At 35.4% G+C, this 121,896-nt stretch overlaps 2 protein-coding genes across 3 annotated transcripts; both read right to left on the bottom strand.

Moving 5' to 3' along the window:
- Nucleotides 1-207: 207 nt before the first annotated feature.
- On the bottom strand, nt 208-79,005 carry Uhrf2 (ubiquitin like with PHD and ring finger domains 2). 2 transcript variants are annotated; one of them, XM_046445816.2, is made up of 17 exons: nt 78,530-78,666; nt 75,788-76,528; nt 71,211-71,444; nt 59,555-59,814; nt 40,670-40,888; nt 27,995-28,104; nt 26,434-26,620; nt 23,175-23,298; nt 22,846-22,953; nt 20,077-20,181; nt 13,726-13,832; nt 9,800-9,962; nt 8,966-9,106; nt 6,515-6,611; nt 6,037-6,194; nt 2,556-2,654; nt 208-1,416 (listed from the first exon to the last, which is right to left on the bottom strand). In XM_046445816.2, exons 2-17 carry the CDS (start codon nt 75,821-75,823, stop codon nt 1,270-1,272), a joined length of 2,295 nt encoding a protein of 764 aa, XP_046301772.1. In that variant the 5' UTR covers nt 75,824-76,528; nt 78,530-78,666; the 3' UTR covers nt 208-1,269. The 2 variants fall into 2 exon arrangements, with proteins under 2 accessions (XP_046301772.1, XP_046301771.1); XM_046445815.2 differs by lacking the exon at nt 75,788-76,528 and having other exon boundaries at nt 78,530-79,005.
- A 37,356-nt stretch (nt 79,006-116,361) lies between these two features.
- Tpd52l3 (TPD52 like 3) lies at nt 116,362-117,015 on the bottom strand. The gene has a single exon (XM_046445852.1). It carries the CDS (start codon nt 117,013-117,015, stop codon nt 116,362-116,364), a length of 654 nt encoding a protein of 217 aa, XP_046301808.1.
- Between the last annotated feature and the right edge of the window lie 4,881 nt (nt 117,016-121,896).

Raw genomic sequence — 121,896 nt, 5'->3', positions numbered from 1 at the left:
GAAAACTTACTCAATTGCATCTAAAATTTTCTCTGATGAAAATACAACAGTATAACGAGTAGTACAATATTTTAAAATATTCATGTCTGAAATAAGCACTCATTATATTAGAGGTGAACAAAAGATAGGAGTAACAGATAAAAGAATAGTCACTGTGTTCTTATTTTGAAAAATTTCCCATTTTTAGTAAGAATAAAAAAAAAAAAATCGGTGAGGATGAAATTTGTCCTTAGTGCTTAAGACTTCATTCTAGTTCTCATTATCAAATTCAGGGTTTAAAAAAAAAAGTCTGTTTCAATAAAGACACCTAACAAAAATCTCTGGAAATAATTGATCCTTAAAAACACTAATATAAGCCAGAAAAATGTAGAAAAGTAAAGCAAAATGAACGTTTTTCTGATCATAAAATATTTATTAAGGTATACTTTAAAGGAATATAGTGAATATAAAATTTAGGATCACAATATGAAGCGATTTCAAACCTCTCAAAAGTTAGCACAGCCCTCAATACTCTGCAGATGTAAAAACACTGGTGAGACTCACTAAAAGCAGTTTGACTAGTACAGAAGTGGCTTTTTATGAACATTTACAACTAGAACATCAGAATACCTCTTTTAATTGCAAAACCACACCACATTACACTTAATGCAGCAACAATGCATTCATATTGTTCTCATTAGTCATTAGTAGTCAACTTGCATAAAACACCAGGAAAAAAAGCACAATGGAGCTCACAAAATGGGCTAAAAAATGAACTTTCTTTGCAAAACACACACTTGTAATGGAGGAAAAGACATTAAAAAAAAGTAGTATGCATAATACAGAAGCTGCGTTCATTCCAAGAATCTCAAGTGTCATCTCCTTTTCTGTAAAATCAAATTACAATAACCAGGCACAACTAATATTTGGGAGGCAGTGTGTAGCTAAAATCTCATTTAACTAATTATTCAATGATTTTTAAAATCCCCATAAATCTTTTCTGTCCTGAGGTAGTTGCAAAATAAATCAAACTTGGATATCAACTAGAGCTGAAGCTTTGACTTTTTAACTCATTAAACTAGTTGTTACTGACAGGAACTACCTTTTGATATTTAAAAGACAGCTGAGAAATGGGCCTCTTACTACACACAAGGTGATGGCTATGTAGGAAAGAGGAATAGCTGCTTCAGAACGTGAGAGAAATGGTCCACCACTGCTTCCACCCTCCCCAACCAGTTTAGATTCTTTATTGTCCAAGAAGCTACCAGGAATAACACAGAAGTAGGTAGATCATCGTCCTTTGCTGTATCCAGGGAAGAAAAGGTCAAGTAGAGTCTGAAGAATCTCATTGGGAATCATGATGTAATTCTGGCCAAGATCATGCCGACAAGCAGGGCAAGAGAAAACTTGGGCTTTAAAAGAACGCTGTAAGCAATCCTAAAGTAAAAAAAAAAAAAGAACCACACACATACACACACAATTCCATCAGAGGGTCAAGTATGAACTCACCATTTTAGGCTTTTAAACAGAAATCTGAAGTTTAATTTTTGTTAACAAGAGAAATATACAAACAGCCATCAAGGCCTGAATCTGCACTATAGTCATGACTTTAGTTCCACCTGACACACATTGTGAGACTTTAGGTAAATGATTTAACTATTCTGTGTTTCAGTTTCTTTATTCAGTAAAATAATGGTGTTAGAGAGTATGTATGGTTCCATTAGTCTAATATTTTATGTTGGATTTTAGTCTTGTTTTTTTCTGAGAGAGCCCTAAAGAAGGAAAAAAAATTTTTGGAATTCTCTTGCTTAAAACTAAATTACATATTTCATCAAGTTGCTTTACACATAAAGGATCTTCCAAAAATATATTTACCTGTACTAAAAATAGAGAATTAACACAAGGTCAGGTACAATAACATTTGAAGGAGGTTTGTTTCCATTTTACAAAGGAAACTGAAGTTCTGAAATTAGGTCAGGGTACAAAACCATCAATCAGTAAACAAGATTCCAACTTTGGCTTGACTAAAATTCAAATTTTCCTTTTATACCACACTGATAACACAATACTCAATTCATTTGAACATCCTACAGAAACAGGATGCTTTTTAGATTTTAGTATTATGTATATGAAACTATTTAAAATTTTTAAAAATTAAGTGCATGAAATCATTTTAGTTTGCACTATAATATATAAAACATATATAAGCCATTACATAGAAAGGAGCAATGATACTTAGTTTCTTTTCCATTTCAATCCCTCTTCAATAATTCCAAAAATAGTAGAATACCTCAAATAATATATTAGTATTATATTATTAAAATATATTTGTATATTATTATATTAAAATTATTTTATTTCAAATAATATGTTAATATATTAAAATTATTATTACCTTAAATTACTATAAAGATGTAATTAAATGCTTCTTAACTGGTAATGTTCCTTAACATTCTTAACAGGTAACGTTCCTATTCTCCTTCATGAAAAAATGCTTCTTCATGTGCTAAAGCAGGTATACAGTTTAGTGTTCTTTCAGCCCTATCAAGGTAAAGTGAGAGGGAAATTCTACTTACTTTACAGACATTGTGGAAGCACTCAGTTGTCACGGGCTGGTAAACTAGCTCCTGGCAGCAAACACACATAAAAGACTGTTCCAATTTTTTCAGAAAATTCTACATGGTACCCAAGGGGAAGAAAAAAAGGTTATCAGTTCATAATATACTGAAGGAATTCTAAATTATCAGGAGGAAAAAATGTTTCCACATTTAATATGTTTTCTATTAAGAAAACCAAGTTCTAATTTTTTTCTTTTTGGTACTGCGGATTGAACCCAGGAGTGTTTCACCACTGAGCCACATCCCGAGCCCCTATATTTTATTTAGAGACAAGGTCTCGCTGAGTTGCCTAGGGCCTTGCTAAGTTGCTGAGGCCAGCTTTGAACTCACAATCTTCATGTCTCAGCCTCCAAAGAAGCTGTAATTACGGGCATATGCCACGGTGCCTAGCTCCAAGCAGTAATTTTAATTAAAACAAGCAAACATATGAAAGAAATTGAAGAAACCCCCAAGTCCCACTAAATCTCATATTCCAGGGATAACTATTTTTCACCTAAAAAACAAAAGCAAAAACAAAACAGGAGCTGGGGTTGTAGCTCAGTGGTAGAGCACTTGCCTATCATGCAGAAGGCTCTAGGTTCAATGCTCAGCACTGCAAACAACAACAAAAGAAACAACCAAAAATTTATGGGTAGCTTGTCTCAAAGTTATTACATATTGATCTTTTTATCCATCAGCATTCTAGTATATGAAAGGCATTATCTAGTCAATTTTTTTTGTTGTTATAAAACTTCATTTTTTTGAAGATTAAAAAGAAAACACTAGGTAATAATAATTAGTAGTATCTATGCCACAAAGTGTCAACATGTTTATTTTTCTAAAATTTTCTGTAATATTTTGCCTCAATTCCCAAATCTTATTTTTTTTCCTATTGCTAATGTTTACCTGAAGTGGGATAAGATTATAAAAAATAGAGCCATCTAAAGCAAACACGATCAAATGGATACCCTATATCTTCAGAAGCTATTACTGGTTCCATTTTACCCTGCTTATTTTATTTTTAACTAGGAGAAAAAAGGGCATTTTTTGAATAGTTATAAGGATGATCTTCCAGTCAATTACTTTTGGTAGTAAGGGAGTATTTTTATGTCTTTCTTTTTTATAAATAGAAAAAGTAGAATTTATAAGAATTTTAAAAAGTATCACATTTCAAAAGATGCCTTGATATTGATATGTTAACATGGATTATGAAAGTGAATAATAAATTCACTAAAGGAATATGGCACTTAGGGAGAGGTGTTAAAAATACCCAAACTTGGTTATACCAGGCACCCTCCTCTCTTTGACAAGCTACTTTGTTAATGACTGATATTTTCCTGGTACCTCTACCTCCATAGTGTCTAAAATATGGGTATATAATATAGATATTTTGAGGTTTCATAACATGCTAGATACTCATCTACATAGTGATAATAAAAAGCTTCTTCTCTAATGGAACTTACATTACTGTTAAAGAGCAGACAAAAAAAAAGTTTCTGTTCTAATGAAACTTACATTCCTATAGAAGAAGAGACAAAAAATAAATTAATTTCAGATAGTGGATACTGAGAAAACAAAGCAAGTTAAAGCAAAAAATTCAAGAGAAGCTGTTTTAGAAAAGGGTAGGTGGAGAAGGCTCCTCCGAGGGTATAACATTTGCATGAAGAAGTATATAAATGAATGAGACACATGAATATAGCAAAGGAGAGACTTCTGGTCAGAGACAGTATGTATGTAAAGTCCTATAGACACAAGTCCAGTATAGTTAAGTAGTATAGACAGAACTTCAGTCAGCAGTATATACACAAGAGAGTAGCAAGAGGAAATTACTGAGTAGTTGTAGCTGTCAATCATAGAGGGAATTTGGTCAGAAATGTATACACATATATTTATATAAAAGTCATCATTGGCTTACAACTTGTTTTCCTGGCTTATTAAATATGCTTCTGGTTTATCTGAAGAGAATAGATATGAAACGTGTCCAGGGTAACATTACATAGATGTCCAGAGTAATCACTAGCAGCAAGGTCATATTAATCTGACCTAAGTAGGTCAGATCTTGTCATATGCAGGACAATACCCACAGGGAAGAGAATTTCACATGTCCTCAGGTGACTTTTGCTCCCTCTGTATCTGCTGCTTTGTCCCCTACATACCCCCATATTGGAGACTCACCTGAATTATCACTAACCAGATGTATCCTCCCCAATAAGAGAATAATTAGACACTGATTAACAACTGATTTCTGTATCCTAAGTGAAAATGCATCTAACAGGTATAGTATGCCTGAGTCTCTGAGCTAGAAAGCAAACTTCTTTTTTACTTCTCAGAGAGTAAAATCACTTTCCTGTGTCTTCCAAACATGACTCATTTTATCAAGGGTAACCCAACATATCACATTTACAAGCAAAGAGAATGATGATTCCAATGTAAATCTAAAGAGTTTTTGATAAGTTTCACTAAACTTCACTTTCTAACAATATAAAAAGATATTAGGAAGATTTTTTTCTTTTTTTTAAATATTTTTTAAAATTTTAAAATTTGTTCTAATTAGTTATAAGGAAGATTCTTAATATAATAATGTCAACTATCTCCCTAACAAAATGCAACACAAAAACCCTTATAGTTTCCTTCAACTCTAGACAAAAAGTACAGAGATAACTCCACTTCAGACATGAGAATTTCTAGCTAATGCAATGAGAAAAATAAAGGGAATGCTAGAAGGAAGAAATTACTAAAAGATGATAAGATAAAGTTTTAATTAGAGTTTACCCACAATATCTGCACATCACAATACTTTGAAAAGGGGAAAAAAAACCTAACTGTATTGTAAAAAACAAGAGGTCAATATCTAATAGCTGATCACATTTATAAGCAAAATTAATAACACAATAAAAGCAAATAGGAAAAAACTATTTATATTTGAAGTCTCCAACTTTGGGAAATTTTTTTAAGCTTCATTTGTAGAACACAGCTGAATATGCAATCCAAACATTAACCTTGTAATTCTTTTTATTTTAAAATTTTATGAATACCAAACAGAGGGGAAAAAATTTAAAAACGTAAAATATTTAAATAATTCTGGTTCATTTTATCCCTAAGTTGAACACATGTGTTTTGCAAATTGCTTAAGAGATATGCTACTGGATAACTGAACTGTAACAAAAACTTTCCTGGTGAATTTTAGATTCAGCTGACTGTTTCACAACTGAAAATTATTCCCAGGAATAGTAGTACCTCAATGTAAATTATTATTTTCACACATACAGAAATAAAAATCCAAACTGTAAGAGGTTTAAACTTATTGCCTGTGATATTTCTGAAAAGTGGTGACACTGAATGATAAAACTGAATAGAAGTCAATTTTGACTGGCTTGAGAAAATCATACTTCATAAGGAAATTACTTTTCATTAGTTGTTAATAGTAGAACATTCTTGTTTAAAAAAAAACTGTACATACTGGTCCTTCCACAAGAGATGCAAGCACTTCATCCCATAGCTTTTGGTTTTGACAGTCTTCTCTAATTAAGTGCTGCTGTTGAGGGGTGAGTTGAAAAGCCTCGACAGCTTCTGCTGAATCTGATGCTTTGAACACTTTAGAGGCACTTGGACACTCATCTATATTTATTAAAAAAAAAATGTCAGCAGACATTCACAGTTCTGTTTAAAACTATTAAATAGAACCAGTTAACAAAAGAGTTAATGAGTACCAGCAATATTTAGAAGGAAGATACCCACATAAAGCAGCATCTGACTTTTTAGCATTTAGGATACCATAATTGCTTCTGTTATGGCTCTGACACTATTAAAATGTATGAAAAGATCCATCTCCCCCCAAACAACAAAAGCCCTTTTCTTTTAATTTCTTATGATTCTCTCAAGATTTCCAATATTAAAATGTATGTTAATAGGATATGTACTCTGCAATCATTACTTACCATCTGAGGCTGGTCTTTTTGTAGCTTTGTTGGCCTGCTTCTTTGACTGCCCTTTAGTCTTCTTCCCTTCTTTATCTGAAGGGTAACCTGCTGGATACTGATGGTGGTGGAGGGTGAAAAGGACAACAAAGACTTAAGCCTCACAGAGAAGGGAGACTCTAGATCCCAGTGAGAAATTTTAAGGGAGGTGGTCTATACTTCCACAAATTTTAAGAATTTACACAAAGGAGATACACAATTAAAAAAGAAAATTTCAAAGGACAGAAGAGTAGTAAAATCCCCAATCCAGTATAAAACTATGTAGCCTTTACTGCTAAAACATTCCATTTTATAATATAATGATAGTGCTCTCTTCGGCAGCACATATACTATAATATAATGATCTTACTTTCAGATCTAAGAAACAAAAAATCTTAAGTTATGTCTATGTAGTTTGAGAAGTTTAAGAAAAGAAGAATCTAGATAAGGTAAAGTGAAGAGCAACCATAGAACACAACAGACAGTAATCAGATAGATGTATTATAGCAAACTGTGGAGTCAATCTAAAATAGAAAATTAAGGGACAAATTTCTCATCTTCCAAAATTAGGTACGGAGATAGAGAAAGCTTTTATAAAATGTAAATTATTCAATTTTCTACCACATAACAGACTTTTAAAAAAATGCTTTTATTAGTACATTATAGTTACACATAATAGTTAGGTTCATTTTGACATAATCATACATGCATGTAATTTAATTTACTCCATTTCAGTCCCTGGTGGGCCATTTCACTTTCCCTTCCCCTATTCCCCTTTCTCTACTCTACTGGTCTTCCTTTCACTAATTCTTAATTTTATTTTTAAAAATATTTTTAAATTGTATACGGGCATAATATCTTCATTTATTTATTTTTATGTGGTGCTGAGGATCCAACCCAGTGCCTCACACATGCTAGGCAAGCACTCTGCCACTAAGTCGCAACCCCAGCCCTGGTTTTTTATTTTTAATTGGTGCTTTATACATAAAGCCACCTAAGAGAGTTTAAGGGATAAATTCTATCTATTACCCTTATGGTTTTTTTTTTTTGCAGATATTAGCTACCATTTAGTGAGCAGTTATTATCTGCCTCACCTTGTTCTAAGTACCCTTATGTTTTATTGATGACCTTTTTCATGGGTTAGAGGTGGGGCAGGTGGAACAGACTTTTGTGAGAATGCTCTTGTTTAAAGATCCATGCATTTATGTCCTAATCAATGATGTTACTCATTCACTATAGTAAATGGGCTTACATGCTTCTGCTCACAGTTTCAAATTGAACCTATCTAGAACAATGCTCTGAACACTGGGATCTAAAAAAACCTTTTTTTTTTTTTTTTGTACCAGGGATTGAACCTAGGGACACTCATCCACTAAGCCACATCCCCAGCCCTTTTTTATTTAGAGACAAGGTTTCACTAAGTTGCTGAGGCTGGCTTTTGAGCTTGCAATTCTCCTGCCTCAGCCTCTTACGCTGAGGGGATTATAGGCGTGGGCACCACGTTCTGGCTTGAAAAAATCTTTTGAAAATGGATTTGTATATTTAGTTATAAAAATAATTATTTTGGTGATTAGTTAAGCAGCTGGTGGATCTCATTTAAATAATCCTATGTATTTAAAAAGAACAAAAACAGAAACAGACTTGCACTAGAAGACACACACTCACCTGCATGGGTGGTCAGACACTTGCCCATAGTTCAGCCCCTACACATGCAGTGTGGGCAGAGCCAGGGGAAATGACAAAGCTGGCAGTCTCTACAGGAAGCACGACAATGGGGAATGATGGGGATAAACTCAAACCATGCTCTGACATCAGTGTTAGGGACAAAGTCTAGGGTATACAGGCAGTGAAAGGGGAATGCATTCATACCATCCAGTATGCACACAAAACCAACAAAGTCTTTTATGGGTTAGCAGCTGAACATGGGCAAAGGGGGAAAAAAAGGCAAAGCACTAAAAATGATGGCAGGGCAGGAAGCAGCTTTGCAGGGGAAGAGAGAAAAGGGGTGAGGAAAAGTGAGAAGGGTAAAAAGCAGAACACTCTTAAAAGCCACCTCCCCACCCTTCCCCTGCCAGAGATATACCCCCTATGCCCTCTAGAATAAATATCTGGACTCAAGACTTCCTAAACCAAAATTTGATGAATCTCTTTTTTTTATACTTCAAATTGTCTCCAAATCCAATTGGAAATATTTCATTTTGCATTGACAAGATCAGTTTTTCCCAAGCACAACCCTTGGTCCTAGGGTAGTTTGACAATTAGGATGATACCTTCTTACTCCTTTTGCATATGTATAATTGCATGATCTTATTCCTCACCCCTTATATTCCACCGATCAATTGCTATATGAGTTATATCCACTGTTAGGCAGATAGATAGTATAGAGGTATACATTTTTATGAACAAAAGTATCCTAGTCAAATGTAATCTAACCTGTAAACGCAGACACAATCTCCTTGATCGTTCTATTCCTTCTGAGGTCCAAGGAGCAGGTTCAACATCATCTCTTCTTAAAAGATAGCGCCAAACCAAGAATCCATGGCTGGACGAAATCTCTGGCCAGTATTTCACCACCTATATCATAATATTTCAGTACAAGATTGAGATTAAGTTTAGGCTTATTTATAATTATATCAGTGGTTTAAGTAAACTTTCCAGAATTAAGTGCAACTTCATAAGATACTTGCTTTGCTGTAAGAATAGTAAATAATCAAGAATATTCACTAAAATATTGTTTTGACCTTGTCTTCTATTAAGATAGTTCTAATGTTTGAAAACATTGCTATAAATTTAATATATTAACAAAATTATGCTCATTCAGTGAATTTTGCATATTAAGTAGATAATAATGGTGGCAATTGATGCCTCTAATTTTAAACAAAGAATACAATTCTATTTTAATATTATAATGTGTTCTGCTTTGAAAATCTATTAATCATTAAAATTAAAAGCATTCTGAAAAGATATGAGAATCAAGATTTATAATGGCCAAATTATTTAAAAGTTTATCATAGAAAATACATACTTATTTAAAAGATCTTAACCCAAAATAACTGCACTTAGAAACTTCAAATAACTTTTTAAATTTTTTTTAAAGTATTAGAGTTAAGAGTTCACTTTGTGCATCTGTTAAATTTCCAGAAAAAGTAGAAATACCAACACTATTCCCACTTTTTCCCTTAGCCCATCCATTTTAATTCCCTGTGGCAACCCTGTCTTGAAAGCCCAGGAAGAATGACTAATAAGATGTCATGCCAGATAGAGCACCTTATAAATGCCATCATATCTGTTGCCTTCTTCAGGAGCATATTTGCTGATCTTCCTCCCTTTAAAACTGCGTATCACTCTGACTGGCTTACCAGCTCTCCAATTCCGAGACTCTGCTCCAATTTTATCATCCAATGGAGCATCACAGTTTAGGGCCAATGCCCTAAAAAATAAAACAAAGTCTTTATACCAAGTAATCTTTCTTCATGTATATAATCGAGTCATTAGCTCCATTAAAAGGTGAATTATGCCTTACCTGATGGTTAAGATTCTATGATTCTTTCCATATTATTCTAGATAATAGGATTTAGCTTTCCCCCACCAGCAGAGAAGACAAATCAGTTTTCTGATGTCACCCCCAAGCCAGGGGATTGGTTCTCATATAGCCTGTAGGGTTCTTCTGAAAGTAACAACATCTGTGCCACGTATAATAGAAAACAACTAAAAATACATGGAATTTTCTTTAAATAACGTTTGTTGAAGGAAGGGAGAATGTTGGAAAACTAAAGCAAGTGATTGTTTTAATCTTTTTTTGATAAGGGAGTATTAGGAAATTGCTGGAATAATTAGAAAGAAATCCAGGAAAATTAATTTGCCAACAAGGTAAGGTACTTTCCACTTTCCAGACAAGAGAATCCTGAAAGTTTAAGGGATATTAAGAACAAATATTAGAATATTCTTCAAAGGTCTTCACAGAAAGATAAATTTAAATAAGACTGAAGAATCAAAACACTTGTGCTATATCATGATACTAAGAATTTCTGACTATTTGAGATCACTACCAGTTACTAATGACATATAGACAGGGAGGAACACTGAGCTGGAGTGAGCATCTGACTTAGCCAAACTTTTTAGTGTGTGTACTCAGGTAGTAATAAAAAAAAAAAAAATCAATGAGGTAATCAGATGTTAGAAGACTTTTCTTGGGAGAACCCAGTCCTACCAAAAATAGCACAATTTGTTTAAAACCAGTATTCTCCTCTGAGATACCTACTTCCTAACTTAAGTGACAAGAAAACACTGAGAACACATAAGGCTTAGGAAAAAAAAAAGTATTCCCAATCTGATCAAATCGGATATTATACAAAATACTTTTTCAGGGCAAGGTTTTTTTATGTAGTCTCAAAAAAGTAAATGTTAAGACTATGACTAACCTGTTGAAAAGGAACCTCTTGATCACAGTTATATATTTAAAGTAAACAAGCTTAAAGTATTTTGTTTTTAAAAACAACTTTTATAGCTGTGGTCAGATAGCTTGAAGTATTTTGTTTTTAAAAACAACTTTTATAGTGGTAGTCAAAATAAAGCTTACCAAATTATCTTTTTTATCAAAAAGGGAGGTAGATACTTTAAAACTTTGGTAGGTAGCCAGGTGTGGTGGCGCACACCTGTAATCCCAGCAGCTTGGGAGGCTGAGACAGGAGGATCACGAGTTCAAAGCCAGCCTCAGCAAAAAGCAAGGTGCTAAGCAACTCAGTGAGATGCTGTCTCTAAATAAAATAAAAAACAACTTTGGGAGGTAGAAGAAAATATAGCCATTAACTCTAGGGCTAGTATTTATATCTTACTTATGAAATACCTATCAAGATATACATACTTTGGCTGGGTGCAGTGGCCCATGCCTGTAATCCCAGCAGCTTGGGAGACTGAGGCAGGAGGATTGCAAGTTCAAAGCCAGATTCAGCAATTTAGTAAGGCCCTAAGCAACTTAGTGAGACTCCGTTTCAAAATACTGAAAATAGTGGGGGATGTGGCTCAGTGGATGAGTGCCCTTAGGTTCAATGACTGATTGAAAAAAAATTAAAAAGTATATTTCATTTTCTTAAAGGGGGAGGGTAATTACCACCTCATTTCAATGAGAGACATACTTTAAAGCTCAAGGAGTCTTCACTCATAATTACTGCCACCATTGACTGGAACTGTGAACTCAGTTCTGGCTTCAGGTAAGCGCAAAAGTCATTCAATAATGTAAGAAGTGTCTAAAGGATGAAACTAGGCAAAACAACAACAAAGCTCTTCCATTACTCTATCTGTAGCTCCCCCAATCATTTGCTTCTAACTTCCCTGATAAAGGATGGCCAGGTTGCCTTGCTACCTTCTTTAGTTCCTTAAAGTGAAAGAGTTGGGAAGAACTAGGGGTAAACTTTTCAGAAGCAAAAAAATGTTAAATTTTCTCTCAGCAGAGAAGCAAAGGGTAAAGGAATTGTACCATATACTATTTGGGAAAGAGCAACCTATGGGTCAAACCTAAAGGCCTCTCATCCCAGTTTTCGTGTTCCTAAGACATAGGTCTCTTTGCCCTAAAGGTCTTTTTAGTCAGATGGTGTAAAGTTTAATGTTTAAAGTAGCCAAGTGGATGTTAAAGTCTATGTGGCAAGTCAACCCTAAATTTTCTTCAGTTAATATTTCATTTTCATAACTTCCCTTTTAATAGCAAACATTTTAATGGGTCAATTATTTTCTAAAGAGATTTTCACAGTGTTTAGATTTGTATGTATAAACACTTGAAAGGGACCTACATTACAAGTGTGGGTACTGATGAAAGAAGTTTCATACAAGTAAAATAGTCTCATTATTAACGGGACAATATAATTTTCAGATCTGACAACTTTAAAAAGACGTTTTGAACATCCAAGATATATTTTCATTGACAAAAATAGGTCAAAGTACTTTTAACTTTTTTAAAGATCATTCCTCCTGAAGAACTGTCTTCTTGGTGGAAAAGGTATATAGCTAGGGTTTGGACTCCTGCCTCAGGAATGCTTTTTTTTTTTTTCACCAGCAAATCTGACCCGTCTTCTCTGCTGGTTCAGTAAAATAATCCTACTGTCAGAAATAATATACAGGACACAAAAACAGAGATTCTGTGTAACTCAGTATGCAGTAAAGTCTTGAAATCATACTGGTATATTCTCTACTTCACATGGTAATTAGAAATTAAGGGGATGCTTTTAAAACCAAGAGATTTAGATTCAGTGAAAATACTCTTACTAGATAATACACAAAATTTTAACTATATAAAACGATCACAAACACTTAGAGTGACATGTTATACTGTGATCTTTGTTATCTGTTGGTTTGGGTTACTTATCTGTTCTTAACATTGATATTAGCATGCATTTACAAAAAAAATTGTGAAATTAAATTTTATGTTCCCGTGGGAGCCAGAATGTCATTAATATTTCTACAGAATAAAGGTAAGCACAAGGTGGCTCTTTTGTAATGCCTGAAGGAGATTTATTTTGAAAAGATCATTGGTAACCAAACAAACATTCTCTTTTATAACACTCAAAAGGCAACTTATTAACATAAAAGCTTGAGTGCAGATCTGATTTATCTTATATTTCATTTATGTACATGTGGCTCCTAATCACAACACTATTTCACATTAGTGAGTCTCCTCTAAAAGGAAGTTTGTCAATTTAAAAGAAATCTATGTTGAAGAGAACATCACTTTATTTATTATTATTATTACTATTATTAATATTATTATTTTGTGGAGTTGAGGATTGAACCCAGGGCTTTGTGCATGCAAGGCAAGCAGTCTACCAACTGAGTTATTTCCCCAGCCCACATCACTTTGTTTTTAACTTATGGCACAGTAAACAAGCTGCCTCATTTTTACTTTTACTTAAATTATATATCTTCCTTTTCTTTAAAGATAGACTTTTTTTAAAAAAAAAAAAAAGTATAACACATGTATTAAGCAAGACTGGGAATTATGCCTTTTGAAAATTAACAGTATTAAAAAATAAATTAGAAAAAAAATTAGGATGCTTATAAGTATATAATCAGGTGATGGAATTTTAATTTCAATTCTTTAATTCCTAATTTACGATTCTGCCTTGCAGCATAAGTTACAAGTTACGATCCTACAATCAAATTTTCATACAACATCCAAATTCTAAGCATCTTTACAACAGTACCTGTTCATGTTTGTTAATGTTTGATCAGCTGATGGTGCACCAATTCTTTTATTACCAGCAAGATTTTTACCACCACTTCCAGTATATGTGAATTCATCACCTCGGTCCTATAGGAGAAGATTTTTACATTAAGATATTAAATGCAAGTATAATTTCACAAATTCTCATTTTAGAGTCAGAACATTTAATTAGAATATTGTGAACGGACATGTTCACAATATTGAACTCATGGTCTATCAAAATAATGCAAAATTCAGATCAAGTGATATACCTTCAAGATATATCACTTGATCTAAATTAGTTTCACTTTCTAGTTCTAGCTTCCAACATCTCCAAACATGGCTATTCTCAAGCTATATATATGTAGCCAAATAATCCTCAGAATGTTACAAGACAGGGTCTTATGAGTTAGAAATATTAGATTTAATTTAAGTCAGTGTTAATAAACATATCAATACTAGTTTATATGCCCACACTCAATACAGGGTATTGAATTCAGGGCCTCACACATGCTAGACAAATGCTCTTCCGCTGAGCTAGACTCCCAGCCCTTTTTATTTTATCTTGAGACAGGGTCTTGCTAAATTGCCCCGGCTGGCCTCAAATTTACAATCCTCCTGTCTCCGTTTTCTGAGTAGCTGGGATTAGAGGTATGTGCCATCATATCTGGCTTTTATTTTTGTGGTGCTGGGGATTGAACACAAGGCCTTGCCCATGCTAGACAAATGCTCTATCACTGAGCTACATCCTCAGTCCTTATATTCTTCATAGGACAGTACCACTTTCACAAACAGTCCATAACTGAATTCATAGCTGTCATCTACACCATACCTAAATTTGGTGACAAATATTCAAATCCTAATGTTGACATTAAAAAATTTTTATGAGGCAAGTTTATCTTAAAATTTCATATTAGAATTCTAATAGCATAATTCATTCTCTACATTTCATACTCTTGAGTTCATCTATATATTTAGGTAAAATACTCATTCTACTATTAAAAAATTTGGAAAATAATTTGAAAATTAAAGCAGTATTTAATATCTACTAAATGTAAAAGAAAAATGCTAAAAGAAAATGTTATATCAACAAACTACACAATTATTTCTGTAATGCTAAAAATTTAGATCAGTATTACTAAGTCTTTAGGTGATTTGGTAACTCAAAATAAGTTGAGAAAAAATAACCATCAGTAGTTGAGAAAAGTAACTGAAGTAACCATCAATACACAACTTCTTTTTTTTTTTGGGGGGGGGGTTGCTAGGGATTGAACCCAGGGTTATTCTACCACTGGGCTACATCCCAGCCCCCCGACCCTGCCCCATTTTTGAAACAGGATCTTGCTAAATTGCCAATGCTGGTCTCAAACTCATGCTCCTCCTGCCTCTGCCTCCCAAGGCACTGTCACTGGGATTACAGGCATACTCCACCACACCCAGCAGCATATAACTAATTCTACCAACATTAGCTAAACATCACTTTAATTGTTTTTTTTTGTTCTGATGTTTTTCTCATTTTCTCTACTAAATTTTTACTTGCTGAGGTCAATTATACCCCTCTTTTCATTTGTTTCCCTTTGGATTAAAAGCCTAACTAAAATCCTGTCCTTTAAAAGTGTTTTTACTGGCCCCCAAACCTTGAATTCACTTTTTGTTGGTCTAATATTGAGGTCTCTATTTAAAGAAAATAAGACATTGAGGAATTTCATCTTTAATGTATGTTACAATTAAAGGAATTCTAGTAAATATATCTAGAACATTTCTTTTTTTCAATTGCCTCAATTTTTAAAAAAATTTAATTTTATTTATATTTTCAGTACTGGGGATTTAATTCAGGGGTGCTCTACCAACAAGATGTACCCCTAGTCCTTTCATTTTTAGAGACAATTTTGGCTGCTGAATCTGGTTGCAATCCTCCTGCTTCAGCCTTCCAAATAGTGGGATTACAAAAACATTTCTGATTGTTCCTCAGGCAACAAATAACAAAATAATCAAGGATCAAAAATAATAGTTAAAATTCTACAATATTAACTCATCTGTAATTCAAAGATTATAACAACAAAAACTTCTATATTATCAGAGGAAGGAGAAGACTTGCCAGAGTTCAGTCAACATTATTTCAGATTATTTTTCCTAAGGAAAAATTATCAGCCTAAATTTGTTGCATCTCCAAGTCCATCATCCACTAACTTGTGCCCCTAGTAGGAGCCTAAATGAGGATACTGCCTAGGAAGAGCTTTTATTTATAAATAAATAAAATACCTGTCTCTTGAAAAGGGTCACGATGCTGCCCCCAGAGAAATGCAATTTCCCAGTCTCTATTCTTATAAGTTTTTGAAGTTGCTGCCCAAGACCAGCTGCATGTTTCCATTCCTATCATCAATCTTATCACATGGAAGACCTTTATCTTAATCTTCTCAACATCCCCCATAAATATTATCAGATAAACTATCCTAAAGCACAATTAAGACCACAACACTTTTCCCAGATACTTTAAGGATTCTTTAATTCAAGTCTATATAGAACAAAACCTCATTTTTTTGCCAGTTTTTCTTTCAATAATAACCTTTACATGCCTGCAAAACTGGGTACTACCACTACAATTGATAATGCCTACTTACCACTTACTGTGTATGTGGGGTTAATAAACATTTTACATATAATTAACCCAGGGTTAATTGAACCCAGGGTTATCTACCACTGGGCTACATCCCAGCCCCCCGACCCTGACCCGTTGTTGAAACAGGATCTTGCTAAATTGCCAGTGCTGGTCTCAAACTCATGATCTTCCTGCCTCTGCCTCCCAAGGCACTGTCACTGGGATTACAGGCATACTCCACCACACCCAGCAGCATACAACTAATTCTACCAACACATTAAGCCTTCACATAATTCTACCTTCACATTAAGTCTATGAGCTAAGTGTGTAAACCTTATTTTACAGATCAGGGAAAGGTTCCATAACATGCTAAACTCATAGCAAGGAAGAAATGGCTCCAGGATGCAAACCCTACAGTGTGGTTTCAAAGTCTTCTTCTAAGTAATCTGCTTCTCAAAATAACTGAGAAGAGGCCAATCACTTTTTAGGGTCCTTACTTTTCAAGAAAGATCACCCAAATACAGGACACAAAAACTAGCATTTGGCTAATTCCCAAGTTTCTAGACTAAATATTAACTAGTTTGTCAACAGGTACTTAAGAGTTTCATGTCCATTCACCCAAACAGAACAAAGATCACTGGCTACATGAATGTTACATCAAATTCAAGGTTACATCAAATTTCTCTCAAATAAAAAAAGCTTATTTTAAAAGAAAGAAAAGCTTATTTAAGTTTCCCTCACCTATTCCTTGCCTATAATAGAGCAAAATGTTGAAAACACTTATACTTTAACATCTGCAGATACATCTTAGCTGGCAACTAAGTCTGTATATCATCTTAGTCCTAAAATAAATTATATTATAAATTATATAATTATATAATATAAATTATAAATTATATAAAATAAATTATTATTATAAATTATATTCTTTATATTATTTAACACAGTTAGAATTAACTATTTAACACAAGTAAATACTTAACCTTTCATTTTTCCACAAATGTGTTAGTGTTCAACTAGCAATTATATTAGAAAAATGGAAAAAAAAGAAATAGTAACACCTATTCTTCCACTTAAACTTGGTACTCATATTTAGCTTTATATGTTGAATTTACTTCATATATTTAAGATCTGTTTCTGCTACCGAGAATATAATTACCATCTGAGTCCTCGTTATGTTTCCAGGACTACATAATTTAACATAACCCTCTTCCTGATATAAAATAATGTTACAATTTTTTTATTTTACATATGGGGAAGTTATTGGAGTTAAGTAATTTGCCCAAAGTTTCATACACAACAAATGTCAGATCAAATACAACTTCCCAGATGCTAAAAATAAATGCGAAAGAGATTCCACTTCTAGTTGGTTCTGTTACACAGTTCAAAAAGTTCTAGTCAGTAATAAACTATATAACATTGGCACTATTTCTGATAAAGATATAGCTTCAGAACATGTATATTAAAGAAGTTTGCAAATGACTAACCTGAATATCTCCGTTTTCTGCTTCTTCGTCTGTTAATATAAATACACTGCCAAATTGGCCTATTAGAAAATTGGCAAACTTTCTATTTTTGTCTAAAAGCATACCACAAATGTGTTCTCTATGCTACTTTAATTCATCATAATATCCCATGAAAGAAAGCAAATAAAACAGAGTGGGAGAAAAAATACATGGTGAACAGCAAAAAACCAAACAACCTAATTTAAAAATGGGTTAAAAAATTGTGGTATATATGTGTATTAAGAATTGTAATAAAAAAGTACATGTATAAAGGCATAAATTGGCATGAACATACTTTATATAGAGATATGAAAAAGTGTGCCCTATATGTGTAATAAGAATTGTAATGCTTTCCACTGCTGTCATGTAGTTTAAAAAAAATAAAAATTAAAAAAATAAAGATGAAATCCTTCAACCACACACACAAAAAAATTTAGTGTCTTTGGCATACAGATATTTTCCTTAAAACCTTTCATAGAATATATAAATACATTATGGCAGTCATTTTATAATAAAATAACTTTTTAAAAGAAAAATAATTTAGCTTCTGAAAAAAAAAAAAGGTTAAAAAAAAAAAAGCCTGAAGGACTATGCTACCAAAGAGGCTATAGAGATGACAAATAAGCCAATGAATGATGTCCAATATCATTAGCCATTAGGGAAATGCAAATTAAAATAAGAAGAACTTCTGGGCAAAGTGACATGCAGCTGTAAACCCAGCTGCTTTGGAGGCTAAGGCAGGAGGAGAGCTCAAGCTCAAGACCTGCCTGGGCAATAGTGAGATCCTGTTTCAACATTTAAAAAAAGCGGGGTGGGAAGGGGAGGCAGAGCAGGCAGTGGCTAGAATATAGCTTAGTAATAAAATGCTTCTGGGTTCAATCTCCCTAAAATCCTAAAAATGAGATAAATTACACACTTATCATTATGGCTACAATAAAAAGTAGCAACAGCAGCAAACGCTGGTGCAATGCAGAGAAATTTAATCACTCTTATCTTGCTGATGGTAATGTAAAATGGTATATACAGTTAACTCTGGAAAAGTGTGGCAATCTTTCTTTTCCCCATAGCTTTACTGAGATAAAACTGAAATAAAGTTTGGCAATCTTTTGAAAAAAGCTAAACATGCCACTATCATATGACGTAGGAATTGTACTTCTTGATGTTTATTCCAGAGAAATAAGGATTTATGCTTACAAAAAGACTGTACACAAAAGTCTACTACAATTTTATTCATAATAGCTAAAAACTGGAAGTAATCCAGATAGTCCTTCAACAGGTGAATAGTCAACTGTGGTACATCCTTACCATGGACTAATACTCAGCAATAAAAAGGAATGAATCATTGACACCTGTCACAATTTCTGGAGAATCATGCTAAGTGAAGAAAGTCAGTCAGTACCAAAGGTTATAAAATACATGATTCCATTTATTAAACACCCCCCCCCCCATGCTGGTGACTAAACCCAGGCCCTTGTGTATGCCAGGCAAATGCTCTATCACTGAGCTACATCCATAACCCCATTTATAAAAATTTCTGAAGTGACAAAATTATATAAATGAAGAGCACATTAATGATTATCAGGGGTTAGGGAGGGCTTGAAGACCTAGTACAATGGATATAACTATCAAAGGGCAACAAGACAATGGAAATTGTGACAAAAATGTTCAGTAGCATTATTGTGTCAACGTCAATATCCTGGTTGTGATATTGTGCTACACGGTTTTATAAAATGTCACTAATGGAGGAAACTGGGTGGAGGGAACAGGATGTATGCATTATTTCTAATGCTACAATTAATCACTGTGATCTACAATTATCTCAAAGTAGTAAGTTTAATTTTTAAAAATAGTTCCATTGAGGGCTGTGGCTGTGGCTCAGTGGTAGAGCGCTTGCCTAGCACGTGTGAGGCACTGGGTTCGATTCTCAGCACCGCATATATATAAATAAATAAAATAAAGGTCCATCAACAATTTAAAAAATTTAAAAATATTTAAAAAAACAGCTCCATTGAGAATGCAGTATCTCCTCAGGATATTCAGTTACAAATATAAATATGTGTATATCAAATCAGTAATGTAAAGACTAGACACTGCCAACTGATTTCCCTTATAACTGTATAAAACTGATTGCTTCAATATAAAAACAATGCTAAAAAGAGATAGTATTTGTTGTAGCCTAGACAAAGCTTTTGTAATTTGCTGAATTATCAGGACAGATTCTAAAGAACAAAGTCATATGATGACTTACTACTTCATCCGCAAATCCACCAGCCAGGACAAGAGAATAAGCCCCATCATTACTTCGACCATGAATTCCACCAACATGGGGCCTATGAACACCTGCTTCGCTCACCTATAAAATAAGTAAAATGAGACCACATTACCTCTGAACAGTTGAGTTACATTTAGAAAATTATTTCTCATTTATTATTGTACCTTAAAAATCTAAGCAGAGTTGGGTTTTTTGCTTTTTCATTTAGTTCTCCTCCTAAAACCCCTAAAAGCACTGAGCTAATAAGCCTAAAATAAGTAGGTCTAGAATTCTGAGTTTCATATTATTAAATAATTATCTTCTTTTATAATTGGGACTTTAGCTTAACAGCTAAAAAGGAACTATTAGTTATTGAAACCTCTTTTCCCTTCTTTCTCTTTGATTATGACTGTTCCCTATCAGTTTGCCAAATCATTTTAAACTTTATACTTCTTCCACATTCCCCCAAACCATTTGGTCACAAGGATCCTGATTTTCCCTTCTAAATCCCTTGAATCCATCTTTTTTCTACTTCAGGTGTGCAACATTAGTTTGAAACATGAATGTTTATAATAGACCATCTTTCATTGCCTCCAGTTTTAGTTACTCAAACCCACTGTATCTATCATAAACAGAATGATTCTTTTAAGAACTGAGTCTCATTTTCAACTTCTTCAAAATATATTCAATAGTCTCACAGTATTCAGCCCAAGTTAAGCATGTCAATACACCTCTCTTAATCTGGCTTCTATTTTCTCAGCTGTATCTCCTGTATCTCCTTCATGGAAAACTATATGCTTATACCAAAATTTTTTGATGTTACTCAACTTATTCCAGTTTAGTGATACTATTCTATTTCAGTTACCTACAGCTTTTTCTCATATATATTGAATTCTGCCTCTCTGAAAAAAGTGTTACTTCTTTGTGTATTTCAAACTCCTTCAGAAAGGTATTATAATTCATCTCTTTGTCATAAGATTGCTCTTAGCAGAGTTAAAGGAAGCTGAAATTTAAGCTTGCATAGGAAGCATGAGAAAAGATGACACTTTAGAAGCTAATAAGAGCAACAGAACCTGGAAAGGCTTAGGTCTTAAAAACATCCACCACTTCAGCAGGAAACCGGGCCATTTGCTTTCCCCACCTCACTAACCTTGGTAAAAACAAATCTGTTCTCTTTTTCTCTAAATAGCAAATCCATCTAATTAGTTGTTGAGGCCAACAACTTCATAATCACCTTAGACCATGTTAAAGGGGCTTTTAAAGTTTGGAAATGAATTAGTGACAGATATATACACACACAAACATAATGAAGTAAATAAAAATATTTACAGCATTTTATATTACATTTATTTATAGAACTTTACTTAGAGCCATAAAAATGTAAATCCTGATTACCAATTCAGCCAAAATTATGATATAGTTATTCCACAACAAACATAAGTACTAAACTAAATGTTCATCTTTCAACTAAAGTATGAAGGAAAGAAAACCATATAAATATGTTATTTAGAAATAATGAGGTAAATCCGGGGGAAATAATTAAAATTTTCTCTTTAAGAAACAGAAAATGGGGATGAAAAATAGGGGAGGTTTTAAAAAATACAAATCAATTTAATTTTTCAATCTGTTCCATGTATAATGTTATTTTAATTTTAAAACTGTATTAAGGGGCTGAGGATGTGGCTCAAGCGGTAGCGCACTCGCCTGGCATGCGTGCGGCCCTGGTTCGATCCTCAGCACCACACACAAACAAAGATGTTGTGTCTGCCAAAAACTAAAAAATAAATATTAAAAATCTCTCTCTCTCTCTCTCTCTCTCTCACCTCTCTCTTTAAAAAAAAAAAACTGTATTAAAAGTCTAAGTATCAGGGCCACTGAACATAAAAATTAAAACCTATCTTAATTAAAGTCATGAATCATAGATATTGCTAATTGGAAATTGCTTTAGAGATTTTTTTCCACATTAAATTTCCCATGATAGAATTAATATTCTGAAAAGGAAATCAGGAATAAATATAACACTGTCTTCCTCAAGGGGAAAAGAGAAATAATTTTATTCCTGGATTAGCTAGCATTTCCTTCTGCCCAATATCTCAGCATTCATTCAGGAGGATAAGCCTCAAGAAAATACCCAAAGCAAGCTTAGAGTTCAATGACACTAAATGAGAATTTAACATGTGGCTTAAAGAAAAACTTACATTTTATTTTTTAAATAACTTTATTTTATTTATTAATTTTTTTAAGTTGTCAATGAAACTTTACTTAATGAATTTATTTATATATGGTGCTGAGAATTGAACCCAATGCCTCACCTATGCTAGGCGAGTGCTTTACCACTGAGCCACAACCCCCACCTCCTATTTATTTATTTTTAAGTGGTGCTGAGGATTAAACCCAGTGCCTCACATGTGCCAGGTAAGCGCTCTATCACTGAGCCACAACTCCAACGCATATATTTTAAATATTAAACTTTTTGTAAGAAAAATTCTTTAGAAAGCTTACCAATAATGTTAACATTGTAACTATAATAGAAGAGTAAAACAATGTGATAAGAAAGCATAGCTCATCACTAAGTCTGTGATATATGTTCCTGTGTGTCATCTGCTAAGGAAGAGCACACCTATCCCAAAGAAAATCTTTCATTCTAACAAATGAACACCACGTGCTAACAGCAAGGTCCATTTACAATCAATATATTGTTAAAACTTACTTCTGTTTTAACTATACCCAATTTTACCATTTCAACTAACCAATTAAAAAACATACCTGAACTCTAAATCTCCAAGTTGATCCAACAGGAATACCAGGAATAGGTCCATAATGATTAGAGGGGACAATAGTACATTCTTTTGTACGACCAACACAAGCCATTCCCTGTAAAGTCACAAAATTAGCTGTTTGAGAAATCAATTATGTTAAATCTTAATGAAAGACAAGATGTGAATAAAACAGAAAATCAACTATTTATGTAATTTAAATATTGCTTATATTAACAATTATATTATTTAACCTTTTATACCATTACTACTACTGGTACTGAAACATTCATAACATACTATAATTTGCTATTAGGAAAAAAAGGAATTCTTCTTTACCCTGCCCCAGTCTCTCCGGCTTTCAGTACTAGCAGATGGCATCTTTGATTTCTTTTTACTCATCTTGAGTCTTTCACCAGCCTTTACAACCTCACTGGAATCAGTTTTACAGCAAGGACAATACCTTTAAAAGAAAAAAAAAGAACAAAGGAATTTTGATAATATCATATTAAGGCCAGTAACAGAATAATGGCCTTTCTAGGTTAGGATAAGTTTTAACATGTATTGGTTGGGGTATATTGCAGAGCTTCAGCTGCCATTAACTTCTCAAAATATTTACATGATTAGGCTGATGTAAAAAAATATTCCTGTCATTCTTTTAGAGAACTTAAATATTTTAATGTTAAAAATCCTCAATTTCAGTTCAAAAGTCAAAGAAAATGATGAGATTCCAATGAAACCATGAACTCTAAACTCATCATTAATCCCAAGAAAAGAAATTACTCATTCAAAATTCTTTTAATTAAAACAAAAATAAAAAGAATTGATGGTTCTGGACCAAACATTGAACTATACAACAGATATATCTCCCCTCAGGGAAGAGATGGTAGTATGGAATGGGATGGGGGTGGGGGTAGGGTGAATGTGGCGCAAAAAAAAAAAAGAGAGAGAGAGAGAGATATTCTGGAGAAAAAGATTTACTAATATCTTATATGTAAAGTAGGGAAGAGGAAAAATAATCCTCATTAAAGATGAGGTTTAGCTTTTGGTACAAATAAGTGGATAAGATGATGGAACTACTTACCAAAGACTGGGGGAGGGTTAGGATTTTAGGGGAAGTGTTTATAAAAATCAAATCTCCATTTAGACTAATTTTGTGATGGTGGTCAAGTAGACAAATGGGTCCAGAAATATAAACTCAGGGGAGATTGGATTTCAAGACAAAAATTCAGAACTATTAGCTTGGTGTTTAAAGTCTTATGACTAAATGAGGTCATCTAGGAAGCAAGCATAGAGAGAAAATCAGTGGGCAGTGCTTTAGGTGAACTCCTGAAAGCTGGCAGGTAAGGGGAAAAGAAGAGACTAAAAAGGAAAGGTCAGTGAAGTAGATGAAAAATCAGGATCATATAACATCATAGAATCTATAAAAACAGAGTAACCAGTTGAGCAGTAAAGAGGACTGAGATGTGATCTCTGGGTTTGTAAACAGAAAATATATATAAATTCTACATAAGCATTCATAGGCGAAGTGGGAAGGAAAGCCAGACTGGAGTGCTGTGAGGTGTGAAATGGGAAGAAAGAAAATGAAAACAATTACTAAGGATAGCTTTTCTATAAAGGGAGTAGGGAAGAGGGTAGACAGATGGAAATCCAGAGAAAAATGGAATCAAGAGAGGTTTTTGTGAGTTTTGAAGGCTCAAGAGATGCTAATGATGATGATCTAGTAATAGAAATTCAGGAGAGGAATTAATTGCAGGAATGAAGTTCCTGGAAAGCAAAAAGATATATAGCTCTGAGGCCAGGTAGAAGGGTTTCCATTTTAGAGAATCAGGAACAAACTATACACTGAACAAGAGGAAAGAAAAATATGAGACTTTGGAAATAAGAGTTAGAAGCAAAGGTAAAATTTAGAGTATGATCATGCAAGCTAGGAGGTGACAGGAAGTTATATTCCTTTTCACCTTCTCTCACCCCTCCAACCTCTGTCATAACACATAACACATAGCACAGCAACCGTATTTTTTAACAGGCTAAGGAAAGAACAAGGAATGGAGAACAATCTGTTCTTCATATTGATACCAGTTATATGCTTGTGACATCAGTATTTCTACCTGTCATATCCTTTACTTAAAAACCCTCAATGACAGTAATATGGCATATAGTTTAAAAAAAAAAAAGAAACAAAATTCCTCATATGGTATTAAAAAGTTCATTATTACTTTGGGCACATTTTCCCCAGTCTTTCTTCTAATCACTTTTTAAAATTGTATTTTAAAATTTCTTTTTAGTGGTGCTATATTTTTAATGCACAAAACATAATTATCAATCTCACTTCCTAGTACCTTCCTTTTCACTCCCCATCTCCTTGTTTTATTCTACTGATCCCCCTTCTATTATTCTAATTACACATATGGCAAGATTCATTGTGGTATATTTATATGTGGACATAGCATAATTTGGTAGTTTTTGTTCCCCAGTACTTCTCCTTGTCTTCTTCTTCTCTTTCCCTCAATCCCCTTTTTCTCCTCTATTGGTCTCCCTTCTATTTTCATACTTTTAAAAAATTCTTCTTTTATCCCTCTTTCTAATTTGCATATGAGAGAAAGCATTTGACTCCCGAGTCTGGTTTATTTCACTCAGCATGATATTTTCCAGTTCTATCCATTTACAAGTATATGAAATAATTTTATTTTTCTTTATGGCCAAGTGAAACTTCATTGTGTATATATACCACAATTTATTTATCCATTCATCTGTTGATGAGCACCTAGGTCAGTTTCATAATTCAGTTTCACAATTCATTGACTATTGTGAATTGTGCTGCTATATACATTGTTATACATGTTATCATTTATAACTGCAGTATGCTGATTTTAGTTGGTTTTTGTTTTTATTTTATTTTGGATAAATACCAAGCAGTGGTATACCTAGGAAATATGGTGGTTCCCTTCCTAGTTTTTTGTGTAATCTCCATATTGCTTTCTAAAGAGGTACTAACTTTCAGTCTCACCAACAATGTATAAGTGTACTTTCCCCCCACATCCTCAACAACAATTATTATTTGTATTCTTGCCATTCTAAATGGAGATGAAGTCTCAGTGTAGTTTTGATTCACATTTCCCTGACTGCTAAGGATGTTGAACAATTTTTGATATTTGTTGGCCATTTGTATTTCTTCTTTTGAGAAATGTCTGTTTTGATCATTAGTCCATTTATTGATTGGTTGTTTGTTTTTATTTGTTAAACCATTTAGATTCTGGCAAGCACACATGAAGCCCTGTTCTACTTACCAACTTCATAGGATTAGATAAAATCATCCATATACAGCATTTTTTAGTGTAAAGCATATGAAATATATAATAATTATTAAGTACTATTATAGAACATGAGAGAGATCAAAACATGGAGCTAAAGACCAATTCAGAAGCTGCTATGGTAATTGAATAAATACTATCAATGCCAAGTAAGCATTTGTCTCTTAACATTTCAAGCACTTTACTATATACCATTTATCTTTATAAATATACTTTTGGTAGTTCAAATAGATATTTCACATTTGATTCTCTATAAAGCAAAAAACAAATCCTGATGATCATACCAGTATTCTTCTTCTGGGACTTTATCCAAAGGTGGAGTCAGGCAGTAAATATGATAGGCCATATTACATTCGTCACATAGAAGCTGCATGTTGGGTTCATGCTTCTCACCACATTTATGACAAGAGCATGTACGGCATTTCTTATCTGGGTCTCCACCACATAGGTCACATTCAGGGTCATTTTTCCCTTAAGAAAAAAAATTAAAGTAAGTCTTACCTTAAAGTAACTTGTTCATCTATTAATCTCAAAGAAAAACTCATGGAAACAGCATACAACTTTTTTTTTTTTTTGCGGGGGGGGGGGTACTGGGGATTGAACCTAGAGGTGCTTAATCACTGAGGCATGTCCCCAGCCCTTATTTATTTATTTTGAGATAGGGTCTTGCTAAGTTGCTTCGGGTCTTGTTAAATTGCTGAGGCTGGCCTTGAACTTGCAATATTTCTGCTTCAGCTTTCCAAGCCGCTGGGATTACAAGTGTGTGCCACTACACCCAGCTAGCATATACTTTTTTTAATCAAAGGAACCAAAAGGGATAATCAAATGTGAGAGTTTAGAGACAAAAACCTGAGTCTCACCTTTGATTTACTGCATTAAAATTTCAAGGATGAGGCTCAAACATAATTCAGTAAAAATCCAATCACCTCCAAACATGATGATAATATTTACTTTTTATTTTTGCATATTCTTTTTCAGGGCTGGGGATTAAATCCAGGACATTGCAAATGTGAGGCAAGTGCTTTACTACTGAACTACATCCTCGCATCATATACTTTTGCCTTAAAATTTTTCTTATAGCAGGGCATAAAGGCACATACATGTAATCTCAGTGATCTGAGAGGCTGAGTCAGGAGGATTGCAAGTTCAAGACCAGCCTTAGCAACTTAGTGAGACCCTATTTTGAAATGAAAAAAAAAAAAAAAGTGCTGGAGATGTAGTTCAGTGGTATAGTGCTTGTTTAGCATATGTGAGGCCTTGGATTCAATATTCAGTGCTACAAAAATTAAAAATAAAACCACCCCTCAAATTATATATACACTGACCCAGTTTCCCACAGATGCACCAGACCCTTTAATGAACTCACAGGGCACAAGAGGGAAATATAATTCGTTAAACAAAGTAATTTAATAAATGGAACTGTTCAGTATTTCTTTTGGCCTTTAAATGCCAAGAAAAAATTACTGAGACATTGATTGCTCAGTTAACTAAGAAAGCTTGAGAAACTCTAGGCAAAACCTTAGGTAAATTCTTAATTGAATCCAAAGAGAGACAAGTTGATATGTGGGGTCTTTAATCCTCTTGCAAAAAATTTAAAAATGTTCAGTATTGATAGGGTTATGAAGAAACTTGTACACCATTGGTGAGAAATGTATTTGAAAAATTGTTTGAGAATACTCAGAAAAACTTAAGATTTTTTTCATTGGAAGTTATTTCTTCTTTGTCATCCTGAAAGTAAATTTATGTGGTCTACAGTTTTATATTTCCTCCAAATTATCCACTTGTCAGTAAAAACAAATTTCCATAATATATAACACAATCTAAGTTCAAAAGAAAAATGCATACTTAAAAACTTTCCATCTGCAAATGAAATAGGATGCGCTCCGGGCTTCTCAATCTTGAAGATTTCATCTACAAATATTACTCTGCAGTCATTTAAAGTCCCTTCAGAACCTCTGTTTAAAAAAGGAAGAAAAATTAACTTGTACCAACAAAACCTAAACCATGTGCAAATAATAATTAGAAATGAGTTTGGAAATTCACTGAATTTTACTCACGTACATATTGAGATTATACTATTCTAATTATTATGTACTATGGTTTCCAATTGTAGAAAGAGTCCAACAGTGATTATTTAATATTCATAGTTATAACTTTAGTGTAGAATCAGGAAAAAAATGCAGACTTCATTACTTAGGTTACTTGGGAAAAAGTAGCTATCTATAAATTTAGCTCAAAGAAAAGATTATTCTGTCAATTAAAATGAAAGATTTCAACATATTTCTAATAAGAATAGTAAATTTCTAGGCAAAAATAAGATGACCTCGCCTCAAAAACAAAATCTTAAAATACAATGCCATATTTTTCTGTCTCAGTTTATGTCTATTTGCATATGCTTCTTCAAGCTTCCTCCTACTACTGTGAATTTGTGCATTTCTCCTTTTTATCTGTCGGCTTTTGCTTTGTATTTCTGAAGACATATTATTAGATGCATACAGATTTAAGAATCCCAAATCATCTTATGAAATGTCTCATTCTCTAGTATTGCAGTCTTCATCATACTACGTTTTTCTTCCCTTTTTTTTTTTTTTTTTTTGTTAGCATTTCCTTGGAGACTTTTCCCCCTCTTTTCACCCTTTCTTTAAAAAACTTTTAATATCAAATACACACAAATGCAGAAAGCTACATAGACAAATAAAGAGTTAAACCAACTGTAAGGTGCATATCCTTTGTAAGAGGCCATCAGAGAAGTTAGAACTATTAAGTACCTCTGAAACCATAACAGGCCCCAACCAATGACATCTTCATATTATCCCATGAGTTATATTTATTTTAATTTTCTTCATTCTTGTCACCCATATCCCTAAGCCTATGTTTAGCTTTGCCTGGGTTTTACAAGTGTTAATATATAAATCCCAATACCATCACTCTCTTCCTTGTGTCCAATAATTTCTTAGACTTGATTTTGAAACTTACATTCCAGAAGCATAGCTGAATCAACTTTTATAGATCATCTGTATGTCCATATATTAGGAGTTGGATCTGGAGAAGAGATCAGAAAATCTTGGCCCACTGTGTTTTTGTAAATAAAGTTTTATTGGAACCTAGCTATACCAACTTGATTATGCATCATCTATGGTTATTTCATGCTACAATGGTAGAGTTGAATAGTTTTGACAGAGAGCATTTAAGCATAAAAGTTAAGCTATTTACTGTTATGCCCTATACAAAAAGTGAAAATGTCAACCCTCACACTAAAGTCTTCATCAGATTTAGGTTCATTTTTTGGTAAACTACGTTATAAGTCTCTTTCCAACTGGAAGTGGTAATTTTTCCCCCCATAATGACAAATACACACTGATGCTCAATGCCTGGATTAATTCATTGGAGGCTGGAAAATGTTGATATTTTAGTTCTATTATTTCCTTTCTTATTTATTTGATGAATAATTTGAGAAATTTTAAGAAGAAACATTTTTCAATATTTGGTGATCCACTGGTATAGCTCATATAATATGCAGTTAAATGCTTATTTGGCATTTTTTAATAAATTACTTTTTTCTTTATATTAGTTTAACATAGCAAAATGTATAAAATGCATATGCTTAAAACAAATATTTAGAGTCTTTTTAAAAATTTGTTTTTTTAGATATACATGATAATAGAATGTACTTTGACATATTACACATACACAGAGCATAACTTATTCTAATTAGAATCCCATTCTTGAGGTTATACATAATGTGGCATCTCACTAGTTATGTATTTATATATGAATATTGGAAAGTTCTGATTTATTCTAGCTTTCCATTCCCATCCTCCCTCCCTTTTCTTAATTCCCCTTTCAACATCTATTTTTCCCCATCCCCCTTATTGTGTGTCAGCATCCACATATCAGAGACAACACTCCATCTTTGGTTTTTTGAAGTTGGCTTATTTCACTTAGCTTGATAATCTCTAGTTCCATCCATTTACAGGCAAATGCCATAACTTCATTCTTCTTTATGGCTGAATAGTATTCCATTGTGTATACTATTCTAGTAGGCTCAGGATCTCTGGTTGAATATCTAGGTCCTTGATCCACTTAAAACTGACTTGTGTGCAGGGCAAGAGATAGGGATTAAATTTCATTCTACTGCATACAAATTTCCAGTTTTCCCAGCATCATTTGTTGAAGAGGCTATCTTTTCTCTAATGTATACTTATGGTGCCTTTGTCCAAGATGAACTGGATTTATGTGGATTTGTCTCTGTGTCTTCTATTCTGTTCCATTGGTCTTCATGTCTATTTTGGTGCCAATACCATGCCATTTTTGTTACAATAGCCCTGTAGTGTAATTTCAGATCTGGTATTGTGATGACCCCTGCTTTGCTTAAGGATTGCTTTGGCTATTTTAGTATTTGGCAGTTTTTTAAAAACCAGTTCTCTAACAAGTTTTTGTACTGCTATGAACCCATGGCTTTAAAAATATTTGATGTGATTCAAACTACCATAATTATATTTTTCTTATTAATATTCAAATTATTTCAACACTGGCCTACAGGAGCTTCCAGAGGACTCCTACTCTATTGACAAGAACTTAGCAGCATTTGTAGATTTTATTGTTATTTGTATGAAAAGATGTTCTAGGTTCACTTTGAACATTTTTTTTTTAAGAGAGAGAGAGAATTTTTTTTAATATTTATTTTTTAGTTTTTGGTGGACACAACATCTTTGTTTGTATGTGGTGCTGAGGATCTAACCCAGGCTGCACGCATGCCAGGCGAGCGTGCTACCGCTTGAGCCACATCCCCAGCCCACCTTGAACATTTTCTGTCTTCAATCTGGAGTCTCCATCTCCAAGATACCCTGGATTTTTTTAAGTGCAAAATATTTCAAGATCACAATCTGGCATTAGGAAAGCTTATTATGTCTCCGTTATTACTGTTCATAGGTTTTTTTCAGCATATGAAAGTATAAAATTTAAACAAACAGTACTACACACATTCAAACAAAATATGAGTTCATATTAACACTTTCTGTTCAAATTCAGCACTAAAGTTTTTGCATACATTTATTTACACACACACACATACACAAACACTTTTTTTGAGGTATTCAGGAATATATGTTTTTTCTTCAACTAGGAAATCCTGGTTCTCAAGGACTCCAGGATGTCTAAATTAAAATAGCATATACCTTTTGCTTTATTTCACATGCGAGACATTCTTGCTGGTTGTCAATATAAAGTTTGAACTTTTTGTACATTTTCCCATTTCTTACATTTGAAATATAGGTGGTTCTTTTCTTTTCTTGGTGGTGATGTTGAGATCAAACCCAGGCCCCTGAGCATTCTAAGCAAGTGCTCTACTACTTAGCTGCACTCCAAGCCCCCTATCCCTAGTTCTAAATATAGAAATATTTTAGCAAAGTGAAGCAGCACAGGCCTGTAGTCCTAGAGACTCAGTAGGCCAGCCAGGAGGATCACAAGTTCAAGGCTGCCCTCAGCAACTTAGTAAGACCCTGTCACAAAATAAAAAAGGGCTGGGGAATTAGCTCAGTGATAAAGTGCTCCTGGATTCAATCCCCAGCATGTATGTATAAAAATAAATAAATAAATAAATAAATGTTTATCGTAATTCTTTATGTCAAATTCTCTTTAGTTATCTTGGTTGTCTAAAGCTAGTTCCCTAGAAGATTTCTCAGGTAGAGTTGATAAAAACAATATCCCCCTAGTTCCTACAAGTTAGATTTTATCAGCAGTCATATAAGACTAATTTGGCTACAGTTAAAATCTTTGGCTCTCTTTTTAAATTTTTTTTTAAAAAATATTTTTAGTTGTAGATGGACACAATACCTTTATTTTATTTATTTGTATGTGGGGCTGAGGATTGAACTCACTGTCTCACTGGGCAAGTCCTCCACTACTGAGCTACAACCCCAACCTCTTGGCTCTCCTTTTCTTGACTCATGCCTGTCTTTCTGGGATGCTTCATTGTCAGCAAGGATTTAATCCTGTTCCTAAAATTTTCTATTTCTCTTGTAACTTTGTATGGAATTTGATATACTTTCTTTTTTCTTGTTTTTATAAAATAAACATTCTGAAACTTTAGAAGCTGTGATTTCATCTAGCTTTTTATTAGTTCACAGCAATATAACTCACTTTTTTAGAGGAGAAGAATTCAAAACTGACAACTAAAATCTAACCTAATAGAAATTAAAAACATTGGGCAACCCCTGTTGGGTTCCCTCTATCCCTGTGAGAGTTCTGTCTCTTTTCTTCTCAGTTGAATAAATCCTACTCTTTTATGCTAAATAAATAAATACACCCCCGAGGTGGTGGCAGTGATTGTAATAGGGCATATGAGAAACCTCTGGGGTGATGAAAATATTTATTTATTTTTTTTTAAAGAGAGAGAGAAAGGGGGGGAGAGAGAATTTTTTTTAATATTTATTTATTTTTTTTAGTTTTCGGTGGACACATCTTTGTTTGTATGTGGTGCTGAGGATCAAACCCGGGCCGCACACATGCCAGGCGAGCGCGCTACCGCTTGAGCCACATCCCCAGCCCTGAAAATATTCTTGATTACAATGGTAGCATGGGATATTCATTTCTCAATGTTCACTCAACTATATATACACTTAAAATAAGTATGTACAATCATGCCGCAGTATCTGTAAAGGACTGATCCCAATGCCCTCCGTACCAAAATCTGCAGATATTCAAATCCCTTATGTAAAATTAAAATGCTACATTTTTATTTGCATATCACACACATCTTCATGTATATGTCTTTTATAATACTTAATACTATGAAAATGCTAAGTAAATAGTCACTGCACTGTATTGTTTGGGGAATAATGATTTTAAAATTTTCATGTTCAATACAGATAAACTTTAAAATATGTGTGTGAATATTTTGGATCTGTGGTTGGTAAAAAACATGGGTGTAGAACTCCTGGATAAAGAAAGTCAACAATATTATTGTATATAAACTATACTCAAAAGTGACTTAAAAAAAAAAAAAAAAAAGACACTATGCTCCAGAGGTTGAGGTGGGAGGATGGCATGTGTGAAGACAGCCTCAGCTAGCACCTTATCAAGACCTTGTCTCATAATAAAAATCAAAATGGGGGCAGAATCTGGGCATGCAATAAGAATGTCCCTAAGTTCAAACCCTTATTTTCTGCAGTCTCCTCTCCTGGCTCTACTCTCCTCCTGTTCTAACTGGACCCTTTTTTCCTTTGTCTCAATTTTTCTTGATCTACTCAATTTGGATTCTACACTCGTTTCTTTTCATTGAGTCTCTTTCCTGGAATAGAGCTCTAGTTCATTTCATATTTAAAGAGTTTATAGGACTGTAACCCCTTCCGACCTGACTGCAAATTGTTTGTACTTATCTGAATTGGAATGCACACTTGTCTAGCTTTAGCTGCTGTGTTAGTTAATTATTGCTTAAGTCAATGTTACCAACCTACAATAAAATTTACCCCAATTTCCAAGGGTCAGGAATTTAGGAATAGCTTAACTGGGAAATTTATGGCTTAAGGTCTTTCATGAAGTTGCAGTCAAGCTGTTGGCCAAGGTTACAGTCTCACCTAAAGACTGTACTGGGGGAATAGCCACATGTTGCCTGAATAGCCTCATGAACATGTAGTTGACTCAGCCCAGAAGAAGTGATCCAAGAGATAGTCCAAAATGGAAGTCATTTTTTTACAACCTAATCCCAAGGTGGTATACTATCACTTCTGCCTTATTCTATTGGTCACATAGAGTCAGTGTAGTAAAATACAGGAGGGAAATATATGAGGGTAAGAGCCAGAAAGCAGGAACAAGAGGGTCATCCTGAAAGATGGTTCCCATAACTGCTACTCTCTAATTAGATATTGATTTATTATTACTTTGGAGTTCTTCAAATCATCACACATCCAAGAGCTACTGATATTGTAGTATCTCTACTGATATTGAAGGCTTTTTGTTCATCCCACCAGCTACTTTGGGATTCATGGGGAATAAAACACCACCCCATTTTATTGTAGATGTTGCCCATGAGCTTTTAGTTGCTTTGTTTTTATACGGAAATTTGAGGAGTTTTAAAGTCCATGCTGTTATTTTCCTAGAACCCCAATTATCCTTTTCTTTTCAATTTCTATGACTATATATTTGAGGACTGTTTCTTATAAGCAGCATATGGGATTTTTGCTTTAATCTAGTTTTTTGATCTTTGGTTTTAACTGGAATATTAAAATCACATGTAGTAAATTTAATGGTTGATAGAGGTAGGTTTGTTTCTGCCACTTTACTATATATTTTCTATTCTATTAATTTAATATTTCATTTCCACTATAATGAATCCACTTAAATTTTAGTGGTTGTCCAGAAACTAGACTTTGCAAACTTACATATCAATGTATTAGGTAAGATTTAGTCTCCTTGTTTGCTGCAGCCAAGCAGTTTGCAAACTAAGAGACCATCATGTATTTGTGAAGCCTCTCTACAGGTGGTCCCAAATCCTAATGTTTGCTTTCTAAGATTGCTGAAAATTCCACTCTCTTTTTTACTTACATTTTTAGCCTCCTGCCTAGCAGAAATCCAATATCTGGCAAAGTCCAAAGGTGAAAATATGCTATATGCTTGAAGCATCACAAATATCTGCCAAAAGCTCTGATTTTTTTGTGCCTACCCTGCTTCCATTTGCTCTCAATTAGGTTTTTCACTGGATTCAGAATTAGATTCCACAGGACAAAACACAACCACAAACCAGCTGCCTCCTAAGGTTATTCCTTCTCCAGTCACAGTTACAATAGTTTTCTTTGACACTTTGCTGCCCTCTGATAAACTATTTGATTTGGCTGCTATAGTTGTTTTAGCTAAGAGTGCTGATCTACTGCCAGCCATCCCACCCTACCTGGAAGCAGAAGCCTTCCATGCACTTTTTTAAGTGATCCCATAATTGTCACAAAAACCACTAGTTTTAAAGCTTAAAATTGCCTTTTCACGTATTTCTCATTTTAGTTTAATTTAAGGCTTATCTAGACATCTATTTTCTATACACATTACTGATGGAGTCATAGAATATTCAAAACATTCAAATAAACAATTCGTTCCCTCAAGAAATATACACTTAATTACTGGTTTAGTAAAATAGTAATTGTAAAACATTTTTTAATATTTTGCCAAAAAAGAAGTTGACTGGAAATGGCACAGTCTAACAAAAATCCCCAAATAGAGCTGCACACCCAAATAAGCATTACTTAAGATACTATGTAAGTTAACAAAATAAGATGTCTAAGAAGGACTCTCAAATAAAAGGCCATCAAAAAGTTCTCTTATTGTTAAAGTTAAATGGGCAGGGCTGGGTTGTGGCTCAGTGGCGGAGCACTTGCCTGGCATAAGTGAGGCACTGGGTTCAATCCTTAGTATCACATTAAAAAATAAATATATAAATAACAAAGCTTTTTTTCTCTTTTAAAGACTACATGTAAAAAAAAAGATAAATGGGAAATAAACTACCTTGAAGATGAAGAAAATACTAATATTACTACTGAGTATATGGAGAAAAAAGCATCCTCCAAGGATTGAACCAAGACTAGGATCCATAATGTTTCAAAGGTCTGAATTCATTCTGTGTGTGTTATCTAAAAAAATTCAAGCAGAGAATTTAAATTAAAGTTAAATGGCACTGCCAAAGGACTGGTAGAAGCAAACTCAAATCTCTAGAAAAATTCAATTTGGTTAGTTCAATACCCATTTTAAGATAAAATTTGATTTCAGAGATGTTAAAATATGGGGGAAAAACTCTTCTCAGAATCTATAAAATTCTGTATTTATTGAGAATCCACTGTAACAAGTCCTTAGAACAGGGCCTGACACATAGCAGCAAAAAAATAACAATAATAATAATAATAAAGGCATTGATGGTACACAGGACAGACAAAATATGGGCCCCAAAGGAGTCCTTGTTCTAGTCCCAGGAAGCTATGAATGTTACCTTACATAGCAAAAGGACTTTGCAGATATAATTAAGGGCCATGAAATGAGATTATCCAGGTAGGCGCAATATAATCACAAGGGGTCTTAAAAGTAGAAGGGGAAGAGGAAGTAGAAGAGCTCTAAAGAAAATTTGACTACAAAATAATGGGCAGGAAGTGGCTGTCTTTGAAGATGGAGAAAGCAGACCATAGGCCAAGGAACATAGGAGGCCTATAAAGCTAGGAAAAAAGGGAAAATAAAACAAAACAAAACACTCAAAACCCTAACCAGATTCTCCTTTAAAGTATCTCCAAAAATGAGCAAATTCTTGGTGACACTTTGATTTTTGCCCTGTGAAATCCAAACTCAAGAATTCCAACCTCTAGAACTAAGTTGTATTGTATATGCCATGAAATCTGTGGTAATTTGCTACCGCAGCAAAAAAAAAACTAACACAAATTATATAAGAGACAAATAAATGTCTTTTAAAAAAAATAAATGTTTTTAAAAAAAAAAAAAAAAGAGAGAGAATTCAAGTAACCCAGGACTGGTACATAGGGAATCTAGAAGACCTCTCTGAAGTAATACTTAAGCAGAGATTTGAAACACAACGAGCAGCCCAGGCAGACAATAAGACAAGGTCCTGAGGTGTGGGCATGTTTACAGGATGAAGCAACTCTTGGAGGGCAGCATGCTAGGGTACAATGAACTTTGACTGATACCTTCATATGGACATAAAATACATATTCTGTAAGAACATTCATTGATGATAATATTACTTAAGAAATTCTGTAATAGATATGAAAAAAATTTAGTACATAGTTTAATGTAATAAATCTTATAATAGTGTCTGAAAACAAGTATATCTACAGTTTTAGTAAGACTGAATAAATTTTCTTGCTATAGGATACAACTACTACTTTACTTGTGAACATTTATATGTGGTATTTAATACTCTACATATTACAATAATAGTAAACAAATTATTTTGTAAATATTATTTAAACCACAAAATGTGTTGTGAATTTTCTCCAGAATTAAAATAAAAACAGAAAATAACAACTTAAAAATACAATTTGTAAACTAGAATTAGACAGTTCAAATATATTCACTTTTTGATACTCACAAATTAAAAACAGAAACAAGCATGAACAAATTCCAAGTTCCCTTATCAAATCTCCAAAACAGATTAAAAATCATGTCCTGTATTTGTTTCTTTCTTTATACCTTCAATACAAAAGAGGGGATTAAAGCTGAAGGTTAATCTTTGCAAAAATCTAACAAAATTGATCAATCTCACTCAAAAAGTCGCAAACTAATTTTTCAGGGATAAAAAAGAAATATTACAAGAGATATTGCACATATTAAAAACATGTGGCTAACAAATTTTAAAATTCAGATACAGATTATCAGAAAATTAAATTCTAGTTCAAGAACAAAAAATATGAGTGGTCCTATAATCATTACAGAAATTGGATTAATCACAAAAACCTTCCCCAAAGAAAACTCAGCCCTAGGACTTTACTGAAAAGTTCTACCCAATACTGAAGAATACAAAATATACTATGAAACAGAAAAGATATATTCCACATTATTTTATGAACTACCATAATCCATACAGGTGAGTTAGAAAAATTTATATGCAAATTTACTTAATACAAATGTAAAATCCTACCCCAGATATTGTGAAACCAAACCTAGGAAAGCGTGTCTTTAAAACAAAAACAAACAAACAAACCCCCTAAAATCAAACACTATGATTACTGATGAAATTTTTAAAATTCTTTTGGCAATAAGGAAAAAAAAGATGCTACGTACTGAAGGGCCCAGCTACTAAATAGGATGAGGAAGAAACCAAATAAAGGACAAATCAAAATGTCATAATTCAATGATTATAATCATAAACATTTCAAAACAATCTACGTGTAAATTTTAATCTTACTTGTAGTCCTACATACAAGTAAAAGAAAAGATGACTGGAAAATTCAAACTCCAAGTACACAGAGCTAAGAACATTTAAGACCTACCTGAAGAACAAAGTAGGATGACATGGGTAATAAAACAGCAACTTTATGATCTCTGGGAATGGAAGTTTCTTAAGCAAGATACAGAGAGTAAAAGCATAAGGACAAATTTTCTTGATTTTTGAAACCTCAAGTACATTAAAATTAAGAAAATTTCTATTCAAACATTACAAGGAGAAAAAAGTCAGAGTTGAAAAGAATATTTTTGTCACATAAACTGAAATGATCTCGTATCCACACCTGGAATTCCTAAAAACCAAAACAGTATCTAGCAACAAAGAAATCCAACAAGTTTTGGAGCTGGATGATCAAAAAAGATATCCAAACTGCCAATAAACAAACAAAAACTCCATTAGCTAATGAAATGTGACTAAAGCCACAAAGAGATACTATTTTATTATACACTCACTTAATTAGCACAAACTGAAGTTTGACAAAATTAAGTGTGAATATGAATGCAGCACAATGGAAACTCTCATACTGGTGCAAAACTGTAACCTGACATAGTCACTTAAATATTTGGTTCTATTTACTAAAGATGCACAGGTTCTATAATCCAACAATACTACTTCTAGCATTTTGCATCCTAAGTAAACAATGTACATATGCACAATGACACAGGTTCAAGAATGTCATGGCAGCACACTTGTAACAAGCCTAAATTATCAACAACAGAATGCATTTATATTTTCATGCTCATTATTTATCCATTCTTACCTGTGAAGGGAAAAGATGTTTCATGAAAAAAAAAAAAAATCCCACACACAAGCCACACTGTCTACTTTTTTGGCTCTTATGTTTCTAACACTTTCAGTAAAAACTTGTATGATGGGAAAACAATAATTTACAGGATCATGTTTTTTACTGTTGGAATAGTTATCCCAATCATTGTATTAAGGTAGTATTTGCCTTTCCATCATTTCTACCAAAATGTAGATCTAGTCTCCAAAGCCACAGTACTCCCTCAGAATCATTTGGAGATACATTTTTAATACTCAGTTTTGTTTTTCAGCTCAGTGCTTTGAGTTTTGTTATCTCCTCCTATTGTATACACATGCTTTTTAAAATATCCTACTTTCAAGTACATTATAAGGCTCCCAACACAGCTGATTTATTTAGGTGGTTTCTCCTTCTTAATGATTCATATCCATATAAGAATTTAAAGTTGTTTAGAATTCTGTAACTGAATTAAATACTTCATCACTCTTGTGTTTCTGTAGAAACTTCTGAAATCTGTTTTCAATGAAAACAGCTTTGATCCTTAGCATCACAAATAATAAAATATAAGCTTTTTCAGCACATGCTAACATTCTTCTTCCTTATCTCGGGAATCAGCAAAGTTTTTATATAAAAGGCCAGACAGTCTAAGCTCAGATGCTCTCAGTTGAAACTATTCAACAATGCTGTTTTGCATGAACCAGCCAGAGATAATACATAAATCAATGGGCATTGCTGGGTTCCAATAGAACTTTATTTACAAAAATAGGCAGTTAGTGGGCTACAGTTTACTTACCCTTGCTGAATATTTTTAGTCATAAGCAGGTGTTTGCTCCCAGATTTGTCACCTTAAGTTACTAACCCAGTTAACTAGAACTTGACTTGTTTATTTTTTTACTTATGTAAGAAAACTGTCAGTGCCATTCTAAAATACTCAATGCTCAATACAACAAATTGAAGAATTCATTATCAAAAAAAGAACTGCATAAAAATGAACATAGAAGGGGCTACAGTTGTGGCTCAGTGTTAGAACACTTGCCTAGCATGTATGAGGCACAGGGTTTTAAATCCTTAGCACCACATAAAAATAAATAAAATAAAGGTATTGTGTCCACCTACAACCAAAAAATATGTTTTAAAAAATGAATATAGAAGGATACTTAAACATTATTTGTTCTAAAGGACTGTTAATATATTTTATTTATTAAAAAAAGTAAATTAATGATTATTCAGCCAATAAACTATTCAGATTAAACACCGAGGTGGTGATAATAATCTCTTAGGTGTAAATGGTTATCTGAAACAATGCAGAGTACTTCATTATGTGATGAGGTAAACCTTTAAAGTATTTCTTACAGAATTAATGATGTAAATATCTGAGTGGCTTGGTATTTTAGGTAACTTTTTGTATTTTGAATTCTCTTCATTAAGTTGGCTAAATTCCTTAAATTGAAGGAAAATTCTGGTTAGTGTTGGAAGTCTAGCAGATACCTATTAGATAGTCATCTATTGTTATTATATCAACTTAACTATTAAGATGCTTTTGTATATTTTGTTTCATTTATAAGAATCTTGTGTATAAGTAAAGATTTTTCTAATGAGATACTCAGTTATGTCCACCGTTCCTCCAAATATCTCCAGCCTTAAAATGGAGATAGTGATTTAAGACATTCTTAATAAAAATTCAAGATATTCTTTTATAGTAAGGAAATTTCCATCTTTCATAAACTACACCTTTAAAAAAAAAAAAAACAAGGAACATGTGCTTTATACCTAAAATTTACATTCCTTAATTCAGTAACTAAGTAGCATGTGAAGAGAATCTTACCCTAGGAAGATTTTCACACGAAGTTCTTTTTTGGTCCTTGAGATTGTCTTCAATGTGGTAATTTCTGCATCATACCAAAATCCTCTTTTTCCTGGATTTTCTACATTGTAATTAACCATTACTACATCACCAACATTTAGTTCGTTCCATTTCAAAATAGTTCTAGCTCGTGGCCGAAGATTCTGGACGTTCATTTCTAGAGTACCACTTTCCGGGTACCTGAGGAGAAAGAAGGGAAAAAAAAAAAAAAACACAGAACACAGCCTATGATAATCACCAAAGATGACTAAACAATTTGCAACAATTAGAAAAACTTAGAGTTAATAGTCTAGGAGAATAAGTAAAACAGGTTGCAACATCTTTAAATAGAGGGTATATTTTGATGACCTCTCACCTGTACTGTGATACATACCTACAGGCTGGTTTCTTAAGTGTGAGCATGAACCCTCACTCCCCAGCCCTGTTACACCTTGGAGATGCAGGTGTCTTCATGGCTTACAGTATGCCAACCAACCACTATCATATCTACTTTGAGGGGGCTATGTACTATTTATGTAACATCTATTTAGTTAAATATTACCATTATAAACTGAATATTATGAATGAGAGTATGTATTCTTCTTAATGACACTTAAATGACATCCAGTCATGATTTTAATTACCACAGCAAAACAATTCTTATTAAAATCTTAGGAAGATATTGTTAGCTGGAGAATAGGGGGTGTGAGAGTGGTAAACACAAACTCTGGCTTCACATTTTTTAATCCAAGTTTAAGAATTATCTTAATAGGCTTAGATGTTGGCCTCTTCCGGATATTGGAACCAAGTCATTGAGTTCTGTCATTTGCCTTATGCATAATAAAAAACCAGAGCCTAGCTGCTAGACTAGCTCCAATAGCCTTAACTTACTCAGGAAGAGAAAATTCTAGTTCTTCAACATGGCCAGCTTTCTAGTAATGTTTAAAAATAAAACCAAAAGTCCAGAAATTTATGTGTAAAAGAATTCTAGAAGAACTTAGCTTTATTTCCTTCTATAGTTTTAGAAGGGTCTTCAATTTTAGGCCTAATTTATTGATATCATCAGGCCAAAGACAGTAATTTAACAGTCCACACTGGTTTCTGTAAAATTAGGAACTTTTGCCTATATATATTATTAGGTAGTAGAGGGACAAAAAACAAACAAAAAAACCCAAGTAACATCTAATTCCTGCTCTTAAAAAATTCAATCTATTAAGATAGACCAAAGTGCTATAGCAGTGGTTCTCAAAGTATGGTCTACAGACCAGCAGCATCAACACCAACTGGATATGTGTTAGAAAAGCATATTATGGGGCTCCATTTCAGACTTGAGTCAGAAATTCTGGCAATGAAGCCTACTAATATACTTTTAAAATCAGTGGTTCTAATGCATGTTCAAGTTTGAGAACTTAATATGCTATAGGAACATGAGAGTAATTAAATATTATATATCCCAAGTGGCAATACTGTCAGAGTAAAAACTAAGTTGATTAGGAGTTAAAAGATTTCTTCCCTAAGTATTCTGTTCGATATGAAAGTGGGTCTGAAGTTGGAAGAAGCTCTAGCAGCTAGTCTTTATTCCTCCAATCAAACAAGGACTATGCAAGTCTAGAACTGACAGTGTACTGAACTAATTTAGAATAAGTGATACTATTTCTGTATGGAATCTTTAATCAAGTCTCTAAGTATTAGTTAATAGGGGAGGGACAGGGATTGCAGGATTGGCAAAGGGCCTCAGAGATTATCTGGTTTAATCTATGCCATAATTCCTTTCAACAAGCCTTCCAAACATTAGTCTCTGCTTAGATAATAAATTATTATTTTTAATTTTTCTAAATTTATTCTCAGATAATAAATTATGAAGGCTTTTTGGGGGGGGGGCTTGGGTAAAGAGTTTATTAAGCCTCATAATCAAAAAGCTCAGGAATTCTGTTAAGGGCTTGGTTGATGACCTGATATGAGGGCATTTTTAACCCTAAGAAAAGCTATGCTGTGTTCACAAAGTTCTGACACAGGAAAGATAGGACACTTAATGGAGCAAAGATAAGCTTTTGCAACTTACTCTACATTTTAGTTTCATGAAGAAATTTCTCCACAACAGACTTAATATTTGACAGTTTAAATCTATCATCTTCAATCACCTCCTCTAATTAATACGTTGGTTTTAGTGAATTTTTTTTTCAACTCAACAAGATTTGAACCCATTTATCATTCTGGTGTCTTCAGCCAAAGTATGTTCTATATTCAACCTGTCTATGTTTACATTCCTAGTTATGCTTCTTGCTACTGTGTATCCCTGGGAAAGTTACTAAACTTCTGTAACTATTCATCATCTAAAAAATGTAACTAATGGTAATTGCACTTCTTATGGTGGTTTTGAGAACTAAGGCCAGAAAACCTTTGTAGTGCTTAAAACAGAACATGAAGAAAATATCAGTTGTACTACTCATTTTATCATTATAACATAGAAATAATCCTGAAGGAAATAAGAAGTAGGAACCTGACAAGTACAAAGTCATGTCCATATTTCACTCTTCTCCCTATTTTTTAAAAAAATATTCTTTAGTTGTTAATGGACCTTTATTTTATTTGTTTACTTGTATGCAATGTTGAGAATCAAACCCAGTGCCTCACACATGCTAGACAAGTGCTCTACCACTGAGCTACAACCCCAACTTCTCTTCTCCCTATTTCAATCCTACTTTTTTATGGTCAAACTAAATCTAAAGTTTTTAGCTCAGCATCTGGTATTTATATGTTCATATTGTTTCATGTAACTTGATCAGAAAATAACCAATATTTTTCTCAGCCTATAAAATGAAGGGAAACTTTATCTTAAGGTTTCACTGATTCTAAAGTTATGGTTTTGTTGTCAGTTTCAATATTCTTAAGGCCAAATGAGAAGAAAAACTATTTTAGATGAGATTCATTTCTCAGTTATATAATAAAGGTTGTAATTTGACACAATGATATTGTCATCATCCTGTTTTAAAAACAATGTCGTAACAAACCATGTTTCAATGGCAAAAAAAAAAAAAAAAAAAAGAAAGTTCTCCATTTGAGTCTGTCAAAGTTAGAATGGAGATACTTTGAACAAAATAGAACTAGAAAAAAGTTTTTAAATTATATTTAAAATCATGTTTATGTGGAGATAAAGAAAACACATCATCTCATACACAAGAACAAGGGAATTTATGTTTACAATGTCAAAAGAGAATAATGTAGATTATACGTGTATATACTCTATGTACACATACATACCTAAGATATGTCACAAAAATGAAGTGCATATTTTCTAATTCTAGACAGAGAGATGCTAGGTTAATTGGTATATTAAAACAAAACAAACAAAAAAACAAGGAACGGACACCATAAAACTACTTTTGACAAAGTTAAGAACGTGTCAAATGCTCAAATATTACCTAATATTAATGTTATTCTTTCCCTGGACATCTTCATCTACACATATCTTAACATTTATATAATGACAACTCTGAAACTTTTCAGAGCCAGGTGCACTGGCATATGCTTGTAATCCCAGTGACTGAGGCTGAGACTGGAAGGATGCAAGTTAGAGACCAGCCTCAGCAACTTGGCAAGGCCATTAGCAACTTAGTGAGACCCTGTCTCCAAAAAAACAAAAAAGGATGGGGAAGTGGCTCAGCAGTTAGGCACCCTGGGTTCTAATCCATGGTACTAAAACAAACAATAACAGAAAGGAGGAGGGGGGAGGGGGAGGCGGAGAAGGAAACTTTTTAGATTCCTATTTTTTTAAAAAGATTTTTTTAGTTGTTGATAGACCTTTATTTATATATATGCAGTGCTAAGAATCGAACCCAGTGCCTCACACAGACTAGGCAAGCGGTCTACCACTGAGCTACAACCTCAGCCCTCAGATTCCTATTTCTAAGTATACCTCTAACCCAGAAGTCCCAGAAGCATCCCAAAGGAATCCCCCTACCCCATAATCTGTTGATGCTTAGTTTTAGTCTCTGGTAGCAACCCTTCATGCTCTCAGAAACTAAGGAGTTTTCCCTAATTTCTCTTACAATGCCTCCCTCCAGTTACTAAGTTCTCCATTATATATTCTTTTGATATTAATTTACTGTAATGCTATAATCTTAGTTAAGATCTGCATTTCTCAGATAATTGCCAAGGCCCAACATATCTCTTTACTTTTAAAGATCACAACCTCCATTCCTTATCATATTCCTGCCAAAGTGAAGATTCTAAAACACAGATCTACTTAAGACATTTTATCAAGTTTGATAACAATCTATTGATAGGCTAGAAAAAGCAGGTATTCTCCTATAATGCTGAGAGAAATGAAAAGTGGTAATTGACCCCCTTGTGGAGGGGACTCTGGCAATAGCTAGAATTTTGCCTATACATATGTCTTCTGACCCAGGAATTCTACTTTTAGAAATCCATCCCAATATAAATAACAAAAATCTTCACAAAGAGACATATAAAAGTCTATTTTATAACTGCACTATTTGTAATAATGGGACTAGAAACAATCAAACGTCCATAATAGGAAACCATTTAAGATAACATGGTACACTTATATAATGGAATGTTATGTTCTTAAAAAAAAAGAACGAGGAATATATGCTCTAGAATGACTTCTAGGCTATATTAACTCAACAAAGCAAGGAACAAATCAGTAGTGCGCTATTTTCTATCTAGTATATGAATACGTAAATGCAAATATTTGCTAGAAATGGAGTATGTTTCTTTTACTCTGCTTTGTTTTTGGAGATTTAACTATAAACCATGCAATGTTTCACATAATTATAAAACAAACCAAATAAAAAATGTGAGAAGTTCCTAAAAACCAAAAGGAAAATTAAAAAAAATGTACACAAATGGTGACTTCACTACACTGTGAAAAACTGTGACAAGTTATTTGAAAACATAATAAGTTGACTATATAGCCCAAATGAGATATTTCCTAAGGACAAAACAAAATTTGAAAAAGCAACCTTTCAGTAATCACATCATTTGTGGTAGTAGTACTGTTAGTCTGAAACTACCATGTGAATAGGATAAAGCAAATTAATGGTAATATTAGGAACCATGATTGTGAGGGTCAAAGATAACATAAAATTTAAGATATTAAATTACAGTCCTCTAATTCTAAATTTCATTGTAAATATCAATAGAAACCCATAGTATATTTCCTGGTTTTATCCAACGAAAAAACCTAGACACATGCCCAAATAAGTATCAATGAGCAGTTTAAACTGTGTTCTAAATATAATTTCTTACTAAAAACAACTGGAGATCCTTGAGGAAATGGCTGAACCCAGGCCTCTGGCATCCTCTTGTACCTGAATACAAAAAAGCACTCAAAAATTATGTTAGGTTCAACCTGAAGAATCCTTCATATGCCAAAGTGGGGACAATTTCGGCACCCAAAATTAGATTAAAACTGTTAAAATCCACTAAGTTTCTAATACTACTTAAAAGAAAAAACCCTCAATCTGAAAACTGAAAAAGGTAGAGACACCTAATGGAGTGACATAAAACATGTTTAATCCCTCAAACAACAAATTGTGACATGTATGAAAAATGGTTTACCAGCGCAGCTCATGAGAGAGATTATTAGGGGTTTGTCACCCTGGTACTCACTGCATATCATACCAAAATTGTCAGGTTCCTGGAAGTAGGTTCAGCATAATCATATTAAAAAATCTAAGTTACCAAATATCAAGGCCAAGGGCCAAACACATCAGACCTTTTAAGGACAGCAGTCTCTCGGATCTGATATGTTTACTCTTATGAAACTCTAGAAAGAATTCTTTTAGCTATTTTGTCAGATGAATGTTTCAGGAAGCAGATATTAAGATGAAGGTGACACCTATGAAAGACAAGGAGAAACTAGAACTAGGAAATAAAAGCCCTTAAAATGATGACCATCAGTTGTGCTGAAAGGACAGGAAAGGAGTATGTTAGGCAAGAAAAGTTAGAGTGTAGTACAACTTGACAAATTCTTGGCTAACCCAATGCTGAACTCAGGTGTAGAAATTAACCACAGAGGGCTGGGGTTGTGTAGCTCAGTGGTAGAGCTCTTGCCTCGCATCCATGAGACACTGGGTTCGATCCTCAGCACCACATAAAAATAAATAAAGACATTGTGTCCAATCTACAAATAAAAATTAAAAAAAAAAAAAAAAAAAAAGAAGTTAACTACAGAGTTCCACCACGGGCAGAAATTGCCAGGCAAAGAAGCCTTGTCACAACTGGTCACTAACTGAGGGATTCCAGGAAAGATCATAATCTTGGCGCAAAAGCTGCAGATCTTCAAAGTGCTATGGTTAAAGGTTATCAGCTAAATCAACTCCTTGCAGTTGGTCAGTAAAAATTCTTTCTTGAAGGGAGATCTAAGCAGTGTACCCACCAAGGCCACTAAAGCCATACATTAGGCTATTAATGAATGAAAATGATGTAAGGTCTGGGGCTTTCTTCGAAGTAATCAATGATGCTCAGAGATGCTGGTATAAATAATACAAAATTGGCCATGGTTGAAGTTAGGCAATGGGTTCATTATATTGTTCTTTCATGTGTTTAAAGATTTCTATAACAAAAATAAAGTAAAAATGCTACAAGTTAAAATCCAAATACTAGCTAGAAACAAAAGGTTCTCTCCATCTTTTGAAGTGTTGTACCATATGCATGCAAAATTCAAAAGATAACACTCAAAGCTTACAATAAAGACAGTCTCTCGTCCCAGCCCACCACACCCAGAGACTTCTGTTCCCCAGAGGCAATCACTTTCAATTCTTAGCTGCCTCTTAATTACCTACATATCTTTAAATAGCATGCTTATAATTTTTGAACAGTTACTCTACCAATTTCCCATATCCAGTTCACTTGCCTCCAACCTCCTGTTCTTTACAATTACTAACATGTACAAGGAACTCTAAGTAGTTATATATATTTACAATAACCCTTATAACACAGATAGAAGTCATTGTATCCCCATTTTTCAGAAAAAAATAAAAAATTAAATAACTTATTCAGATAATAGGGAGGAGCAGAGACATGGTTCAAACCGATGATCTGGCTCTATACTCCGTACTCTTAACAAGAGTTGACAAACTTTAACTTGCTCTCAAGCACATTATACAAACTATGTAGTTTGTAAAACAAAACAAAACAAAAAATCAGTATTTTTCTTAACATGTTGACTGAACAGTATTCACAGTTAAGCAATGAAATATTCTTTAATCACATTTCTTTCATAGTTTTGCTTTCTTTTCAGTGCCTAATTGCCCTTTTTGGTCACTAGTTTTCTATGTACCAGTCACTAATTTATCTCCATTTCACCACAGTTGTAAAACTCCTATATGTTCAAACATTTCTGGTACTCTACTAATCTTGTGGGCTTCAAAACATCTCTTCAGCCCTTATTCTAATCTGGACACTTGCTCTGCAGGTCTAGACCTGTTCTACAGCTGTCATGCTGGGATCGTCTTCCATTTCTTTCTGTGCTGAATCCTGGTTCCTAAATAACATTGCCATGTCTTCCTCTTTGATTTAAACCCTGAGTAAGGTAGAAGTGGTTTAAAGGCTCTTCATTTTTCAAGTGAAATTTACCTCCAAAGTACCTAGTGAATCCAAGGCCTGAGCCTTCCCATGTTATCAAATGGCAATTTAACTTGCTTATTGATTGGCTTCTCATCTTTAGGTTTTGGCTTTCTTTGGCCTGCTAAGTTAGATATTATGCATTCAATTGTGTTTTGCCTTCCAAAATTTTGTTGCTTTGTCTTGTATTTTTTTTATATCTATCTTTTTTTTGGTCCTGGGAGTTCATGCATTTATTCTTTTATTTTCTTCTAGGAAGGTACAGGAACAAGTAGAAAAAATATGCATCTTAATTTGCAATGTTTAAATTGAAATTTTTGTTCAACTTTAGTTTCATTACTTCTTACTCGCCACATTATTTTCTTTAGCTATGTAATCTATTCTTCTCTTTCTTTATCCCTTGGTATCCTGCTATTTCCCTTCAGTAACACAGAAATATTGTCAACCCTGTAATCTCAAAGCTAAGTGTGCATATTTCTATCACAGCACTTATACTGCAAAGCAGGAATTTTTCATGGAGAAGAAGGAACTATGTTCACATTTTAGGATGCTTGGGATATACCAGGCATACAAATGTCTGGAAACACACCCAACCCATTAAACAGAAAACTGCTTTTATATAACTGAAGTTCTTGGTTGAATACAATAAATTATGACCACAGCATTTGAAAAAGATCTTCTTGATTCTGATACTCTTCTCTTCTTCCTGAAAAACCTTGACCTAAATAGTTATTTGACATATTAGTCCATTTTGTATTACTATAACAAAATAGCTGAGGCTGGTAACTCTATTTAAAAAAAAAAAAGGTTTATTTAGCTCACAATTCTGGAGGTTCAAAGTCCAAGATCAGGTGGGCCCCACTGGTTCAGCCTCTGGTGAAGGCCTAATGGCAGATATACCAAAACAATGTGTCACAATGGCAGGAGCATATGTAGGAGGAAGAGATCATATCTCGAAACAGGAAGCCAGGAAGACTGGGGTCCCAAAATATTTTCCAAGGGCATACCCCTAAGTGATCTCAGGACCTTCAATCAGGACCTCTTAAAGGTTTCACCACCTCACATTACCACACTGGGGACCTCACTTCCAATACCATGAATCCTTATCGAAACCATATCCAAACCACACCAGGTGGGAATATAGAATTCCATGCCAGAGATAATGAGAAAAATGTTTTGTTTTTAGTGTACTTAAAACAACAAGAACAAACATGTACATAGCTAAACTCTTAATTATAGTAGATTTAAGATAAAGTCTATTCAATTATAGGCAGCCACTAATACAGCATTCCCTTTCCCATGAGGTTTAATGTACAACACTGAAGCTAATCACTGCAAATTGTCCGAGCAGCTGACTTCTTCCAGACTTTGCACTGAGAAGAACTGATTATACCAACTATATGAAGCACTTTGGCTGAAGTGGAAACTTGAACCACTTCTAAAACAAATCTTAAGGTATTCACAAAGAACTGGAGCACAGAAATGTATCAAGGTCAACTTTACTTACCACTGTTCCAAGTGTCAACCCTATTCCTATGGATGGAAGAAACTAGGGTCCTTCCTCTTTCTTTTGTAAGCATGATCTCTTGGTTCTCAGAATCTGGATTCAAGGTATTATTCTACTATGGGTACAAGATAATCATATCCTTGAATTTTGAACCAATTAGGTGAGACACAGATTGTATTTCCAGTGAGCCTTAAATATATCTGAAGTTTAAGTTTTCCCAATAAAATTCACAATGTTCCAAGTATAATATTCTTTCAGCTACCTTTCAGTGCATATGCTTTTGATTATCCTTAACTGTATGACATTTTTGCCAATTAAAAACAAAACTGGCTTTTAAACTTTTTTATTATTATTATTATTTTGTACCAGGGATTAAGCCCAGGGGTGCTTAACCATTGAGCTACATCCCCACCCCTTTTTTTGTTATTTTATTTAGAGAAGTGGTCTTGCTGAGTTGCTTAGGTCCTCACTAAATTGGTTTTTAGTAACAGCAAACAATCAATTATGAAGGAATTAAATTTTAGAGAAACAGATTAGGCTCTTAAAAATAAAAAAGTGTACTATACAATAGTGAAGCTACATTTTCATAGATGGCTTGTAATCTATTAATTCTAAAAGACTTAAACTACTTTAATAAGCAAAGTAGTATCAATGAAACTATTCCTTCAAACCATGGCTTCCTGTGGCTAATATGTTTAAATAAGGACACCATTCATCTGCAGGCATGTTCTAGTTTAGCAAATCTTTAATGTTATACCACATGCAAAAAGAAAGCATTTCTTATTCTAATAGATGACATTATGAAGTTTCACACCTTAAATTTAGTGCTTACTCACAATTAAGAATAAAAACTTACTTAAAACTGCTTACAGTAGGATTTTACACATTACATGGAAATCTCATTTTTAGAACACATTAACAATATCAGATAACTATTTGATAATTATGGAAAAACATAATCAGATTAAAAGCACCTATGCAAAAAATACAATACTTCAGTATTAAGAATACTTACCAAAATATATGTTGTGTTAATTAGTAAGTAAAAAGCAGAAAGTATGATTCTATTACTACTAGGTATTTTTCAAAGTTACAAGAATAAAAAACATATATCAAGTAGATGTTTACAGAGGATGAAATTAATGCTGAAATATTTAAAACAAAAGATTACCAGTAAATTGAAGACCTGGAATTCAAACCACATTCTCAATCTAGAGTCTCAACTATAGTCTGAGAGAACTATTGCTCTGTATACTCCATGGGGTCCTGGGATCTCTGTTCAAAAAACAGATTTCTGGGCTCTACCAAAGGCCCGCACATCACAGGGGTCGGGGAGTCCCCTCAACAATCTTCATCCTAAACACCTTACCTGGGAAAATCTGTGGTGTTTCTGATGTTTTGTTTTGTTTAACAGCACTGGGGATGGAACCAAGGGGCACTCTACCACTGAACTACATTCCCAGCCCTTTTTATTTTGAGATAAAGTCTTACTAAGTTGCTGAGGCTGACTTTCAACTTGCAATCCTGCTGCCTCAGCCTCCTGAGCCTCTGGGACTACAGGAGTGTACCACTATTCCCCAGCCAGTTTTACTACTTTCTAGAAAAGTTACTTTAAAATAAAAATACCACTTGATTTTATTCAGAATTGTTTCACTGACTTCTATTTGCAATAGCCATAATTAAGACTACTCAAAAGCATGTACTTGGCTAAAAATAGCTACAAAAATCAACATTGAGAACAATGATATCATTATTCTATAACATTTGCCAGAATGAACTCTTAATTACTGCCCAAATTACCTGCAAAGTCCTAGGTGATGCTGTTGACATTTCCACTTAATCCCATGGTAAAGCCTTGATATTTCCATTAAAACAATAGTTTAACCTATTTGGTTTTAAAAATGCTTTTAACTAATTCATTGTGAGTCTTCTCCACAGAAAAATCATAAGCACTTACAAGTAAAGCTCTTCTGGCATACAGTATTTCTTCTGCAAAAATTGTTTAACTACAGGGATTAAATTTTTTTTTAAGTTATATGAACAACTCCATGTGCTATATGTAGACAATGTTAATAATAAGGTATTATAAACAGGTATAGACAGTGATACCTCTTTATAAGCATGCTTCTCCCAAAATGAGAGGTAAAATTGCAAGTATGCTTTTCTGAATGTAAGTCTACTACTTACTAGCTTGTAACATTGGGGAAGTTATTCAACCTCTCTAAAATCTCAGTTATTCCCACTTTACACATCTACTTCACTGAGTTTTTAATGAGGATTATATGAGATAATTCAGGTAAAGTACCGGTAAAGTGCTTGACCACAATGTTATTTTAGTAGAATTACTAGTTTAAGCTACTATAATGTTGGCATCATTATAAAAAGGTTTTTAGCAAACATTTACGTTTATTTAAAGACTGCAACTTTATCTAGTTCAGACAATAATTATTAATTCTTAAGATATGATTTATAAATATAACAACTTTCATAAGAATTTTTCTTTTTTAAATACATATTTTCTCAAACTGTCACGTGTTTTCTAACTTTTCTCCTTATAGAAATCATCTAAAGGGCTGGGTTGTAGCTCAGTGGTAGAGCACTTGCCTAGCATGTGTGGGGCACTGAGTTCAATCCTCAGCACCACATAAAAATAAATTAAATAAAGGTATTGTGTCCATCTACAACTAAATAAATAAAAATCAGCAAAATTTGTAAAATAAGATATCTAAATTAGGCCATTATATTTAATAAAATAATAAAAGAAAAAGCAAGTCACTAACAAAGTTTTCTTCAACTTACCTTTTTAATTGGCCTGTAAGACTGACAAAAGGAATATAATAGTGAATTCTTGATAGACACTAATGAGAATAGGTAGTGTGGTAACTATGGCAAAAATTTAAGTCTAGATACATGATTAAGAACTTTATATTAACATTTCTTTAGAGAAATTTTGAACTGGATGAAAATTTATTGGTTGATTATGCTGTAATGAACAGAGAACAGACTGTTTCATTAACTGACATCATTTCAAAGTAAAGCATTTTCCAATCAGGGGAGAAACTGAGATCTACTTCAAGCCTATAACCTTCAGGAAGCTTGACTTACAAGGACTGACTTTAAGAGTGAAACAGAACATAGATCTAGATCTCAGAAAAAGCACTCAATGATTACACATTTGAGAATTTAATAGAGCTGGGTGGTGGCGCGCACCTGTAATTCCAGCTACTTGGAAGGTTGAGGTAGGAGGATCACAAGTTTGAGTCCAGTCAGGGAAACTTAGAAAGAACCTGTCTCAAAATAAAAAATAAAAAGGGCTGGGAGAAAGCTCAGTGGTAGAGTACCCTGGATTCAACCTCTATGTCAGAAAATTAAAAAGTTTAATAAATTCCCCATAAAGTTTAATAAATTCTCCATAAATACATTATGAACATTACTTTCTAAACAACAATGGGTAAAGACGGCATAGTGCAGAAATGATCCCTTATTTAAAGTCATCTACAGATCATTTAGCTTGAATGAAATATAATCTTTTAGGAAAGAATGAGTACTAATAGTTTTGCCTAAATGAAAAAATAAACAACAAGCTATAAATGGGCATGGTGGCAAAAGCCTGTAATTCTAGCAATTTAGGAGGCTGAGGCAGGAGGATTGCAAGTTTGAGGCCAGCCTCAACAACTTACTGAGTCCCTGGCTCAAAATACAATAAAAAGTGCTGGGGATATGGCTCAGTGGTAGTGCGCCCTTGGATTCAATCCCCAGTACTTGGGGAGTGGGGGGAGGAGAGGAGAGCCATAAGCCTAATTGTGTGCTAAAATAAGGATGAACATTCATTCAGGTTCTTCAGATACTACATATTACCCCTGACTTTTTTTTAAACCTTTATTTTATTTATTTATTTATTTATTTATTTTTATGTGGTGCTGAGGATTGAACGAGTGCCTCACACATGCTAGGTGAGCACCCTACCACTGAGCCACAACCCCATCCCCTTACCCTTGGCTTTTTTAGAAAATATTTTTATTAGTTGATGAAATTTTTATTTGATTTATTTATTTGTATGTGGTGCTGAGAATTGAACCCAGTGCCTCACATATACTAGGCAAACGCTCTACTACTGAGCCATAATCCAAGCCCTACCCTTGGCTTTTAATAAAATATATTTACTATATTTAGTTTCACTGTCATATTAACCTCTTTCCCCAATGTTGCTCTTTAGTAGTAGGTATGTGATAGCAATGGTTAAACTCAAGACAAAAGGAAATCTTATTGATGAGTGGTTGTTAAAACTTAGTGTGCATCAGAATCACTAAGAGAATTTAAATTTCTTTGATCAAATTATGCTTTGTGCATGTACAAATTTATCACAATGAATTCCACTTCTAGGAATAATTATAATAAAGGGTGAATTCTGGTGAATGAAATGAAGCAAATAATATTATGTGCATATATCAATAAATTACAATGCATTCCATTACATATCATCATAATGCACCAATAGGAACATTTTTTAAAAACCCACAGAAATATCTCGGCCACACCTAGAGATTGATTCATTATGTCTGGAATGAGTCCAAGAATTCACATTTCTAACAAGTAATGCTGATGCTCCTGGTCAAGGACTGTAGTTGGGAACCACTGGTTTAATACAGTAGTTCTCAATCATGGCTACACAGTAGAATCACAGGTTAAGAACTTTTGAAAACACCAATCCTCTCGGGCCCCTCAAGATCTATACTAGAAATTCTGCAAGGGTAAGCGTCAAGAAATAATATTTTTAAAAACTTTCTAGACAACTGTATCCAGGGTTAATCACTAGTCTAAGTGATTAACTAGAATCTACACTAAATCCACTAGGGACTTAGCACAAAAAAAGGGACAAATATTTTAGCATTTATTTGCTGATAAAGCAGCCAAATAATGAATATAGGCAAATTTGATGGTAGGGTCTCAGTTGCTTACATATCTATGGTTTAACTAAACAGAAGTTGTAGGTGTGCTTTTTGCTTTAGATCCCAGGCAACATCTAAAGCAAGTCTTTAAGATCATATTAGCTTTATATGTACTATTTGAAGGCAACAGAGGTGAATTCAATTATGTCAACCACCTTTGGGTTGAATGACAATACCACATTATTAACTCTTAGGCTCTGGAGTCTGACAAATTTAATTACAACCTTTGGCAAGTTATATAATAAACCTTGGTTTCCTCACAAGTTAATGTAACTAACACAATCATTCTAAAGTTTATGTATTCATGTAAGTAGTTAAGTTTGGACCCTAACACATAAGACTTAGGAAATATGTAGATAATGTAAAGCAAACATGGAGAACTTCATATTATTCATATGTCTGTGCCATAGACATTACCTATTAGAAATATTAAGAAAATGACTGTCTTCAAGATTACCTCTTTACCTTCAGTCAACGTCATGGCTCTTCATCAGAAGCTTCACAGACTCTATTTTCCCAAGACTAGTCACAATTTTATGAATTTAGATGTGGAGGGTCCTTTAAAATGTTAATCTTAACTTTTAATAACTACAGAGAAGATAATTCATGGGACTGACAAACATTTAGAAGTTATAAAATTGAAATAGTACAAGTTTACCAAAATAAGGAAAAATTTGATGTTCTCTCCCATTTTTTTAATTGACCAGTTAATGACTTATAATGGCCTGTTTACCTTGAGATTTGCCCATTTCTTAAACCTCTTCCCTTTTGTTTTCAGTACAAGTATCTCTAAAAGAGTTTTTATTAGGCATAGCCTCTCCCTGGTAATTAAGGTTTTGTAGGTGGAAAAGGGAAGTAGCTCTCCTCATAGCCAAGTTGTGTATGCCTACTAACCAGGTGCTTTTAAAAACAACTTAAGAATTCCTTTGAATCTTCATCTCTGGAGTTGAAATATTCCTACAGCTGACTTTCTCTTCAAGTATGAACTAGGTTGGTTGAGTCCTTATAAAACACAGGTGATGGCAGATGTAACAGCAATCAAGGGGAAAACAAAACAAAACACGCGCAAATATCTACTTTGTACCAGGCCCTTTGATATTTACCCCATGCTTGTTTTACATTATCTACAGTAAGATGTTAATCGTAGAGTTGACAGTGTAACTATATATTCTTCAGCCTATACCCCATCAAGGAGCCTATAGAAAAGAGACATTTACTAAAAGTAAAATTTTAAAACATTTCAAATCTGCTTAACATAACCTGCTTTTCATGAACTTAAAGTGTATACATCTATAATTTTAAGAGGAAAAATGCAGATTAGGAACAAGTGATTTCATTGCCATGTTAGAACAATGAATATCCAATTCTTTGAGTATTTTGAAACCACTTTACATAACAAACATAATAGGTCTACAATGTTTATTTTTCTTCATAGAAAATCTACTGAGTGGAGTGGGAATTGAAAATACAACCAAATACTCATTTATCCTGATCTGATTCTGCAAGCAATTTTAATGAAGTTCATTTTAATGACTAAGAATTCATCTGGTCTGATAATATACTAGATTAGTCTATTTTAAAAATAGCTTTTGGTTCTGGCATGATGGCATGCACCTATAATCCTTGTACTTAGGAAGCCAACGTGAGAGGATCACCTGAGCCCAGGAGTTTAAGACTGCCCAGGCAACACAGTAAGACCTCCAACTCAAAATAAAATTAAAAAAAAAAAAGCTTTTAAATAGTTCCATTTTAAACTAACAAACACTGCATACTCTCTAAGAATTCCAGAGATGGGTTCCTTAATCCCATATATGATACTTTCCTTACCTTTGCTAAATGACAGCTTGTACACTGCTGCAGTCAGAGGTTCGAAGATATGATTATGCAGAGATTTTTCCTAATAAGCAGACAGCTTTTAACTTATTCCAGCAGGAGGAAGATGAAGTTAGTTCATTGGTGAACGTGGTAGTATCATAAATGGAATAAGATGATGGCCTATAAGTACTTAATTCCTATTTTGTTTAAGTACCAATAACAAAAAAGTGACTTTGAGAAATGCTGGAAGTAAGTTATACTATAAAGATACATGTTTTCTGTACAAGTATCTCTAAAAGAGTTTTTATTTAGGCATAGCCTCTCCCTGGTAATTAAGGCTTTGATAGGTGGAAAAGGGAAGTAGCTTTCCTCATAGTCAAGTTGTGTATGCCTACTAACCAGGTACTTAAGAATTCCTTCAAATCTTCATCTCTGGAGTCGAAATATTCCTACTGCTGACTAATAGAATTAGTAACTTTATAAATTCCCTTAGCAATGTATCATCTCTACTGAGTATCCCAGTCTATGTCTGAAGATGGCCAATGGCTTTTCATCAGCTACATCTCAAGGCAAACCATTCTCTACCTTTAAAAGTTTGACTGTTAGAAGTTTAGGTTTTCTGAAACTTAGCTGTGTAGACAAAACTTCCTTCTAGATAAAACTTTTAAAATACAAAAGCTAGCTGGGCATGGTGGTACATGCCTTTAATACCAGCAGTTCAAGAGGCTGAGGCAGGAGGATCGCAAGATCAGCATCAGTCTCAGCAACTTAGTGAAACACTGTCTCAAAAAAAATTGTTTAAAATATTTTTTTAGTTGTAGATGGACACAATACTTTTATTTTATTTTTATGTGGTGCTAAGAATCAAACCCAGTGCCTTCCACATGCGAGGCAAGCACTCTACCACTGAGCTATACAACCCCAGCCCTGTCTCAAAATTTTTTAAAAATTTTAAAAAAGGAATAGGGATATAGTTCAGTGGTAAAGCACCCCTAGGTTCAACCCCCAGTACCAAAAATAAATAAATGAATAAAATGTAAGGGCTATCATGACTCAAAGTCTTTCAAGTTAAATATTTAGTTTTCAATTATTTTTAATTATGGTTTTACATGTTTACATTTTTAGTTCTACTCTGACCATGCACCAGGTTTTATTGATATTGGTTTTAAAATATGGGAGCTGGAGGGCAATACTGCAGACAGGGAATAGGCAATTCAGTACAACCACAGCATCTCCTAATTCTATTGACTCACTTGGAGCATAATATTCAATAAAAATCTAATTATTACAGTTGGACAGTGATGCAGGCCTGTAGTCCAATATATTTGGAAGGTTGAGACATGATTGCTTGAGCCCAGAGTTTAGAGCCAACTTGAGCAATCCAGTCTGGTAGAGTGACATACACCTGTAATCCCAGGAGGCTACGGCAAGAGAACCACAAGTTCAACATCAGCCTGGGGCACTTGGCTAGACCCTGTCTCACAATAAATATTTTTAAAAGGGCTGGGGATGTAGCTCAATGGTAAAGCATCCTTTGGTTTAATTCCCAGTACTGAGAGGCAGGGGGAAGAATACTTTAAAAAATCTGTTTATTACTAGTAATGGGCCATATACTTCACCAGCTCTCTGCAATGTATCTATCTACCATCTAAAAAAGAACATACTCTATAACTTATTAAAATCACCATATATTTCATTAAATTTTAAAATTCATTTTTTCTAATACCATAAAAAATGAAACTTTAAAAGATTGTCACATCCTATCAGAAAATGGTTCTTTCTAGATGCTTACACCAGCACTTAGTTATCCTTAACTTTTATCCAAATACTCTTGTATTGCATATATTGTATACTGTATTTTATATATCTTTTTTCTCTTTTTAAAGATGTAATTTATATTTACCTATCACTGTGCTTCTGTTTTCTTTTATTTCTCAAAGAGAGTTCAGCTATTATATCTTTAAGATGCCAACAATGAAATATTTAATTCTATCATGTAAAATTACTTAGGGAAGATAATTTTAGTTTTATGTGTGTTGGATTTAGACTTCCTTTTACTATCAATCCTTCTTATCAAGACAAATTTCTCCATTAAAAAAAATAGCCAAACTTAAGCACTGGACCTATTACTTTTGCTGAGGCTGGCTTTGAACTCACAATCCTTCTGCCTCAGCCTCCTGAGCTACTGGGATTACAGGTGTGCACCACCATGCCTCGATTTTTTATACCATCTCGAGGTAAAAAAATTTACAACCACCCTAGGATTTCAAACTCTTACATGACAAGAATTTGCTAATATAATATTTTCCATACATATTAAGATATTATTTGAGTGGTAAGTTCATTTAGTATGTTTAATAAATATTCAAATCTATCCCAACAATAACTTTTGTATTACAATTTTCAAAAGGGATAAAGAAAATTTAGTGTTAGAATCTAGGCTAACAGCCAAGTTCTTAATCCCATCTCCATCTGCACATTTCAGAACATATTTTGTCTGGGGTAGGGGATATTGGGCAATGACTGCTAATGGGTACAGGATTTATTTTGGGGGGCAACAAAAAAGTTCTAAAATTAGTTTGTGATAATGCATAGTCCGATGGATGTGCTAAAAACATTGATGATTACCCTTCAATTGGGTAGACTATGTGTAAATTATCTAAGTAAAAAATTGTTACTTTACTCTAATGGCTTCTACACTATGTTATAAAACACTTTCTAAAATACTCTTAAAGTATATATCAAAAACCTAATGAAGGCAAACAGAAATATGTACATCCTAAATTAAGCCAGAAAAGACAAACCACTTAAGAGCCAGAGATGACCAAGAGTTAAAGGACCCTTGTTCATTAGTTAACAATCACCAAATAGAACAAAAGTAATAGATTGAACATGACTTCTAAATGATTTCTTCAGAATGACTAAAATAACCTTGGAATGCAAGGCTGTGCTTCTATAAACAAAAACATGAATTTTCACGAAGTCCTCAATAGCATGAGCACTTACTCATCATACTCGATATGATAAATAACGTCTTCGTCAGCAGCAACAGAGTCTGAATTAGATGTAGAAGGTACATTGTCCAATTTAATTGTGTTCTCTTTGGAATTATGATTAACATTTCCATTAGTCCTTTTATAAGAACTGCCATTCTTCAGTGGAGTTTTGCCACGTGAATGTCCATCAGAAGCTCTAGTAACACTATGTATATGTGCTTCAAACCAAGCACCAAGGCCGACATCTCTGGCATCCACCAATTCATTTACCTAAAAAAAGTTTAAAATTAGTTAATGAAGCTTAATTTCATTTATTGCTGCAAAAATATTAATATAACTCAAGTATTTCAGAGTTATCATGGTATACAATCTTTGCAGCCACTGATGTTTACAGTGATTAGTTCAAAACTAATCTTTCCAGATTATACTATCTCAAACTTGGTGAAATATGAAAGTTAACTTTCCTCCTAATTTCCTTCAGTGAAATAGGTGTTTTAATTACTCAAAACCTATGTCTATACTATACTGTAAATTTTTTTTTTTTTTTTTTTTTTTGGTGGTGGTACTGGGGCTTTAACCTAGGACCTTGCAAATGTTAGGCAAGCATTCTAAGTTGCACAGGCTAGTTGCAAACTTGTGATCCTTCTTCCTCAGTCTCCTCAGTAGCTGGGATTACAGAGGTATGTGACCATGCCCAGCTGCAAATGTAATTTTTATGTACCCAAGAGTCAATCTTGCAAGTTGTTCAATAAGAATACCACTAATGAAAAGCCAGGGTTTAAACTATTATGACTGTTACTAATTTATTCCATTAATTTCTATAATCATAAAGATAACTTACATAGCCAGTCCAGCCAGAAAACAGTAAAATATTAATAGAACATAAAACTTTACAATGAGAAAATTATGCATAAGAACACAGTGAAACATCTAATGAACCCATCTACAGTACAAAATTGGCAAAGTTCCAATACTAGTTAGTAAATCACTAGGAAAATACATTTATTTATCATTGGAAAAAATAAAGATAAAAATGTAAAGACAGGTTTTTAAGATACAAAAACGGGAAAAAATATACAAAATGGACACAATCAAGTCCACGTATGAAAGTGTATGAACCAGAACTAAACCATGTCATCTGATAAAAGACAGTATTAAAAAACTGTGTTAAATAATTCTCAGGTTGGTATACCAGAGAATTGAGTCAAGGAATGGAAACAGGTTTTTTAAAAAATTCTCTCCTAAAACACCTGAGAACATTGGTACGCTAAGGTTCTTTCAGGACAATAACAAAAGGATCTCTTCAACCTTTACTTTTTTCTTTCTTTAAAAAGCCTTTAAAAAGAAAACCTGAAGTCAATACATGATTATCATCTCATCAAGCTTCTTAGAAGGTAAAAGAGACCACTTAGGGTGTTTAATATAATTCTGACAGACAATAGCTTGGGGAGGAAAGTATATACTAAAAATTAAATACCCATATGCTACATAATATGCAAGGTTTCTTACTTAGGTTTGTCTAAGCCTAACAATGATTCCTATTTTATAAGAAAACAAAAGCAGGGCTGGGGTGGTAGCTCAGCGGTAGAGAGCTCACCTAGCACGGGTGAGGTCCTGGGTTCGATCCCCAGCACTACATTAAAAATAAATAAATTAAAGATATTGTGTCCAACTACAACTAAAAAAAAAATAGTATTAAAAAAAAGAAAGAAAACAAATGCTTCAGAAGTTAACTTGCTGTAGGTAAGAACTACTGAAATATAAAGTCAGGATTGAAAGACATCTTGACCTTGAAACTTACTTTTTTACCCTTATACCAAGAGTTTTGACACAGATAATAAGATAGGAAAATAGGCAATTGAAAGTAAGCAATGAACTAAAAAATAAGGTATTAAAAATACAGAAAAGTTTCAAATCACCAAGCTGACAACAGAAGGTAGAGAGCGTACAGATAAGCCAAAAGGTATTAACTTTCACTACCAGAAGAGGTATATTTGGCCAAAACATGTAGCAATAAAAGAGTTTGAAAGACATAGTTCAATATAGCATAAGAATTAAGATCTTAGGAGAAAAGAAAGACCTAAGGGCCAACCAGGTTAAGTATGACAAAGAATCAGAGATTGAACATACTACATGCTGCATAAATTAATTTACATATTAAATGGACACAGGCTCATTCCTTCTATAATCATTCCTGACAAACTTAAAGACATTTTGTCTTTTCTAGGCAACACAACTAAAACAAAAAATAAAATCATCAATGTTAAAATCTGTAATACTTGGGAGAATAAACTGAGGTCACTACTCTTCCACTGCAAGTCAAAAAATGTAAGGTTTCATAGAGCACTACACAATTATTGTTGCAGCAGAGAAAACGACATATGGTTGATACTAAGATAAGAACAGCAAAAACACCTTAAGCAATATAAACCTGACTATGGAGTAGTAAAAAGTACAAATCAAACATTGAATTTGCCTATTAAGTGTAAGAAACTTGCAGGCAAATGTAGTTCCTGGATAACTCAATAACTGGAAATAAAATAGAATTAAGAGAAACCAAAATCAACAGAAAAATACTGCCAACGCTTAAACATCACAGAGAGAATTGAAAACCTATAAAGATAGGGCATTATTTGAGTAGAGTAAACCTACATTTATAAGTGGAAATAAGAGATATACGTTTTATTATTTTATTAATTATAGTGAATAATTCCCAATAATGCATATAAAATGGGGTGGGGTGTTTCAAATTCAAAAGTTTTTTGCACATTACATAGACAAACTAATTTACATGGGTCAAATTGTGTGTAAGAGATTAAAGTTCTTTTGCAGAGCATGAATTTTGATGACAGTTCAGAAGAAAATTACCTAAACCCATATAAGTAACATGAAAACTGGATACTGCCATAATAGTATAATCTAGCAGAAATTAAGAACTGAAGTAGTTAGCCAAGAGAATAGTAAAACTAAAGAGAACACATAACAAAAGAGGAAAACAGAATGTGTGTACATGTCTATAAGAGAGAAAGAGAGAAATCAATTCTCAATTGTATACACAGGATTTTAATTTATGGTGGAAACTGAATCATAATATAGAGAGATTAAAGTCATTGAAAGAATTAGCATTTACCAAGAAACAAAAGCAAAACCAGGAGGTAAACACCAGGTTTGGTGAGGAGGCAGAAGAAACTAGGGGAAAGTATAGCACAGAGCCTCTACTGTATAATGAGGGTGAACTCTAGGCTATAGGGGTAATCTAAAGTTGTACCTGACCCTACATGATCAGTACAGAGGAATATTGGTTTGATGTGAGAGAGATAATGGAGGGGGTTGAGATAGGAACTCAAGATTGGTTGCGTTGTAAATGAAAAGCAGGCTCAACGACAAGTTGTTGACTGTCTCTACGAATTAGCTTGTCCTACCAATCCCCAGCACCACCAAATAAAACAGGAGTTAGCCCTAGGAACACCACTGTCTCCCCAGTAAGCAAGGCCCTCAAAGATGTCAAAACATAAAATAAAATTTAAAAATTATATATGGAGTGGGTGGTTTGAGTTGAAAAGTTATGGGGGGAAAACCAGTAACATAAGTCTATACTTAAGAGCTGAATTTATTCATATCAAAGATATAGCCATATATAGAGAAAAGTCTTCCATGTCCAGATATTTGATAGTTAAGGGAAAAGAAAGGAAAGCAGGAGGAAAAAAAGAAATGAACTAATGCCATTGAAAGCATGGGAAGGAAGGAAGAATAATTTTAAAAATAAAACAATAATACCAACCAGCAAATATCAGAGATTTTACTGTATGTCAAATATATTTCTAAATGCTTCATTTATTCTGGGGAAAATACTTCAACTCTGCAGATAAACTTGGGTTCAAATCCTTCATCTATCACCTTCAAGGTAAACTCTTGAACACTTTAAATAGTTCCAGTTTCTTACTTTGTAGATGTAAGAGCATGTGCATTTGAGATAAGGTTTTAAAAAAATCCATACTGTGCCAATCCAGCAAAGCACATAATATGCACAAAAGTAACAAGTTTCCTTATACTAAGTATCAATATGTCCCATGTTAAGACCCATTTAAACTCAGTAGTCTTAATTTCCCATATTCTGCTTGGTAAACATTAGTAATTCACAGTTAACATACATTATCTCCTCTATTGTAATACAAAAATCATTCCTATTTTCCAATGAGGTTCATATATGAAACAGACTCCAGAGAGGGCACAGCTAAAAAAAAAAAAAAAAAAAAAAAAATGGGAGCACTAAGCTGAGAACATAGGTTTCTCCAAATTTGAACATGATTCTCCCATAACATTTTCTTCAGAGTTATAAATAAAAAATTGCAATATGGTTCGGTTTACATAAGTTAGAAACAGAAAAATTAGGGTAGCATAAATAGGTTAAATGTTGTTAATAGGTTGCTAAAGAATAAAGAAATGATAGCTACAGAAGTTTGGGTAGTAGTTACAAGTAGCGAAGAGGCAATTGAGTAAACAAAGACTACATGGGAAGGAGTTCCTGGGGTATTCTATTTCATAATTTGGGGTGGTATTTATAAACACTGATTTTGTAATATTTCATTAAAACTTACTCTTTTATAGATTTGTATGGTCTATTGCACTTTATAATAAAAAAAAGTTAAATATCAAGAATTGCACTGTGGGCTGGGATTGTGGCTCAGCGGTAGAGCACTTGCCTAGCATGTGTGAGGCACTGGGGTTGATTCTCAGCACTGCGTATAAATAAATAAATAAAATAAAAGGCCCATCAATGTCTAAAAAAAAATATTAAAAAAAAAAAAGAATTGCACTGTGGACAAAGATAGAATGTGATACACCAAAATATCAATATTTTTACGTAAATTATTGAGGTTTCTTTTTTTCCTGTATTTTCTATGAACATAAGAGACAATATATAAAAAGTTTAACAGTGCCACATACTTAGCTAAACCTTAAAAAACATTTCTAAATATATCATTTAGACTGGATGACAGCCATTTCAAAAGCAGACTTTATTTGAGCCATATAAATAAATATTCCATTTTCAAAAATGAGAATTAAAGTCAACTTAGGTATCAAAGTCTACCTCATTTCAGAATATAAATCAATTCCTCATCTGGAATCACTGTGATTAGCTGGGCATGATAGCACACGCCTGTAATCCCAGTGGTTTGGGAGGCTAAGGCAAGAGAATCACAAGTTTGAAGCCAGTCTCAACTTAGTGAGGCTCTAAGCAACTTAGTGAAATCTATCTCAAAAAAATAAAATATATGGGCTGGATTGTGGCTCAGTGGTAGAGCGCTCGCCTAGCATATGCGAGGCCCACATAAAAATAAATAAAATAAAGGTATTGTGTCCAACTGCAACTAAAAACATAAATATTTAAAAATTAAATAAATAAAATAAAATATAAAAAGGGCTGGGAATGTGGCTCAGTGGTTAAGTGCCTCTGGGTTCAATCCCTGGTACCAATAAACAAACAAACAAACAAACCCAGACCCTTGCACAATCTTCTACAGTGATTAGTGATAGCTAGTTTCTTAGAATATATGAAAAAACTCTGAAACTAACAAAAGCTAAAAAATATAAAATACAGCAAAACAAGAACGATACTGGGTAACTAACAAATTTCAGGTTAAAATTTCATTTTACTGTATTATTTAAATGTTTATTATGTCAGTTTTAAATACAGTTAATTTGGAAATTCACCTTTTGCATCCTGTTTATCATGAGGGTCAAAGAATATTTTAGTCAAAAGGAAAACAAAACCAGGGAATGTGGTGCCCTCCTATACTCACAGCAATTCAGGAAGCTCAGGCAGGAGCCAAGCTCAAGGTCAGTCTAGGGAATTTAGAAGACCTTATCTCAAAACAAAAAGGGCTACAGAGGTAGCTCAGTGATAGAGCACCCTGGGATCAATCCCCAGTACTAAAAACAAAACAAAACAAAACAAAGCAAAATCTTAACAATGCTAAATGAGATGGGCAAGATCTCAAGATAAAGAGAAAACCTCCCAGTTTTAAATAACCTAAAAACAATTTAATGAAATTTTTATACATGTTTGCACTATAAAAAATAAAGGAAATTCAAAACAATTAAATCCAAAAGTAGCAACTTCTAAGTTGTTCTCAGTTTAACTAAAAAGTATCTAAAAATAAGATACAAGAAGGCTAGGACAAATTATTTGTTTACCCTTCTGCTTCTAATACTTAGTATCAATATACACTAGATATCCAAATATTCATGGAATGAATGAACTGTCCCAAAATTAGCATTTCTAAATGAAAAAAATCACTAGTCAAATCTCAAATACTTGGGCTGGGGATGTACCTCAGTTGGCAGAGTGCTTGCCTTGCATGGACAAGGCCCTGGGTTCAATCTCCAGCACCACAAGAAAAAAAAACTCAAATACTTAAAGAAAATTTCTAAGCTTCATCAAAAATAAATCTGTTAGTCTCTTCAACAAAGAAGGGTCAATGGAGCTTTGAAAATATTACTATACAAGAAATAGAAAAAGAAACCATGAAATTAATTTGGAAAAATAAGAGACCCCAAATAGCCAAAGCAATCCTTATTAAGAAAAATGATGCAGGAGGCATCACAATCCCAGACCTTAAATTATACTACAGAGCTACAGTAACAAAAACAGGATGGTATTGGCACCAAAACAGACATGAAGACCAATGAAACAGATCAGAAGACACAGGGATAAATACAGTTATCTCATCCTAGACAAAGGCACTCTAAATGTACATTGGAGAAAAGATAGCCTATTCAACAAATGGGTCTGGGAAAACTGGAAATCCATTGTGTAGAAGAATGAAATTGAACCTCTATATTTCTCCCTGCACAAAACTCAACTCAAAGTGGATCAAGGACCTAGGCATTTGACCAGAGACCCTGCACTTGCTAGAAGAAAAAGTAGGACCAAGTGTCTAACAAGTTGGCTTGGGAACCAAATTCCTCAAAAAGACTCCTAAAATACAAGAAGAATCAATAAATGGGATGGTATCAAACTAAAAAGCTTCCTCACAGCAAAGGAAACAATCAAGAATGTGTACAGAAATCCTACAGATTGGGAGAAAATCTTTACCACATGCACCTCAGATAGAGCATTAATCTCCAGAATATATAAAGAACTCAAAAAACTCAATACCCAGAAAACAAATAACCCAATCAATAAATGGGCTGAGGAACTAAACATACATTTCATAGCAGAAGAAATACAATTGATCAACAAATATATGGAAAAATGTTGAACTTCTCTAGCAATTAGAGAAATGCAATTAAAACTACACTGAAATTCCATCTCACTCCAGTCAGAATGGCAGTTATAAAGATACAAATAACAATAAATGTTGGCAAGGATGTGGGGAGAATGGTGCTCTCATACATTAATGGTGGGACTGCAAACTGGAGCAACCACTATGAAAAGCAGTATGAAAATCCCTCAGGAAACTTAGAATGGAACCACCATTTGACCAAGTTATCCCATGCCTAGGTTTATACCTTAAGGACTTAAAAATAAGCATACTACAGTGTTGCAGCCACATCAGTGCTTATAGTAGCTCAACTCACAATAGCCAAGCTATGGAAACAACCTAGGTGTCCTTCAATGGATAAAGAAAATGTGAGATATATATATATATGAGAAATGGAATATTACTGAATGAAATTATGGCATTTGCCGGTAAATGCATGAAACTGGAGAATAGGCAAAAAAAAAAAGTTCTCTCTGATTTGTGTATGCTAAACCACAACAAGGGAGGGTGGAGAGGAAAAGAATACAAGTCCATTGGATTAGACAAAGGGAGGAGGGGAATACATAAAACAGAATTAATTGGTTATAACTTTCCTAGCTTTGTATTTGTATACGCGATGAGAGTAACTCCACATGATGTACAACCACAAGAGTGGGAACCTAAATAGAATAAGTTATACTCTATGTATGTATACTCTGCCAAAATACTTCTACTATCATGTATAACTAAAAAATAATAATTAAAAAAATACTGTATTGAGCTGGGTATGGAGTGCACACCTGTAATCCCAGGAACTCGGGAGGCTGAAGCAGGAGGATCTCAGGTTTGAGGCCAGCCTCAGCAATTCATCAAGGCCCTATAAGCAACCTAGTGAGACCCTGTTTCAAAATAAAAAGGGCTGGGATGTAGTTCAGTGGTTAAGTGCCCCTGGGTACCAAACTGGCTCTCCTATGCAAACAATTTCATCTCTTCCCCAAATAAATCTATTCAAACATAGCAGCTTCTAAACTATAGCCAAAAAGAGGGTAAATGGTAATAATATTAACTTAATATGCAAATATTCATAGATACATGTATATACATGTGTTAGCATATATTTCCTTACTCAGCTCAGGGCCCTTGACACCTCAGCAACAGTGAGGCTCTAAGCAACTTAGTAAGACCCTGTCTCTAAATAAAATACAAAATAGGGCTAAGGATGTGGCTCAGTGGTTGAGTGCCCCTGAGTTCAATCTCCTGGTATCCCTCCACCTCTGCAAAAAAAAAAAAAAAACTACCAGAATAATTTGAGTACCAATACATACACAGATGCAAATAACTGAATAAATGGGAGAGAAAAGACAAATCCCAGCTACTCAAGAGGCTGAGACATGAGGACTGCTTAAGTTCAAGAGTTCAAGGACAGCCTATGCAACAAAGCAAATCCCCATGTCTTTAAAAAAAAAAAAAAAAAAAAAAAAAAATCAAGAAGCCAGGTACAGAGGCTGGGGTTGTGACTCAGCAGTAGAGCGCTCACCTAGCATGTGTAAGGCCCTGGGTTCGATCCTCAGCACCACGTAAGAATAAATAAAAATAAAGTTAAAAAAAAAAAGAAGAAGCCAGGTATAATGGCACATGCCTGAATCCCCAGGAACTCAGGTGGCTGAGGCAGGAGAACCACAAGTTTGAGGTCAGCCTCATCATTTTAGTAAGACCCTGTCTCAAAAAATAAGGACTGGAATGTAGTTCTATAGTAAAGTGCCCCTGGGTTCAATCCCTAAATAAAAAAAATAAAGTGAAAATTTATAAGAAGGAAACACACACACACACACACACACATCCCTCTTGCCCTGCACCATCTTGGGACTACCAACACGAAAACAATCACCAGATGCAGCCCTTTGACCAGAACTGAGGGCCAAAATAAATCTTTTCTTTATAATTTACCCAGTTTGTGGTACTGTATTAATAGCAAGAGAAAACAGATTTAAGACAGTTATCTATAAGAGAGATGAAATGAATGGATGATATTAGAAAAAACAGCTAGTTGGCTTTCAGCACTTTAAATAGCAAACCAACAGAAGTTGAAAATTCTATGAAAAAATGCATCAGAGCTGTTCATCATTGCACATCTAGTACCTAGAACAGCACTCTGCACACTATGGGTTCTCAAAATTTGTTGAGAACACAGGAGGGAGGGAAGGAGGAAGGGAAGAAAGGCAGGAAGGAAGGGCACTGTATAGAGCACTATTTTAATTTATTCCCAGGTTTTACCTTTTGTTATTGCTTTTTTCTCTCTCCTTTACTAATTGATTATAGCAAGGAAAGCTATTCATATTACAATATTAACTTTGAAAATGGCTATCTGACTGCCTGTTCATAATGTTCTAAAACATTTATTTTTTCCAGTCTTCTTAGGTATCCATAAGAATAACTTTTCCCTAACAATTACGCTTCATTTTGTTCTGCCTCACAGTGTTACCCAGCACTTCCAGAAAGATGCCAAATAAAGGCAACATTAAATGGCTTCCTTGGTGGGCTCCTGATTTCACTGGGAATACTTCTAGTTTTTCCCCACCATTAAGCATGATGCTGAGCATGATTTAACATATTCATCTGTTCCTCCTAACAAGGACTTTTTTAAACATATGGAACTCAAAATTGTATTTAAATGTAGAAAACATTTTAATTTAGATAATTTTCTTTAGTTTCTTAACAAATTCAATGGAAACATTTCCAAATAATCAACTATCCCCATTTTCTGACAAATTATATTTTGTCAAGGTAATATGTCTTTTAGTATAGTATTAATTCTATTTGCTAAATATAACTTGGGTTTCCATCAATGTTAGTGATGCTAATGTGCTTTTGGCCATGTTTTAGTATTAGTGTGAGCTAAATTTAAAAAGCAATAGGAAGCTTTCCTTCCTCCTTTATGCTATGTGTCAATTTAGGTAACATCAGAATTATCTATTCCTTATAGGCTTAAAACAATTCTTCAGTTTATCTCCCAAAACTGATACTTGACTTTTTTGGAGCTAAAGCTCTTTGCTAGTTTTCTTGAACCTTTCCTTACATACAGATGTCTGCATTTTTCCACAAATGCCAAAATTATCTTGATTTACATTTTCTTAAACAATTTATTTCATCTAGCAATTTTTAATTTTTAATCTTGAAAATGTTTTGGAAAACTTATTTAGGTGCTAATTTATCCCAAAAAAACTGATTAAGAAAAATAAGTTATAAAGATAGGAAATGAAATAAAGGTGTCAATTTATTAGAATTTGGAAGAGTTGCTGGATACAAAAGTCAACAAGTCAACTGCATTTCTATGTATCAGCAAATAAACTACTATTTATAATAGCATCAAAAACATAAGGCTACTAGAAATAAGACATATAAAGAGAGAATTCATTAAAACTTCAAAGGTCTAAATGGAGAGGTCCTGAATTACAAGACTCAACACTGATCCATAGCTGCAATTCCCAATGTAATTCAAGCAGATTATTTGTAGAGCTTTGACAAACTAATTTCAAAATCTTTAACTGTAAGTGTTAAGAGCCAAATATCAAAGATACCCTTGAAGAAGAATGAATTTGGGAATATGGAGGAAGGGATACATCAAAAAAGTCTATAAGGCTACAGTCCTTAGACCAGTATGGACACAGGGTAAACTAGCCAGGCACTATGGTGTTCACCTGTAATTCTACCTACTCTGAGGCTGAAGCAAGAGGATCACAAGTTTGAGGCCAGTCCGGGCAAGTCAGCGAGACCCTGTCTCAAAAAATAAACAGAGCTGAGGAAGCAGCTCAGTCAGTGGTACAGTACCTCTGGGTTCAATCCCCACTACCACAAACAAACAAATGAAACCCCAGCAGAAGCTGGAAACAGCCCAAATATCTCTTATGGATTAGTTATGTGGCATGTTAACAAAATGGAATAATGTAATATTGTAAAGTAATAAAACATAGCTGTATGCATCAGAATCTCTCAATTATATATAGAATTATATAGAATTCCATTATATAAATTCAAACACAGACAAATCCACCTATTGTTTAGGGAAATACACGTAAGTAGTCAAACTAAAGAGAATGATCATAAAAGTCAGAACAAAGTCAGTTTACCTCTTAGGGAAGTCTATTCTGGTAGGGGCACACAGGAGGCTTTAAAAAGGTACTGGCATCATTCTACTTCTTAACCTTGGTAGAATTACGTCTGTTTGTTTTATTATTTAAACTGTACATGCACATTTTATACATTTATCTATAAAGTTCAAATTTTTAAAGACTATTTTTATAAGTTAAAATACTGACAGCCTAATATTTATTTTCAAAGGCAATCAATGTTTACTTATTCACAACATACCAAAGAGAACAGACATCTGTATTCTTACAACTAAGTCTGAAGACAACATACCTTATATAGTCCAATGCCAGGATCAATAAGACAAGCACGAATTGATGTAGATGGTTGGCTAGAAGATCCCACCTTTGCAGTTTTCTTCACTTTAGGTGGACTATTAGAACAGGGTTTAGTCTGTACATCAGTCTGTTTAGATGTGCTAGGAAGATCAGGATCTGGACGAACTAGTAGCTGAATTATATCATTCAGTCCAACATCATAGTCAAATAAAGTATATCCATTTTCCAGCTAGAAAAAAAATAGAAAAATATATTAAATATATTAAAAGGCTTCTCTCAAGTCTTAAAAAAAAACAACTTATCTTTCATTGCCTAAATGTTCAAGCCAGACTATTAAAATTCATAGCACTGCAACTTAGTGATCTGAAACCATTCTTATTATTTTATGTCCTCTAATGTCAGCATTTTCCCCAGACTCCAATCAATTCTTACAAACTACTCCATAAGCCAGGCACAGTGGTATATGCCTATAATCCCAGTTTAGGCCTGGGGAGGCTGAGGAAGGAGGATCACAAATTCCAGGAAAAACTCAGCAATTTTATTGAGACCCTGTCCTAATTTTTATTTTTATTTTTTTAAAGGGGAAGGGGATGGCTAGGATGTAGCTCAATGGTAGAGCACCACTGGTTCAAGCCCAGAAAAGAAAAAAAAAAAAAAAAGCAACACTGCACATTAGCTATAGGGAATACTGCTAGCCATTAAAAAGAAGAAGAAGAAGAAAAAAAAGAGCATCCTTGTGACTGTGATGTCATGACCTAGCCTATCACCAAATGTTCATTTTAATGAACAGTGCCTGAATCCACTGCAAGGAAAAAAGAATTTTGAAAGCAATGACCTTGCGTGTGTAAAGATATTAAGTCAAACACTATCTTTCTGAAACACTGCTGAGATGCACACATGCGCCTCGATATTTTTTCTTGTTGGTTCTGGGGATTGGATTAAAGTGTAGTTCTACCACTGAGCTGCACCCCAAGATGTTTTTTTAAGACAGTCTTGCCAAATTGCCAAAATTGGCCTTGAACTTGTGAGCCTCCTAACTCAGTTTCCCAAGTCCCTGAGTTTAGAAGCATGCATCACTGACCAACTTTAAAAACCAGGCAGGAATAATTATAATTCTTGCTTATGCTATATTCCACTTGCCTGAAGTTCTCTGATTTTATGCATCTACAAAGATTATTGAGTTTTAGCATGAAATCTTCCAGGACAAATAGCAAATAAGTTATCTTGCAACTCAGACATATTTTGAGGGTTATGGGTTGAATTGTACTTCCTTTCCCAAAAGAGATATTGATGTACCTACTTAGGGCCCTAAGTTCAATTCCCCAAACCAAACCAAAACAAACTTCAGAATGTGACTATATTTGAAATAAGGGCCATTAGAGGCAGTCAGATCATACATTTCACTGAAGAAATGCAAACTTATTGTTTTGGGCTGAGTTGTGTCTCCCTCCCCATTTGCGGGGAGTACCAGTGATTGAACACAGGGGTGATTTACCACTGAGCTACATCTCCAGCTCTTTTATTTTTGAAAAAAATATTTTTTAGTTGTAATTGGACACAATACTTTTATTTTATTTATTTATTTATGTGTGGTGCTGAGGATCGAACCCAGGGCCTCTCACATATGAGGGAAGAGCTCTACAGCTGAGCTACAACCCCAGCCCTCTTTTATTTTTTGAGACAGGGTCTTGCCAAGTTACTTACTGTGATAGAATGAATCAAGAAAACTAAATTCCTTGAAGATCAGATCATTTTCCCCAGAAATATGACCAATCTGAACTGTGTTCATTCTCCCCTCTTTGATATATATTTATCACCATTCACAACTCAGAACTAACTCTGGCAATATTTGAGAAGTCAACTGAAAAGAATAAGTCTGTTATATATAGCAGACTTATAAACTTATTAATACACTAGATCAGTGATTTTAATTCCTATAGTCCAAGAACACCTCAAACTTGTGATCATCCTGTCTCAGACTTGTGAGTTTACAGGCATGCATCACCATGCCTCACCCTCCCATGTCCAGTCCTAATCCCCAATGCCTCAGAATATGACCCTATTTGGAGACAGAATCTTTAAGGAGGTAATTAAGTTAAAATGAGGTCGTTAGAGTAAGCCTTTAATTCAATAGGAGTGGTATCCTTATAAAAAGGGGAAATGTGGACCACGGGAAGATCATGTGAAGATATACAGGGAAAAGGAGGCCACGTGAATGCACTAGATACATCTCCAAGGTTAAAAAAAAAAAAATTCCTGCAAACACAGAAGCACAGGGATTCTCCTCTAGACTTATCAGAAGGCACATCCCTGCTGACTAACCTTCAATTCTAACCTCTTGAACTGAGACAAAATTTTTGTGATTTTAGAACTTTTGATACTTTGTTATAGTAGCCCTAGGAAACTGTCTCCATTTTATTTCTTTATAAAATTCAATTGGCTATTTCACTGTGATACAATGAATCAAGAAAACTAAATTCCTTGAAGATCAGATTATTTCCCCCAGAAATATGACCAATCTGAACAGTGTTCATTCTCCTTTCTTTAATATATATTTATCACCATTCACAACTCAACTCTGGCAATATTTGAGAAGTCAACTGAAAAGAACAAGTCTGCAACACACTTATAAACTTACTAATATACTAGATCAGTAATTTTAATTCCTATAGTCCAAGAACACACAAGCATTCATATTGTTAAACAGAACAAAAGAACAATAATTTCATAATTCCCCAGTGAAGGAATTAAATTAGGTACTATCTCACAGGTTAGTTAACGTGCTTAGCCTAGAGTTGAGGCTATAGCTCAGTGGGAAGAGTACTCACATAGCATGAGCAAGGCCCAGGAATTGATCCTCAGCAATATACATACACAATGTAAGCTTAGCCTTAATAAGCCTAAGAAGTAACCAGATAAGCCCTTATAGGGATAGGAATTTAATAATGCTTACTTTATTAAAAACAAATAACTCCTCTAGTCCTGAACTCCTGTGGGGAAGGGGTGGGGGACTCTAGAAGCAGAAACTGGGCATTGATACCTTCATTTTGATATTCTCCAATAATCAAAAATAAGAACACCCTAATTTTCAAAGAGCTGAAAAAGCACAACTTTGACTATATATGCAAACTGATAAACATTGCCATTTAAAAAAATTAAGTGTTTAAAGTTAAAAACAAAATGTAACTCACAAAATAAGCAAATTAACTGGTAGGGCAGCAGTTAAAGTGGTGAAATAATTAGAAATTGAAAGTGTTTCCATAAACATTTTTTCCATTAGAGGCACAAGAGTCAGAGGGACCTGGGGACATTCCTACACTCAAAGTCTCTGGCAATTTTCTACCAAATGATTGTCAAAAGTAAATATAGATTGCTTCAAGTGGTTCCCTTTCTCAACTTGGTTTGACAGAAAAAGTATGTCTGAAGTCAGTGAAACACTAAACACATCAAAGCTGAAGTCCTATAATAAATGTTATCACCTTTCTTCATGCTTGCTGTGACAAACTTTTTCCCCAGATCATCCATTTGGGAAAAATTCTAGTCTTCCCAAAACAAGTCACTACTATCCACAGCACAGAAAGTTTCATACAGCTTTATTCTGCAAATTTCACACATATGAAGAGCTGAAGTGTTGAAATAATTTAAATATCAGAGTTCTTCGGTATTAAGGAAAGTACACAGTTATATCTGTCACTCAAATTACGCTGAGTGGGGAGAAAGGGATGTCATCTAGAAATTACAAACACCAATAGTTTCAGGGAAGTAACTATAATCCATGAATGAATCAAAGAAGTTATTCTTTGAAAACTGTCATACTAGAATTTAAGGTGCAAGATTTTCAATTCTGACCAGGCAAAAATAGTTAGGACTTTATTTAGTCAGACTGCACTCTTGGATTTTTACTGGGTTTAAAGAAGAAGTTTCAGGAAACAAAGAACTATAACAATGATGCAAGGGAAAACTAGGAAGAAAAAAAAATTGGCAGTGACCACAGAGGGAGAGGGGAAAAATCATTCCCAAGGAACATGAGTAGAAGGAATAACTTCCATGTTGATATTTTAAATCACGACTATTTAAAAGAATATGTGCACATATATACACACACGCACACACACACATATATATATGCACATATATATACACATACATATTCTTTTAAATAGGCAAAATCTTTACTTTTTCTCCATGTGAAAAAGTATGAAAGCAAAAAGCAAATACTCAGTTTTTCTTCAGCTATCCTTCATGCCTCATATCTACAATCCACTTATGGCTACCCAGATAGTGACAAGGCAAGAAAACAAGGGGAGGAAGTCTTTTACAAAATAGTAAACACTCTAGATTCTAGAAAGATTTAGAGATATAGAAATCACTTTAAATTCTACATTCTTTTAAAAATATGCACTCCCCACAGTGCCTCAACCCCAACCTCCCGGATTAAAAAAAGTCCAAATGAGGATACCCTATTCAACCAGAATTTACAGCCCTGTTGATTATATGCTTTTCCAATTTAACTGCATATAAATCACCATGTTAAACTATGTATTCAGCTTCAGTAGACCTGGTATGACATACCTGTGCCAAGCTAATGCTGCTTGGTCCTGAGAACATAGTAAATATACTTTTATTAGTAAGAAACTAGTAGAAGACTATGCTCTCAAAATTCATCTTCAAACCCTGGTGTTCATCAGAATTTCCCCTGGTGCCTTGGGTGCATTTATTTCAAACCTCAGAACTGGAGCCAAACTGTGGTCTATCAATCCTACTATGCATTTGCAAATCTGAGGTGAGCTAAGCATCTGTAATAAACATCTGTAAGTCAGTCTGATACACACCAAAGAGTAAAAGCAGCAGACATAATAAACAGGATGGGGGAACTTAAAATGTATAAACTGTAAACATATTTATTTACTTATTTATAGGTAGGGTCTCCCTATGTTACCCAGGCTAGTCTCCAACTCTGGATTCAAGGGATCCTCCCAGACTCCCAAGTAATTGGGACTACCATGCCCAGTTTGTGTAAATTTTGTTTTTATTTATGACATTTTTCACTGTGTGGCTGTAAAGGCACCTTAAGAAAGGGATGCCTTTTTTTCCTAATGTGCACAAAGTCATTTTATAGGATAGGAACACCTCCATGATACCAATCCAGTAGCTGCCTGCTATAGGCACAGTATGCTCTCCGTGGACTGCCATGGCTATTTGTCATTAATAAGGAAATGAACACAGCCAGCAGCAGTGTCTTCTTTTTCTCTCTCCAAGTCAATGAGCTGGCACGGAAAGTCTATTCCTCATCCCTATTGGTTTATCACTGGGCTGAAAAAAATCAAAGCAGTGAATTATCAACTGTCCTGGGAGAAGTACAAAGATTGTTATCCTCAACAGTTTTTCCCAGAATCTGGAACCAACATCCTGGTTTACTAGAAGTCTACTTTGTTGCCCTGAACTTAATTCAATCCCAATCCTTTCCTCAAGACAGGTAAGTACATTTTATCTTAGGATATCTGATAGACTTTTAAGGTGAATTAATTTCACTTCAGGGTGAAATTAATTCATCAGAATACATTCTCATTCTTTATTTCTCTCTCTGGTGCCGAAATTACCAAAATGCCCTAGGTAATAAGGCACCACTCTCCCTGGCTTGAAAATAAAATTCAGAAGACTTGATTACATTCTTTTTCACCTGTGACAAACAAGAAATGTTATCAATCTGCCACTTGAGGCACAGCAATACAAAGTTACATAGTAGTAAATACAGCAATAGTTATTTACTTCCAAAGAAAAGTTTGCAACATGGGCTGGGGATGTGGCTCTAGCGGTAGCCTGCTCGTCTGGCATGTGGGCGGCTGGGGTTGGTTCCTCAGCACCACATACAAAAACAAAGATGTTGTGTCCGCCAAAAACTAAAAAATAAATATTAAAAAATTCTTTATCTCTCTCTCTCACTCTCTCTTAAAAAAAAAAAAAAGAAAAGTTTACAACTAAATTCAACACCTGGTTTTTGGAAAAAAGAAAGAAAGAAAAAGAAAAAAATACCAACACTAAGGAATCAGTTTAAAACTGGCTACAGTCACAAATCAAAGGGCTATAACTTTTTTTTTTAATGGAAAGCCAAAAACCAAACCAAAACCAAAAAACACCTTGGCTCCCTCTTTTCCAAGTAACAATAATTTGTTATTCTGAAACTTCTGAATGATCCTGGAAAGGTAAATCTATCAGGAAGAGAAAAATATTCCTTTCAAACTCTTTGCAGTTAGGAGGTTCTACCAAATTAAAGAGATGCACTGATTTTAAACCTCAGAATTGGAGTCGAACTGCAGTCTATCAACTTCAGGATGACAACTTTTTAGTGGATTAACAACAAGAAGACAAAAGAATGCAAAGGGTCTGGGAGTATGAGGATATACTATGAGACTTGTGGGATAGGAAATATCTTAGACTGGCCAGAACACAGTCTATTTATAACGACTATCAGAGACTTCCACAAACACACTCACCATCGAAAACACCTTCCACCTTCAGCTTTCAAGTTACTGCTAGCTGTGCGAAGGCTAGCCATGAATGAGGGAAATATTTGAAGGTGAGAAGAACAGCACTCTGGGAATAAAACCTCTGGCCCTATACTGGGCAGTGTTAAAATGAGTTACATCAATAGCTCAAGTCCAGGTCTCAAACCTCACCTAGGACAGATTCCAAGTCTAGGAGAGGCAGCGAGGGAGAAGAACCAAACATTCTGGAAGCCCTTCAGATCTTCAATGTGTGCAAACCCTTCCACATTAGGTGAAAGGTTAATGTTCTTGTACCCGAGAGAGTAATGCTCAAGTTTCCATCTCCTATCTGGGAGCCAGGAGCGCGAAAGGGCCACAAAGCTATAAGCGCCGTTAGCTGGGTCAGCGCAGCTGGGAGCGTGGGGAGCTGGAGATGCCAGCTCACCCCTCCCGTGCTGTGGCATGGCCGCCAGAGCTCACTGCCCTCCCCATCCTCCAGGCACCCCGGCTCCATCGAGCGCGGTAAGGAAGGAACCCAGGGCCCTGTCACGCTCGGACTGCAGCCTCTGCCCCCACTTAATAGGAAACAGCAAGGTGTCCACACGCCTAGTGCTCTCACCTCTGAACCTGCTAGACGCACCTGTAGCCAGGGCTGGCAGGGACCTGCTGCAACCTTTATAGCAGGCCGGGCCCGCACCCAGCGCCTCCCAAGGCTGCCCTCCCGAAGCAGAGCAGGGTACAAGCCTTGTCAAGCCTACGGCCTACGCATCCAGAGGCACCCGGCTGCTCCCTCCCAGAGCTTCCCAAGGGACAAGGTGAAGTGCCTCACCTGCTTGCCGCGATAGAAGAGACGCTGGCACTCGGGTCGCACGTCGAACAGCGCCCAAACCCGCTCACGTAACTCCTCGATTGTGGCTTTGCGAGAAACGTCCTCAATGGTACGCGTTTGGGAACCATCGATGGTACGAACCTGGATCCACATCTCAGTACCGGGAGAGAGGGTCCCCTTTGTCTCCCCCGGTGCTTAGGACGCTGCGCCCCGCCTGGCCCGCCGCCTCCCCAGCGCCTCAGGTTCTCAGCAGCTGGTAGGCAAAGACGACCTACCGGACTTGGGCCCGACAGGCGGAGCCACCTCCCAGACCCCGTGCCCGCCCAGGCCAGCTGAGGAGAGAAAACCGGAACCAGCCCGAGGTGCTACCACAGCCTCCTCCTCACAAATAGGAAGAAGCCATGTCTTGGCCGAGCTGAGTGTTTACTTATAGAGCTGTAGCTCCCACATGGAGGTCACGGCGCCAACCCGAATCTCGCGAGATCCATGCGGGGCTCCGCCTTAAAAAGGAAGCGGAGGGAGATGGTTATAGACCTCAGGGTTGGGGGGGCTGTGGGGGGGAAGCGCGAGAGGGCGGGTCTCAGGGGCGGGGCTGCTGAAAGCCGTTATTTGCCCACAGCTTTTACCGGGACCCTGGGCACGCCTCCTACCCCTCAGATCTCAGCAGGTCTTGGCGCTGCTCTTGGCAGTTTTACCCTTTTAGGACCTAGTTTCGGGCCGAGATGCGGGGGAGACTCCTCAGGCCTAGCGGATACACCTCTGTAGCCTCAAAAACACATCAAAAAAAAAAAAAATACAAGAAGTGCACTTTTATGTTCATGGAATGTGGGACACAACCTAAATTCTGAGAAGCCTTGAGGGACTGGTGGACGGGGAAAGGCCCCAGGACTCTTCGGGAACACGGCCCCACGTGACTGTTGCCTTAGCTTGGAAACCGCTTCCTGGGCTATCTCGCTGCCAAGCCAAGATGCTGGGCCCTAGCCTCAAAGATCAGGGTCCCTGCTGGGACCACGTCCTGGGCTCCCACCCCAGCCTCAGACCGTGGAAGGCGTGGTGCCGAGGCCCCCAGCTAACTGCTGACTACAAGTGGAATTTCAGTTTGCAGACCAACGGGGACCTTCGTGTTAGGGATGTCTTTGGCGTAAGGGATTGTGGGTTTGCGGAAAACAGTTTTGAATAATGCAGAACTACAACCCTCCGAAGAAAGAACTTCAAAGAGCCTACTTGAAATAAATTCTCGAAATTCGCTCAGCGCAACACTACCTAAAAAAGAGCCCATTTGAAATGAAAATATAACTTCATAAGAAGGGAGAAAGCATCCGAAAGAAAACAAAACAAATAACTTGTACCTTATATTTGCCTAAATTGGTAACTTGAACATTCAGACCAGTGCTAACTAATCCCACAGAGTAGCATTTTAAAATTACCGACTAAAACAATTATAAGCACAGACAAGGTCAGTATTATTTTATAAAAGAAAAAGATGGGGGCTGAGGTTGTGGCTCAGGGGTAGAGCGCTCACCCAGCACATGTGAGGCACTGGGTTCAATCCTCAGCCCGACATAAAAATACATAATTAAAACAAAGGTATTGTGTTCAACTACAACTAAAAAAGAAGGGGGAAAAGGCCCTACTCAAAAGGACAGAAAAATAATGGAATATACGTACATATTTCAGGTCTCTGCCCCTGCTGAAAATTTCGCATTCATTTAGATTCTAAATAAAATTCACCCAATTCTCCCAATTGTGCTAGAGCAAATATTAAGTGTTCGTAACATATGCAAATGAAATGGTAGGTATACCTAAAGCACACTTCTGATCTTCCTGATGAAGGGATAACTATTTGCTGTTATAAGATTATGTTATGCTTTTGTGGAGTTATGTAGTTTTTGTTGTTGTTCCCTGCTCACAATTTACAGTCTAGTTAGGATTTAGCAAAAATTAAAACATTCAGGATGATTTAATACTAAACAGTTTGATGTTAATGAAAACCTCGATTAGAGATGTCAAAGCGGGGACTAAAATGATCTGGAAGACAGGTGTAAAACATAGCCTGAGTTAGATGGACTATTGTAGGCTAAGGCAGCATTTAACTGTTGGGTTCTCGGAATGGGATAATCAGAATTGTAATTCCAATTTAGCTCTCTACTTAAGACGTGAATCTTGGGACATTTTACTTGCTCCAGTTTCCTCCATGTAAATTGGTACTTCGGGCTGGGGATGTGGCTCAAGAGGTGGCGGGCTTGCCTGGCATGTGTGCAGCCTGGGTTCGATCCTCAGCACCACATACAAACAACAATGTTGTGTCCGCTGAAAACTGAAAAAATAAATAAATACATAAATATTAAAATTTCTCTCTCTCTTTCAAAAAATAGATCTGAATTTTCTAAAAAAAAATAAAATAAAAATAAATTGGTACTTATACACTAATGAATGTAAAATACTTCACTCAGTGCCTATCCCTTAGTACACAATAAATTACTTTAGTGCTATTGTTATGGAAAGGATTTAGATAAACCAAGAGTGCCCAAAGAGGAAGGTATGCATTTTCGGATCAGCAGAGATTACATATCAAAGAAAGGTTGACTAAATAGGGAAGAGCAGTGTGAGAAGATTAGCATTCACAACAGTAGTCCCCGCCTGCCCCCACGGGTATGGGGAGGAGACTAAGGGATTTTTAAGAGGTACTTTGATGTGATGAAGTACTTGGAAAGACAGTAGGATGATCTAGGGAGAGAAGTAGGAGAGAGATACTCGTCTGATTTTCTCAAAAGAGACAATTGTGCCAATTTTGGCAAAATTTGTGGAGTGGATAGGAGAGGAAAGGGTGTATTCCAGAGTATTCTAGAAAATTGAGCTTCCAGAATGTGAGAAAAATCTTTCCCATCTGCACCTCAGACCATTAATCTCCAGGATTTATAAAGAACTAAAAAACCTTAACATCAAAAAAACAAACTACCCAATCAACAAATGGGCAAAGGAACTAAACAGACACTTCACAGAGAAAAATATGATCATCAACAAATATATGAAAAAGGTTCATCATCTCTTGCAACTAGAGAAATGCAAATCAAAACTACTTTAAAATTTAATCTCATTCCAGTAAGAATGGTGATAATTAACAAGAACACAACAATAAATGTTAGTGAGATGTGGGGGAAAAAGGAACACTCATACATTGCTGGTGGGACTGCAAATTGGTGCAACCACTATGGAAAGCAGTTTGGAGATTCCTCAGAAAACTTGGAATGGAACAACCATTTGACCCAATTATTCCACTCCTCTAGTGACATGGCCACATCAAGTTTATAGCAGCTCAATTCAGAATAGCTAAAGTGCCCTTCAACAGAAGAATGGATAAAGAAAATGTGGTATATATACACAATGGAATATTTCTCAGCCATAAGGAAAAATGAAATTATGGCATTTTCCTATAAATGGATGGAACTGGAGATTATCATGCTAAGTGAAATAAGCCAACCCCCCCCCCAAACTAATGTTCTCTCTGATAGTGGATGCTGAATCACAATAGGTGTGTGTGTGAAGGGGCGGAGCTTCACTGGATTGGAATGGTGAAGGAGAGGAGGAGAAAGGGGGGGGATGGGAATAGGAAATAGAGTAGAATGAATCAGACATAACTTTTCTATGCTCATTTATGAATATACAACCGGTGCAACTCCCCACCATGTACAGCCACAAATATGGGCATTTATACTCATATATGTATGATATGTCAAAATAATTCTACTTCATGTATAACTAAAAAGAACAAATTTTTAAAAATCTTTGTCCGTGGTAAAAAAAATAATAATAATACAATGATCAGACACCAAAAAAAAAAAGAAAAAGAAAGACATTTGAACTTTTAAGTCTCATGGAATATATGATGTAAGGAAAGAGAAAATGGAATGTTGACAATTCTTAAATTTCAACTTGGAAGCCTTAAATAAATGGGTTAGATAAATGGTGTTCTTAACTAGAAGAGGGAGCAAGTTGGGGAAATGCAGCAAGTTCCATTTGAGCTGTATTGCATTTGAAATCCATCCAAAATATACTGAGATGAAGAAGTCTGACAGTTAAAAATACAAGTCCAAAATATTTTTAAAAGAGGGGCTAGTCAAGACTTCCTGTACTCAGTCCTAGGAAGAACTTCATCCTTCTTAATGAAGTAGAACTTTACTAGAAAAGTAAAAACTTCAGCAAGTGGGGGTGGGGCAGGATTGGTGGTATTAACTGAAAAGAGCTCAAAGGAATCTCCTGGGTGATGGTAATATTTTGTATTTTGACCTTTACAGTGAAGTATATATGTAAACATTTGTTGAAGTATAAACATGATTCATTCACTTTATTAAGTTTTTATATATGCCTACAGTCACATAGAGGTCCTTCTTAGAAAAAGTGGGCTTTGTGTGTGGTACTTAGAATTGAACCCAAGAGCACTATACCTCTGATTTACATACCGGGTCTTTTTATTTTGAGACAGGATCTTGGTAAATTTCCAGGCTCATCTCTAACTTGAGATCCTCCTGCTTCAGGTTCCAGAGTAGCTGGTATTACAGGGATGAGCCACCAGACCTGGCTGAAAAGTAAACTTTCATTTTCTATCTATTGATGGTATAAATGAAAATATTAATGTTATACCTGGTCTCAGGGTTGGTATGTAGAGAAATTCAAAAAGGAAGAACTTTCTGTTCTTTTTCAGAGAGTAATTAAGAAAGTCTGGTTAAGAATTTGATCTGGTCAAAGGTAAAGAAAAGCTAAATTTAAAATCAGGTTATGCAGTTAAGGATGCTGAAGTTTGGTTGGTCTAGTTTTGGAAAGGTATGGAAATTATTTGCATGTACAAGCATGAGTATATGAAAGTACGCTCATTTTTTTTTCTTTTTGGTACTAGGGATCGAACCCAGGGTGCTTAACCACACTACAATCCAACCCCCTTTTTGTTTTAAGACAGGGTCTCGCTAAGTTGTTCATGCTGGCCTTGAACTGGTGATCCTCCTGCCTTAGTATCCCCAGCCACTGGGATTACAGGCATGTGCCATCACATAGACTGCTTAGGTGCTTTTGTATATGCACACACAGGAATGTGTATGCATGTGAATGAATGTGTGTACTATGTGTGCATGTGTAACTATATTTTCAACTAGATCAACACAGGAGGTGGCACAGCTTTGCTCTAAATTAGCAAAGGTTTCATGAGAGGGTACATGCTTTGAATCCCAAAGTCTGGAACTATTCTGCCCGATAACAGTTTGCATATACTGTTATTCTAGACAACAATGAAGATTTGGGGAAATGCTCAGCTTCAAATGAATTGCCCCGAGAAAACGTGGGCACAGAGCCCAGAGCCAGCATATCACTTGTGTTATGAGATAGGTTATTTCTTTTTTTTTTACTCTTTGTGTCACTTTATTTCTAAATATTATTTTTTAAACTTATATATGACAGTGGAATGTAATACAATTCTTATTACACATATAGAGCACAATTTTTCATATCTCTGGTTGTATACAAAGTATATTCACACCAATTTGTGTCTTCATACATATACTTTGGATAATAATGTCTATCACATTATTATCCCCTCCCTTTCCCCTCCCACCCCTCTGCCCTAGCTAGAGTTTGTCTATTCCTCCCAGACTCCCTCTCCCTACCCCACTATGAGTCAGTCACCTTATATCAGAGAAAACATTTGCCATTTGTTTTTTTGGGATTGGCTAACTTCAATTAGCATTAACTTCTCTAACTTCATCCATTTACCTGTAAATGCTATGATTTTATTCTCTTTTGTTGCTGAGTAATATTCCATTGTGTATATATGCCACTTTTTTTAAAATTTTTTTTATTGGTTGTTCAAAACATTATAAAGCTCTTGACATATCATATTTCATACATTAGATTCAAGTTGGTTATGAACTCCCAATTTTACCCCAAATACAGATTGCAGAATCACATCGGTTACACATCCACATTTTTACATAATGCCCTATTAGTAACTGTTGTATTCTGCTACCTTTCCTATCCTCTACCATCCCCCCTCCCTCCCCTCCCATCTTCTCTCTCTACCCCATCCACTGTAATTCATATCTCTCCTTGTTTATTTTCCCATTCCCCTCACAACCTCTTATATGTAATTTTGTATAACAATGAGGGTCTCCCTCCATTACCATGCAATTTCCCTTTTCTCTCCCTTTCCATCCCACCTCATGTATCTGTTTAATGTTAATCTTTTCTTCCTGCTCTTCCTCCCTGCTCTGTTCTTAGTTGCTCTCATTATATCAAAGAAGACATTTGGTATTTGTTTTTTAGGGATTGGCTAGCTTCACTAAGCATAATCTGCTCTAGTGCCATCCATTTCCCTGCAAATTCTATGATTTTGTCATTTTTTAGTGCTGCGTAATACTCCATGGTGTATAAATGCCACATTTTTTTTATCCATTCATCTATTGAAGGGCATCTAGGTTGGTTCCACAGTTTAGCTATTGTAAATTGTGCTACTATAAACATTGAAGTGGTTGTATTCCTGTAATATGCTGTTTTTAAGTCCTTTGGGTATAGACTAAGGAAAGAAGGGATAGCTGGGTCAAATGGTGGTTCCATTCCCAATTTTCCAAGAAATCTCCATACTGCTTTCCATTTGGCTGCACCAATTTGCAGCACCACCAACAGTGTATGAGTGTGCCTTTTCCCCCACATCCTCACCAACACTATTCATAATAGCTGCCATTCTGATTGGAGTGAGATGAAATCTTAGTTTTGATTTGCATTTCTCTAATTGCTAGTACTGATGAACATTTTTTAATATATTTGTTGATTGATTGTATATAATCTTCTGAGAAGTGTCTGTTCAGGTCCTTGGCCCATTTATTGATTGGGGTTTTTTTGTTTGTTTTATTTTGTGTGTGTGTGTGTGTTTAGCTTTTTGAGTTCTTTTTATACCCTAGTGATTAGTGCTCTATCTGATGTGTGAGGAGTAAAGATTTGCTCCCAAGATGTAGGCTCTCCATTAACCTGATTGTTTCTTTTGCTGAGAAGAAGCTTTTTAGTATGAGTCCATTCCATTTATTGATTCTTGATTTTAATTCTTGCACCACAGGAGTCTTATTAAGGAAGTTGGGGCCTAATCCCACGGGATGGAGATTAGGACCTACTTTTGCTTCTATTAAACGTAGGGTCTCTGGTTTTCTTCCTAAGTCCTCGATCCTTTTTGAGTTGAGTTTTATGCATGGTGAGAGATAGGGGTTTAATTTCATTTTGTTGCATATGGATTTCCAGTTTTCCCAGCACCATTTGTTGAAGAGACTATCTTTTCTCCAATGCATGTTTTTGGCACCTTTGTCTAATATAAGATAATTTTAATTTTGGGGGTTAGTCTCTGTGTCCTCGATTCTGTACCATTAGTCTACCAGTCTGTTTTGGTGTCAATTTCATGCTGTTTTTGTTACTATTGCTAATATTGCTACTATTTTGTTACTATAGTTTAAGGTCTGGGTGTAGTCACCTGCTTCACTCTTCCTGCTAAGGATTGCTTTAGCTATTCTGTCTGGGTCTCTTATTTTTCCAGATGAATTTCATGACTGCTTTTTCTATTTCTATGAGGGATATCATTGGGATTTTGATCAGAATTGCATTAAATCTGTATAGTGCTTTTGGAAGTATGGTCATTTTGATAATATTAATTCTGCCTATTCAAGAGCAAGGTAGATCTTTCCATCGCCTAAGGTCTTCTTTGACTTCTTTCTTTAGGGTTCTGTAATTTTCATTATATAGATCTTTTACCTCTTTCATTAGGTTACTTCTAAAAAAATTGGCAAGATGTGGAATCTCACTGTGCAGGATAAAGAAGGGATTCTCTGTGACAGTGAAATTTGAAGGAGGAAGGTGGGAGCAAGTCTACCAACTGTGGTGCTCACCCAAAGGGACCCATATAAAAGCTTATTTCTTTTCCTTTGGACCCATATCACCAAGTTCTATGCTTTTTCTTACATTGTAATTCACTATAGATTTTCTCCTATTTTTCAGAAAAGTACATCACTCAGTGACCAACTTGTTAGTCATGTTGTAGGATCAATGGGCAGGGCATTAAAAGATAAGGCAGCAAAAAGCAGAGTAGCCTTACCTATCTCACCTGGCCCCTGAAGCCAATGGAACTGGAACTACATGGCATGAAAAGGGAAGATGGTGATTCCAGAATTCACAAGTCCACAAAGAATGAAATAGACTAAATGTCATTGCAGAATGATGGTTAGGAGCTATGGGACCTAATTGTTGTAGCATGGGCAAATGGGAGGCTAACCCCTTGAAGTAAGCAGGGGTAATGAAGATGGGGCAGAGTGAGTTTGGCTTACAATATTTAGCTTCTTAGACAATATAAAGGGATATGAAAAGACAGGGAAAAATAAGATTTGATGGATTTTTTTCCTTCATGTATTGAAGTGCAATGTGTTTTAAGCTTTTTTTTTTCTCCTTGAAGTATGAGTCTAACCCAGAGGCAATTTACCATTGAGTTACATCCCCAACCCTTTTCGTTTTCTTAATTTTAGGCAATTTCTCCTAAATCGCTGAGACTAGTCTCAAACTTGCCATCCTCCTGCCTCAGGCTTCTGAATACCTGGGATATGTTACCATGTCCAGCTCCATGTGCATAATTTTAAAAAGCCAAAATAAGGAGCCCAAATTTAATTTCAACTCTGAGATCATGAGGGTTTTTGTTTTTTTTATTGTTGTTTTGCAGCACTGGGGACTAAATTCAGGGACATACTAGCACTGAACTACACCCCCAGCCCTTTATTTTATTTATTTTTGCAGTGCTGGGAACCACACTCTGTGCCTCACGTATGCCAGGCAAGCACTCTACAACTGAACCACATTTGCAGCTTATTTATTTTTCATGGTGCTGGGGTTTGAACCCAGGGCTTCACGCAAGAGCTTTACCACTGAGCCGCATCCCCACATGTTTTTGGGGATTTTTTTTTCCTAAGACAGTCTCACTAAATACAGCCTGTAACTTGTGATCCTTCTGCCTCAGCTTCCTGGGTCACTAGAATTTACAGGAGTACATTGAGGAAACAAACTGAAGCAAGTACACTTTTTAAAAAGAGAAGGTTATACCCAAAATGCACTCCTTAAGGGGATGAATTATTCTTAAACCAGTGAAAGAAAAATCATGGGTTACAAAATGAATGTGATTGGGGATGCAGCTCAGTGATAGCACTTGCTAAACATTTGTAAAGTGCTGGATTTGATCCCTGGCACCACAGACACACACACACACACACACACACACGCACACACACACAATATGATTGAAGTTGGTGCATATCTTTAACAACTTTATCCAAAGTCAGCAAGTATGCTAAATGAATTTTAATTGTCCTAAAGGCAAAAAAAAAAAAAAAAAAAACCCAGAATGAAAGCAATTGAGTTGGGAGCATTTCCTTGTAAGAATTTACCTTCAATAACTTCAGCTAAGCAACTCATTATGATTATAAAACATTGCTAAAATATTTTCATATATCTCATAGTTTGAAATGTAACCTGATCATTACATTGTTACAGGGTCCTGTTACAATCAGGACCCTGATTGTCTTCATTGAGGCAGAAAATCTAGTCAGATTACTACTAGATATGGGTGCTATATAAAGGAAGAATGATTACACTGATGTCCTTGTATCTTTTCTGGGATCACTCCCAGTCCCTATATATTGATTAAGATGGCAACTCTGAATATGATTTAGTTCTAGAGCAGTCAGTTCAACCCAGCATAATCATTAAGACATCCAGACCCATGTAGTCATTCTATTTTCTATTGCATATAGAAACAGTTATTACAGTTTTCACTTACTCTAGATTAAATGACATGCAAAACTCCTGAAATGTTTCTATTTTCATTGGTAGGCATTTATCTATAGCTTAAAAATATTTTGTGGTTTAATGCTTCAGATATTAACAATTTGCTAGGGTCTCCACAACAAGATAAGACAAACCAGATGGCTTAAACAATAGAAATTAGTTTTCTTACAGTTCTGGAGGCTAGAAGTGCAAAAATCAATTTGTCTGTAGGTTTTACTTCTTTGGGGGCTCTCTCCTTGTCTTGCAGATGACCATCTTCTCCATGTCCTCACATGATCTTTTCTCCATGCATACGCAGCCTTGATGTCACTCCCTCTTCTTATGAGTCAAGTGGCTCTATTACTGAGCTACATCCCCAACCTTCTCCCTCTACTTATAAGTACAGCAATCATTTTGAATTAGAGCCTCACCTATGACTTCAATTAACCTTAATTACCTCATTAAAGTCCCTGCCTCCACAGGTACTTTCACACTAGGAATTAGATTTTAAATCTAATGAATGTGCTTACAGAAGGCACGATTCAATCTATAAAGATTTCCAATGCCATTCTGGAATTGCTTGGTTTCATTCTTAAAGACTTTCTTCACTTTTGAAGACTTTCCTGAACCCCCTATTTTACTCCTTTATGTCCTATCCACAAACAGGAACCTAATTTTTGTCTATGTAGTAAACAGTTGGAAATTGGGATATTGATTTACTTAGGAACTTGAAATTCATTAACTACCTTACTCCTAAGTGTGTGTGTGTGTGTGTGTGTGTGTATATATATATATATATATATATATATATATGAAAAAAGAAAGAATTGCTGTGTGAGGACCTGGAACTATTTTAGGAATTTAAAATTTTTTCATCCAGGTACATAGAACTTCAGATTGTTAAGAACTGAATTAATTGTAACCACATGTTGAATATTAAGCTTAGAAAATTCAATTAAGTCATCTAAAATGGGAATAAAAACACTGGCAAATGACAATAACAATAACTGAACAAAAATGACACTGAAAGAATGACATGATTTGATATTTTATACTTTACAAATTAAAAATAATCTAGATGATATTTTTTCAGAGTTCTTTTTCCTTTTAATAGTTATATTAAATCCTAAAACAGTAAAGAGTTTTTTTCCTAAAGGTAGTTAATATTAAATGTTTTTCTTGAAAAAACAACCCAATAGTTCAAATTAATAAATTCTAAAAATATGCATTGAGAAAAGAGCTTTGTATTTATAATTCAAAGAGAAGCTATATGTACTTTGGATCTTAAGACTAACTCTTCATTTAAGAAATAGGGGAAAGAGTATACTGAGAAATAATTTTGAAAGAAGATTGTTCTGATTTAGGTTTCCTATTTTTTAAATAAACATGATGTAGTTGCAGGAGAAGGGACTTGTGTGCTTGCTTGGCTTGTCTTCATATCTAGAGAGTTTCTTGTCTGCTGGCAAGTTTTGGTGGGCTTGTTCTCAAAGAAATTCTCCATCTTTTAAAGTCCAAACTTCTTCCATTAAGGTTTAAAATTGACATTATTGGGGCTGGGGGGGGGTGTAACTCAGAGTACATGCTTACTATGGGCAAGAGGTCCTGGGTTTAATGTCCAGTACCACCAAAAAAAAAAAAAAAAAAGGTTAAAAGCAATATTATGATCACTTAAACACATAAAAGACATTCTTGGTTTACTTTTGAAAGTTCTGACTAGAAAAATTTACTACCTGTTCCTTTCCCCCAGCAACTGTAACTACATATTTTTAAAAATATTTTCTTTTATTAATTATACATGATAATAGAATCCATTTTGATAAAATTATATAAGCATAGAATATATCTTATTCTAATTAGGACCCCATTCTTGAAGGTGGGCATAATGGTAGGGTTCACTTAGGTATTTTCATAGGTAGGAAAGTTATGTTAGATTTACTCTACTGTCTTTTCTATTCCTATTCCCCTGTGACTATACATTTTTTCCACTGTATATATCATTTTTCAAAAATCCATGTAAGATATTTTTGTTTCTGCCACCCTGTAATGTTTTCTGAAAGAAAAGAAATTTTTATATACTTATATACCTCATCTTAATATTTTCTAGAATGGCTTAGAAAAATCAAAAAAGAAAGTCTCCTCTTTCCAACACACACATCTGTACTGTACTGGTAAATGAATGCATTTCAAAAGCCTATGAAACAATGATAAAAATCTAGTGCAATAGAAACACCATTACAATGAGAAGTTGGCTTTTAAAGACACAGGTGCCTTGCTTTGTGAGAAGAAATTCAGAGAATAATGTAGTAATAATTCCCATCATATTCCACAAAGACAAATATGTTATTGAGTACAGCAATCAAAGAATCAAAACTGACCAGTTTTAAAACCATGAAAATGGCCTTTCTAAGCCCAACTTTTTAAAAAATTTTACTTTTGTTATCTTTGATGACTAGAAACTATATATTTGTTTTAGAAAGTAGATACACAGACTGGGGGAAAAATCTTTTGAATTTTGGTCACTTTGAGCAAAAACCCCTGTAAAATTGTTGATATACTTTTAGACATTTTACACACACACACACACACACACACAACTTAACAGAATAATCTAAGTATTTCCTTACCATTTTATATATAGACAAATTTTATTTTATTTTTTACTTTTCTAAAAATCTATTTATTTAGTTAGTTTAATTTGCTATAGATGACAGGAGAATGCATTTTGATTCATAGTACACAAATAGAGCACCGCTTTTCATTGCTCTCGTTGTATATGATGTAGAGTTGCACTACATGGGCAGTCATACTTGTTCCTGGGTAATAATGTTCATCTCATTCCACCATCTTTCCTACCCACATGCTCCCTCACCTTTCCTCCCTCCTCTTTGCCCATTCAAAGTTCCTCTATTCTCCCCATACCACCCACCCATTATGGGTCAGCTTATCAGAGAGAAAATTCAGCTTTGGGTTTTTTGAAATTGGCTTACTTCACTTAGCATGATATTCTCCAATTCCATCCTTTTACCTGCAAATGCCGTAATTTTATTCTCTTTTAAAGCTGAATAATATTCCATTGTGTATATATATCACAGTTTCTTTATCCATTCATCTATTTAAGGGCATCTAGATTGTTTCCACAGTTTAGCAATTGTGAATTGTGCTGCTATAAACATTGAAGTGGCTGTGTTACTGTACTGTGCTGTTTTTAATTCTTTAGGGTATAGATCGAGGAGTGAGATAACTGGATCAAAAGGTGGTTCCATTCCAAGTTTGCAAAGGAATCTCCAAACTGCTTTCCAGATTGGTTGCACCAATTTGCAGTCCCACAAACAATGTATGACTGTGCATTTCCCCCCCCCCACACACACGTCCTTGCCAACACTTATTGTTGCTTGTATTCTTGATAACTGCCATTCTGACTAGAGTGAGATGAAATCTTAGAGTATTTTTGATTTGCATTTCTCTAATTACTAGAGATGTTGAACTTTTTAAAATATATTTGTTGATTGATTATATTTCTTCTTCTGAGAAGTATCTGTTCAGCTCCATAGCCCATTTATTGACTGGGTTGTTTGTGTTTTGGGTGTTAAGTTTTTTTTAGTTCTTTATATATCCTGGAGATTAGTGCTCTATATGATGTGTGTGTGGCAAAAATTTGCTTCAAAATATAGGCTCTCTCTTCACCTCATTGTGTTTCTTTTGTTGAGAAGAACCTTATATTGTTTCTTGATTTTATTTCTTGGGCTTTAGGAGTCTTGTTAAGGAAATTGAGGCCTAATCTGACATGATGAACATTTGGGCCTTTTTTTTTTTTTCTATTAAGCATAGGGTCTCTGGTCTAATGCCTAGGTTCTTGATCCACTTTGAGTTGAGTTTTATGCATGGTGAGAGATAGGGGTTTAGTTTCATTTTGCTGCATATGGATTAAGTTTCCCCAACACCATTTGTTTAAGAAGCTATCTTTTCTCCAATGTATGTTTTTGGCGCCTTTGTCTACTATGAGGTAACTGTATTTATGTGGGTTTGTTTCAGTGTCTTCTATTCTGTATCATTGGCATACAAGTTTATTTTGGTGCCAATACCATGCCATTTTTGTTACTATTGCTTTGTAGTATAGTTTAAAGTCTGGTATTGTGATGCCTCCTGCTTCACTCTTCTTGCTAAGGATTGCTTTGGCTATTCTAGGTCTCTTATTTTTCCAAATGAATTTCATGATTACTTTTTCTCTTTCTATAAGGTCTGATATTGGGATTTTATTTGAAATTGCATTAAATGTGTATAGTGCTTTGGGGAGTAGGCCATTTTGACAATATTGATTCTGCCTTTCGAAGAGCATAGGAGATCTTTTCATCTTCTAAGGTCTTCTTCAATTTCTTTCTTTAGTGTTCTGTAGTTTTCACTACAATTAATGCAGAGAAAGTATCATGATGTGGAGGTCTTTTACCTCTCTTGTTAGATTGATTCCCAAGTATTTTATTTATGTATTTATTTATTTTTTGAGGCTATTGTGAATGGGGTAGTTTTCCTAATCTGTCTTTCAGAGGATTCATCACTAATGTATAGAAGTGCATTTGATTTATGGGTATTGATTTTATATCCTGTTACTTTGCTTAATTATTAATTTATTAATTCTAGAAGTTTTATTAATTCTAGAAGTTTTCTGGTGGAGTTTTTTTTGATCCTCCTAGTATAGAATAGTTTGAGTTCTTTTGATCCTATTTGTATCTCTTTAATTTCTTTCATCTGTCTAATTGCTCGGGCTAGAGTTTCAAGGATTAAGTTGAATAGAAGTGCTGAAAGAGGGCATCTCTGTCTTGTTCCCATTTTTAGAGGGAATGATTCCAATTTCTCTCCATTTAGGATGATGTTGGCCTTATGTTTAGCATAAGTTGCTTTTACAATGTTAAGGTATATTACTACTATCCACAGTTTTTATAGTGTTTTGAACATGAAAGAGTGCTGTATTTTGTCAAATGCTTTCTCTGCATCAATTGATATAATCATATAATTCTTATCTGTAAGTCTATTGATGTGATGGATTACATTTATTGATTTCCATACGTTGAAATAACCTTTCATCCCTGGAATAAACCCCAATTGATTATGGTGCACAATTTTTTCTAATATGTTTTTGCATGCAATTTGCCAAAATTTTATTGAGAATTTTTGCATCTATGTTCATCAGGGATATTGATCTGAAATTTTCTTTCTTTGATGTGTCTTTGTCTGGTTTTAGTATCAGGATGATACTAGCCTCATAGAATGAGTTTGGAGGGCTTCCCACCTCTTCTATTTCATGGAATATTTTGAGGAGTATTGGTATTAATTCTTCATTGTGGGTCTTATAGAACTTGGCTGAGAATTTGTCTGGTTCTGGGATTTTATTGGTTGGTAGGCTTTTGATGGTGTCTTCTATTTCCTTGCTTGAAATTGATCTGTTTAAGTTGTGTATGTCCTCCTGGTTCAGATCATATGCCTCTAGAAACTCGTCAGTTTCTTCGAGGTTTTCCATTTTACTGGAGTATATATTTTCAAAATAGTTTCTAATTATCTTCTGTATTTCAATAGTGTCTGTAGTGATTTTTCCTTTCTTCATCATGAATATTAGTGATTTGAGTTTTCTCTCTCCTTCTTTTCATTAGGGTGTCTAAGGGTTTGTCAATTTTATTTATTTTTTTAAAGAACCATCTTTTTATTTTGTCAATTTTTTGAATTATTTTTTTTGTTTCAATTTTATTGATTTCAGCCCTAATTTTAGGTATTTCATGCCTTCTGCTTTTTTAAAATTTATTTTTTAGTTGGACACAATAGTTTTATTGTGTTTATTTTTATGTGGTGCTGAGGATCAAACCCAGGGCCTCAAAGGTGCTAGGTGAGCGCTCTACCGCTGAGCCACAACTCCAGCCCTCTTCTGCTTCTTTTGGTGTTGGTTTATCCTCTTTTTCTAGGACTTTGAGATGTAATGTCAAGTCATTTATTTGTTGACTTTTTGTACTTTTAATGAATGAGCTTAATGCCATGACTGCTATGACATGCAGTTCATATAAGTGATATATTTTTTCCCATCCTTTCATCTTCAGTCTGCGGATGTCTTTTCCTGTGAGATGAGTCTCATGAAGGCAGCGTATTGTTGGATCTTTTTTTTTTTTAATTTAAATCCTCTTAGTACTGCTTCAGAGTGTCCCAGAGATTTTGATATGTTGTATCGGCGTTCTCATTTACCTCTAAGAATCTTTTTATATCCTCCTTGATGTCTTCTGTTATCCATGCATCATTCAATAGCATATTATTTAGTCTCCAGGTATTAGAGTAGCTTCTATTTTTTATTTTATCATTGATTTCTAATTTCATTTCATTATGATCTAATAGAATACATGGTAGTATCTCCATTTTTTTGTATTTGCTAAAACTTGCTTTTTGGCATAATATATGATGTGTTTTGGAGAAGGATCCATGTACTACTGAGAAAAAGTATATTTGGCTTTTGATGGATGTAATAGTCTATATTTGATTGTTAATTCTAAATTATTGATTGTTTATTGAGTTCTATAGTTTCTTTGTTTAGTTTTTGTTTGGAAGATCTATCCAGTGGTGAAAGAGGTGTGTTAAAGTCACCCAGTATTATAGTGTTTTGGTCTATTTGATTCTTGAAGTTGAGAAGGGTTTGTTTGATATACATAGATGTCCCATTGTTTGGGACATAGTTTATTTATGATTGTTATGTCTTGTTGATGTACCATTTTCTTGGGTTGTATGAAATGTCCTTCTTTATCCCTTTTCACTAACTTTGGTTGAAGTTCACTTTATCTGATATGAGAATGAAAACCCCTGCTTGTTTACACAGTCCATGTAAGTAAGTGATACTGTTTTTTCCATCCTCTCACCTTCAGTCTATGGATGTCTTTTCCTGTGAGTTGAGTCTCTTGAAGGCAGCATATTTTGGGGTCTTTTTTTTAATCCAGTCTGCTAGTCTGTGTCTTTTAATTGATGAGTTTAGGCCATTGACATTCAGGTATATTATTGAGACATGGTTAGTATTCCTGGTAATTGTGGTTTATTTTTGTCTTTTACTTTACTTAGTTTCTCCTTTGATTGGTCTTTCCTTTAGTGTAGTTCCTCTCTTTGCAGATTTTCAGTGTTGTTTTTCATTTCCTCCTCATGAAATATTCTACCAAGAATGTTCTGTAGTGCAGGCTTTCTTGATGTAAACTATTTCAACTTTTGTTTAATATGGAAGGTTTTTATTTTTTCATCAAATCTGAAGCTTAATTTTGCTAGATATAAGATTCTTGGTTGGCATCCATTTTCTTTCAGAGCTTGGTATATACTGTTCCAAGATTGCCTGGCTTTGAGGGTCTGGGTTGAAAACTGTGCTGAGAACTGAATTGGTCTTCCCCTATATATAGTCTGATTCCTCTCTCTTGTGGCCTTTAAAATCCTATTCTTATTCTGTATAATAGGCATATTCATCATAATGTGTCTTGGTGTAGATCTATTGTAATTTTGTACATTTGGTGTCCTATAAGCCTCTTGTATTTGATTTTCCAATTTGTTCTTCATGTTTGGGAAATTTTCCTATATTATTTCATTGATAAGATTGTGTATTCCTTTGATTTGAGGCTTTGTGCCTTCCTCTATCCTAATATATCTATCTTAGATTTGGTCTTTTGATGTTATCCCAAAATTCTTGGATGTTCTGTTCATAGTTTCTTACCATCTTCATTGTGTGGTAAACTTTATTTTCAAGATTGTATATTTTGTCTTGTTGTCTGAGGTCCTATCTTCCAAGTTATCTAGTCTGTTGGTGATGCTTTCTATTGAGTTTCTAATTTAGTTTATTGTTTCCTTCATTTTTAAAGATTTCTGGTTTTTTGTTTGTTTGTTTTTGAAATCTCTATCTCTTTCTTGAAGTAATCTTTTGCTACCTGTATTTGCTCTCATCTCTTTGTTGGTATGATCAATGGTCACCTATATTTGCTCTCTTATCTCTTTGTTGAAGTGATCAATGTTTTGCCTGTATTTGCTCACTTAGATCACTCTTTAATTCCCAGATCATTTTAATTATGTACATTCTGAACTCCTTTAACATTTTATCTATTGTGCTGTTAAAGATTCTATTGTAGTATCTTGGTTTGTTTGAGGCTCTTTCTTCTCTTGTTTTTTCATGTTGTCTATGTGTCTTTCTCTCTTGCAGTACAGATCTAAGGTATTGCAGCTTCTACTCTATAGTCTTGTAGTGTCCCTGCAGGTTACCAATACCTCACCTTTAAGGGGGATATCAATGTTTAAAGCACCCAATGCAACTAATATGCAGCCATTAATCAATTAGTTTCTATCTTGACATTTACAGTTTTGTCGCTATAAGCAGAAATGATGTTATCTTCTACCATATAGCCAATAGGTTTGCGTAACGGTTTACAGTTTCTAATGGTAGACAGAGGGGATAGGTAGGCTGTGATGTTTATGAGATAGGATGTGAGAATACAGAGGTATTAGATTATAGGACTAGTGAAAGGGTAATCCAAAGAAGTTGGCTGTTAGCAGGAGAAAAAAGAGAGAGAGGCAACCCCATGCAAATCGTCCTGTTACCTCTGCAATAGGATGGTGTCTTTTAGCATACTAGTAAAGATACCTCTGGTACACCTAGGCCCACAGGGACATTGGTGATGATTTACTAAGTCCTGGTTGTTGTCTCTCCATGAAAGCAGCCATGTCCCTAGTTGGTGGCGGCAATAGCATCAAGCCTGTAGGTACCTTGATGTTGGGTTTCCAGGCCCCAGTAAGTGTCCAATGTGGAAGCTGCCCCAGCTAAAGATGGCGGAGGTGGCAGCAGAGGTACCCCAAGATGGTGGTGGAAGTGTCCCAAGATGGCAGTTACCACTTTCAGTGATGGTGCTGGAAGGATGGGCTGTATGATGGTGTTGGGTGGCCTACTGGGTGATGCTACAGTGTGAAATGTCGTGCTTCAGTGGACAGCTGCTTTCTGGCCCTGCCCGATGTCCCACAGTGGAGATTACCACAGGCGGGGGAGGGAGGCTATGGTGCTGGCTACAATATCCCAAAATGGAGGCAGTTTGGATGGAGCCACATGTTGGTGAATGGGGAATCACAGCAGTGCCTCTCTAGGGCAGCAGGGCATGGTGTGGGTTGAACCTCTCTGGGGCAGCAGGCCACATGAGTGTGGGTCGGGCCTCTCTAGGGTGGCAGGCTGCACAGGTGTCCAAGATAGAAGTTTAAAAAGGGAAATAATAAAATATTTGTACATTAAAATTTTTATTTTAACTTAAATATAAAAATGAATTTAAAGAATATAAAAACATATTAATTCACTAATTTAGAAGACATTTTAATTTTTCTTCTTAGGACCAAGGAATTTGTTGTTATTGACAATGGGACCCCTAATTAAAGTTTCATGAAATCATTCCTGGATAAATGACATTCATAATCAATTATTGAAGTTTTTTTTTGTTTGTTTGTTTTGCAGTACTGAGAACTGAGCCTAGGGGCATTCAACTACTAAAGAATAAGTGTATCAGCATGAAAGTTTTTAAAACATACACACAACTGACTCTTAGAAAGCAAAATATCAGAAATAAATCAAAGTAGCCTACTGGTGTCAAAGACTCAGTGGTCCCTGACTTCAATATCCTTTATAGAAGGAATAGAGTGTCAATTTACCTAATGATTTTGGTTATTTTAGGTGAAGTTAGTTTCTACTAAGCTACCTTCCAGGAAAGTTTTATTGATTTGCCTTCTTAGAAGTAGTTTCTGAGAGTGTTGATCTCCTTCTATGCTAGTTTTCAACTTTAGTGTTCACAAGAATCACTTGGAGGTCTCATTTAAAATGTATATCCTTGACATGTCATCCTAACAGATTCTGATATGGGGTAAGTCCCAGGAATTTGCAAAACATTAAATTTCTTAAGTAAAGTGATCAGTCAAAATATTTGTACCTGAAAAAAATTTTATTATTTGTCCATGGTCTTCTAACAAAATTTGGTCATAGCAAAATAATCCATATAGATCATTTGTCCTGTTTCTCAAACCTATTATTTCTAGAGAAATGACTCTCAGGGAAAGAATTCTCTTGGCCCAATTTTCTATGATAAAGATTTTGAAAATCTAATATTCACGTTTCCTAAAACAAACAGAAGCCAGATGTTTGAAAAGTCTAAATGCATGTTGACAGTAGGGGTAGATCATTTAAGGCACACCAAGTAGGTTTTTCACAGATTTGGACCAGGATTTGTTAGTAACTCAGATTCTTGAGTATAATATTAAACTATTTCAGAGTGTCAACTCCCTCCTGGGTGTGGTGGTGCACTCATAATCCCAGCTATTCTGGAGGCAGAGTCAGGATGATGAAAATTCAAGGCCAGCCTGGGCAATTTATCAAGACTCTGTCTCAATATAACTCTACACCTCTACAATGGGGTATAGATAGTGGTAAAGTGCCTAAGGCTCAGTCCCCAGTACCACACTCACACACACAAAAAAGAGAGCAACCTCCACTTAGGTTTTACACAAGTTTATTTGCCACGAAACTAAATGTAAATACTCCTCAAATCAGGTAAATGAGGGATTTGTTCTCTAAAGACCATGTTTCTAAAAAGTCAATGAGGTTAAAAACTGCATTTGTAAAAAGTAGCAGGTAATGCCTATTATCCCCTAAACAACAACAAAGACTCATTTTTAGAAAATGAATTAATTTGCTAACCCTTTTACAGGTTCAGGGGCTTAATCCATCTTGACTAAATTGCAGTGTAGATATCCAGTGCCCTAGAGAGGAGAGGAGTGATATTTATCAGGTTTTCCCACTGTCTTATCAAGGTTGAGGGGATGATACTCACCTACAAAAGAATATGCTTTCTGGAAGGAACATCTTTGAAATTTTCTTGCCATGCTTAGGACCTAGAACATTGAATTGGCATGGAGAGCTAGGGGTGGCCTTTGATGTCTATGAATGTCAGCAAGGAAAAGAATGCTGAGGGGTCAGGGCAGGCTTGAAATCTGAAGAGACTATTTGTGGCCCTAAGAAGTTGAAGTATGGGTCTTGAGGCTTACATCTGTGAGCTAGGCAGAAACTGTTAAACACTCCAGCTTTTAAGTATGGGACAAAATGTAGGTAAGAATCAGTCTGAGATGCACCAGAGCACCACTGAACACCACTGGGGAACAGAGTTGATATCAGAGGTTCTCTTAGTGAAGTTCAACACAGAAAGGAACTCACATTAATTGCTGTTTTCTTATACACATCTTCTCATTTAAATGAAGTTTTTAAAAAATGTTTGAATTAAAAGCCTAAAATAAATAAAATGTAGTAAAAGGCACTAGCTTTGTAGGTTTGCTTTTCCATCTATGGTATGGATTTTTTTTTTTTTTTTGTAACAGGTATTGAATCCAGGGGCATGTCATCACTGAACCACATCTCCGGCCCTTTTTATTCTTAATTTTGAGACAGGGTCTCACTAAATTGCTTAGGGTCTTGCTACATTGCTGAGGCTGGCTTTGAACCTGTGATCTTCCTGCCTCAGCCTCCTGAGCCAGTGGGATTACCATGTGCACCACCACACGCTGCTGGTATGGGATGTTCTAAAGCAGAGAAATGGCCAGCATTAGGTAGTGATATGTATAAGATACTATGTGGGGGCAAGTGCACAGAGTACTGCATACATGGTATACGCTAAGGGCGTCTGAATGGCAAACCACTCCCCCGTGCTAGGCGTGTGAGTGGCAAACTGCTTATCCCATAAGCACAGCCCTGGGCGTGAGGCCATGTGTTGCAGTCCCTGTGCTTGCTCCATGGCCCACTCCTCGATTGATCGATGCAAGAACAGCTAGCAGAAATTTCATTGGTGGCTGCCTGTAATCTGCTTAGCTACTGCCTGAGTGTGTGTGTGTGTGTGTGTGTGTGTGTATATATAGTAACTGTGCAATAAAATCAGACCTGCTTCCTGCTTGGTCTCCGGAGGTCTTGATTAGTGACTCTGGAGCCACACTCTCTTCTACCCTTTTCCGTGGACTTCCTGCTGGACGAGAGAGAGCCCATGCAATACCACAGTTCTTAGATCATGAATGTCCTAACAAAACGTCTTTAAGTACTCGCTCTTCTGAGCCTCCCTCACCCATCAGTACTAAAGACTGAGCCAAGGTCTCTCTACCACCGAGCTACATTCCTGCCCTTTCTATCTTATTTTTAGACAAGCTCTCACTAAAATGACCAGGCTGGCCTTGGACTCGGGATCCTCTTGCTTCAGCTTCTCTAGTAACTGGGAATATAGGTGTGTGTCACCATGCCTGGCCCTAAGCCCTTTTGTTACTAGGCCTAAACATTAGTCTACATGGGCTGCAGACTCTCAGCACAAATGATTTCATTTATCCCACCCCGACCCCAAGAAACTTAGACAAATTTTAGCAATTCTGCAACTCAAGGTCTTATCCAGGTATGACTTCCCTCCTTTAACTTGCTATTTGAGAGCATTCAAAGCTGCCAAAAAAGTGTAGCTTGTTTCAGTCAACAGCTGAAGATAGGGAGCCAATTTCCCAGTCTGTGGGAAAGTAGGAGACTAATTTAGATAAATGTCAGCAAACTCAGATGGCCTGATCACATTGACTAACTAACTTCCTACTTTCTTTTTGTAATTTTCCACAACTCTGCTGAACCCCCAAGTTTTCCCCTACCCCAATTCCCTCATTTTCTCTCTCTCCCCTACCCCCCTCTTAAAAATCCTGACAAAGGGGCAGTTTACCCCTGAGCTACACCCCCATACCTTACTAAAAAATTTTATATTTTGAGAGAAGTCTTTGCTAAGTTGCTGAGGCTGAGTTCTAACTTGTGATCCTCTTGCCTCAGCCTCCCAAATTGCTGGAATTATAGGCATGTGCTACTGTGCCCTCATTCTCTCTTTAAAAGATCTGGTCACTTCTACACTTAAAGTGGACTCTTACTACCAGTAGTTACGGAGATAATTAGGTCTTTATTACCTTTAACTAGGGTCTAGCTTTGTTTCTCCTTGAAAATTTTCATAATAAGTTTGTATAGCTCTAAGAGAGAATATTTTCCTCTCTTTTGTGCTAATGACCATACCAGACCTAGCTTTTGTACCTTCACGGATCCATTCAAATCTCTGTGTTTCATGGTTCTTGACTGCTTATGGCAGGAATGCTAGGGACCTGCCTGATCCACCTGGAACCAGTGGACAAGGAAGTACAGGGACATTATGCTATGTGGTGAACATGACCAAAGAAAGGAAACGGGAAGAAACCAGCAGTTAATTGGCCCCCTTTCTTTTTTCCTGGCAGACGATTTCAAGACACAGACGTTCCAGAGAGACTCTATGACACTGAGTAGTCATCTGCCTTATAAAGCTTGGTGGTCATTTTAGTAATGTCTTCTATCCTTCCATGCTTTTACTATTGCTTCCCTGGGATTGTACCCACCTCCCAATATAACAAAATCAATTTACCTATACATTACAGGAAGAGCATGGAGTTAGTGTCCGATGGGGCAAATTTTACCAATGGGAGAGAGTCATGGAAAAAAGCTGACAGGTGAATTACTTGATCTTCAGGTTTTACTTCAGCCTCTCTTGAGATATACCACTTTGCCAAGAAATGTGTTAGACCCCTTTTAAACACGTGGCCAGATCACTAAATATGCAATCTTTTTCTCCTTTCCTGCCTCACTTGCTTTTACACCCCTCACTCTTGATTCCTTGGAACTGAATCTCTGATGAAGAAGTAGCACAAAGTTTGCTTCATGTTCTGTTTTCTTAGAAACATGAGCTAAGAAAATGGCCCTCCCACTCTTTTTACCCAACTAGGTGGCCACACTTAGGAAGGAAACATAAATGTGTAGGTAAACAGAAGTATGTTTTGAAAGATAGCTTCTCCCCTGTTTCTATGAAAATTAATAAGGTGAAATAACAATCAAATATATTATTATTAACTATAATAATTAATTATTTATAATAATAATTTATAAAATAATCAATAGATTATTATTATTTTGTTGTACTGGGGAATTGAACCCAGAGGTGCTCTACCATTGAGCTACATCCCCAGCCATTTCTCTATTTTATTTTGAGATAGAGTCTCACTAAATTGGTCAGACTGACCCCAGTCTCCTCAATCATGGGGATTACAGGCCTGTGCCACCACACTTGGCAAATAGATTGCTCTAAAAAATTAACCATAGGGGCTAGGGTGTGGCTCAGTGGTAGAATGCTTGCCTAGCCTGTGTAAGGCACTGGGTTTAACTCTCAGCACCACACAATAAAATAAAGATAATGTGCCTATCTACAACTAAAAAATATTTTTTAAAAAGTTAACCATAGATAGCATTTAAAAGTATTTACACAACAGAAATATAAATTCTATTTTCCTCTGTAGCAACCAACCAGTTATTTTAGTCTATAAATGAATTTACTATTCTTTAATAAAATTGATATTGCATGGATTTTTGAGTAACCATAAAGATTTGATTATTTTTATTTATAATTAAATGTATGTTAACAAGCCAGTGTTCACGAGCAGTTCTTTTTAAGGTAGAAAGTATTAAATATTCAAATATCTGCACCAGAATCCAGATATGATTGGCATTCTGACTTGGAATGAAATACTGAGTTTAGTCTTCAAGCTCCGAGGTTCCCAGGATATCTGGTTTAACAAAGCCTTAATTAGTTGACCTTCAAGACACAGGTGAAGGTACTGCTTTTAATTTAATCCCTCCCATTGTTTTTCTTAAGCAGAACTAACCAAACTTATTAAGTAACTTTATTTCTTTGTTCAATAATTATTTTCCATTTCACTATGTTCCATAATATGCTTTGTAGCATAGAGTCTATGGAGGTATACAGTGGTTCCCCCAGGAGGGTGGGTTAAGAAAAGAGGTTGTTATGGGCTCTAAATCAGTCTTGAGGCTGCTTTAACAGAGCATCCTGTGGTTCCAGGAATCCCAAGTGTGATCTAGAAGGAATGGGAGGTACTGAGCTCTGGTAGTCATGTCCCTTAACTTGTGTACCTCATCTTGGAGAGGGGGGATTTGATGAAGAAGGCTAGATAGTTCCCTGGTACCAGAGCTTGGCAGGATCAAGGGAAAAAAAGACTGGTGAAGTTGGATGTAGGTAAGTGGGGGAGGCAGTGGTAATAAGACGAAATTGATGAGCTAAGCCTCGAAGACCATGACAAGGTGTTTTGATTTTTGTTTTGTTAGTATGGTTGTTAGCTAGTGAGCCTGCAGTAAAATCTCAAGTGTGATCTGACTTGGGACCTTGTATGAGATATATTTGTAAAGCCTTAGGACCATAAGACCTTCTACAAGAGGAGCTTGAGATTTCAGCTAGTCTGTGGTGAAACAGAGATCACAGTAGGCTGAAGCATGAAGATGCAGCCAAGGTGACATCACAGCCCCGAGGAGGGAGCTGGTCTTCAGTATCATTCACTAATATATACCTGTGGGCCTGGAGCTAGAAACAGGATCTGTTCCAAATAACCCAAGAAGGGGGAGGTAGAATGCTGCATACTTTGCTTTGGGGCTGACAAGTCTGTCCAAGTATTTTTATTTGTTTGCTTCATGGTTTCTTTGCCTCACTCGCGAACACCCAGAAGTTCTCTGTAGAATTGCCCTTGTACACCTTCATTTGCTCCCTACCTTCTTGTAAACTGAATCCCAGTTTTCCTCATGGACTCTAACTTGGTTGGCTCATCTGACCTTGTGATAACACACAGCAAATATTGACCTCTTGGAATCTAACTCCTACTCTAGCTAAAAAAAACTCTACCTGACAGGAAGGAAAATTTGTTAGGAGCTACTGGATTTAGAGCAAACTGCTTTGTTGCCCTGACAACAAGGCAATGGGTCTACATGACTTTAGTCCCTGGCCCTAGGGAATATGACATTATGGAAGAAAATTTGGAGCTTCCAATGACAAGTTCTTATGGGGTCCACCCAATTAATTGAGGTTGGGATGGAGATATAGACCCTACTTTCACAAATGCTGGGGCTAGCAGCTGCTGTGGGAAGTCAAGCCCATCCCTCTTCACACTTTCAGAGAAATTTAGTGGCAATTCAGCAAAACTTCATATGAAGTGCAGTAGTCATGACAATTTATGAATATCCAGAGCTTTGGCAGAGAATGGGGGAGCCCTGGTGGGGGTAAGTGCATTTCTAACAATTTAAGAAACATAAAAGATGGGCTCTGCTTGAAACACAAACAGCCATTTTTAGAGGGAGTAATGAAGGTACATCCACAAGAACTGATAGGCATTGTTCATCTGCCAGGAGGAAAGGATCATAGTTCTCGAAATTTGTTGGCTACCATGAGGGGAATGAGGGGATATGATGTATGACTGAGCCACAGCTTAAACAGAGGAATATGCAATGATCTGGCTCATGTCACAGTCTTGACCTCCCAATATTAACAAGCTTCTGTACAAGCTAGGAGTGGGGCTAGCAGACAGCCCAGACTGCTCTTTCTTGGGTGGTACCAGAGTGGTGAGTATGTATGTGTGCATGAGTGCCCATGTGCATAACTGCTCCCTTCTGCTATATACTCCATACCAAGCAGGGCCCCTATATCCCTACAAGACATTATTCTTGTTATTGATGCAGAATGCATTATTCATACTCTACTTCCAAAAGTTGCTTGCTTAAAGAATGTCTATTGTGCAAAAAGTATATAATAATGTTAAGGTGTTAAACCCCACATGATGTGAAGTTACACTGGTTGTGTATTCATATATGAACATAAGAAATTTATGTCTGATTAATTCTACTGTCTTTTCCATTCCAATTTTCCCTCCTTTCCCCCCATTTCTCCATGTCCAGTCTGGTGAAGCTCCACTTCTCCCTCCCCCACCTATTGTGAGTCAGCATCCACATATCAGAGAGAACATTTAGACTTTGTTTTTTTGGGGGGGTTGGCTTATTTTACTTAGCATGACAGTTTCCAGTTTCATCCATTTACTGGCAAATACCATAAATTCATTCTTATTTATGGCTGAATAGTATTCCATTGTTTATATGTACCACATTTTCTTTATCTATTTATCTATTGAAGGACACCTAGGTTGGTTCCACAGCTTAGCTATTGTGAATTAAACTGCTATGAACATTGATGCGGCTGCATCATTATGGTATACTGATTTTAAGTCTTCAGATTTTTTTTTAAATTAAACTGGTGATAATATTCAAAAATGCCTTTTTCTAGTAAGTGGACTTTTTCCTACAGAGAAAATCTTTGGGAGTGATTTGCATATAATTACGTGCTATAAAAATGTCCCTGGGAAATCCATGGTAATAGTGGCTAATGTTTGTAGTGGTAGTAAGAATTTCTGTGATTTAGGAGGCAGTCAAGCAGTCAAGAGCTTGGCTCTGAGTGAGATGGTCCTGGATTCAAATATCCTCTCTGACATTTGTAAACTGTGAGACTTAGGCAAGTTCTTTAATCTCTCTGCCTTCATTTACTGATTTGTAAAGGGAATATCAATTTCTTCCTCAAAGGGCTTTAATGAGAATTTAAAACTATATGTAAAGTCCTTGGCACATAGCAAGTACTCAAACACGTGGTTTAGAGGTTTATTAGACTTTGCCACTGTTCTTACTCTTACGAATGATCTTTAAATACTTGCAGGAGATTTCTTACATGAAAAAATATAAGAAATATAACACAGTCATGTGAAGAAGACTTTCATTTCCAAATCATGAGGTGGTTTATTTCTTTTCAGAAAAACTTGTAAGACTATAGGTATAGTTCTATGGTACAGCATTTGCCTAATAAGCACAAGGTCCTGGGTTTGATTCCTAGAACTGGAAAAAACAAACTGGCAGAAAAACTTGCACTAAAGAAATATTTTCATGTTGACTGCATTGTTTTACAAAAGGTCTACAAAAAGGATAAATATGATTTGTGATTTGGTGGCTAATCTGAATATAAACAACGAGCTACAGTTCAGCTAACAATGGAACCTTTTCAGAATTAACTAGACTTTTTGACTTCACATAGGCGACACAGATCATTTTCTCTTTTGTCTGTCTCTCTCACGTGTGTATGCACACACAAACACAATTATGCCAAAGCAGCCAAAACACAATGTAGTTAATCTGAATTTAAATAAACAACTCTCTGAACTTTGGTAAAGAAATTTATCAGTTATGCTTTAATAGTGTTCATGATCAAAAAGTCCCAAGAAGCTAAAATTAAACTTCTGTCCAACTTTGATTGTTCCCTTAACTTTCTAAGCAAGTGAGATTAAACCTTTGCTTTGACTTAATAGGAATCGATGGATGTGCTTGTCAGTGGCCCCAAAATCCTGGCCAAAAGGAAGAGAATATATTTCTTGATCTCCAGAATGATCAAAAGGCAATATGAGAAAGCTCTCAAGCAAAAAGGACACAATATTTCCTTGTCCTGTGAAGCCAATCATCCTAAAAGACATCAATGTATTTTCTTCTCTTATTTGAGAGTTGCACAGACAATTTGCATATCAAAAAGGCAGAATCCCAGTGGCTCATTTACAAAAGTGAGTTATGTGGAAGTCAACATGCATTCTTCATGCTATGCATGGTGGTTAGCTATGTTTAACCCATGGTGCTCTGAAGTAGAGTTCCAATAGAATGAGAGAACCTGGCCACCCAATGAACAGCATTTTTACAGGGAAATTAATTTGGAGGTACAGTTAAAGATGCTAGGAATGGAGAACCGAGGGCTGAGGACTTTCAGAGTTTAGGGGATAAGGAATGGAGCATTGTGAGAAGCTGTGGTTTTTAAACTTGTTCCATTTTGGCAGCTCCTGGTTTGATTTCTTTCCTTGCATCCACTGATTTTACAAGTTGATCCTATTGCTTCACCCTTCACTGTCACATGTTTTCCTTCAGATTAGTGTTTCTGTCTTCTAATTTTGGATTAGAGGATTAGAACAAAAAGTCCCCTGTGTTAGTCAACTTTCTGTTACTGGGACAAAATATCTGAGAAAAACAACTTAGAAGAGAAAAGATTTAGTTTAGCTCATGACTTCAGAGGTTTCAGTCCATGGTTTGTTGGCTCCAAGGCAGTTAAAAAAAATGCCTCTCTTGAGCAGGCGATTAGCAAGGATAGTAGAATGTGATGGACATCATTATCCAAAGTACATGTATAAAGACACGAATTGGATGTCAACAAACTTTATATACAGAGATATAAAAAATTGTGGTATATATGTATAATAAGAATTGTAATACCAAAAAAGTACATGTATAAAGACATGAATTGGCATGAACATACTTTATATATGAAGATATGAAAATTGTGCTCTATATGTGTAATAAGAATCGTAATGTCTTGTATTTAAAAAATAAAATCAATTAAATAAAAAAAGATAATAAAAAAAAAGAAAGAAAAAGAAAAATCTCTTCCTCACCACTATTCTCTTCTCATATTGCACCACTGGGTCCAGGGCTTTTCTTTGTTGGGAGATTTTTGATTACTGATTCAGCTTTTACTCTTCAGATTTTCTTTGTAACTTGGCAGTTTTTGGTAGTCTTGGTAGTTTTTATGTTTCTAGGAATTTGTCCAATGTCATCTGCTTTCTCCAATTCACTGATATACTCTGGTACAATTATTTATTTCTGTAGAATCTGTGATAATGTCTTCACTTTTGTTCCTGATTTTAGTGGCTCTCTTAGTACATCTAGCTAAAGCTTTGTTAATTTTGTTAATATTTTAAACAATCACTTTGGGTTTTATCAATTTTCTCCCATAAGTTTTGGTATGTTGTGTATTGTTTTCCATTTGTCTCAAAATTTCTATAACTTCTGGTGTAATTTCTTTTTTGATTCTTTGATTATTTAAGAGTATATTGTTTAATTTTCTTAACTTTATGAATTTTTCAGTTTTACTTTTGTTATTGATTTCTAATTTCATCCTGTTGTGTGGTCAGAGAAAATACTTTGTGTGATGCCTATATTTTTAAGTCTATTGAGACTTCATTTGTGGCCCAACATATAATCTATTTTGGAAAATGTGTGATGCATACTTAAGAATGTGTATGCTGGTTGTTGGGTAGAGTGTTCTGTGTATGTCTATTTGATCAAGATGAATTATTGTGTTAAGTCCTCTGTTTCCTCGTGTGTCTTCTACCTAGTTGTTCTAGCCATTATTGAGAGTTAGGTATCAAAGTTTCTAACTATTATTGTAGAACTATCTATTATTGTAGAACTGTTTAGACAGTTCTAGTTAGTCTCTCTTTAATCTTTGTCTCTTGTAAATGTTTTTTATTTGAATTGTATTGTGCCTGATAATAGTATAGACATCCTTGCTCTCCCTTTTCTCTCTTTTTGCAATGGTGGGGTTTGAACCCAGGGCCTCACACATGAAAGTTAAATGCTCTACTACTAAGCTACATCTCCAGAATCCCCCTGCTCTCTTTTGATGGCTACCTGCATGGAATATTATTTTTCATTCTTTAACTCTTCGATCTATTGTGTCTTTGATCTAAAGTGAATCTCTTATAGGAAACATATAGATGGGTCATATATTTTTATCCTTTTTGCCAGTCTCTGTTTTTATTGGAGAATTTAGTCAATTTACATTTAAAGTAATTACTAAATTTAATCTTGGCTAAATTATATTGTGTGTGTATGTATGACTATGTAACAACAAATCCCACTATTATGTACAACAATAATGCATTAATAAAATGTGGAAAAATAAAGTACTTAGAACAACAACAACAACAAAAGTAATCACTGTTAAGAAGGAATCTACTAGTTTAATTTGCTATTTGTTTTCTACATAAATTATAGATTATTTATTTTCTTTTAATTTTTTTAGTGTAGATGGGCCTTTATTTATTTACTTTTATGTGGTGCTGAGGATTAAACTGAGTGCTTTACATGTGCTAGCCAAGTGCTCTACCCTTGAGCTACAATTCCAGCCCATACAATAATACTAGCTTTTATAATTGTCCATGTATTTATCTTTATTGATATCTTTATTTCTTTATATGGCTTTCAGTTGCTACTTAGTATTTTATTTTATCCTGCAGGTCTCCCTTTAGTATTTCTTGCAGGGAAGATATAGTAGTAATGAATTCACTCAGCTTTTTTCTGGGAGTGTCTTTAATTTTCCCCTTATTTTTGAAGCAAATTTTGCTAAACAAAGGATTCTATGTTAGGCAGGCTATTCTTTTAGCACTTTGAATATATTGTCTTAGTGCCTTCTGGCTTCCAAAGTTTCTGATAAGAAATCTGTTGATACTTTTATTTGAGGAAAACTTGTATATGATGGGTTGCTTCTTTCTTACTGCTTTCAAGATTATTGCTCTGTCTTTGGTTTTTAAAAGTTTGATTATACACATTATATTCAGTGTGAGTCTCTTTGAGTTCATCATCTAATATGGTCTTTGGGGGCTTCTTGGATATTTATATTCATGTCTTTCCTAAGATGTGTGAATTCTACAGTCATTATTTCAGAAAATATTTTCTCTACTCATTTCTGCCATCCTCCATCTCCTCCTCCTTCTCATGGAATTTCCAAATAGTATATAATGATTGACTTGATGATATCCCATAGGTTCCTTGGGCTCTGTTCACTTTTCTTCTATTTCTCAGACTCAATAATTTTCATTTTTATTCTTCAAATCCATTGATTCTTTTATCTACCTGCTCAAATCTGCCTTTGAAGCTCTCTTTTTCAGTTACTTTTTTTTTTTTTTTGTGATGATTTGGTATCAGTGTGTTGCCAAGGCTGGGCTCTAACTCATGATTTTCCTGGCTTAACCCATGAATAGCTGGGATTATACTGCTCACTTACTGTTTTTTCAGCTCCAGAATGGTTTTGATTTCTTTTTTAGTTTTTTCTCTATTTTTATAGATACTACAATTTTTTGTGTTCATGAACCATGTTCTTCAATTTTCTTCCAATCTCCTTTTAGTTCTGTGAGCATCTTTAAGACCATTTTAAAGACTTTATCTTTTTTTTTTTTTAGAGAGAGAGAGAGAGAGAGAGAGAGAGAGAGAGAGAGAGAGAGAGAATTTTTAATATTTATTTTTTAGTTTTCGGCGGACACAACATCTTTGTTTGTGGTGCTGAGGATCGAACCCGGGCCACACATATGCCAGGTGAGCACGCTACTGCTTGAGCCACATCCCCAGCCCAAAGGCTTTATCTTTATATCTGCTATTAGTTCTATTTTAGGGCAATTTCTTTGGTTTATTGTCATTCTTTGAATGGGCTATATTTTCCTGTTTCTTTATATGCCTTATGCTCTTTTTTTTTTTAAGCTGGAAATTTGGATCTATAATGTAGTAACTTTGGAAATCAGATTTCCTCTCTTCCTTAGGGTTTCTTTCTTTATCTCTCTCCCTACCCCACTCCTCCCCTCCTGTTGTTGTTATTGATTGGATCAGCCTGAGGTGAAAACTTAAGGTCTTTTCAGGACTATCAGAGTCTTCTGTGGGCATGCCCAATCATTTTCTAATTTCTGCCACACATGCAGTTGCTTTTCATTGTACTAGTTTTTAATGTCTGGCTCCCAAAAGGAGAAAAAGAAAACAAAATCAGGGTGGTGATAAAAAGAGCACTGGACATTAAATCCTCTGAAAGTCACTTTTGTCAGAGGAAGAGCTGCTTGCAACAAAGGATGAGGTGCCAGAACATTGATTGCACACCTCTTTGTGTGCGTCTCTGTGATGAGAAGCAGCAGTCAATGTTCAGAGCATAGGTGTTCAATATTTAAAGGTCAGGGTCCCCCTTGTTAACTCGGACTCCCAGAAGCTGTGTGTAAGTTGCTCTAGGAACATATACATAGCTGCATGCCACAGGGTCTGAAAGAGGTAGCTACCACTATGCTATAAATTGAAATTACTGAAATTAACCACAATTTACAGTCCAAGTCCTCCCATGAGAGTTGTGAACCTTCAGTAGATTCTAAAGTTCCAAAATATTTAAATCAGACTGATTCTGTAGGCAAAACTATGTAAATAGGGAGACATATTTGTTGTGCTTCGTATACAACCATATTCTCAAAATCCTCTTTCCATAGTCATTTTTTTAAAAAAATTTTAATTTTTTTAGAGAGAGAGAGAGAATCTTTTTTTTGTAGATGGACACAACACAATGCCTTTATTTTTATGTGGTGCTGAGAATTGAACCTGGGTCCCGCCCATGCTAAGTGAGCGCTCTACCGCTGAGCCACAATCGCAGCCCTCCATAGTCATTTTGATGTTGTGATCATTCTTTTTTCTTGCATTTGAGTTCATGAACAAGAAATTGAAATTTTGTGGCCCAGATGTAATTGATCCCATTCCTTGCCAGAATCAACATATTGTATCATTGTGTCCTTGATGGGTGAGGCCACCAAACATATTACCTAGCACTATCAGAAGACCTGCACAGTTCTGGGTTAGTGGTCACTGCTTGACTCTTTATGTCATGAGAGTGAAGTATGTGATAATTGTAGTTTCTTTCAAATTTGGAATTCAGCATTTTGATGAATCAGGAAGCAGGAGTAGAGCAGCCCCCCAAAATTGCTGATGAATTTTTCTGGAAGTTATGCTAGCATTATGTTGAGGGGCATATATGATACTAATGAATATGTCCCTTGGTAATCTACCCCATCCTTGCCAGAAGCATAAAGAGTGTCATCTGTGGGAGACAGAACTTTTAACCCTGTGTCTTAGTGCATTCAAGCTGCAATAACAAAAAACTATAAACTTGGTAACTTACAAACAGCAGAAATTTCTCATTGTTCCTGAGGCTAAGAAGCCCAAGTTCAAAGAATAAGATTTATTACTATAGGGTGAGGGCTCACTTCCTGGTTCATAGATAGTGCCTTTCATTATGTTTTCTTTCCTCTCTCAATCATTGTGTTTTCCCATGGTGGAAAGGACAAATAAATTCTCCTTGACATATTTATAAAGGCACAATTCCATTCACGAGAGAGAGCTAATTACCTCCCCAAGGGTCCCACCTCCCAGTATCATCATCCTGGGGGTTAAGATTTCAACATATGAGTTTTGGGAGGATATAAACATTCAAACATTGCACTTTTTCTCTAACTTTTATTCTGACCCTTCACTTATATGGGAAATGGAAGTGCAAGAAAACTGAAAGTGTTGGGGAATTTTGATCAACATCCTTCCTATCAATGGTTCTCAGAGGTTGAGCCAACTTTGTAATGGGCATTTTGGGGTGTGCACACATTCCAGGAACTACTGGAAATTGCATCTTGAAGGGGCTAAGTTAAACTTAAAATACACTGAAGCTAGGTTACAAAATTCAAATAGGGCCAGATAACTAGAGGTGATTGAATTCTGAAAGGAGACAGGGTAGAGAATTGAGGAGAACCAATATGGATGTGAAGGGTAGAAAAGGAAATTTCTAGGAAAGATGGGAAATTTAAAGGAAAAAATTTGAACCAAATCCCACATGTTTGTGGAGGCATTTTATTTGGTGCCCATGGCTGTGGATACAGGTATGCTGAAATATAATAAAGAAGCCAAAGCAAAATGAATCAGCTCCAGTTTCAGTAATTCTACATTCTTATTATCTTGCAAACTCCATCTCTTTCCCATGCAGTGGGTTCCTAACTGGGGAGCTTCTGCCTCTTGAACATTTCTCAGTCAATTTCTCTAGTGATCACAGCAATCTATCTAAAACATAAATTTGAAGCACTTTTACTAAAGTGCTTCATTCTTCACCATTTCCTACTGGATTAAATACAAATGTCTGAGGCAGCATACAAACCCATTTACTTATGATTTTGCCCCTGCTTATTTTTCCTATTCACCATTTCTTTTCCCTTTCTAGCTTTGATGACTTACTGGTATTTCCTGTAATATGCCATTTTTATACATTCCTTCATGACTCAGTTCCTCTGGACACTGTCTGGAATGTTCTACTCTTGTCTGTTAGGCAGACTCTCCTAGTCTCTTAAGACTTTCTGCCTCTGTGAAGTATTTACTGACCTACCAAGCCAAAGTTGAACACCCTTTCCTCAGGACTTCCTTTGTCTCTGGTACATAGCTCTATTTTTAGCACCGATTGCAGCTCATTGTAATTTGAAAACTAAGTGTATCTAGAGAGTATGGACTATGTGTAATTACCTACTATGCCTTTAGGGCCTGGCACAGCTCCTCACACATAGTAGGGTCTGAAATTATCTTTGAATATTAAAATGCTCTGAATAAATGAAATATTTTTGCTAAAAAGCAGGAGGAAATAAATTTAAAAAAATCAGGAGGAACTTGTCAACCAGTTAATGTTGTTGATAATCTCTTGGATCCTATTTTTAAAAAATATTTAGTTTTTATTTGTAGTTGGACACAATATCTTTATTTATTTTTATGTGGTACTGGGGATCGAACCCAGGGCCTTGCCTGTGCTAGGCGAGCACTCTACCACTGAGCCACAACCCAAGCCCTGGGTCCAATATTTGATATCTAAAGTATCTGATATTAATTCATTCATTGATATAACAAGAATTTATTGAGTATCTACTCTAACCCAGGCATACATGAATGTAATGATCAACAAAAATAGATATATGCTTTATTGCTCTCATGCTGGGCACTGTGGTACGTTCTTGTAATGCCAGTTACTTAGGAGGCTGAGACAGGAGGATTGTGAATTTGAGCTTATTCTGCACAACACAGTGAAATGTTGTCTCAAAAAAAAGTTGAGAAAACTGTTACAACATTTTTATGAATTATTAAATAAAACAGAGCATATTTTAGTTTCAATCCATGATGTCAGTCTGAGATTGTCTGTAACATACACCTTTCTGAAATATAAGATTAAAGCCTTTGACTATTGAACTACTTTTGTAACAAGAACTTAGACTTCACTTTTGCCTGAATCTATGCCTCTATTTTGCATCTGTCTCCTTTGTTGAGTCACCTTGGATTCAAGGAACAACAGGTCTGATCAACAGGTCTCATCTTATGATGAGTTGAAACTATCCCCAAGCTAATAGCACCTTTTTTTTTTTTTTTTTAATCCCTGACAAGGCTGTGTCTGACAAATCCCAAGATAATGATGGGTCAGATCATACTTGATCAAGATCGCCTGCTTTGGCAGCGGGGCAAATCCTCCAGCTATGCAATCCCCAACCTCTGCCCTTGTTTCCCTCTCTATAAAATCTCAAAGTCATTTTCTGTCCCTCAAAGACAGAGCTGAGCATATGGATCTCCTTGTCTTCCTGGTGTAGCTACACTGATTAAAAGTTCTATTTCATTCATTTCACTGTTAACCTTTCTGTTTGGTTTTTGGGGTAGTGACTGGACCTGATTTGTTGACAGTCCAGTCAGGCCTCTGGCTTAGGACTCAGGTAACAGTTTTAACTTTTTACTTGCAGTAAGTTTGCCTCTTATTCTCTAGCACATGAAAACATAACAAAATTTTAAAACACAGCATGTAAAATAATTATGCATCTTGTTTTAATTCTAGCAAAAATCTGTTTTCAGAGATCTGTTGGTTGGGACACATCAGTGACTTTACAGTTTACCAAATGCTTTTGCATTTATAACAGTATTTGTTTTCATTGTAGAAAAACCAAAGGAACATAGGGGGAACATTCAATAATCAACGAAACCGGATCACCTTCTTAAGCTAGAGAGATTACCTTTAAGCAATTAGAGGCTATTGAAATGTAACCAAGAAAAGAAAAGTTCTAGGCACTCTGCTAGAGTCAATAAGTCACAAATTTTAGGTAGTATGATTAAAGAAAGTAAAGAAGTTGCCAGGAATTGGCATTTTGAAAATGGAAAAGAAAAAAATACAAACCTAAAAAAATTAATAGCTTTGTGAAAATCAGATATCAGAAAATTTGAACCAACTGAAACAAGGTTCCCACTGACTTGACAACTCTAGGAGGATTGGGTTCTACTTCCTTCTCGGTTAGGGTTAGCTAAAGACAAGGGCAGACTTGTAGTCCAATAGAGTAAGATATATATAACATCCTATATATATATTATACAATCAGTTAGATCCATTCACAGGCATAACAGCCAGTATTACAGGGGACAGGCATTCTTTTAAAAATATTGCTTAAGACAGGGGCTTATCTTTCTTAAATTTGGCTATACTATTTCCCTCCAACCTCTCAACTAGAAGGAATTGCTGCAGAACAGACATACAATTCTCTCCTTTTACGTGACATGCTCCTATGGTAGAGACACGTTACCAATGTTATGCTTTAAAACTTTCACTTTAATATAAAAAGAGATTAAAGAGCACAAGTCAAAGTAAACTTGCAAATTTAGTTTGGTCTAAAATAGTAATCTCCTAAATTAAAGCCAAGTTACTTTGCTGAATCGGGAGATTTGAAAAAAATTAAATTTTATAAAACTTACAGTATTAGTGTTAACAATTACTCCACTAACTACTAATTTTTTCTCCTTTCTGGGGGTCTCAGAGAAAATGGAGTTTTCTTTATCATTAAAAAAAAATAAAAGTTGTAGGGCTAGGGATGTAGTTCAGAGGCAAAGCATTTGCACAGCATGCATAATGCCTGGATTTGATCCCCAGCATTGCAAAAAGTAAAATAAAAATTGTAGGCCAGGTGGAGTTTCAAGTTGACTTGAAAGAAAGGAGATAGGAGGAGAAAAAGCACAAATTATTTAATAACTTTTCCCTATACCTACTTCCTAAACAGAAATCTACTTTGGTCTTCTAATAAGACTAGTTTTCCAAGAGACTTTTGGGCTTTGGCCAAAGACCCCTCTTGGCATCATTGTGCTATCCATTAAACCCAACCCCAGAAAAGCTAGTATAGAGATATATTTCATCTATATATTTTAGTGTAAAATAACTAGGTACAAAACTTTGGGTTCTCTATCTAACAGCAGCAAATATCTATGTACAAATGGGCACTTCTTTTCTTAAAACCGGACTCTGTCCATTTCCTGAATTAACTTTACCAGTGTGGTTGGGTTTCTTGTATTTGCTGGGCAGATTTGCAAATGTGATGAGGGAAGGGGGTCCTTGCGTTGGTTTGCTGGCCAGGCAAGGTTAATAAAGGGCTCATTCTGGTTCCACAAAAGGGAGCAGGTGATCTCCAGGCCCTGGTACATTATCATCCTCATTCTCTGGAACCGGGAGCGTATCATCCCCACTCCCTGCTGCAGAAGGAAAGCAGTCACTGCCAAGCTCTCTGCCACCTGCGACTCTGGACTTGATCGTTCCCATTAGACCTTCAAAAGATCTGAAAGTGGCCAACTTCTTCATGTCCCCAAGTTTCCTGCAGATGACAGAGCTCACGGTGGACAGGGCAGCTGATGTCTTTTGTTTCATGTATGCGTTGGAGATCTGAACATCGTGCCAACTCTTGGACAGATTCTGCCTCAGACCCACCAAGGCCGTGAGGCCCAACTTCCTCTTGAGCTCTCCACAGCGCCTCTCTTTGGCTGCCAACACTTGGCGAAGAGTGAAGATTTCCGCCTCTAATTTAATGAGCTCTGATTTGAGCTCCATTTGCTCGGCCTCGGTTAGATCTTCGGGTTCAGAAGTTGGGCGGAGTTCATATGTGCCCACAGAGGTCTGTGCCATGACATCTGGCGTGGCGAGGGAAAGATCTTCATTCAGGGAGTCCAGGTCCAATTCTTGGTAGAGACAGTCCGATTCTTGGCCCACGGAGAAATAAGTTTGGCGGACAGGGTCAAGTTCTTGGCCTGCCATCTCGGATTCCTGGTCAGCCGGGTGGGGCTCCATTCCTTGGCCGCAGAACTGACAACTCGGCGGGTGGGGTCGAGGTCCCAGCCGGACGCGGAGGTGTGCAGGCCTTGGGCTGGGCCGCTTCCGGGCGGCGGGGTTGGAGGTCGCGCGGGCCGCGCCTGGCAGAGGGGTACTTCCGGCCACGGAATCGCACTCACCTCAGGGGCCACCCTTACTAGTGGAGATGCCTGGGCATCATAAGGTCTTTGTGAGGTAGGCGGTGCCGCCATTATTATTGAGAGTAGGGAAATTTACTCTCCTGCTCAGTAAGCGACAAGTCCTGGTGTTCAAGTAGTCTGGCACTTCTTTTTACACCAGTGGTTTTCAGAACCTTCAGAATCGGTTGAACCCTTGTGCTAACAGAAATGTTTGCAAAACTCCAGTACGTAAAGTGAGTAAAGCCCAGAGTCTCAGAGTTTGTCCCCTTTCCTATCTCCCTTTCCTAAATTTTCAAAGGTGAGAAGCTCTCATTACTACTCATAAAGTGAATTTGTGAAGGTGGTTGCACAGAACTCAATATGAATAACACCATCTCAGTGAAGTATCAGTAGTGCTAGAGACCTGGAAGAGCAGTATTCAGGCTGAGTCTGTGAGAGAGTGAGTTTGACCAGTCACAATTGTCTTATATTTGGGGGGAAGAGAGGAAGAATGACAAAAATCTATAATGTACTCCCCGCCCCTGAAATTATGCTTAATAAAAGCAAAGGCTATATTGCACTTTGAGAATTTAGGGGCGAGGGTATGACACATTTGAAAATGGACAGAATGCTGATTTTCAGTACAGCAGTTGCAATTCTTTTTACCCTCTGTATCCACTCACATTTCTGAAAGTCTGTGGACATTCATGATTACGGACTGTGGGAGTTGGTCTGCCTAGTAAAGTAGAACCAGTTAAGTAGGGTCTATTAGAGTGTCAACCAACCATTCTATGGAGTTCTACCCAGAGCTTGTGATTTATACAGTGGAGAAATCATGACATCAATCCAATGAGGGCATATGGTCAGATATCATTTTAGTTCATTGTCCAGTTGTTCATTTCCACGGAATATCTTTGTGCAAGTCTTACTGATTTTGCTGGATATTCTGGTAATTTTTGCCAGCAGGGTCTTGTGAAATATAGTATGATCCTCTGAAAGTTTGAGCAATTTGCCATGTCTGTGTGGCTATATCCAAACAACATTAGCCCTCCTTTGGGTTTATATTCAGTAACCCTTTTACACAACTCAAGTGTTTATTATTATCTTGCCCTGAAGTGTGTGCTTCCTTACATTAAACAATGAAAATTGTTATTGTTGGAAACATGCACCTGATATGGGATTCATTTACATATGTAAAGAGCTGAAAAGGGATCAAGGGCTCCCTAAAAATCATTTTGTTCCTGAGGATAGATTTTTTTTTCCTCTATTGTCTATAAAAACACTAGTGGTTTCCGGAATACTTCCAGACTCAACTTGAACTCTTCTTTCAAAACTGAAAATGAAGGGTAAAGAAATCCCTGAATTAAGCTAGATAACATGAAATATATGCTGTTCAGAGTTAAGATTCCAAATCACCAGGTCTGAACTTTTACTTGATTTTTCTTCTGTGGATTATTTCCAACCACCAGTCTACCTTCCTCACTCTTCAGTTCAAAATATGAAATCTTTTGTTAAGCTTTGATTCCTTTGACATTGTAATGGCTTTCCCTCATAGGGATACTGAGTGGACCTCTTTCAGAGTCTTGGTTTTCAGATCCTAAATCAAGACATGGCTTCTGGAAGTGGGGCTCCTAGTTGACAATGTTCTGACCTGAGTAAACCTAGATAAATAAGTAGCAAACAAAATGGAACAATCCATTTTGTTGGGCTTATGCCTAACCACATACAAAACAATGCTTTTAATTTTGAAATCATAGATATTTTAAATGAAATTTCATTTAATTTGTAGGGATTCTATCAATTGATTGATCAATCAATCCCTATAAATTATCAAAGGAATAAAAACTTAACAAAGCTTTAGCAGCCCTCCTACTTGTACATTTTTTTTTTTACTTGACACAATACTTTTATTTATTTAGATGGTGCTGAGGACTGAACCCACTGCCTCACACATGCTAGGCAAGTGCTCCACCACTGAGCTACAACCCCAGCCCCCAAAGCTATCCTTTAAAAAAAAAAAAACTTTATTTTATTTCTTTACTTTTATATGGTGATGAGGATCAAACCCAGGACCTCACATGTGCTGGGTAAGTGCTCTACCATTGAGCTACAACTCTAGCACCCCAAACATATCCTTTTAAGATGTAAAATACCAAACTATCACCCAAGTTTTATAATTTAAAAACTCTAGATCAGATAATGAAATAATCTAGATTACTAGTGTATAGTATCAGACAATGAAATGATCTATAGGAAAGCTTACAAAATTGCTCATCTGAAACTGAAAGTTTTTTTGAGGCTATTTAGGCACTAAACAGCCAGAAAACTTGATTCAGGAACTTATAAAGAAAGAGCTCAAGAATTATTTATAATCCTACAGTGGTTTGCTATCCTTTGTTTCTAGGGAAGACATCATTCATTGGCCTATCTTAAGTACTACAGAATGAACTTTGATTTTCCTCACTAGTAAGGGTGATAGATTTCTACCAGTTCTTTTTAAAATAAAAATAAATGCTATAAAATGATGTTCTTTATATTTAGAAACTTATATTTATTTGTTTTATAAATAAATTCTTAAAAGTTTAATATAAAAATAAAGCTATAGTTTCTTCCAGGTCTGGGTGGTTTGGAAATGGAGGAACTGAGATTATAGTAGCTGATATGGAAGACTGAAAATGATTAGGAACTTTTACCACAGTCACCAGTTCTAACCATTTGATTTTTTTCACTGTAAATGATCAATGTGGAACTTTCTGATTATATTGACTTGTAAAATAATCTCTATTGGTGATTCAGATTGCTTCTAAAGAACTGACAGCTCACTTTGCAGTCTGGTTATTCATAATGCTAGATTTAACTATAGTGAATTCTCAAGGATTTTATTTCTGTTATTACAAAAATACTAGTATGAACATGTTTTTCATTTTAGCTGAACACCAGGGAAAATATTTAAATATTTAATTGAGCTAGAAAATAAGGTGTATAGTTAAAATTCTAATCCAGATTGTTTCAAGAGTGAGAGGAAAAAATTGGTAGTTGGGCTTTTCTTGTGGAAAGTCAGAATATTATATTTGATTTCAATTTGTAAGTTATTTTCACTAGTATTTCCCATCATAAGCCAGCTCCACTGATAATGTATATAGTGAGTTACCTCCCCATAGATAATCTCCATCACAAACAGGAATGTTGGCTGCAGTTTACAGTTTATTATTTTTCATATTTCAGTGGTTAAGCAGATATTCATGTAGGACCAGGCTGTTTCCTTTTAGCAGCCCTCCTACTTGGACTAATTAGCTTTTTAAAAATGGTTAGGGATACTATGGGATTTTCCTCTCTGAAGTGCAGCTATTACTATCAATATATTAAATTGACATTAGAAAGGCTGGGGCTGTAGCTCAGTGGCAGAGTGCTTGCTTAGCAAGTGCAAGGCCCTAGGTTCAATCCCCAGTACCAGAAAAAAAATGTGCTATGTAGGCTTAAATTGATATTAGAGTTTATTACTTCTTCTCTTTGGTGGTATATACAATATAATTGTGGCAGGGGTTCCAGGGGAAATCAGATTAGGATTTGGAGACTGCTTGCCTCTAAAGAATGTATCCCCTCATTCTGTACCAGTTTTTATGAATCTATCTGTCTGTCTGTCTATCTAAAGGAAGAAGAGGCTTTCAAGGTAGATTTTTTTTTTTTTCCAGAGAAGAGATTTTCGAGAAGAGGAATGATAGGGGAATGGATGGAGACCAGGAAAAGAAAAATAATCACAGGATTATTTAATCTAGGAACTTGCACAGATTAAAAAAAAATGAGGATTTTTTTTACTGGAAATATAAAGACTATATATAAAGCATGTATGGAGTAGTGAGAACTTCCTAAATACTACTTTGTCCCAATAAATGGACTTTTTCTCCAGTGCTTGCAGAAATGCTTATGGTTTCAGGAATTCTCTCAAACTGAACCAGAAGTTACCATCTTAATAATGAGGAGATAGGGCAAAGTAGCCCAGGAACTTTGGCTCTTGAGTATGGGCAGACATTAGGGGGAAATTCACAATAAAAGGGAATCATATTCTTTTTTTCCCATTTAGGTGGGGAAATAGGAGGAACAGATCCTCCCTTTCCAGACATTTTGACCATCATTTTCTTTCACATTAGAAATGGACAGCATTCTGGAAAATAAGTCCTTGGGGCAACAGTGAGGAGTCATCTAAGAGAGGAAAGAGAACAAAACTGACATCTCAGTCAGAAAAGGCTTGGTTAGTTAAATGATGGTGGATATAAAGTTGTCTGTCCCTTAGCCAAGGAAACAAGGGCATGACATGTTTCTTTAGTCATGATCAAGAAGGATGTCTTAAAAGGCATCCTTAAAAAGCAGGGGATGGTGAAATGATAAGATTGCCACTTGCTTTTCATTATTTCCTTACTCCCAACCAATATTCTTCCTGAATTACATGCAGCTCCAAAAAGGATATACTATGTTGCTAAGATGTCTGCAGGGGACCCAGTTTTCTTGAAGGAGTGAGTGGTATGTTTCTGTATGTATGACTCTGAGGCAGCAGGAAAATTCATCTGGACGACGTACGGATTTTGAGTACCAAGAAATATAGTTCTTGAACTAGGAGGCAGGGTTATCCTAGGGTAGAATTAGGAGTGGCAGCTGGAGCACTTTCCCTCAGCTGGCTGGGCACCCAGTGGTCAATGGAGAGGACAGAGCA

The sequence above is a fragment of the Marmota monax genome, unplaced genomic scaffold (genome assembly GCF_021218885.2).
Source record: "Marmota monax isolate L192 unplaced genomic scaffold, Marmota_monax_Labrador192_F-V1.1 WCK01_AAM20220418_F8-fsc00124, whole genome shotgun sequence".
Taxonomy (NCBI): Eukaryota; Metazoa; Chordata; class Mammalia; order Rodentia; family Sciuridae; genus Marmota; species Marmota monax.
The sequence above is the reverse complement of the archived record's forward strand: the minus strand, read 5'-3'. Positions and strand labels throughout refer to the sequence as shown.

Coding starts and splice junctions, on each gene's coding strand:
- Uhrf2 (XM_046445815.2), bottom strand. CDS start 78,682: ATGTGGATCCAGGTTCGTACCATCGATGGTTCCCAAACGCGTACCATT. Junction 23,299..26,433: donor GTCCCAGAAGAAGAATACTG/GTATGATCATCA, acceptor TTTCTTTTAAAG/GTATTGTCCTTGCTGTAAAA. Junction 6,195..6,514: donor AAAAAGACCAGCCTCAGATG/GTAAGTAATGAT, acceptor TAATAAATATAG/ATGAGTGTCCAAGTGCCTCT.
- Tpd52l3 (XM_046445852.1), bottom strand. CDS start 117,015: ATGGCAGGCCAAGAACTTGACCCTGTCCGCCAAACTTATTTCTCCGTG.